This window comes from Pinus tabuliformis, chromosome 5_2 (genome assembly GCF_031772625.1).
Source record: "Pinus tabuliformis cultivar Carrire ecotype Pingquan chromosome 5_2, CPIR1, whole genome shotgun sequence".
Lineage (NCBI taxonomy): Eukaryota > Viridiplantae > Streptophyta > Pinopsida > Pinales > Pinaceae > Pinus > Pinus tabuliformis.
In genome coordinates, this window is record NC_142306.1 from 39,663,693 (window position 1) to 39,807,871 (window position 144,179).

At 38.1% G+C, this 144,179-nt stretch overlaps 1 pseudogene; it reads right to left on the bottom strand.

Annotated features, from left to right (window-relative positions):
- Positions 1-2,132: 2,132 nt before the first annotated feature.
- On the bottom strand, positions 2,133-97,547 carry LOC149157507 (homeobox-leucine zipper protein ATHB-8-like; annotated as a pseudogene).
- Between the last annotated feature and the right edge of the window lie 46,632 nt (positions 97,548-144,179).

The window sequence follows — 144,179 nt, forward strand, 5'->3', positions numbered from 1 at the left end:
TTTAAGTGTCATCAATAATCCCTTTTTCAAAACGTCCCATTCTTTAGTGACATGGAGGAGCTCTATTTCCAAGTACCAATTCATTGGTATTACATACAAAGTATGACAAAATAGATGCACCCATTCAAGCTTAGTCTTTGCTCCCTAAACCTTAGTCCACTTGGCCAAGTGATCGCGTGGGTCATTCCTTCCATCATATTTCTCAGTTAGCCAAACTTGTGGGTGACCGAATTGTAATCTCATCATTTTTCTGTTCACGCGCCAATCATCAAAACTATCTTTGTGCATACCCCACCATCTCGCAGGCGTAGCGCATAGCTCCCAATTGAAGGCCTAGAAGTGATGCTTCTCTGGTACTTCCCTTTCAAATGCATCCAAAAATTTATCGACATTAGTTAAACCATCATAGTAAGGAAAACTTCTTACCTCTGATGATACATAGTGCAACAACTTGGGCATCATATTACAACACAACATAGATACTTCATGAAGTCGGTTCTGCCAGTGCTCCAACTCCTCATCTAAATTTGAGGTGCAGGAACTTTCACGATCCCAGAAAATGTATCCAGACATTGTCGGATTCGCCCAATCCTAATCTTATGCCATTATCTTATAAATCTGATCCAAATCATCATCACTTCCATAATCGCGAACTGATTTAGTATAGCGCGGTCCTTCTGCAGGGTCTAGGGGCACTACTACGTGGAGAGATTTCTTCTCAAATATCATTTTATTCTTCTTCAAATTGATTACCCCATTCGTTTTAGTAGCTCAATCAATCCCAAGGAGTTTAGGGTAGGGATTGATTTCATCCACAATCTCTATCACTTCAAAATCATCCAATGCACTCGCGCCCTCAATATCAACTGCCACTCCCTGCAATCTTCCCATGGGGATGACTTTCTACTAATTTTCCATTCTTAATTGAATCGAAGACTATTACAGTGTACGTCTCCCCATCCTCTCCCATGTATGTTTAGGAAAAGCATTTGCATTTGATCCCAGATCCAGAATAACTTGATCCATCTCATATTCTCCTATCTACGTAGTGAGCCTCATCTCACGCCTTGTTCTTTCCCTATGCTTACTAATATTTCTGACTACGTGCAGTCCATCAAGAGCAGTTTCCTTTCTGGCGCATTTATTTATCAACTCCTGCAGTCCTTTCATAGCCTTTCTATCATGTAGAAGCTTCATACAGGTCTCCAAGAAAGTAGTAAGCATGGAAGGATCCACTTCTTTAGTTGGCTTATCTTGACTCATTGAGGTAGAGGACTCAATGAAGCTTTTCTTTGCTTCCATAAATGTTTCCATTGCGTACTCTAGATCAAACCCCATCTCATTTAATGGTGCTTTGCGGACCTATTCACCTTCTTTAGGCTGCCTCCCCTTATCCTTGTCAGTCATCATTCCACTCTGTAGCACATTATTTACCTTAGGATCCTCCTCGTGAGGATGAACCCTCATCATCTATAGGTTCTGAGTTGGCTACTGAGGCTATGCCCCCTTTTTGCGTATCTTAGATAATAATATAGGGAAGTCCTTTGTCTCATTGTCAAATTGAGTACACTATCGGCATGACAGACATGTCAGGTTCGTACAGTCTCGCGCATAGTGTCCCCGTCCTCCACACTTATAACAAATGACCTGTCCTCGACCTCTACCAGGTCCTCCTCCACCTCATATTTGTTTGCGTCCCTGATATTCACCTCATGCTCCCCCATCGCCTTGGTCTAGAGGCTAGATTTCTGCTTGCACCCTATATGTCTGTGTTCTATCCATCATTAGCTCATAACTACAACAATTATGCTCATCATGATCCACCGATTGACAAAAGTTGCACAAGAGATGTTGTGGTGTCTGTACAAATTTCTGCATCAAATGGAAATTGTCTATCGCATGTTTTCTAGCTACCTTACAGATAGCACACCATAGTGCGGGCCTCGTACTTGGCCCTGCTTGAGCTTCTGAACTCAAAGGAATTGGTCCTCCTACTGCAACATAATTCATGAAGACTGGACAATGATATTTGTCGTGCCCGTTACTTTTGCACTTGAGGCACCAAACTTCTTCGTGCACTTCTGGCCGAGTTGTTCTATCTTTCTTCAGACTCTGAAATTCTATGCACAAGTTCAGCAACTGCACGTAAATCGACTAAACCCGTAAATTAACATCTTGCATCGGTGTCTCGTGCAATCTCCAGGGATTCTGCCTGGGTTCCAATCTTTTGCTATGACAAAGCAACCCTTAGATGAGGCAGGAGCGAAGCCACAAACCATTCACGGTGCTGCCCATTCGTGAGATTCATGTTTGCTTTGCAGATTGTGCACTTCAACCTCTGATCCAAATCCCAAGGTGTCTCATGAGGCTTCATCACGATCTCCATGAATACCACAATTGACTGAGCTTCATATTTGGGCCTACTAAATTCCTTATTTAGCATGGTATGAATATCTGCTAATGCAGCCGTGGGATTATCAGTGAAGTACTTAATGTACCATGTTAGTGAAAATTCCTGCAAAGCAGTTACCAACATTTCTTTCTTCATCTGATCATTTGTAATACCCTGAGCTTCCCATACAACCTTTGCGATGAACCAAAGTTGGTCCCGGTGCTTAGTTCCTGACCCCTTAAACATAAACAATTTTACTGAATTCACCATATTGGATGGTGGCGGAGGTGGCGGTGGTGTGGGTGAAGGTGTATGTAGTGGAGGTGAAGATGGAGGTGGTGTGGATGGATGAGGTATTTGAGGGAACCCTTGTCTTATCAGTTGAAAAATGCTCTGTGAAGAAGCCTGTGCTGCTTCCTTGTTGTCACTTAGAGGAGGTCCAATCAGTCAGCTATATTTAGGGTCTGTTTTCCGTCTATCCCTAAAGATCTTTCCACTATGCGTAGCTCCAAACATCAAGGTAGCTGCATAACCCGCTTTTCACACAAGAGCATCTTAATCCAAGTATTTAAATACCTTAAATACTTATCTCATGTTCCCTTGAAGAAGCGACGCTCTGCTTCACTGTAACTGACTGAAGTATTGACCGCGAACTCTATCACGAACCCTCCCATGATACGATCGAGCCAATGATCGATAACATGTGCAATCTTGTCTTCAGAGGCTTCTAATCTCCATATTCACTTTGGGGTCCAAACTATCAGACCATCAAGTCACCACCTTCCTTGGCCATCTTCCAATTTCGTAATCCACTCATATAATTCAATTGAGAAGGAACATAAGAAGATTTCATGTATCTCTGTGTACAGATATCTGTCCAACCACTATTCTTTCATAAATCGTGGACTATTATTATCTTGTGTCGCGAATTCATGGATATTTATATCCAATCAATATTCGATCTCCTTGTTAGTTGGATTCCAGTGATGTGACATCACACATCTTTTTATGCATATCCTGGTATCAGAAATAGAACCATTTGTTGGCTTGATGGGCCCTGACCTAGGTTCAACGTTAATTAGCCAAAAAAATCCCTACACTACTAGCCCTTTTAGCACCACTATGTGTGGCGTGAACTAAAGGCTCACCCGAAGTAGTATGGGGGGATGCAGGAACCAAGTTTCCGTACCCAGAGATGGTAGAGATGTCATTTAATACCCTAAATCTTCCTTCACACAGGTCGATAAGACCTTTAGGGATTATCAATATACTTCTCTTATTCGTCCTTCAAACCTCCGTGAAGATATACAATCATCCTTCGCGTACCCTAGGTGGGCGGATTAGACACTTACACACCTCTGTAATTATCCTTACTTCTGTTTTGACTCATATTAGCTTATGTATTGAATAACTTTAACATGCATTAACATGATATTCGTGTAAACATATATTCTTACTTCTGTTCATATAACAAAACAAACATACAGATTTGTGCGTAAATACAACATTAAAACATAGACCCAATATTCATCATAACATAATCATATGCATTTATAACATAAGTAAAACAGATCATACGCAGATAATTCCAGAATAATTCTCTTTATTTATGCTTCAGATCTTCTTTACAGACTCTAACCGCCTTGTGCACACAAGTGCAGGGGTCCGCGCACTCAGCTATGGACTTCTACCCTAGGCCTCTGTGCACACAACCGCAGAGCCTCTTTCGTACGCTAAGACTCTTTGCTATTAACTTTTATAGACCCATCAATGACTCAAAACATTTCAAGACTCAACTAAACTACTTTAGACTCTTTAAGACTTTCCTTTTTATACAATCCCATGATCTGTGGACCATAGGTGGATCTCTCAAAGCCGATACAAGTTACATAAAAGAAGGGCAAAAGCCCTTGTTGACTCTTTATATCTTTGTCTCCACAACCACAAAATGCGGAGACTTTACACTTTTTATTCAAAACATAGGCTTTCTGCCCCAAAACTTGGGCTTTTAACCCCAAAATTGACCTTAGGGAACTCGTTCCCAATGCCTGTGCTAATTGATGACAAACTAGAACTTTCACCAAGCCATAATGAAATAGACTAGTCTGATGATTTTCTCCCATATTTTGGACCTTATCTTTCATTTTGTTAGGCTTTTGTATAGATAGTAAGACAAGTTGAGTTACTGAACATTGGTGAAATACATCAAAAGCCTCATGTGGTATTGATACAAGCTTGAATACCTACCCTCACATGTAAAATATTTCATGATCAATTTCATGAGAGGGGCATATCTGTCTAACAAATGTCTGAATGGAAAAACATGTTTTGGAGCTGCTTTATATGGTGTTTTCAAGTACATCTTGCAACTTTGAAGGTCAATATCTCTTTTCTTGAACCAAATTTCTCTAGTGTTTGGAATCCCTGTGGCTATGGAGATAATTTTCCTTCAAATAGTGAACTCAACTCCTTCTATAGTCACTTTATCCCTTCTTAATTTGGTGGCAAAAGCACTAGACATTTTATCATGAAACTTCAGTTGCTCAATTCTCTGGAAAAAGGAAAGACAACCTACATCTTCAAATGATTTTCTGATGAAAGGAGATGACAATATCTCTTGAGTAGAGGTAGGTTCATATCTGATGACCTTCCCTCCTCTATGTCTCTTTTGTTCAGAGGTTTCATATTTGATGATAAAACCTAGATCTATATGAGAATATCTAAGGTTTTACTTGTAGGAAAACAAGGGATTTTGATAGCTGTGAGGAAATTTAGGGAAATGAAAAGGACAAGGAACTGGAAAAATTCTGGGAAAATTTGGGAGGATAGTGAGGGATGTTAGGGAGCTAAGGAAGGTGGAATTTTAGAATTTGGGTGAGGGGAAGGGTTTCAAAGAAGAGAAACACAGTCCAAGGTTAGGAAAGTGTACTCTGGCTAGGGTTTATGTAAAAATGATGGAATTTAAGGAGGAGTTTGATAGAGGGTGTTTGGGAAGGTGTGATTAGGATAGGAGAAGGTGTATGAACATCAGATACAATTTTTAATAACAATTTGACCATGGAAATCATGAAAACTGTTTTCAAAACCCTAGGAGAGGGAAATGAAGCATATCAACATTATTAAGAGTTTACTTGAGCAAATGAAAGGCCACCAACCTGGATTTACTGCAACACAACTTGGATGTGATGAAAGAAATCACTGCAAAGAAGTTTGCAGCCCTTGGATGAAAAACACAGCAGTGCCAGGATTTGCGTAGCACAACATGAGGATTTGCGTAGCACAGAAGAGAAAATTGACTTTGGCATGCAAAAACTAATCCTTATCTGGAAAATTCAACTTGTTTGGTTGGAGTAATGTCTTGGAAAATGGAATGAGAAAATGGAGAGTGAGTGGGACTCTTTTATAACTTGTGGAAATCGATTTTTTCACTTACATGTGGTAGTGGACCCACCATCACTTTTCATAACTTGACTTTGATAATATAGCTTCATGACTTTATGAAAATATTTCATTCAAAATGAAATAAAAACATGATTTAAAAGTTTAATTGCCAGCTTAACTTTTACTACTCTATAAAATGGATTTCAATGGTGAAATGACCAGTTTTCAAAAATTAACCTTATGACCTAGTCGTGACCTAGCATGGGATTATTAGATGAAGTATGACCATAATGATTATGGGACTCTTCTAATACTAATTTGACTTGACCAAGATGGTATTATTTGACCATGGAAATGGAAGGAGCAGTAAATACTGACCTTCCTAACAAGTGAACAAATTTTTATTGAAAATCTATATGTGATCCAGGTGGATCTTCAGGGAGACACACACGACAAGGAGGACTCGGGGATGCTCAAAAAGCAAAGTCATTAGAATGACTTCATCCTAGGACCAAATCATAGATCTCGTCATCTTGATCGCAGAGGTGCAAATGGTTTGTTAAACCAAGCTCGTATGCAAAAAATCGAGCTCTTCAAAGTTTGACATGACAAGGAAAAAAGTGGGGCCCACATGGCAGTGCATCAAACGCTGACACATTGCAGCCTGTCATTGGCCTCCTAAATCTACACAAGCAACAAAAATCATTTTTTGGTTAAAACTATATAACAAAAATTAATTTAAAGTATAGTTACATAAACCATATCAAAACAAAATAAATTTTTATATTAACTAATATCAGATAATTAATATATAAATTATATATATTTCATATAAAACAAAACCCAAAATGGTGGCAACGAATATATATTAATTGGTTATATAAAATACCATATCATAAACGGATGGGTTATATTAATAACCTTAAGTATTTTTTTGTATGGTTATTGTAACCATATCATCAAACGCTCCAACTACCATGTTAAATGCCAACCGCCATATAATATGACGCTAACAATGGAGATAAGGGAGCCAACGGGGGTCGAACCCGCCCGGCCCATGTGGCCGGCCCCCAAGCGGGCGGCCCCAAAATACTATATACGCCAAGTTAAAACCTTTATGCGCCCAACATATATTAACGGCCCCTAAATAAAGCATGCGGAGTGGAGAAGGGTATGGTGGGCCGGCTGCCCAACGTGGGCCTGACCCAACCACCATTTAAATTTTAAATTGTTTTTGTTGGAGGGGTATAAAAAAAAGAGGAGGTGGGGATTGACCTCCTGAGCTCTTTTCTATTAAGCAGAAACTATTAGTGCAACAACTATTTGGGTAAATCCTCCCGCCAATATATTTAAATACTCATTTTTTTCCAGAGCACAGAAGGGAGAGATGACACAAATTTTGACGCAGAAGGCGGGCACGGTTTTCGAGACATTGAATAATTTTTAATGTAGGAACCATGAATTTTGCAAGAGGGCAAAATTTTCAACTTCTCATAAATTGACAAATTTTATATGGATTTTACACCTCTCTTTGCCACGAACATGATGGCGCTATCTATTTTTCAATCTGAGTTCTAGTGCTATCTGTTTTTACATCTTATAGTCAATTCCAAAATGCACGTGGAACCAAGATTTCAGCGAAAATAAGGAAATTTTCCCAAGGAGGTAAAATTTCACTTTGTGAGAATATGGTCGAGTTTATACTTGTTTTTTCATGATTTTCCACAGGGATCCTAAAGGTGAAATCAAATTTGACATCTGAACAGTGAATTTTCAGCTCATCCTTGAAATAGAATCTTTGAGGAATCCCGAGGGAATCTAAAAGATTTCTTGAGCTGAGAATTTTCAAATTCTTAGAATTCGGATTTTGGTCAATCATTTCAGCACTACTCGACACCACAAATCTGATGTTGTATTCAGATTTGTCTTTCTCCCATTTATTCTTTCAGTCACTTTTCTAAGTGCCAGTGCAGATGTCCATCTTCATGTGCGAACAGTCTTCTTCTTGCGATTGATGATGTGAGATTGATGTTTCAGCAAGCTTTAGGACTTTGAAAACCTTTGCTTCAGATGGCCCTTGGTTTTGAGGTATATGATGTGTTCATGTACTTCTTCTTTCTGCATTATGTTGTACAGATCCATGATTGATGTTGATGCAGGATCTTGTTTATTACATGTTGTCATGATTCCTTGCTTGATTTGATGCGGAATATTTCTATGTGATGTACTTTCTGTCATAACTCTTTATGTTATGTTTTGAGATCCCTTGTTGTATGTTGTTGGGATACTCTTGTTGTCATCATGCATGTGTTTTGCTTTGACATCCCTTTTGTGCCATGTTGGTGAGATGCGCACCATGCTTGTTTTTGTGTCACACTGATAGGAGTCTTTTGATTGAGAGTTTTAGCTGTGGAACATCTCTTAGAGACACTCCTGCGTGAGGGCATTCTTCCTTGTATGATTGAGACATCATCTCTGTGTACATCGTCTTTATTGACAACACATAATGCAGCAGCCTACACCATCTTGACACCGGTGCCTGAGACGTAGTCCCTCCTGGATGAACTCCATTATCAACGGATTTTGTTCTCATGTGCTGATGACTATTATGTTCCTGTTCTTTACAGTATGAATTGTATTTTTTAATGTTCTTTTAAAAAAAACAATTTTAACATATCACGAGAGTAAAAGGTCTTGGAAGGGTCCTTCTTCACACTCGTACCTAGATTAAGTGGTATCAGAGCGGTCTTTACATGTACGTGAATTGCAGTGTGAACAATGGAACCTGCAGTGACAGAGAATGAAAGAGCAATGTATGAGAGCATGGTCAACATTTCCAAGAGAGTGGAAATCATGTATAAAAATCTATAGAAAGAGATAGAGGAAAAGGAGTGATTGCAGCTTCAGTTGCAAGCCACAAAAGAGGTCATGGAAGAACTGAAGCAAAAAAAGCATAATCTCCAAATAGAGAATGATGAATTGAAGATGCGGCTACATGAAGAGAAAGAGGAAAGAAAAATTTTTCTATGACAACTGCAAGCAAAGGACGAGGCCTTGGAAAAGCTGCAGCGTAACACATGTGAGGTAAAATGTAGTTCTCCATCTTCATGTATGTTTCCTGATGATGATTTCGCTGTGTTTGAAAATCACACCACAGGAATTGGCTCCAAACTGCTGAAGAGAATGGGATATGAAGGAAAAGGCTTCAGCGTTAATGGCCAAGGCGTTGTCAATCCCATCCAAGTAGAGGAATTACGGTGTCGAGCAGGACTTTGGTATGTCGGGAAAGAAGTTGGGGGATGTGATCCACCAACAACAAATGATGAGCAGCCCTCATTAGTTCTTTCCAAATCAAAAGAGAAGGTAAAAGATGTTGATTTCCTTTTGATTTCATCTTTTGATAGTATGATGTCTGTTGGAGATTTGGAGATCCCAATTACAGGGACACATATGAGGCTCCTTACAAAGACAAGGCACGAGGAGAAAGAACTTGGTGTTAATAATCAAGGCATCACTCAACCTTTAGAGGTTATGCATGAACGTCAATTTGCAGGCTCGAGATATGCTAGAAGAGAGTGCTCAAAGGTGTTAGAGTTGTCCGAGACATCGTCGAGGAAAGAGAAGGATGGGAAAGCATCCCAATCATCCCATGGCAATTTCCATCACAAGGAGAGAGCTGAGGCAAGCTCTCATCGCCACACTAACATCAAAAACAACAAAGGAAGGTATAACCATTTTCAATCTTCAAATGTTCATTTTGATTATGATCATGTTGTTAATAATGAACGAAGACAAAGGCATCGAAAAACATGCACTTTTGTGGTTTACCTAACCATACCTTTTCCAAGTGTTGGAAAAGAATGGAAGCACTCATGAGGCGTGAAAAACCCTCTCAACCGCATAAAAAGAAACAGGTTAAGCAGATATGGAGGAAGAAAACATACTGCAATCATAGCGACAGAAATGGCCATCAAATAGCCACTTGCTGGAAGCTCCATCCAGAGCAGCACCTTAAAGACAAAGTGTCGATGCGTGAACTAGGAAGAGCGGTTGTTCAACAAGCAAAACAACCTCAAGGAGGTGACCCATTCACATTGATCAGTGAGAAATGGCTTTTTTTGACATGATGTCATTTTATGGTCATTCTTTGTAAATCATTTGTTGCATTTTTAAAGTGTAAAAATGATAAGGTGTGTCACCATCACTTGGTCAGCAACAATGATGTATGGTCATGTTTTGAGTCATATTTTGAGTTGCATGTTAAAACTCTGAAAGTGATGTTATGTTTCCATCACCTGTCAAAACAATAGTGTCTGGCCTTATGAATGTAAATCATGTGTTGCAATGATGATGTGTTTTCCATCACTTTTTGAAGCAACCATGATGAGTTGGCCTTGTTGTCATAGCTGGAGTATTACATCCATCTTATTGTAAATTTGACCACCAAGTATGTGTTATAAACTCATGGAAAGTGTGGGACATTTGGGTCTTTAGTTGGTCATGTCATTCTAGCATGTATTTTGCAAAACAATGTACTACATGTTGTAGCGGTAACAGGTGTTGCCTCGTCGCTTAAGGCTCCGAAGAACAAAGGTGAAGGAGATGGAAGCGAGACCTTTTCAGGAAACTTGTGATGCAGACAGGGTATAGAGAAGATGCAAATTATTGTCTATGCTTTTGGAGGACCAAAAGCTCCTCAGTGGGGACAATCGATCCAGGTGGATCTTCAGGAACACACATAGGACAAGGAGGACTCAGGGATGCTCAAAAATAAAAGTCATCGGAATGACTTCGACCCAGCACCAAATCATAGATCTCATCATCCTGATCGCAGAGGTGTGAATTGTTTGTCAAATCAAGCTCATATGCAAAAGATAGATCTCTTCAAAGTTTGACATGACAAGGGAAAAATTGGGGCCCACAGGGTGCCACATGGGATCCCAGTAAACAAGTGGGACCCACATGGCAGCCCATCAAACACTCACACATGGTAGTCTGTCATTGGCCTCCTAAACCTGTACAAGCAACAAAAATCATTTTTGGGTTAAAACTATATAGCAAAAATTAGTTTAAAATATAGTTATATAAACCATATCAAAACAAAATAAATTTTTATATTAACTAATATCAAAAAGTTAATATATAAATGTAGAGCTTTGAAATTACACCTCTCCTACACATTTTTCCCAAACTTTTTCCCTCACCAACACTCCATAAGCTATCAGATATCATTGCATATTGATTTTAAAAGAGAATTTAAGTGGTTTTCTGACTATGTTTTTGTGTTTGCTGTTTGAACTAGATTTTGCTCATTAGGTGCGGAATCTAGTCACTTTCCGCAACTGATTCAACTTTCTTCAGCTCTTTTTGTTAAATTCTATGTTGCAGGTGTCACCAGGAAAAACAAGGCACATGGGCAAGTTAGAAATGACTTGGACATGGATCAGGTCCTATTGGTTCAGCCGAATTCATCAAGGGAAGCTGTGGTCAACGGTGGTCCTACATAAGAGTCCTACGGCAGCCAGACTCTGTTTTCCAGCACGTGAAGGATTCTGAAGGATGCGTGGCCGTTCCTAACTCTCTCGGGTCTGTTGCCACCTGGAAACTGACCCATGACGAGAATCTAATAGCCACAGTTGATAGATTTAATATTTTTGACAACCAATACGCTAAATCCATGGACGTTGTCTTTTACATGTCCCCTGTTCACACAGTTCTACAAGAAAACAGTTATGTAAACTTTGTTATAAATAACACGTTTCTATAATGCATAGTCTTAGTCTTTGTGAATGTAATTTTTGTTGTTCAAGCCCACTGTGCCATGACACTAGTTTTATTGTTGTAACTGTGTTATGAAATATATGAGAAGACTCTGTTTCTACATGATTGCATGAACATAATCTTGGATTGATAGCCTGTTGACCGAGGCTGTGCAGAGGGCCCCTGTACGCTAAGGTTTTGTTTCTCTTGTTGCTGTAAAGTTTCCTACATTGTTTTCTTATTTCCATTTGCATATATTCCACCTGTGTATATTTCAATTGTCATGGTATTAACATTCCACTTCTGTTCATGATTTTACAGCTTTGTATAACACTGATCAGTGCATGTATGTTTCAGGATAGAGTAGGCAGCTCGGGCATCAGCATATAATTTTCATAATGACTAATGACATGGGATTAATTTTTTGCTGACTTTGTTTTTCTTAGTTTTTAATTCCAGTTCTATTTTGTTGATTTCAGTTTTGTTTCCTTGCTTTATTAGTGCAATTAGATATTAAATTGCTCATATCATTAACGGTTACCTCCGAAAGCCATAGCTAGACTAACTGGTGAGGGATCAAATTATGAATGTGTGATTTGATTTTAGTTTTACTTTTCGGAAATTATATATTAAATTGCTCATATCATTGATGGTTACCTCTGAAAGCCAAAGCTAGACTAACTGGCAAGGGATCGAATTATGAATGTGTGATTTGATTTTAGTTTTACTTTTCTGCAATTAGATATTAAATTGCTCATATCATTAATGGTTACCTCCGAAAGCCATAGCTAGAGGGATCGAATTATGAATGTGTGATTTGATTTTAGTTTTGCAATTAGATATTAAATTGCTCATATCATTGACGATTACCTCCGAAAGCCATAGCTAGACTAACTGGCGAGGGATCGAATTATGAATGTGTGATTTGATTTTAGTTCTACTTTTTTGCAATTAGATATTAAATTGCTCATATCATTGACGGTTACTTCCGAAAGCCATAGCTAGACTAACTCGCGAGGGATCAAACTATGAATGTGTGATTTGATTTTAGTTTTACTTTCCTTGCAACTCTTGATTTCTTTGAGTGCAGTAGCTTAAATTATTTTTCTGTATTTAGATAGCAGCAGAGATGATGGTTTCATGATCAGTAGTTCATTACTTACTTGTTTTAGATAGCAGCACATCTTCCATTCTTGTTCAAGAATTATTGTCATCACTAGTATATTCTAAGATCTTCTGAAGTGTTAAGTGTTGGAAACCATTATAGAGGACATAATTGCCTAAAATCTATATCCATACTTGCCTTCTAGAAACTTAGGAATAGGATTTTCATTCACATTAGGAGAATAACAAAGATAAAAATCCCCAAAACAAAATAAAAATCGAAAACGACAAAAATATAAGAAAGAGGCTATCTTGCACATATAGTGCACCAGGCTTCATCAGTTTACAACTCCCGGATTGATAATTAATGTAGCAATTTATGACACACTAAATTGACCAAACATTTTGGCGCCGTTTCCGGGGAAGTGTAACTAGGTAGCCAATCTCTTAAAAAAAAAGAAAAGGGAAAAATTGATAACTTCTTGAAGTATGCTCTCCTCTTGCAGCTAGTGTGATCCGAAGGAACAGAAAAGAGAGTTGTTAGTTTAATAATTTCTTGATTATGCTCTCTTCTTGCACCTAGTGTGACCTGGAAGATCAGAAAGAAAATTATTAGACCAACTTGAAAAATAAAAAAATAAAATAATAAAAATGACATGCATAGAGTAAGAGATTCTAGGGGAAGGTTTATAGCTAGGGCCAAAAGTCCTATTTTTACAACTCCAGCTACTTCAAGGCATAGACAAGATACACCTCCATCATCTCCAACTCGCACTCCCAACCTTAGGATTCCTGGAATTCAAGGGGCAACAGCTGAATTAGGAGACTCTCCCACACTATCCATCAAATCTGACCCAGGAAAAGAACCTTTCTTCACTTCCACAGGGGAACATATTGTAATCAAAGAAGTAGAATCACCTGAAGAAGAAGAGGGAGAAATTCCTCCTCGTTCACCATTAATAGAAGAACTAGAGGACTCTGAGAACTTTGAGGAAATTATCATGACAGAGGAAGTAGTAAACGGATTTGGAGGAGGGGGTATAGGTAGAGGTAGAGGAGGAGGAAACAATGGAGGAGGTAGAGGTAACAATGGGGGAAATAGGGATGGAGATAACTCATTTGGGTTTCCTATAGCCGATGAGGAGACCCATACAACAATGAAAAATATTTCACCATCTGTCCTCCCAAACTTTTATGGGTTGCGAAGTGAGGATCCTGAAACATTTCTATTTGAGTTTGAAGTCTTGTGCCGAACCTATGACTATATGGAAGACTCTCAAAAACTCAAATTGTTTCCTTCAACATTGAAAGGATCAAGTTTGAAATGTTCATGGGATTAGTCACTCAATCTATTAGAACTTGGAATGATATGAAACAAACATTTTTGGATAGATACTTGGATTATTGTACGTCCACCAATCATAAGGATGAGGTATTCAAGATGATGCAAAAAGAAGATGAAAACTTAGAGGATTTACTTGAAAGATTTCAATACAACTTAAAAAGAGCAAAAATGAGTAATTTAGATGAGGAAACCTTGAAAACCCTTCTATTGAAAGCCATTAGAGATGAATGGAAAGATATTTTAAACATGATGGGGAAGGGAGATATTTCTCAACTTCCACTCCATGACATAGCAGAACTATGTGTCCATCTCTCAAGGGGAAAATCTAAAACTGGAAAAGGGCCTAGAGATCCTTCTCTTATAAGAGCAAACAAATCTGCAACTGGATCAGTAAGTAGGGTAGAGATTGGTAATATGCTTGATGAATTCAAAACTGATATTATAGGGAGCCTTAGTGAACAACTAGACACCCTTAAAATACAAAACAAACAGAAAGTAGAAGCCAAAGCCTTAGCCATCTTTTGTCCAAAATGTAGAAAGAAACATGCTTTAAGGGAATTTCCGTTGGATGCAAAAGTTATAGAGACGTGTGATTTTCTTAGAAAGCCATGAGACCAAGGATTGTCCTTCAATTCCTGGGCTCAAAGCTGTCTTTCAGGAAGATCCAAATTCAGTAGAATCCCTTTGTTTTATTTCAAAAAGACCATGGTAGGGGCCACAAAATCAAGGATTTAACAATCCTATGAAATTTCAGCCCCCACCAAATTGGAATTCTTGGCAACAACCTTGGCCCCAATCTCAAAATCCATACCAATCATGGGCATAAGGGATGCAAAATCCTTATGGGAGATTTGCTCAATTTTATCAATATCCTCCATCTTTTCAAAATCAACAAAATCCACAAAGTCTAAATCAAAACCCACAAATTTCATTACCATTTCCACAACAACAACCTTCTAATTAAAATCCAAATTCTCAACTCTTGCTTCCATTTCAACAAAATCCCAATCAACTACCAGCCCAGCCATTGCCAAATCCTAACAACAAAAATCCTCAGAATACTTACATGGTAGAAGGACAACAATTTCCTACCTATATGATTGTTCCTCTCAATGATGTACAAATCAAGTCCGGTAGAGTTTTAGAAAAACCTTCTATAGATGTTCAAGAGCAAGATACCTTGAGGAGGATTCTCTTAAAGCCAATAAAGGTTCCGAAGAAGCATCTCTTCAAAACCCAACCATTCAAAAAGAAAAAGAAAAAGAGTCAACCCCCACAACTCCTATAGTTGAGCAACCTGCATCTTCGTCCACACCTCCTTTCCCTGAAAGATTACAAATTGAAAAAGGGGTGGAAAAACAAATCTTGTTTCTTAACTATGATTTCCTAGAAGAATTAAAGAATGTCTGTATCAAGATTTCCTTGCTACAAGCCATTAGAGAGATTCCTATTCTAGCAAAAACAATAAAGGAGTTGAGTCTTAAAAGACCAGGAAGGAAACCAAAAGATACAAGAAGAATTCACTTGGTAGGAAAAATTGCAGATATCATGATGGGAAAAATTACTATGCAAACATATGTAGATCCGGGAAGTCCAATTGTCAAGACATATATAAATGGGATAAAAATTCCAAATACTTTGATTGACTTAGGGGCTGTTATCAACATTATGAGTAGACAGACTATGGAACAGCTAAAACTTCCTAATCTTCTTTTTACACCTATCTTACTGCAACTTGCAGATAGATCAATAATCAAACCAGATGGTGTATTAGAAGATATTTTAGTCTCCTTAGATTCTTGGGAATATCCAGTAGATTTCATGATTTTGACTCCCAAGAGTAATTTAGGAGGGCACCCACTCATCTTAGGAAGACCTTGGCTAGCCACAACTGATGCTTTCATTAGTTGTAGATTTGGGGATATGTACATTTCTGATGGTAGTTCGACAAAGAAATTCAGTTTGTATCCTCCAGAAAAAGCAATTACAGAAGTAGTAGACAATGAATGGGTCAATGATGAGGACACTATACAAACTCTCTTTACCATTTCTAAAATCAGTGAAGATAGTCAAATTCTGAACACATTAGAAAATTTTGAAACATCTTCAGAATATGACCACACACAATTTCAGTTAGATTTTGACATTGAGTATTTATCCTCCAGACAAATGCCTCTTTACTCTATGGAAGAGTTTGGTAGTTCTACCATTGAGATTTTTCCAGGTAAAACATTGAATATCAACAAAAACTTGGAAAAATCACAACAGGGAGAGCTAACCAAAATCTTACAAAAACATTCTACTGCATTTGCATGGGAGTATACTGATATGAAAGGTATTGACCCTAAGACTTGCATCCATAATATCTATATTGAGGAAAACAATAGACCAATCAGACAACCTCAGAGAAGGATGAATCCAAATCTTAGGGAGATAGTGAAAGAAGAGCTCCAAAAACTACTCAATTTAAACTTCATTTATCCAATTTCAGATAGCCGATGGGTTTCTCCTTTGGTTATATTACCCAAAAAGAATGGTAAATGGAGGGTATGCATTGATTACAGGGAATTGAACAAAGCAACCTTGAAGGATCACTTTCCTTTTCCCTTTATCGATCAAGTATTAGATACATTAGCAGGAAAAAAGTACTTCTCATTTCTGGATGGTTTTAGTGGTTATAATCAAATTCAGGTAGCACCTGAGGATTAGGACAAGACCACATTTACTTGTCCATGGGGAACTTTTGCTTATCGAGTGCTTCCTTTTGGATTATGTAATGCACCTGCAACATTCCAAAGAGCAGTACTAGGAATCTTTTCTAATCTAATCCATGATTGTGTAGAGGTTTATATGGATGATTTTACAGTTTATGGTAATTCGTTTGAAGAGGAATTAGAAAATTTGGAAAAAGTCCTTATAAGATGTAAAGAGACAAACCTTTCATTAAGCCATAAAAAATGCTTTATAATGTTTACTGAAGGTATTGTTTTAGGACATCATATTTCAAGGGATGGGATCAAAGTTGATAGATCAAAAGTTGAATTCATCTCCAAATTGCCTATTCCAAATTGTCAAAAAGATGTTAGAAGTTTTCTAGGATTTACTGGATACTATAGAAGATTTATAGAAAACTTCACTAAAATAGCATCTCCACTCTTCAAACTACTTACAAAAGACTGTGAATTCCAATGGGATCCTGATTGTCAATCAGCATTTGAAACTTTGAAAACAAGGATATCTGAAGCGCCTATCTTGAGAGGACCAAATTGGAAACTCCCTTTCCATATTTCTATAGATGATTCAGATAAAGCTCTAGGAGTTGTGTTGGGTCAAAAAGATTTAGTTCCTTATGCCATTTACTATACCAATAAAAATTTGACTCCCACTGAGTTGAACTATACTGTAACTGAAAAAGAGTTCTTAGCTGTTGTTCATGCAATCAATAAGTTTAGACACTATATAACAAGCTATGAAACTTTTATTCATACTGATCATTCTGCAATTAGATATCTAATGAACAAACCTGTTACTAATGGCAAAGTTACAAGATGGCTCCTACTTTTATAGGAATTCAATATTACTGTGTTGGATAGACCAGGGAAACAAAATACAGTAGTTGATTTCTTATCTAGGATTCAGAATACTAAAGAGGATTCTCCTGTAGAGGATAAGTTTCCTGATGAATATCTATTTGCAGTAACTACTAAAACTCCTTGGTATGCAGATATAGCTAACTATTTGGTTACAAGGAAACTACCTCCACATTTATTTCCTAGTGAAAGAAGAAAAATTATTCAGGAGAGTTCAAAATATTCATGGATTTCTAACGAATTGTTTAAAACAGGGCCAAATCTTGTGATCAGAAGATGTGTTAGAGAAGATGAAATGCCTGATTTCCTCAAAGCATGTCATGATGAACCATGCGGCAGACACTTTGCTGACAAAAGGACAGCCTATAAAATCCTCTCTTTAGGATATTTTTGGCCATCCTTCTTCAAAGATGCAAAACAATATGTCAAAAGGTGTGACAGTTGCCAAAGAGTAGGGAAATCTACCCTTTCAAACGAAATGCCATTGCAACCACAGGTACTCATCGAACCCGTTGAAAAATGGGCTTTAGATTTCATTGAACCTATTAATGCACGATCTAAACAAAGAAAGTATATATTGGTATGTACTGATTATGTCACTAAATGGGTAGAAGCCAAAGCATTATTTTCTACTACTGAAAATTCAGTTGTTAGTTTTCTTTATGAGGATATTTTTACTCGCTTTGGTGTTCCAAGAGAAATTGTGACAGATCAGGGAAGTCAATTCACATCCAACCTGGTGGAGAAGCTAATGGAAGAATACAAAATCAAGCACAAAAAATCTACTCCTTACCATCCACAAGAAAATGGCCAAGTGGAGTCTACAAACAAAGTTATTGAGGGCATCATCACCAAAACTGTTCATCTACATAGAAGAGATTGGGAAGAAAGGCTTCCTGAAGCCTTGTGTGTCTACAGAACTACATGGAGAAATACAACAGAAGATTCTCCCTATGAACTTGTTTATGGGAAATAAGTCCTGCTCCCCATTGAGTTCCAAGTCAAACTTTCAAGATGGCAGTTCAGTTGGGAATGGATCTATTAGAAGCCCAAAAGCATAGAATGGAGCAGTTGAATGAGCTAGATGAGATCAGAAAAGAGGCCATCCTAAGAACTTATCTAGTTCAATATCAAAGTGCTAAGTGGCATGACAAATACATCAAGGAGAAAAAGTTTCAAGAAGGAGATTGGGCATTGCTATTTGATTCCAAGTTTAAAGATTTTAAAGGAAAATTTCAGACTCATTGGCTTAGGCCATATGAGATTGACAAAATATTTAGCAATGGAGTGGTAAGAATCAAAACCATTGATGAACATCAAACTCCTCTTATTGTGAATGGCCACAGATTAAAGATCTATCATAAGCCACTCTCAAAAGAGGAATTTGTCAAAATCTTTCAAGATAGTTTTGCAATAAGGCTGGTGAAGAAGAATCCTTCTTCTCCACTAGCCTAGCCTTTGTTCTTTTCTGTTTCTACAAAAAAAAAAATAAAAAAAAAATGTATAAGCCTGAAAACCAATCACTGATTGGCAGTCTTATACAGAAAATACAGGGCGAAAATCAGGAACTCCTGACACCCTATATTTTCCAAAAAATTCTCTCTCTCATTTCACAGTTTTGTGACACTCCACTTCATTTCATTCCACTTCATTCCACTCCACTTCATTTCATTCCACTCCATTTCATCCATTTAATTTTTCCAATAAAATTTTTCTTTTCATGGACATTTTTCATTCATTCAATTATCATTTATCCATCTCCATTCAGTCATATGATTGCTATGTCAGTTTCCGTAGCTGAACTCAGTTTTCGCAGCTAGAAGCAGTTTCTACAGCCATCACTCTGTTTTTTTCAAAATTGACAGTTAGATGTTAGTTAAATAATCATGAAATCAAATGCAGGTATGACCAAGGACATATTTTGAAGATATGAGGCACCTAAGAGCATCAACAAGGAGCAGCTGATCAAAGGTTAATGGACAAAAAGTGGTAAAAATTCCAAGGTATGGGTAAGCTTTATTTAAAATAGCATTTAGAACACATTTTATATAGTTTTGAAACCACGGCTCCATTATATGCAATGATTGGCATTGATAGCTCCATAACCATTCCACGAACTATATATGATTCCTCCACAAACCTTGCATTTATTTTCAAACAGCCTCATGATCAAGCCTCCAGATTTAACTCGTGTTCGGCTATACTTTGACACTCCACCTGTAATTATGGGACGTGGTTGATTTGATCACGGCTTTTCTCCGCCGCACAAATTCTGCAGCCATTTCTTGAGCATGTTTACGTCTACTTCGTAGACATTCAGTTTAAAACTCTATCAGGCTCACTTTACTCTCCTACTATTCTATTGAAGTCACGTTTGCATTCCTACCCTATTCACATAAGCCTCCGCTCCGTTCCATAAACTCACTCTCGCTACCTATTCTATGTTTTCCATTTAACAGTCACTGGTTTTTCTCCATAAATCCTATCCATTTTCCGCTAACCCATCTGTCTCACCTCCGCTCATCCAATCCCACGCAGACGTGTTTAAGATAGGAGGAAAAAAATGGGTCCTATGTTGAGAGCAGAACTGGAAGGGTCCAAATTTATGGAAGGGTATCCGCAAGTGAAAAACATGCTAAGGAAAGCCCGGTGGTTATAATTTATTTAGAAATTCGAAGGCTACAACAAGGAAGTTACGAAGACTTTTGCAAGGTCCTTTGACGTCATAGAAGCGGAGATTGGAGACCTTAAATTCACAGTCGCAGAGGCATCCATAGTAGCTGCAACTGAACTTCCATATGAGGGAGAATGGTGGTTCAAAAATAAGAGCTTTGACGAGAGAGCATGGAGGGTTATCCTACAAAATATAGGTATGGATGTAACCATCTTTAATAAAGGAATCCATGTCTTTGCTTTACAAGAAAAATGGGCTAGTTTACTATTAATAATCTAGAAATTCATTACCTGTGAGGGAAGATTTGGGTCAATGTACATGTATCACACCTGGTTGCTGATGAATTTTCTAGAGAACCAAACTCTTAATTTGCCCTATTTCTTTATAAATAGCCTAAAGAGAATGTCCACCACAGTCCAAAAGAATCTGGGGGACGTAGAACCCCACTTGTATCACCGCGTCCTTGTGAAAATCTTGATAGAAAAACAATTAAAATAAAAGGACACATGGGAGCAGTTTTTGGTCAGAAATTTCTTTAAATATCCACAAGAAACCCTTGAAAGTAGCACATCAAGGAGAAGCAGAAGAAAGAGAACAAGTGATAAAATTCAAGGCACTCCTACTAACATAATTGAAGAAACTAGTAGGGAAGAAAAACTGTCTGAAAGTAAGAAAGAAAAGACTAAGGGTAAGAAGCCAAGAAAATCAAAAGGGAAAAGAAATATTGAGTTTGTCCATCAAACCCCAGAACCTTCCTCAAAAGAAGACCATCAAGTATTGTATGAAAGACTAGATTACCTTCAGGAATGGTCAGCTGCAACAAAGAAAAAAGGAAAATAAAAACAAAGCGGGGAGAAAGAAGACAATAGCCCACAAAATTTGACGAGAAGTTCTAGACTAAAAGGGAAGTTGAGAAAAATACAAACTAAAGGGCCCCATTTTATTGATTTAGGAGGGGAAACACCGGAACAACCTTCAGCAATTCCTCATAGTCATGGTCCCCACCATACTCCTATTCCTTAACCATGTTTTGACATGATTTCTTCTCGGCCAGATTTTGAAATCAGTCCTTCTCAACAAGATTTTGGGGTCAGCCCAAGAAAGACCACACCTGAGATAGACCCGAACCAGCAAGAAATGTATGATTATATAGATTCCTTGGAGAAAATGGCCATAGATCCAAGCACTTCATCTGCCCAGCCTAATACAACTCAAGAAGCTCAAATCCAATCACTAAAACTTGAAGTTTTTGAGCTGGAGGTCTTAAATAGACACATCAAAAGAGAAAATGAAACACTGAAGGAACATGGAATATTAGATAAGATTATTCATGACAACACCATGTTGCATATTGGGCTATGGCAGAAGAAAAATAGAAAATTAAAGAAAAAGAACAGAAGGTTGAGCAAGGCTCTCATCAACCTTAAATTCAGGTGTCTAATGAGGAAGCCGAGGATGGCAGTGGTCCCAAGAATGAAGAAAAGAAGGCTCAATGTATTGGCAGAGGTCTTAGAACACATGAACTGAAGGAGAGTGATCAAAGTTTTGGTTGCATGGGGACATGCAACACCTTCACAGTGGGGGTATGTAGAGCTTTGAAATTACACCTCTCCTACACATTTTTCCCAGACTTTTTCCCTCACCAGCACTCCATAAGCTATTAAATATCATTGCATATTGATTTTAAAAGAGCATTTAAGTGGTTTTCTGATTATGTTTTTGTGTTTGCTGTTTGAACTAGATTTTTCTCATTAGCTGCGGAATCCAGTCACTTTCCACGGCTAATTCAACTTTCCGCAGCTGTTTTTGTTAAATTCTATGCTGCAGGTGTCACCAGGCAAAACAAGCCACATGGGCAAGTTAGAAATGACCTAGACATGGATCAGGTCCTATTGGTTCAACCAAATTCATCAAGGGAAGTTGTGGTCAATGGTGGTCAAACGGTGGTCCCACGTAAGAGTCCTACGGCAGCCAGACTCTGTTTTCCAGCACGTGAAGGATTTTGAAGGATGCGTGGTTGTTCCTAACTCTCTGGGGTCTGTTGCCACCTATAGACTGACCCATGACAAGAATCTAATAGCCACAGTTGATAGATTTAATATTTTCGACAACCAGTACGCTAAATCCATGGACGTTGCCTTTTATGTGTCCCTTGTCCCTGCAGTTCTATAAGAAAACAATTATGTAAACTTTGTTATAAATAATGTGTTTCTATAACGCATAGTCTTAGTCTTTGTGAATGTAATTTTTGCTGTTCAAGCCCACTGTGTCGTGACACTAGTTTTATTGCTGTAACTGTGTTATGAAATATATGAGAAGACTCTGTTTCTACATGATTGCATGAACATAATCTTGGATTGATAGCCTGTTGACCAAGGCTGTGCAGAGGGCCCCTGTACGCTGAGGTTTTGTTTCTCTTGTTGCTGTAAAGTTTCCTACATTGTTTTCTTATTTCCATTTGCATATATTCCACCTGTGTATATTTCAATTGTCATGGTATTAACATTCCACTTCTGTTCATGATTTTACAGCTTTGTATAACACTGATCAGTGCATGTATGTTTCAGGATAGAGTAGGCAGCCTGGGCATCTGCATATAATTTTCACAATGACTAATGACATGGGATTAATTCTCTGTTGACTTTGATTTTCCTAGTTTTTAGTTCCAGTTCAGTTTTGTTGATTTCATTTTTGTTTCCTTGCTTTATTAGTGCAATTAGATATTAAATTGCTCATATCATTGACGGTTACCTCTGAAAGCCATAGCTAGACTAACTAGCGAGGGATTGAATTATGAATGTGTGATTTGATTTTAGTTTTACTTTTTTGCAATTAGATATTAAATTGCTCATATCATTGACGGTTACCTCCGAAAGCTATAGCTAGACTAACTAGCGAAGGATCGAATTATGAATGTGTGATTTGATTTTAGTTTTACTTTTTTGCAATTAGATATTAAATTGCTCATATCATTGACGGTTACCTCCGAAAGCCATAACTAGACTAACTGGCGAGGGATCGAATTATGAATGTGTGATTTGATTTTAGTTTTACTTTTCTGCAGTTAGATATTAAATTGCTCATATCATTGATGGTTACCTCCAAAAGCCATAGCTAGACTAACTGGCGAGGGATCGAATTATGAATGTGTGATTTGATTTTAGTTCTTCATTTTTGCAATTAGATATTAAATTGCTCATATCATTGACGGTTACCTCCGAAAGCCATAGCTAGACTAACTGGCGAGGGATTAGATTATGAATGTGTGATTTGATTTTAGTTTTACTTTCCTTGCAACTCTTGATTTCTTTGAGTGCAGTAGCTTAAATTATTATTTTTGTATTTAGATAGCAGCAAAGATGATGGTTTCATGATCAATAGTTCATTATTTACTTGTTTTAGATAGCAACACATCTTCCATTCTTGTTCAAGCATTACTGTCATCACTAGTATATTCTAAGATCTTCTGAAGTGTAAGTGTTGGAAACCATTATAGAGAACATAATTGCCTAAAATCTATATCCATACTTGCCTTTTAGAAACTTAGGAATAGGATTTTCATTCACATTAGGAGAATAAAAAAGATAAAAATCCTCAAAACAAAATAAAAATCAAAAATGACAAAAATATAAGAAAGAGGCTATCTTGCACATATAGTGTGCCACACTTCATCAGTTTACAACTCCTGGATTGATAATTAATGTAGCAATTTAGGACACACTAAATTGACCAAACAATAAATTATATATATTCCATACAAAACAAAACCCAAAATGATGGCAGTGAATATATATTAATTGGTTATATAAAAGACCATATCATAAACGGATGGGTTATATTAATACCCTTAAGTATTTTTTTGTATGGTTATTGTAACCATATAATCAAATGCCCCAACTACCTGTTGAATGCCAATCGTCATATAATATAGCTTTGACAACCTAGATAAGGGAGCCGGTGGGGGTTGAACCCGCTCGGCCCACATGGCCAGCCCCCAAGCGGGCAGCCCCAAAATGCTCTCTATACGCCAAATTAAAACCTTTATGTGCCCAACATATATTAACGGCCCCCAAATAAAGCATGCGAAGCGGAGAAGGGTATGGTAGGCGGATTTCCCACGGTGGGCCCAACCCAACCACCATTTAAATTTTTTTTTTTTTTTGTTGGAGGGGTATAAAATTTAGAGGAGGCGAGGATTCACCTCCCGACCTCCTTCCTATTAAGGGAAACTTTAACCAACAAGCCACAATGACTTCTTTGGTAAATTTTCCCGCCAATATACTTAAATACTCTTTTTTTTCCAAAGCATAGAAGAGAGAGATGTCATGAATTTTGACACAGAAGGTGGGCACGGTTTTCGAGACGTTGAATAATTTTTTAATGCAGGAACCATGAATTTTGCAGGAGGACAAAATTTTCAACTTCTCAGAAATTGACAAATTTTATATGGATTTTACACCTCTCGTCGCCATGAACATGATGGTGCTATCCATTTTTCAATTTGAGTTCTGAATCTTCTAGTCAATTCCAGAATGCATGCAGAACCACGATTTCAGCGAAAACAGTGAGTGAAACCATGAGCCATGAAATTTTCCTGAGGTAAAAATTCACTTTGTCAGAATATGGTTGAGTTTATACTTGTTTTTCATGGTTTTCCACAGGGATCCTGATGGTGAAATCAGATTTGACATCTGAGCATCATATTTTCAGCTCATCCCTGAAACAAAATCTTTGAGGAATCCTGAGGGAATCTAAAAGATTCCTTGAGCTCCAAATTTTCAAATTCTTAGAATTCGGATTTTGGATAGTCATTTCAGCACTACTCGACGCCCCAAATTTGATGGTGTATTCATATTTGTCTTTATCTCATTTCTTCTTTCAGTCACTTTTCTAAGTGCCAATGCAAAGTCCATCTTCATGTGTGAATAGTGTTCTTCTTGCGATCGATGCTGTGAGATAGATGTTTCAGCAAGCTTCAGCACTTTGACAACCTTTAATTCAGATGGCCCTGGGTTGTGAGGTATATGATGTGTTCATGTACTTCTTTCTGCATTATGTTGAATAGATCCATGATTGATGTTGATGCAGGATCTTGTTTATTACATGCTGTCATGATTCCTTGCTTGATTTGATGCGGAATCTTTCTATGTGATGTACTTTCTATCATAACTCTTTATGTTATGCTTTGATATCCCTTCTTGTATGTTGTTGGGATACTCTTTTTGTCACCATGCATGTGTTTTGCTTTGACATCCCTTTTCTGCCATGTTGGCGGGATGCGCACCATGCTTGTTTTTGTGTCATACTGACAGGAGTCTTTTGATTGAGAGTTCTAGCTGTGGAACATCTCTTAGAGCCACTCCTATGTGAGGGCATTCTTCCTTGTATGATCGAGACATCATATCTGTGTACATCATCTTTATTGACAACACATAATGCAGTGGCCTACACCATCTTAACATCGGGGCCCAGAGACATAGTCCCTCCTAGATGAACTCCGTTATCAACGGATTTTGTTCTCATGTGCTAATGATTGTTATGTTCCTCTTCTTTACAGTATGCAAATGTATTTGTTAATGTTCTTTTAAAAAAATCAATTTTAACACATCACCAAAGTAAAAGGTCTTAGAAGGGTCCCTCTTCACACCCGAGCCTCGATCAATTTGAAGCTATAAAAATTTGACCTGAAACCCTAATAAAAAACTTAGTAAGAGCACATTTGATCACCGGTGACTGATATGACTGATAGACACTAACAACTCCTTTATGTTTATAAAATTAATACAAACAAGCATTTCTTCTCACTGCATTGTTTAATGGATTAATTGATGTATTTCATGGATGCTTTATGTTATTTAAATTTTTCCATTGGGATGATGTTATTTATATTTGTCCATTGGAATGATGTTTGTTACTAGTCTCCTTGATCACTAGTTTTAATTATTGAATCATTGATGCTGCATATGCATTTGAACCTTTGTTGTTTCCATCTGTGTAGGTCTAGATTCATGCATGGAGGAGTTGCATTGAATAAAAAAGGGTAATCTTCATCAATCATGTCGTAATAAGGTATGAATTTCCATTTCTCACCTTGTTAGCTTATTATTCAAGAAAATATAGATTCAGGGAAGGAATTAGCTTGATTATCGGTTTGTTTCTAGTTTCCTTTAGGATCTAGGGAGATCGCTCTTGTCAGCAAGAGGGATTTATCCACCTAACACACCTCATTTGGACAAGAAGAAGTTTCTTTTTGAATTTATGTTCCCACTTATGTATATTGGATCAGGTCGGCCCTATGCATATGTACAATTGGATAGATCGGTCTGAACAACAAGTGGACTTGCATGGATGCCTACAAATAGAAGAGATCTCAAGCTCATTTGGATACATTGATTAATACATCTTCTCTTATCTTCTATTGTCTTGGTTTGCATAGGTTTGACGGAGAAAGTTCACATAAGGGAATGAAACTAAAGGGTCGAATCTTGCATAAATCTAGGGTTTCTGTTTCTCGTTTGCACACATGTAGCTGAGTATTTTCATCCCCAAACGCATGCAGAGAGTGGTTAAGGGTGTGACTCAGAAGTATTGGACATTCACACATAATATTGAAGGGAGAATTTAGGGTTTATGAAGTAGATAGGGTAGTTTGGTCACTAGACGCACCCACAGAGTGGTCAAGGGTACATCTAGATAGTCTCATATGCTCACACATAAGCCTGAAGAGAATGTGTACAGTTTTTGAAGTAGATTGAGTAATTTGATCCCCATACATGCACACAGAATGCTCAAGGGTACAACTGGGTAGCCTCAGTCACTCACACAGTAGCCTGGAGGGTATGTATGGGGATTTGATGTAGAACTGAATGTATTTTTCACCACACACATGCATATGGTTGATAAGGGAGCTTTTAGGATTGCTAAAGTTGCTTGCACAACTCCTCCTCTATGTGACTGGGACTAAAACATGAAATTTCAGTATTCCGAAGACTCCGCTCAGTGACAGTAGTGTTAAACAGCTGACTACAGACAATGAGAGTACATTATAGTCATCAAAATCATGGTTTTGAGTATAAGCATGATTAGGTTCATTTCATGGATGTCATAGTTGTTTTATTAGTTAGTTGCATAAATGAAGATATGGATCATTGTAATATATTTTGTTGAATCATTTGATGACGATCTAAGAAGAAGAAGAATTTTCAAGGTTTTTCCCCATAATTAGTTTTACCCTATTCTCAGACCAATCCTAGTGTCTCTATGTGTGCATTCTTTTCTTCTATTTTCCTTTATGTTCTGCTTCATTAATAATAATGATGTCGTTCTTTCTACATAGTTTCATATGATGATGAATAATGATGTAAATATAAATAATGTAATGATGATATGGTGTGAACTTAATGTGGTGATGAATAAATGAAACTATCTAAGCAAAGAACAATATATCCCTTAGAAAAATTAACATTGTATCAAAGCTAGGCTAAAGAAAAGTCATGGAGATCACCCCGATGATGAGACCATTGATGGAAGAAATAAGAGGATGGTGGAGACCGAAATGAATTCTAGGGTTTATATAAAATTGTAGACAATTTATGTATTAGGGTTTGATGGATATTATGAGGATATGATTTGAGATAAACCCTAGATTATTGAAAAAAATATGAGATATGAAACCTAGTATGGTCAATGTGAAGATGCTCAAGCACTTGTGAAAGATTTGATGAAGCCTTAGATGGGATAGTCCCTAGTAGGCCTAGTTGGTTAATTGAAGGAAACATTGGTATGTGGAAAATGGACATTGATGGTTCTTGAAGGTTGGTTCAAGAGGGAGAGGATCACCTCTCATTCAAGATAAGTATTTCTTAACTTATGATGCCTCTTACTTTTGTTTAAACTTATGGATCTTATTATTATGTTTATTGTTTATACTTCCTATATATGTATTTGAGTATACGGATGTTTCTAATGTCTTGGATGAGATGTGATGAGTGGATCCTTCTTGAGGATCATTTGAAATGCATGAAGGATGGATAGAACTGGAAAAGGTAAAGAAGCACTATATGAACAGGCGATACAAGCTTCCTATGTCTAATGAGAAGGTCCATAGATCTTTGAACACTACAAGGTTTTGTTTCAATGTTATGTTTTAGCTATTAAGCCCCTAATGTATGATGAAAATTTCTCTTTCTTTAATGGTTCGTACATGCATATGAAAGTGACTTGGATTTATGTTTCCCATGATTAAATTGTGCACCTGGTGTTGAACATTTTTATTTTCTTGAATTCTATGAGGCTACCAAATGTTGATACGTTGATATACTTGATGTTTGGCTAACATCTATCTCTTGGATATCTTGATACTATAAAGAAGGCTATCACCTTGACTCTAATAAATTATACTCTTGACATTTGACATTCATAAGACATGATGGATATCATATAGAAGGTTACCTCATTTATTTATATATACAATGGTATTGATAATTCTTGTGATGAGCATGATGGAAGTATGGAAAATGGGTTGACACTCTTGATGTTTTGGTAAAGTTTTATTGAATTAATTTTCTTGATCCTATTGATCATGATAAGCATGGTAACCATGATGATAGAAGTATAACTATGAGATTGACATTCTATATCCTTCATTAACCGTGGATATGCTTTAATTAGTAACTATGGCATATGGTAAATCAAATGCCCATGGATTGCTTGATAGAAGTGAGATTGTGTTCATGATATTTGAAGTGTGATGTCACACCTATCAATTTCTCCTATCATGTGACTCTAACCCTTGATGAAATATTGATGTCATGATGTGATGATGAAGTAGCTCATGTGATCATGTTATGATTGTGATGGTTATATGTTTCACATTATGATCTAACAGATGTGTTGATGCATTTTAGAGAGGTTGATGGTAGGAATGAAGATGATTGACGTGGATTCCCATTAAGCTCCCTTCTCCTACTATAATTTGAATTATATGTATATTATGTACTATTGAAATATGGTTTATGGGCATGAATGGGAAGATATCTGACATTAATGAGCTGCAACAAAGTTTTGATATGTGGAAAGAGTGTTTTCCCTTGATATAAGCCTCAAATGCACAGAAGCAGACTTACAGGTGCGACTATAGTCTCCCAGTTGCACAGATACAAGCCCAAGGGTGCGTCGGAGGTCCTGAGATAAGTTATGGGATGATTCGACCACATTCGCTTGCATAACATCTTGAAAAGTGCGAATGTGGGTCCCAATTTCATTGAGGAAGGCCTATGGGTGCAAATACGCCTGCAGAACACGAAAAAATGAAGTATTGTGCATGAAATCAGATGTTCACTTGGAGAATGTCAGTACTACAAATGTGTTCCAAATAACAGAAATATATGAAAGTAGGAAAATCTTGAATGTTTGCTATAATATGAATATGTAGGCTGAACTGGTGTTTTCAAGTGACCGAGATACAAATATGTCATTATGTTTATAGTTTGTGCTATAAGTGTTTGAATATATTTGGTTGAATGATATAGATGAGAAATGTTTGGAGTTTTGATATGATGCTTGAAAATGACTTAGAACTTGGCCTTGATAATTGAGATACGTTTTGGACTACAAATCTCTCTACGATAACAAATTTGGTTTTGATCTAATGATTAATGATTCAATTTGAAGTCTAATGATTCTCCCTGATGATAATGATATATATGAATTACAATGAATTATATGGGTATTCAATAATGGTTTGGTATTGGACTCCTTGTTTGTTTCACAATCGACAGTTGTGATTCACTATGAAGGTGGAACTTGCATATGTGTTTGTATCTAGTCAAAAAAATGACTTACATTATGATTATGAGAATGACTTAATGAAGCTTGGATTGGTATTGCATGATAGATGAAAAACTTGTTGGCAAGATAATAAATGAATTCAAGACTTGATATGAGCTCTACCTGTGACTTGGTTGAAAGAATTGATACCGTGATATTGATGACTTTGATATTAGTTTTAATCTTACTTCTAAACTTTGATGAGATAATTTGGTTGATGTGATGGTATGACATTGATTTATGTAAGGCTAATTATGTTGACTTAGTATGGAATTATCTCTGCAAAGAGAATTTCATGCAAAAATCTCCTCAATCCATATATGTCCATATTTGACAGTTATCTGATGAAGTTAGGACGATGAGTTCCAAGGCGTGGCTTTGATTTTGATTATTGTTTTGGTTTTATATATTGATGGTCTACTCTTGACAGGTGATGAGCCTCTGATGATCTAAGTAATAGGGACATGGCTTCTGAAGCTTGAAATGATGTATCATGGTATGATAAATCGATTTATGGAATTTGGGAAAGAAATTCTATATTGCAAAGCTATTAATTTTTTTTTTGAATAATGCAAATGAAAATCCTTGGACACTCTGATTTGAAGTTGAAGATGTTGTTGAACTTGACATGGCATTCAAAAATTGATTGAAGAATTGATGTTTCATTTTTTAACACCCATCCATATATATGATTTACATAGAAGCTGAATGAGTTCATGATTGAGATGCTTCATTCACATTGAGTTTCCACGAAGCATCCTTTGAGATATTTGCATAAAATGATTATTTATTGATCTAAGATATTATATTTAAATGATATGTTACTCAATGGATTTATTGTTGATATTTGAGATTATTGTTGATGATCACATTTGAATGCGGCTTTAGTATGAGATCTGCGATGATATCTTGGATGAGAGGTCCATATCATGATCAAGGTTGAGTACAATGTTACTAGCATGGCTAGCTGTGAGGCAGGATGAAGAAGCTCCTTAGAGAGTTTTCTGAGGAATCTGGATATGACATGGATACATTGCAATGACAAAGCGTGGAATCTGATTGACATAAAATCCAATATATATAGTTGGGACCGTGATACTTTCATATATTGAGTCAGTGAAACTGTTCAAGACAAGATTAGGCTTGTGATTGACACCTTGTTAAGAGGGAGAATTCTTATGGTATCCTTTTGTGATTTATATGATTATTTGTGATCTAACATGATATTTGATTTGATGTCCTATATGAATAGGAAACAACTGTTATTAAGACAAGAAAATACCAGATTTGAGTATGATGAGAGCATCGTTGATCGAGGACACTAAGCCAACTCTTCCTCCCTATCTGAGCTCCGAAGGTGAGGAATCAAGATAGAGGGCTCTTGGGGTTGAGGGAAATATTGACACTAGGCACTACAATAAAAAAGGAAATTGGTGAGGGTCACAAAATGTCACCATAAGCTCATTGGTGATGGTCAAAAGAGTCCTTGTCAGCAAAAATGGAACGTCACCAAAGGTGGCATCGCCAAAATTATAGGTGTTGTGGTGAAATTCAAGTTCCATCACCAATAATGATTTATAATGACAAATAGTGACCATCACCATTTCATATGAGCAATGATGATGGACTTTAACCTTTGTCACCAAAAGACTGAACGTCACCAAAGGTGGTGTCACGAAAACTATAGGTGTTGTGGTGACATTCAAGGTCTGTCACGAATAATTATTTTTATGACAGATGGTGACCATCACTATTTCATATGAAGAACAATGATTTATTGTGATGGAACTTTCATGGTTGTCACTATTGATGCATATATATGGCAATGTTCATTGGCTGTCACCCTTTCATATTTTTGTGAGGGTCGAAAAATGTCACCATAAGCTCATTGGTGATGGTCAAAGAGTCTCCGTCACCAAAATTATAGGCGTTGTGGTGATGTTCAAGGTCCGTCATGAATAAATGACAGATGGTGTCTGTCACCATTTCATATTTTGGTGAGGGTCAAAAAATGTCACCATAAGCTCATTGCTGATGGTCAAAATAATTTCCATCACCAAATATTGATTATCACCACTCCATATGAATATCAGTGCATGATGGAATCAAACCACCAACCTCCTCCTTTTAAAGAAGGTGCTATTCCATTGAGCTAGAACCCTTTAAAAAATTAGACTCTAAAAAATTGGACCTTGAAACTTTATAAATTGTAAATTCTACAACTTTCACTAAATTATAAAACTTTGTAAAGTCTTAGCAAATCTTTTACTGAACAAGAGCCACATGATGGCACTGTCACTGCTTTTGTGGCTCTTGTGGAAAAATAGAATATCAAAAATTATTATCATGTTAAATCTTTTAATTATTTCAAACTCATCACGTCATTTATGTTTCCTATTCTATTTAAAAGACTACATAAGATTAATACATATGTTATTTTCATCTTAGATGGTCGACCTGACATTTATATCAAGTTGGCGATAAAAATTAAATGTAGAGATTAATAATATTACCTTATACAACACGTAATTTGCAATACAATATAAATTAAAAATAGATAGAACAATATTATATACACTAGAAAATCACAATACAATGTAGATATAAACAATTATTTTATACATTGAAAATTGTGATTAGGAAGAAAACGGGTTGAAAGTACTATTTTTTGTAATACCTCTTGACACACACACACACACAAAGATATATATAGATATAGATAAAACTTCGATGTTTTCCAAATTTATATAAAACTGAAAGTCTGATATGATCTTTGCATGTAAGTATAACTTTATAATTAGAAAATATTAAAAATGTATGCTCTAATATTGCTTCATTGAGAATACCATATTTCCATCCAGCAAGGATATTTCATGCCCCTAACATCCCCAAGAATGTAACAACAAACATGACAAACTTTTGAACGACACATGTTGCACCTATCTATCTCAAATAGATATCTCTTAATGGTTCATCATGTTCAATGTACTACAGTTGAGCACATGTGAAATGATTATGAGTCATCATGAGAAAAATAAACCAACAAAAATTTCACTAAGAAGCCTGGTGGAATTAGGTAGTTCGTTGAAAAAACTATTCTTGAATAGTACTCAAATGCGTAATCCTCAACTATATAACTATTAGAATCTTCTAGTTCATACAAGTAGTCTTCATATGAAAATTCAACAGCCTGAGGTACAACTAATTCATAATCATCTTACAAGTTATCATAAGAATAATATTGTCATAAAAGGTGAATGTAGAAGCTTTAAAATATGTTAAACCAACCACGTCAATTTTTCCAACTTTTGGAGAGTCAACCTCTTCATTAGCCTAAAAAATAGATAGAATACAAATGAATTGTCTATGGTTCCAAATGATTAACAAAAAATAGATCATTGTGCATGAAATTTTATAATGAGTATGGAAAAACAAAATTTGGATGCATAATCTTCACATTCAAACAAAATATAAGCAAACTAGTCAAACTTCTTCAACATATTTAGTCATGGAAATCCTATATTCCATATTTAATGTATGAGCCTTAATAAAGTAAGGTTTTTTACCCTATCATCAGAAAAAAATGAAATCATTAGAGAATCCCATCAAATCCTACCAAAATTTGGAAAAATAATGAGACTTATGATTTACCAAAAGGCACTTATCCCTTTAAAAAATAAAAAAATAAAACCTAAAACTTTATTCAAGTGAAGGTGTTTTTTTTTAATAGGGGAATTAGTAGACCTTCTTGTCACTGTGAAGACTTGGATCAAGTCAATGAGACTACCACTATACTCCTGAGCCTAGATAAACTACCCACAAGCCTATCTAAACAGATAAACTAAGTTTGACCATGAGTGAGGAAGCCCTATATTGGTTGGGAAAACCTTGAATTTTATTCAGTTCAAGGCTATTATTCGAAATACACACAATGATAAAGACTTTATATGTGAAAGTTATCCATGAAATTGTTTAGTTCATGTCTATATTATGATCACCAATAAAAGAAACCAATCCTTTTGTCATATGCCTTTAATTTTAGACATCATTCTAATAGTCATTGAATGCCATAAATTGGTTTTGTATAATACATAAAATTATTCACAAGTTACTTTAAAAGAGACTTAAATGGGAACTAAACAACAACTAAACCAAAATCCAACCATTAAAAATAAAAATTTGGCAACCATTCTTTCAAAGTGTACCCTTACCTCTTCTGTCGTTGCTTCCAGTTATCAGCTCCTTGTCTATTAACCTGCATGAAATGGTTCATACTTCAGTTCCTACAGATTCACTTCACGCATGCAAAACATATCCAACGACCAACAAGACCAGGTTTACCATAGGTTCTCTATATATAAATGACATATCACACAACAAAAAAGATAACTTATAACTATGGGTTTTGAATCTAGCATACCCCTTTAGCATCAACATTATCCTCTTTGTATTTTTTTCTAAACTCCTCCCTGCCATCACTAATTTTGTAAGCAAGCAAACATGGATTTTATTTACAGAGTAAAAAATAATACAACTCATTGAGGCATCTAGGAATTCATGTTTCTATGTGTACACATGCATATGCATTCACGTTGCAAGAACATAATTCCCAATAGGGTTATGCTAAGTTCAGAATCAATGACTTCAACACTGCAACATGTAAACTTTAGTATATATTTAGAGAGTTGGTAAAGCATATATAAAGCATATATAATATAAATTTTTCCCTTAATAGTAGTAGAAATCACAGATCAACAAATTAAACCATTCTAACTAATTGATTCAATTTTGAAAAGTCTTATGGAATGATACATATTCCCAAAATAGTAAAATAAGTAAATCAAAATCAATTTTATTACAAAAATTGCATAATATTGTAGTTTTGTTTCTTAATTCTCCACCAACTATCAAATACGATAGTTTAACTTAAATCAGATGCAAATTTAGGAATCTAACAGAGAGGAGTGAAGTCAATTGTTTTACCTCATTCATATCTCTGAAATTCTGAAATATTCCTAGAATCTGTGATCTAGCTAAAATGTCTAAATACAATGGAAATTCACTTCCATATTCTTTGTCCACACCTTAAAAAAATATGATTATTTGTGAGTTTTTAAATGCTCCACTTATCCCTGTGAAGTGTAGTACTACATTTTTGTATGACTTGTAAGTATCCTCCTCAACCAAACTATATTACAAGCTACAATGATTGTTTCATTATACTTTGTTTTAGTAGAGGAAATAAATTCTTTCATTGGTTTCTGATGATAGGATAAAGTACCTTACTTAGTGACCAAACATATATACCTATTAATTTAGAAAGCCTCTCTTCTACCATATAATGTGATTGATTATATACTCTAAAGTACCCTTCACATATGTCAAAATTCCCTTGATTGTCACTCAATGGTCAATCTTGGTAGTTGTAATAAATTTAGAAATGTGATTTGCTAAAATCCCATTCAATGGTTGTCATATAAATAAAACTCCACATTAATTATTTTCACGGAGATGAATTTGTTAGTTTAGAGTAAAATGTGGTTAATAACTTCTAATAATGTGGTTAATTTAGGTGTAGATGTTTCCTTGCAACCAACCATATTCAATATTTCTAACAAAATTTTAACATAATTTGTGTATAATGCACATTAGAGAAATTTGAGAACTAGAATATTACACAACCACATGTTAAGGTTCATAAGTGTCCTTAAGGGAAAGTTGTTGCTAATATCTTTCCTTTAGATGAATCCACAACCACAAAGAAGGTTGTTTATGCTCAAACCGAATTTGTTTCCCTAAAACTACCTCAGCTAGACCTCTGTGCAAAAATATTGCTCCATTGTTGCCCTGAACTTGCCTTAACAGGTTTATGCTACAACCAAATAACTACCTACTTCCCAAAATAATGTTTTATTCCCCATAGTACATCAAAGGATTTCAACATTTTTTTGTTCCACTTACCAAACATATCTCGATGGCACAAGTGATTTAGTATTCAAATGCAACCAAGGGTTATTTTATGGACACACATTTTCCCTGGCATTACCCTTATGGTGTCATAGTACTGACCAACTCCTCAACAATGGGAATGCAATGTCTAGAGGAAAATGATCAGTGCAATGTCTAGAATAGATTTATACGTTTTCTAATAGTTGAACCTCATAATAACATGTCTAGAACATATTTATACATTTTATAATATTCCCTTTATGTTGGAAATAATTTCTAAAGATAGTTGTCTTTTATCAACTTGTGAATAACTTCCTAAATCTGGATATTCATGGTTTAATACAATTTTCAATTCATTGTTTTCCAAGGCTAAAATCATATCTGAGAAGAGATATAAAAGTCTACCTTTGTTAACCCTAGAGATAATTTGTAAGATTAAATTTCTATGTGTGTACTAATGTGCTACAAATAATCAATCAAACCTATAAATTAGACTTAGTATCCTTGGTAATTTATAGCCCATAAAAAGTATAGACTATAGATTTTGCCCCATCTGAAATTGGACTAAATAGGCCATGTGTGTGTGTAAAGAGAGAGAGAGAGATTCTTGATTATTCCATGATCCATCCTCTATGTCATGCATTCTTGGATTAAGTAGACATAGGGAAGCCCCTTTTGCTGATTGTAAATCAACCTAGGGGGAACATGGTGCCAAGGTGACAGTGGTAACTCTTCCATGTTTCATTTGTCCTTTCAACTGGTGAAGTATTTGCATCCAATGTGAGAGATTAAGTGGTGACATGACACATGTAGACATCAAAGGTAGTTGAATTTGATGATAATAATTAATCAAGGACATGGTAAAAACAAGAAAAAGTGCAAGGATAGCTAACTCAAGACAACATATGACAAATACATTACAGTTCTTAATGAACACATTTTAGCATATGTCAGTCTGCCCCATAAGATCAAACCTAGGAATTGAATAGATGTTGTGTATGCAACAGCTAGCAAAGAACATACTGCTTTCAAGACAACTTTTGAGATAATAAATAATCAAGAAAATCGTAAAAACAAGAAATAAGGGCAAGGATACTTGACTCAAAACAACATATAATGAATGCATTACATTTCCTTAATGAGAAAATTCTAGTATGTTAGTATTCCCCATAAGGTCAATCCTAGGGATTGGACAAACAACATGTGTACATAGTGGATAGCAAAGAAAATGTTGCTTCACACGCAAGTTTCGAGACAATAATAATGTATCACACACATGTTAAAATCAAGAGAAAATGGTAAGGGCAGTTGAATGAAAACAAAATATAATGAATGCATTACAGTTTCATGATGAACATATTTTAACATATGTTAGTTTTCCTTATAAGATCAATCCTAGGGATTGGACAAACATCATTTGTGTATGTAGCAGCTAGAAAAGTAATTTTTTCTTCCAAGGCAAATTTCAATATCAAAAATAGAGATTAAAATACTTTTATGTCAAATTCTTGGAGCTAGACTTGGCTTGTGACATGGAAACTATGTTGGCTTCATACTTTCTCCAAAACTTTCACTGACTAAGATTATGTACAAGGCATATCTCATGCAAAGTTTAGACAATAAATCAAATATCAAAATCCAAAACATTCTAAAGGTTCATAACCAACCTTTACATACTTTTCAACCCTATTAAAGGCACATCCTCCTTGTTTTCCGCATCCACTATCGCATGTCTCTTTTTCTTTATTTTCTTCCTTTTCCTTTATTCCAAATTCACAAGCCATTCATGCAATTTGTCTTGCTTGGATTTTCTTATTTCTAACAAAAAAAGAAAAACAGCTAAAGACATTGTATTGTCAATAGTATAAGATAAACTTTACACTTTTTTCTCCCAAGATTATTGCCATTTACCAAGGTCATATAAATAATAAATACAATAGGATAACAATAACAAACTAATGCAACTTTCCACGGACAATGTTATTTTATGAGAAACTTCAGCTACAGAGGGAAAATTCCTGACCTAAAAATGATGTTACTAAACTTCAATTTCAACATGCTATACATTGAAAATGTCAACAATCTAGAGATCAAGGTACTATGTCCCTCCCTCTTGAGTCTTAATAATAGAAGAATTTACAATAAAAATAAAAGCTATTAAAGGAAAGGTTTATTCCAGACCCGGGTAATATTAAAATTATCTTAATATAACTATGAGTAGGAACATGAGAAAAGGGAAGGCATGGATGATGGCTCCTAGGGTCTATTATATATTTCTACCTATCATGTCTATTACATTGGAAGGCTCTGGCCATCTGACTTACAAATATGATTGCACCAAGTTCCCCTCTACAGTCAGACAGATTCATTGATTTTATTCATTAGTCTGATTAAGAAGAAAGCGAACAAATTGGACTCCTAAATGAAAATATGGATACCTTACATCAACTTAAAAGATGGCATGAATTTATAACTTTCAAACTCTCACCAGTTCTTGCACAAAATCTCGCCCCTGATCTCATTGATTGCACCCTAGTTGGAAAGCTCTCTAGCCCCTAGCAAACCTAGGCATTTTATATTCATGGAACTTGATCTCATTGGGATGAGGCCCTATTTATTCCTTCATATGGAGAAGAGAATTTCGTATTACTTTATTTTCTCACAAAGAGGATTGAGACCAAATTTTATAAAGGGAGCCTTGGTTTATACTCAAGGCAGCTACTATACTTAAATTAATGGGATATTAATTTTAACCCAACAAATATACCACTGTATGGATCCATCTCCCATATCCTTTAATTGAATTTAATAGAAAAGAAACACCTTGGCTATGACTAGAAACAAAATCATAGGTTCAAATATTGCGCAGACCCATGAGACATATATTATTCATATGCCAAAATTTGTGTCAAAAAAGGATGTAGAATAAAACTTACCACAAACTATCATTCTTAAGTACTTGGATTGGGGAAACACAAAAACGTTAAATTATAAGAAGATTCCCTTCAAATGAAATTTTTAGGAGCATGCAATAGGAAAATGGAAGGTGAATGCCTTGGCTCCTGGTGTCTGATAGAAACCTTTCATCTCCAGCTTCTCATATTTATTCCAAAGTCCCTATGCCTAATTGTAGTAAGAATATGTAACGGGAAGGTAGGTTTCTTTTCTACTCGTGTCTAATAGTGAAATCTAATCTCTAACCTGTCATATCCATTCTAGAAGAGATATCCAGGACCCCATCATAGAAATATATTTTTGAACTGATCCCTCTACGATCAGAGTCCAGATAGATAATCAGATTTTATGCAAGACACTGATTTCCTGACAAGAAAAAAACAATACTCCTAAAAAGAGAACATTCACATCTAGTTAAAACATGGCATGAATTTCCAAGCTTAGATTTTGATTCTCTTGGAGGGATTGTTCAAAGCATGGCCATCAATCTAGTTAAACTTGTGAAGGATAGATAACCATATCTCACTCTTTTCTCTTCCAATAAGATTGTCCTTTTGGTTGTGGAAAGATCTAGTTTTCCAAGGGCACTTTGCTTCTATAGATAAGTGGCATTTATAAAGAACTCCTCCTTCCTTTTAAGTACTCTTTGGATGCCCCCTAGTCATTTCCATCCTATAAAAGAGGGATCAATAGACCTGTTAGAGATGACAACTATTGGACATACATTCAAATTACTTGGGCCTGCCCACCTTTTGATGCTAGGGCTCAAGATGACCTCTCATTATGAGTAGTTCATATACTTTACTTTTAGGATGGCCTCACTGTTTGTGCTTACTACATTCAACACCATTAGGTTCAAGCCTCAAAATCCCCCTTGCTCCAACAATCTATGGATCAATAACAACCCATCAGATCCCATAGTTTAAGAGAATTTTCTAGTTGTATTGTTGGCTTAGGGGGTCCTGACCTAGGTTCAGAGTTAGTTATTCCAACCAACAAAAATCTACACTGCTAGCCCTTTCGGAAACAACCTGTGTAGCACAAGCTGCAGTCTCACCTGAAGCAGTATTGGGGGATGCAACAACAATGTTTCTGCATATAGAGACTAGTGTGATGTCTTCCAGCGCCTTACAACTTCCTCCACATAGACGATAGAATTCTAGGGCCCATTACTATAACTAAGTTAAAGCGGGCTTTAAACCTTGACGAAGGTCCATGATCAGTCCTTGCGGACCTTAAATAGTCAATTTACCTACTTTTGTGCATCAACAAGCAACCCTAGATCATAGGTCACATAGATCTACTTAATTCGTTAGAAAACATAAGAGAAATAGACCATAACTTAATGGAAGTGGCTAAGCATTAAATTCATACATTATTACGATAAATTCAAGGAATTCACGTAGCATTCAATCATTATTTCATAAAACATGTCTTTAATCGGAATCATATAACATAAACAGATCTAATGGAAAATACATTGTAATTATTCATAGCGTTGTCTTTATTGATCTTCAATTCACTGATTACAAACTTTGCTTACCCCATGCACACAACGACAAGGGTCCGTGCACTCAATTGTGGGCTCTACCCAGGCCTCCAGTGCACTCACGTGCAGGAGCCTTCCCTTCTCTACCTAAGCACAGGAAGCAGAGCCTTCGTGCCCTAGCTCTTGCCCACAATGAAAAAACTCTTCAATGTACCCAATTTTCTATAAAAACTTACTACTGAGACTCACTAAGACTCAACTATTTATAGCTTTCCTAATACAATACCATGGCCTTCGGCTCATGGGTGAGTCTTCAAAACCGACTGAAAACAAGGGGCTAAGGCCCCTTTGAATCTATCTATCTGTGCGCTCCACATCCACATTTTGTGGAGACTTTACATCTTCTACAAAATTATTTACAAAAATGACTAAGTTTAATTCAATTATACCCCTAGTGACCCCATCCTAATTAGCTGGTTGTTCCACTTTTTGGCAGAGTTCGCTGAATGCTTGGTCAATGCCTGGATCTTCACGTGTTACATAACATTTTGTCACTGTCCCTATACTCCATGTTCCTTGATCCTGAAGGACCTCTACAATGAACCCCACATGCTTTGACTTAATGGAGAAACTCCCATTATGTCCCTCTCCATGAGCAAATCATTTCCTTTTTTCACCATTTCCCTTGAAACTTCTATTTTTCCCAGTTTACAAGGCTGGTGCTAATGGCATTTGTCTCCCCCATGCCAATGTGGATAGATTAACACTATTCGCCACACCGACCGGTGTGATTGAGTTATGTTCCAGTCGCGCCAGTCCTATTAGGGAAATTTTTTTAAATTAGAGCCGAAGTTTCCAACTCTAGAAGCTCTGTAACGGAAGTCTGGTAAATGGTTTGGCCGGATGGGGTTGAGGATGACAGTTTGGGCTCCTTTCCCCTATAATGATGGAACTACCTCAAAGGATAAGTCCTTCTCCCATGAGAAAAGGATCCATCTCCCATCCATATTTCCTATATAAATCTTCCTTCTGCCCAAGAACAAGCTAGTTAGAGTGTTGGCTTAGTAGAGTATACTATTTTTATTAAACAAGCAAGCTATTACTAGTTGTAGCCATATAGTTGTGTGAGGGAGAAGTGTGTTTGGTTTGGAGTGAATCATAAAGGGAAGAGCCTTTAAACTATTGTTGTTTGAAGCCATCATGGAATGCTACCAGAAGTGTGTGGGAACCCGATATTGTCAGACGAATACTGCGACGTCAAGACGAATGGTTGTAATCTCTCTTTGATATTAATATATGCAACTATCGATTAATTTCCTACATATTTTGTAATATTACATATTCATTTCTTAATGCTTCTTGACCCATTAAGTAGGTTGAATTGCAATTTGTCTATTATTATGTTTGTGTGTTGTTGTTGTTTACTTGTTTTAGGAGCTTGAAGAAGGAAGTGAGAGATTGCTGGAGCGAGCAAGTGAGGACATCATCAAGCAAGATAAGTGACCAAGAGGTAGGCCCTCTTGATTGATTTTGACCTAAGGAAATCTTCCATAGAATGTATCTATTATGGCTAGAACCATTATCGGGCTAGAGAAATTTGTTTGTGTCTGCACTTATAATTTTACTTCACCACAAATTGGTGACTCCACTGGGGAAGATCCCATCTTTTATTTGTTTTGTATTTCATGATTTCGTGAGAACTTTACTAGTTTCATGTTTTCCCTTTGGTTCTGTTTCTTTTCTCTTGCTTTATAGCCTAAGTCTAAAATTATAGTAGAAAATATGGTCCCTATTTTTGAAGTTTTCTTATTTTTTCTTAGTTTCCTTGGCTAGTGAGTTTAATCTGCTAACAGTTGCACCGAAAAGCGTGAATTACGGAGGAGCAGTCATGCCAACTAGCCTTTGGTGCTTGTTGTTAGTGAGGCAGTCACGCCAATGTCTATAAGTGAAGATTAGGGCTTGACCCCAATCTTGGCCAGTGTGTTCTACTCTTGTGTTTTTTACCCTATGAGCCTTTGTGATTGTTTTCTCTTTGATTAGGAGGCTACCTTTCATTTGGTTTTTGCTTTCTTGTTGGCTTGTCATCTTGTTATTTGATTGATTGAGTCATTGAGTGGTTAGCGACACTACTGCATCTAGTTGGTCACCCATTCAGCAGATTGTGGACTCATCAAGTCTAGGTGTGGGTGTGTTTGCTCCCTGCATATGTTCTTTTGTCCTTTTATGACATTGACCTCTTTTTGCAAAAGTTTGAAAAAGGTTTCGTTTACTAGCTTGAACGTCCTTTTCGAGCATAGATTACATTGTCGGTCTTGTGTTTGGTAAAGTTGGTGTTTCATTGATCTGAATGAACTTCTCTTTTCATGTTTTCATCTGTGTGAAGAGCTCATAGTCTCGAAAACTTTTTCCTTGAAATATTGTATGTGAAAAGTTTGTTTCATTGTTTCACGAGAAAGTATGGAATTCTAGCTTGTTGCATCATTATGATTTGCATCTCTTAAAAACTAGAATTGCATCAACATTTGAAAAGGAAGAGAAATATTTTCATTTTGAAAGGACTGATAGATAAGTGCTTGTCAGGAAATTAGGAATTGGAATGCATTTTTCGTTTGTTTATTTTTTGAAAAGTGAAGTAGTGAAAGATCATTTTCGTTTTCAGCTGCTTGATTGTTTGCATTTGATTGAGTGGTTTCTACCCTCTCTAGTGTAGGCATTTCATCGAATTGAAAGGGTCTTGTCTCATTTAGTTGCATTTTAGGTTTTTCAAGTAGCATCACTAGGACCTAAAAACTAAAACTTAACTCAATATAAAATCTAAAATGAAATCAATTAACCTAAGGTGCATTTGACATTAACGATCATATCTAGAAGGCCTAGGCTAGAGACGTGTTCCAGTGTCTTTAAACCTAGCATCTATTGTTAGCTTCGGCATTACACAATGCTAGTACGAATTTGTGCTACTTGTACCATCGAGTATATAACAGGAGACCCCACTAGGCAGCAATCCTTTTATCCTCAGGAAGACGAATCGGCCGCCCTGCGAACATGATACACCGAACACAACATTCGGGGAGATTGCATACTCGTACTTCTTGGTTCGCTAAGAGGTATTCTGCAGTTCATAGTTGCCTGGTAATCCTGTTTACCTAGATCATCCAGAGTAGTCATTTGATCTTTTTGACTCATTAAACTTAAAATATCATTCAAGAACTTTTCCTTTCGAGCTCGCTTCCAATCGAAAGTGATAGAGTCATCTTTGTTTCTTTCTTGACTCTTAAAAAATGAAAGAACATCAGCATTTTATGCATCTTAACAATTTATTTCCCACAATCTAAAACATCCTGTTAGTCTTTTTGACCAAATCGTGAGTTCCCTTAAAATGACATTTTAAAGCCTTGAAGTTATTTGTTTTGTCGACTAAGACAAGGTCATCATGGCTGAACCATCTGGTTCACCCAATTCCTCTTCCTCTCCTTCGTCTGAAAGATTGTCTGAGGAGCCATTTCCTAAGTTATCAGAGTCACTTGAGGACCAAGATGTTGAACTCGCAATTGTTTTGAGTGTTCAACCTTTGTCATCTCATCCTCCACCTACATTTGATTCAGGGTCATCTTTTGGTCTTGGCCCAGAATCTCTGGATAATCCCCTTCGAACTCCAGACAACTCGCCGACCACTAACGGTCAGCTTGGATTGGTTATCTATCCTCAGAACCCTCTATTTGATGCTATTGAGATATCACCATAACATCCTTACATTCCATACGACCAGCTGGGTGTTCCTTTGGAACTATCCCCCAGTATATGTCCGATCATTTGTCGTTGTTTATTTTCAAACATGGAACCCGAAGGTGATGCTCCAGTCACTTCTCCAGATGAGTCTAAAGTTTCTACTCCACACACTGTTGAGGGGGAAGAATTGCAATTGCAGTTTCCTCCCGAGGGTTTCCCTTATTTGAAAGGTATTCCCGCTAGCTTGCCACCCGGCTATGTGTCTTTGGGACACTTAGTTTCAGGCACACCTAGTGCCTCATCACTCTACCATAATCCTGTTTGGGCGTCAGGTGTCAGGCCTACATCAGGTCCGTTCGTCACGAACACGACCTCCCAACCAGCTGTTACATCAATCCCGTTGCAACCCACTATCCTGAATACTCTTGTATCATCGATCCCAGTTACACATCAGTCACAACTGACAGTTTCAAAGTTTGTCTCTTTCAGTTATTCTATCCCATTAGTGAGTGGCTAGATTGTGCCACCACCTAGGGGCCAGAACCTGAATGTCTCTATGGTTTCAAGTGCCACTAATGTGAGCGTCTAACAAGTTCACATGCTTGGTATAAACTAGCCCTCATTTGGTATTATTTATAACCCTACTAACCCTACTGGATCAAGCAATTTCCAGTACCAATAGGTTCAGAATCATGGTGGTCTATCTGGATCAAGTGATGTTCAGTATCAGCAGCCCTATGGGGCTCAAGTCCAATACCAAAATCCTTACGTTCCATATGGTTCTCAAGGATTGGTTAATCAACCTTACACCCTCCAATTTGAGTAGTACATCTAGCCTGGCTACAGCCAGATTCAATTTGGTAATTTCCCAGGAACTATTCAAGTACCCTTGCAATAGCAAGGATAACCTTTACAACAACCAGGGTAGCCTTTGTTACTACAAGGGAAACCTTTGTTACAACAAGGGTTTTTCATGCAACAGTAAGGGTAGATTATCCCGCAACAAAGTCTCCTACAACAACGGCAAGGCCAATCCTTCCAATAGTTGTAGTATGTCGTGCTGTAGTAGATGCAATATGCTCCGCATACCTCTCAACCCATACCCTCGCAGGGCCAACCTCTGCAAACCCAGGGCCAAATTTTGCAACTGCAAGGTCAACCCTTGCAACAAAAAAACCAACCAGGGTAGCAACAACCCTTGTATACATATCAACAAGGTCAAACCTTGTAGGGACAAGGTCAAGGTCAAGTCTTGCAGCAGTAGGAAAAGAATCATCTTGTCCTAGGTCAAAAAGTTTAGAATCCTTTTGGCCAAGGGCACTAGATACAAAACACTTACGTCCAAAGGGCAACAAGTGTATCAACCTTATGCCCAAGGACTGAACATCCAAAACGCTCTTTCTCAGGAACAATAGGCTCGAAAACCCTATGTTCCAAGACAACAGGTCCCATATCCATATGTACAAGGTCAATAGGCTCAATAGCCTTTTAACCCATACGTTTCCTATCAGCAACCTGTGCTTGGAAAATTTCAAGGTATTCAAGGCCATAATCCTCCCTTTGGTCAAGGTAATCTGCAATGGGGGCAGCCTCAGATGCGATATGGCCAAAATCCTTACCAATAGGGATGGGCTCCTACCTATGGGCCCACTTATCAACCTCCCATGCCTTTTAACACTAAATTACCTTTCTTAGCTACACTTGAGTTGCCAAATGTATCACGCCTTATGAATGATCCAATCCTTGATTCACTGTACTGACCTTCGGTGTTGTCCAGGATACCAAGTGATTGCCCAAATTTCGATAGTAAAGCTAAAGAAGATCCTCAGGCCCATGTGATGACATATCACCTCTGGTGCTCGTCGAACTCGTATGTGGACGATTCCATTCATCTTCGTCTTTTCCAATAGACCCTCACGGGTGCTACAGTGAAATGGTACATCGAGCTACCTTGAAGTACTTTCCATGACTTCAATTCGTTAGCCATGGCTTTCCTCATGCATTTTCAGTTGTCGGTTCATTATGAAACTGGCACCTATTTGCTCACATCGCTTAAGAAAGACACTATGACACACATATCTAATCATATCCATGAATGGATATGTAGACGTCACCTGATCAAGTTCAAGATAGCTGATCAGTTGCTCATTGAATGGTTTACCAAATCCTTCGTAGCCCCAATTGCTTGTGATATAGCTATGGGTGGATGCGTCACTAAAGAGCAAGCCACTACCCGTGCCCAGTACTTGGATTTGGTCCACTCTCAGTCTGACACCTTATATGAGTTCTTGCTCAATTCTCCACAGCCATCATTTGATCCCGCAGCATCAAAGTCACTAGTTTTTTGTTTTGTTGATGGAGTTATTGGTTCAGTATCCCAAACCCCGGCTAAAACATCTTCCAAACAAAAGTCGGTCTCGAATTCTACTCCTAATAGTTCATCTCAAAACCCGCCACGCCTTGGTAAAATCTTAGAGGTCCACGTTGTCCAGTCTACCATAGCTGACAAATCCTTGAAAGGAAAAAAGAAACGAAAATGCAAAGCTAAAGCTAATGCCCCGAAACACGGTCCTCCCAAACCGTCTGTTGGCGAATATTCGCAACGGAAACCTAAGTATCCCTACCTCATTTGCGAGGAGGATCACTATGCTAAAGATTGTCCACGATGATCCCAAGTTAGTCACTTACTCGAAGGGACCCCTGTTGTCCTTAAAGAGCCATTTTTGTCTTAGCAGACTCAAATGGTGGACCAACCCTAATCTGATTCCTCTGGATCTCAAGTGTTCATGATGAGCACGCCCATTAATGTGGCTATCCAATTAAAATATTATAGCTGGGAAAGAAAAAGAAGCTGCAACTTCTTCTTATACCCTAAGTTTTGGCCCTTCGCAAATCGAGCGCCCTAACCCTGATTCCGTTACGCGGCCACCCTCTTTAGGTGTGCTATGAAAATCCTCGTATAATCCCAATGCCTTAGCCACTCAACACTATAATATTGTTGAATTTTTGGTTCAGGTGTCATTAGCCTTGTCAGCTCTCGAGGTACTCCAAATCTCCCCATTGCAGCGGAAATCTTTCTCTCAGCTATTGGGGGCATCGATCCCACCGATTCTAGTTTGATATGTTTTGATTTGTAGAACCGTGTTCCATGGCTCCCTCATTATATTTCCTTCCTTATTCGAGTAATCATTAACGAGAAGACCATCCACTGCACTGTCATTGATGAAGGTGCTTCTACCTGCATCATGTCAACTGCATGTTGGAAAGCTATTGGTTCCCCTGCACTGAACCAGTCTCTGAACACTTTGGAAGCTTTCAATGGGCACAATTCATGACCCTTCGGTGTCTTACCTAACCTTGCCATCACCTTGCAAGGCAAGACAGTGCAAGTCAAAGTAGAGATTTTTAATGCCAATCTCAATTATAATCTTCTACTCGGCCACAGTTGGACTCGTGCCATGCATGTCGTGGCCTCTTCTTTGTTTCACGTGATCTATTTTCCCCATCAAGGGAAGATTTTCACCATCAATCAGTTGTGTTTCTTTGCCTCTTCCTCCTCGGATGGCAATGTTAAGTACGTCAAGCACTCTGGTGCTTCCTATGAGAGTGTGGGGGTAGGTCTCTTAAAAGATTCTACCTCAGTCAAATATGATCCCTGGGTCATACATGCACCAGATCTTGTTGATGCTTGGGGCGAGGTTATGCCGCTTAGTCCCACCGAATTCAATTACGTGGAAATCATTTCGGTTCCAAACTATACGTCCTATGATTCTCATATGTCAAATACCTCTCTCGATATGTATTCTCAATCCCCCTGGCTTGGCACTTTGGAATCAACTGATCCCTTAGCCGAGACCTTCCTTGCTAATGAAGGTATCATGGAAATCATGTCTCTCGAGGAATCACCATGGATCGATACTCATCATCACTCCTTTCTCCTGCCTCACCTGGCGATCGTGTCTACCATTTTTGAAGAGTCCTCTTCTTCATTGTTTATTGATGTGTCAGTTTATTCTGCCATGATCAAGATATTTCAACTGAGGGCACCCTTATCCCCTCATGGATTTAGGATTTTTCACCCTCCCTGAGTTTTCACCGATTATCCTTTGACTTGTAACCCTCCCTCGCCTAGGGGGCATGGGGGCAAAGCGTTACATGAGTTCCACTTCATTATTTGGCTGAGTCGATGCTTACTCATCATGGCAATGGTAAAAATCTGGTGTTCATATATGTTGACTGATTACCCGAGTCCCAGCATGGACACCCATCTCAAAAAGTACTATGCCTAGGACATCCTGCATGGTTACTTATGTACATTAGTGTGTGATTCATTTTTGTATAGTGTGGTTTTGTGTGATAGTTTTCAAATAGATTTCCTGTTTACTATGCTTTTCTTGCTTTGCAGATGTCTGCAACTACTCATGTTGATTTCACCGATGTTGCTTGCCATAGTACCCAGAATTTATCATCCATGTCATGGGCTATCTATGACCCTAATGGTGAGTTTATTGACCTTCAAGGTATCTTCCTAGATCATACAACTAACATCATTGCTGAAAACAGTGCGGTCATCGAACTGCTGTCAGAAGCCATCGTTATGGGCATCAAAGAATTGGTTGTCAACCTAGATTCATAGCTTGTCGTCCTTCAACTCAACGGGCAATATTTTGTCAGGAACACTCAAATATTATGAATGTATCTCCATATCAATCTATTAGAAAGAAATTTTGATTATATTACATATGATCATATTCCTAGATGCATAAATACATTGATAGATGCATTAGCTAATTACTTGTTGGATAGACATTTACGAAACATGTAAAAGATAATACAAACCATTTGTACCATAATAGACAGGAAAATACAACACACATACACACACACACATATATATGTGTGTGTGTGTGTGTGTGTGTGTGTGTGTGTGAATGTTTGATACATCAGAACCCCAAAAAATAATATGTGTGTCTATAATAACATCAGCAGCTCGCAGACCTCATACATCCATGGCACGTAGGCCTAAAAAAATATGTAAGTGATGGACCTAGGAACTAGTTAGCATGGTGGTCATGGTAGCACAAGACAGCTCGTGCAACCCAACTCAACAGTTAGCAGCTCCGACCTGAGACTCCCACTGTGTGCCTCTGGTACCACCAGGGCGTGTCTCCTATCTGAGCATACTCTAGAATACCATGAGTCAAACCCTAAAGGTTCCTTGCAATCTCCTCCTCGTTATCACTACCTTCCTTATAAGGGGCAACGACATCAATAGGATGGGGGACGCACTTGACTATCGGGGACATCCCGGCTGGCCACTCTGGTCCAACATCTGCATAAACGAGAAAAATGTTATAAGCATGTATATACCAAAAACAATTAAAAAACATCAAAATAAAAAAGTTTTGATTTTTTACCTTTGTCATCGAATTCCTCTCCATTTGGTAAGGGCATATCTGGGTCTCCACAGAAATCAATGTCGTTGTATGGCTAGTCCTCCATGATGATCTTTTGTCATCATAGCCATGAAAAGAATGTTGGTCGGTATGACATATGCTGACCCCTAGTGATCCTGGGCATCAGACGACTCCAGCGGGTCATCCACGGATCACGTGGTGCAGGAGGATCAATTTCAGTCAACTGATACTGAAATAGTGGCACTCGTTCTAGGAAGAAGGTCACAAGTACTGATCCAAAGCCAAATTGCTGCAGATTCGCCACCTTGGCCTTGGACAACTAGCGCTTGATGTTCATCTTCATGGCCTCTGCTTAGTTGAAGATTGTAGGAGTTGTGCAGTCAATAGCATAGAGGAACTTCAACTTGTTAGTCTCATGTTCTGCCTAGGACCTTGCCACTTTGTTGATAGTCAACATAATCACCCTTAGTGTCAAATCCCGCACACTAGAAATCCCTATCTTCCCACTCTTGGATTTCAGGGCCTCAGGATAGTGTTCGACAAGCAGGGAAGATATGCTTGCCCTGATCGGATGTGACCCATACAAGTTCACTGGCTCACCTCTGCGAGACAATCTAGTGATGAAGTAGATATCTAAAGTTGTCAACTCCAGCTCCTGGTCCCCAATGATAAAAATCTCGTGATTGATGTCCCAAAGGCTTATCAAGTATCGAAGCAACTCGGGTTGGGCCCGCATCCCTGGTGTAAGGAAAAATTTGAGGAGCTCGCAAGCCCTTAAAGCCTCCAAGCAATTTGGATCATTCAATGCCTGGGTGTCAACATCTTCGTGTTCTCTTTCCTTCCAATCCACCATTTTCGGCAATTTCTCTCCTGCAAAAGCCATTTATTTGAGTCAATCATCAATTTTGACACATAAAATTCAAGTTTTAACAATCAGTTCTTGAGAAAAAATGGTTTTTTCCCTATCCACAGTGTCGGCATGCCTATTTTAGAAATAGTTGCACCAATTAGCGTGGATGGTTATGCAAATAACCCTTGGTCGGCGCGATCCCGTGCCCGGAAATCGTGTCGACTGAGGGCAGATTTTTTTCTCAAAAGCCTCCCTAAAGATCCTAAAAAATGGCTAAAAACAGAAATGAATAGCATGAAAATGGAGCTCAGGGCTTCAGCGGTTACCTAGAATTGACGGCTCATCGATTGACCTCCTGGATCTCCCGTAATCTGCTCTGGAAAAACTATGGCAAAAGTGGGTAAAAGGTCTTCACTACAAAGGTAAAATAGTAAATGGTTAAAATATATTTACTTTTCCCCTTTTTATTCATCTTTTCATGAAAATATCAGGTTTTGTAAATATTTTTGACCTATTTTACCTCAATGACTCGATAATACACTTTGCCTTACTTGTGCAACAACACGTGATGGGGATGTTCGGCAACAACGATGAGTCACATTTCAACTCTTTTGTCAACTCGTTAAACTCATATGAAAAGATTGCCCAATATTTTTTCCTTTTTTGACTCGTTAAAGAGAATAAAAATGGTGGGTACACTTTCGAACTCGTTAATGGATGTGAAATGTCGTGCGCCCAATATAAGTTTACTCCTTTTTTAGGGTGGGAGGCACTATTTACGAAAAAGGTACTCCTTGGCTGAAATGGTGAAGCAGTTCTCTCAAGTATTTTTTTCTACCTTTTAGGGTCTGAGAGACACAAATGTACGAAAAGGGACCATGTGGAGTTTTCTTTTACGTGTCATTTCCAAACTCTCTAAACATGAAAAAGATACTGAGTTACATCTTTGTTGGACTCGTTAAAATATTAAAAGACATCGGATTCGTCGCCATGATGAACATGAGCTTCTCCTTCCTAGGGATCGTTAAACCTACTAGGTCGGATTCATCTTAAGGATGAAATTACAGTGCAAGCATATGCTATCCCCTTCAAGCTTGCGATTAAAAAATAATTGGGTACTTGCCATAAATGGTGGGGGAAAATTCGGAAATCTATTGAGTCATGTCGGAAGCTCACTCTTGAACATGACACTCTTTGCTTCATGTTGGGTTGGGACATCCTCCTTTACATCATTGACCTTCTTGGGTTTGGGCCATTTGTTTTTTCCTTCCATCTAATCTCTTCTATGTCTTTATGACCAATGATCCTATGGATCCAAAAGCTGCCAAACTTCCAGTTGTGTCGCCGATATGTTCAAGAGTTTTCCTTCTGCAGTTACCCTTACCTCTGATTCTCTATAACATCCAAAATCATTTTGCATCCTCTCGTTTCACTTTGATGATGTGGAATTCATTATGGTCCTCCTTCAACATAGTCACTTTCCATCAACATCAACTCATTATCTAGGAAGTTGGCCAAGAGACTCCTTCCATTACCTTAGAGCTTGCATGCCCTAATGGCAAGTTCTTCGCACTCGATGACAAGTTCACATCATTAGCTTTCGATCAAGTGATTTCACGGGTGTTCAACTTTAGTTCTTATATTCACATTCTGTGGATTGTGCTCATAGTACCTTGAGGACCATTTCCATTATTGGTGGTTTCTCTCATAGTTGTTAACAATTTATATCATTGATTGGCAATCAAGTGACTTTCTAGCATGTTCGACGTGAACACATCTATTTACATGCTAGAATCTATACTTTGATCGGGTCATGTTGAAGTGCAAGACCCTGGACTCAAATCACACAAGTCCATGTTGCGAAGTGGTGTGACATGGTTTATGATGATATGCATGTCTCTTTTAGATGGTTGGTTGTGACCAAACCATGAGTTATCATATGTGATCCTTCTCATTATTGGATGGTTGCACCCATACCTGGATCCATTTACATGATCATTCTCTGGATGGTTGCGTCCATGCCAGGATTCATGTATCATTTGACGGAGATCTCAGTTTATGTATATGTATCTATACTTGCTTGCAGGTTTTCCGATGGCAGATTGGTTCCCCTCACTGATTTATAAAGCATTTAATCCCTCACTCCAACTCGGCCTTCATGCTTTAGGGGGCATCTGTTACACAACATTTTGTCACTGTCCCTGTACTCCCCATTTCTTGATCCTGGGGGACCTCTACAGTGAACCTCGCATGCTTTGCCTTCATGGAGAAACTCCCATTATGTCCCTCTCCATGAGCTGATCATTTCCCTTTTTTACCATTTCCCCTGAAACTTTTGTTTTGCCTAGTTTACAAGGCAGACACTAATGGCATTTGTCTCCCCCATGCCGATGTACAGAGATTAGCACTATTCTCTGTGCCGAACGGTGTGACTAATCTATGTTCTAGTCATGTTGGTCCTGTTATGGAAAGTTTTATAAATTAGAGCCGAAGCTTCTAGCTTTAGAAGATCCATAACGGAAGTCTTGTAAATGGTTTGGTTGGATGGGGCCGAGGATGACAGTTTGGGCTCCTTTCCCATATAATGATGGAACTACCTCAAAGGATAAGTCCTTCTCCCATGAGAAGAGGATCCATCTCCCATCCATATTTCCTATATAAAACTCCCTTCTTCCCAAGCACAAGCTAGTTAGAGTGTTGGCTAAGTGGGGTATACTATTTTGATTAGACAAGAAAGCTACTACTAGTTGTAGCCATCTAGTTGTGTGAGGGAGAAGTGTGTTTCGTTTGGAGTGAAGCCTAAAGGGAAGAGCCTTTAAACTATTGTTGTTTGAAGCCATCATGGAACGCTAGCAGAAGTGTGTGGGAACCCAGTCTTGTTAGAGGAATACTGCGATGTTAAGACAAATGGTTGTAATCTCTCTTTTATATTAATATATGCAACTATTGATTGATTTCCTACATGTTTTGTAATAGTACATATTCGTGTCTTAATGCTTCTTGACCCATTAAGTAGGTTGAATTCCAATTTGTCTATTATTATGTTTGTGTGTTGTTGTTTACTTGTTTCAAGAGCTTGAAGAAGGAATTGAGAGGTTGTTGGAGCAAGCAAGCAAGGACATCATCAAGCAGGATAAGTGACCAAAAGGTAGGCCCTCTTGATTGATTCTAACCTAAGGAAATCTTCCATAGAATGTATTTATTGTGGCTAGACCCATTATCAGGATAGAGGAATTCGTTCGTGTCTACAATTATAATTTTACTTCACCACACCACGGTACTCTGTTCTACTGCTTGTTGTACCTTCTAGACCAGTTTCTCTATGGTTGGCCCCTCTACTGATAGTTGTGTCATCCTATGTGTCTACTACATGGCCTTCAAATTCTCATGAATCTTCTATGAAAGCTAGTAGGCTTCCTCTGTCCAAGGCACAAGCTGGGTTCTAAGTAAGGACTACTTTTTTTGCAACTCCTGGATGTGCGTCAATTTTTCCTTTCCTTCCTACAAGCATGTGAAAGGTTGGACTGGCCCCAATGTATGTGTTGATGTACTGATCTCATCATAATACTACTACGCTTCCTTGATTTCTGTGTTCAACTATTGGAGCATAGGATCCTCCTGTAGTGTATCCCATAGGCCCATTTCCTGAGTGAAGAGCTGGTCGCAACCTTGAATTGCAACATCTATTTGAGCCATGGATTCTTCTACAACAACTCCTCTTTGTTCTCATACCTCCAGTAGTGTATTCGGCTGCAAATTCAACTATAGCTTAGCTATTTGCATTCGAAGATCGAAATTCACCTTATTGACCTTTTCCTTTGACGCGTGCACTGCAACAACCAATTTCCTCACTTTAGTTGAAGCCTCTACATCATCAGGAATATTCATCTTAGGTACAAAATTGCACACCTCCTCAATTTCTATGACTAATTTCTGGTGTTGTGTCTGCAACTCCTCTTGCTCCTTCGGTGCTTGAGTTTTTTCTATGAATAGTTACTTGTTATTGACTTTAAACTCACTAACGATAGTGAGTGCGTACTATTCTCTAATATTAAACTCATATGAGACCACTTGATGTAGCGCATGAAGATATTGGATCGGTAGTGTAGCAAGGTTCAGTCCCATATCTTTCACTGTGTTGAGCATAGTGCGATCCTCGTCCAATTCCACATGGACTACCCCCTCTCGTAAAGGAAAGACTCTAAGATCTAGAGTCCATTCAATCTCTATGAATGCACTACATCCCTACATTAGTCTCGCTTGCATTCCACTCACCTTCTTGACATCCACCTGAATCCTATTCACTTAGATCTACAACTCACATAAATCCCTTTGGATGCTTCCTAGCATCTACATGTCTTGCTGCTCGAATTGTTGCAACGCATCTATCTTTATGTCTTGTAACTTATCGCTGAATGCATCGATATGACCTTCTAGAACCATGGGATCTAGATGTGTCTGCTTGTTAGACTTATGCTTCCTTCATTGGCCACCCGTCTATTCATGTCCATTTTTCTTCAGAATGAATGGAGTTCTTTGCACTTCACCACCCCCTCCTCCCTGCAATGAAAGTTCTTGTTTATTAGTGCGGTGTGAAGCAAACTTCTCACGTTGCTCAGCATCCTTCCATTCTTTCTCTGCCTGCTTTTTAGCAATGCACTCTTCCTCTATTCATGCCTTCTCTGCAACTACCTTAGCAGCCTCCTTGTTTTTCTCGGCCAATGTGCATGCAACATTCTGAGTGGCTGCCTTCCACTTTTGTGCCGCAGAGCTCTCTATGCCTTTGCTGGTTCCAACCTCTAGCATTGTAGGTTTGCTCCACAGAGGTGAACAATACCCTACAACTTCCTGCACATCCGTCTCAGACACTAAATAAGGCAATAGATGACATGTTCCTTCTGGGTCCTTCCACACACGAATTGAGACATTGTGAAAGTCAACTTTGAACTCTATGTAGGCTGCTAATTTCCCAAACCAGTTTGGGGACAACCTTGGCCGCTGATTGATTACCATCCAAAGGTCCATATCCATTAGGACCCAGAAAATATTCATTACCTTAATGCATGCCACATCCTTTGTGGCCTAGAGCAATGCAAACCTTGCGGCTTCAGGAAATTCTTCCTTGTGCGAAGAAAATTGGCTATCCTCTGGTAACCTCCATGCAAATAATACAATCGACAGTAGAAGCTACGTGTAATGAAATGTTTTACTTTCTTCTTGGGCTTTGTGGCAGTTCGTGAGGAACTCCTAGCAGAGATACCTTGACCAATTATACTAGATGCCCTTCACGCACTGTGCCACAAGGGATACAACCAGTGTCGAAACTTCATCTGCACAACACTTTTGCATGATCTTTCCTCCGAGGATCTGGGTAGTAAACTGGATTGCCTGGTCTTGTTTAGAAAAGATTGAGTATCCTCGCGACTTCTTCATGAGACCATACTCCTTTTTCATTTTATTAGCTAGCTCCTTTTCTCGTATTTTTCCTTGAAATTTCTTAGCAGGGTCCGCTCCTTTGTGGGGAAACCTAGTTACCTTGTGGATCAACATATCTATTATTGGAATAAGTTTTCATAGCCATAGAATCCCATCGTGCACCAGCGCGAGGAGCTAGTGCACACAAACCATATTAATAGGGGAGCGGCGATAGTGAGAAACTAATAGCATATTCAACAGCCCCGACTGCTCAATGCCGCGGACCCACTTCATGGGTTCTAACTATGTAACACATGTGTCTTCATAGTATATATTCATCATATACTTATGGGTGGCCATATGTGGAAATTGGTCCTAATCTGCAATATCCTAATCCTCCAATTTCAACAATGGGATTAGTTATTCAAATGTGGCCTCCTCTGGTAGTAGGGGAGTGGATACCCCAAATTTCCCCGAATCAAGCTCCTTAGTCACTTTAGTTTTTCCCTTCCATGAAGGGATTTACTCAGGCAACAAAGAGATAAGCTTGACCCCCTCAGCATCGACTTCTTTGATGCCTTGGTACTCCTCTTCCTTTAAATCCACTACCTTTTCTAGTTGCTTGTCATTTTTCTACTTCGGCTGTGGCTCTGTATGCTTCCTTAGTGATATTCAGACCAACACAGGCTTATTTTGTTTTTATTTTGCAGCTAGTTGGTTTTCTTTCATATCGGGCTACTTTTCTTTTATCACAGTTTGTTTCGGCCTAGGCGACCTTGGTGCCGTAGGCGCATCAGGCGTAGTCTCTATACTAGATACTTCAAGACCTAGCACGTCAGATACAACTACTTCTAAATTGAGGGCTTCATGGAGGTTAGTGGAAGTCATCTTTTCAATAAATAGCTCTCGGGCTACTGCAGAATAGTTCACAAATGAAGGGCACATCGCAAATTATTCCCAGAACACTCTACTCATATGCGTTAGACAACAAAATGCTCCAACAATTCTTAGAATGCAAAGTGTTCTATGTTGGATTGGTATGCATAATTTATAAGGGGAGTTAAATTCAGATCCTATCATTCCCCCCAAATTCCAATAATAAATGCTACTTTGGCGACAGATCTTCAAAGATTTTTCCTTAATTATCGCCTCCCCACTACCCTTAACCGCTTTCTTGGCATCAAATCATGAATAGTAACTCTAATGGTCATTTCCCTGCTAGGCTACATGGTACCTTACCCCATCGTGCAACATCCTGAATGAAACTTCATCTGGTGCATCCTCGTCACTCTTCATGCCATCGGATAGCTGCCTTGTCCTCCAAACTAGGAAATGTAGTTTATAGTCTCATGCTCCCTTGCAACTACCTAGATCACTAAGACTATCCTACTTCCATATAGTCATTGCGCAGGATCCCCCATATACAGCTTCAACTTGCTCCCATTCACTTTTCCCGGGGAGCTCCCCATTCATATTCACAAGCTGAACTGCACCACCGTCTGTAATTTCCTTGACAATATATGGTCCTAACCAATGCATCTGGAATTTACCCAGAAATTTAGTGAACTTACTATCATATAACAACACAAGATCATTTACCTTGAATGTGCGAAGCTTGATATGGCGATCATGCCATGCTTCTTTTCATTACTTCTATACTTGTTGGTGGAATCTTGCCAAAAATTGATCCTCGTCTAGCTCCATGAGCTATGCGAGCCATTCTTCCAAGGCCTCATGATACGCCATATCCATCAAAGCTTCTATGTTTAGACTAGGCACAATGTGTTCCATAGGCATTACTGGTTCAACCCCATAGACTAATATAAATGACGTTTTCCCTGTCAACTTCTTACAGGTTTTCCTATAGGTCCATAGCGCAACAGGTATGCACACATCCCAATCATTCTACTATGCGTTACATATATTTGTCACCGCATTCTCCAAAATTTTGTTAAAAGCTTCGACTGCCCATTTTCCTACGAGTGATATGGTGTACTCTACTGATGGTAAACCTCAAATTCATTTGACAACGTGCTAATAATTTCATTCACAAAGTGTGTATCCCTATCACTCATCAAAACTTTAGGGCATCCAAACCTTGTTAAGACATATTCAAACAAGAATTTTGTTGCTATAGCCCCTGTACAATCCTTTACTGGTTGTTCTTCTACCCATCTGGTTAAATATTCTGTCGCAGTGATAATGTAGCACATGGCCTTTTTCTTTCCAAGTGGCTGAATCGGTCCAATAAAATCAATCACTCACTTCTCAAAGGCCTATAAAGACACCTGAGGATGTAGCAGTAGCTCACCCCTTAGCGATGGTATGCGAGTCGTTTGACATGCATTTCATACCTTATAGTATGCTTTGAAATCCTTGTGCAGTGTTGGCCACCATAAACCTGCACGTAAAATCTTCTATGCGGTTGTGTTTCCTCCATAATGGCCTCCCATAGCTCCCCCATGAGCTTCGGCTAGAATACTATCACATTGAAATTATGGCACATATCTCCACAATATCTCATCTGTACTCATTTTGTACAGATGTCCCGCAATCACTGAAACATTGGTTGCACGCACTACTAATTCTTCTGGCTTCACAATAACTTCAAAGTCATACTCTTTAAATAATAATAACCATCTACAAATATTTCCCCCCAATAAAGGTTTGTTGAACAGGTATTTTAAGGCAAAATGATCTGTATACATCTTGAAATGTCCCCCTAACAGATAGTGCCTGAATTTTTGCAGTGCATAGACCATGGCCAACCCTTCGTGCTCTATTGTTAAATAATTTTTCTCAGCCTTGGATAACTTCCTACTTGCGAAGGCTATGGGATGGTCTAGTTCTCCTTCGCCTTCTTGTCTGAGTACTGCACCCAGAGCAATGCAAGAAGCATCCACATGTACATGAAACTCAATTTTCCAATCAAGAAAAATTAAGATTGGTGTAGTTACCATCTTTTCTTTCAACACATCTACGCTGCGCTAACATTCTTCATCCCAAAAAAATGTTTCATCCTTCCTTAGCAGTTTTTCCATGGGTGCGGTAATTTGAGCATAAGATTTGATGAATTTTCTATAGTATCCCGTGTGGCCTAGTATTGCACATAGCTACTTGACATTCCTAGGGGCCTCCAAGTTCACAATCAATGCAATCTTTGCAGGGTCCACTATCAATCCTTGCTTGCACACAACATTACCCAGAAAGATCCCAAAAGGAACAAAAAATATAAAATTTTTCTAATTCAACACTATTTGGTATCTTTGACTTGTATCCCAAATAAGGCGTCGACTTGCCACATGGCGCGTCACCAAGCCAAGCACTGTCTAGTCATCAAAATACACTTCTAGAAACTTATGAATGAATTCTTTGAACGTTGTTATGACTACGCAGGAAAATATTGCAGGTCTGTTATTTAATCCAAACGGCATAACAATGTACTGAAAGCAACCACACTCTGTCGCGAACATGGTTTTGCTTCTATCCTCTTGAAGAGTCTTAATTTGATGATACCCAGAAAAACCATCAGTAAAGGAATAGGCCTCCTACCCTGTGACATTGTCTAACACTTCATCTATAAACGACATCAGAAATGGATCGTGAACACAGGCATCATTGAGCTTCCGCAGATGTATGCAAATCCTTATTTCACCCTTTTGTTTCTTCTCTTGTACCACCATCGGGCTCACCCAATCGGACTCTTCAACAGGTTCTATGATGCTTGCCTCCAGAATTTTATATAGCTCTTAGCGAACCTTCTCTTTATACTTAGGATTAAGGTGATAAGGCCTCTATTTAAAAGACTTTGTGTCTAGCTTCAATGTGATATTCATAACACCCAAGTCACCAAGCATACCCTTTAAATTTGAAAACTTAGCAGGGAAGAGATCCTGGTATTCGTCAAGTAATTCAACAATTTTGTCTACTGTAGCGTCATCCCAATAGTCTCCAATATTTGTGAACTTTGGTTCTTCTTTTGTTCCAATGTTTACTTGCTTTGTTTCCAAAGTTGTAGAGATGTTTGGGTTCTCTACTTGTGGGCCTTCGACTTCACGATACTCTTCTCTCTCTGGAATATTAATATTCCTCGAGTTTTCTTCCTCCTCTTCAGCGATCACATTAAAGCATTCCAGGTCATGGTGCATCTGGGTGCTACAGTATGGTTGGGTCCATTCCATAGGTTCCTTTGGTGACCTGAAGATAACTGCTTTAATTTCTTGAAGCGCTTCATCGATGCTTGTAAAGCCATCTTCAAAGCTAAAAGTCAATAAGAAACCTTCCTTCAATACATCCCATTCTACAGTGTCATGGCAGAGCTCTGTTTCAAGGTACCCGTTCATGGGGATTGTATTCAAGGTATGGTAAAATATATGTACCCATTCTGGATGTGGTTCTGTACCCCACGCCTGAGTACACTTTGCCAAGTGATCACACATATCATCCCTTCCATTCTGGTATTAGCATGCCCAAATCGTAGCTTCATCATTCTCCTGTAATCTAGCCATCCAAGAAAAATATCCTTATTTGTACCCAACCATCATGCAAGCGTAACACGTAACACCAACTCCAATACTTGAAAGTGGTGGTCCTAAGGGAATTCACGCTTAAATTCATCTAAAAAAATATCTACGTTAGTAAAACCATCATAATAAGTTAACTTTCTTACCTTCGATGAAACACAATGCAGTGACTTCATCATCATATTGCATTGTAAGGTAGAAACCTCATGTAAGCGGTTTTTCCCGTGCTCTAATTCCTCATTTGAATCAAAAGTGCAAGAACACTACCGGTCCCATGCAATTCATCCATCTGCCATTGGATTGATCCAATCCTGATCTTGCACTGTTATCTTATAGATTTGATCCAGCTCATCATCACTTTCCACATAATCGTAGACTAGTTCAGTATAACATGCCCCTTCTACAGGATTCAGTGGAACTATAACCTTAAGCGACTTTCTTTAAAATGGAATTGTACACTTCTTCAGATTAATGATTTCATTCATATCAATAACCCACTCAATTCCTAAGAGTGCGGTGTATGGATTACTGTCATCGAAAATTTCTATAACTTCAAAGTCCTCTACTACACTCACACCATCAATAACAACCATTACTCTGTATAAGCATCCCATGGGGATGATTTTCTGTTGATTTGATATCCTGAGCTAATTCAAAGACCACTACAATGCTGATTTCCTCATCCTTTCCCATGTTTGTTTTGGTAGGAAATTCGCATCAGACCCCAAATCCAAAATGACCTCATCCATTTCATACTCACCTATCTGTGCTATTAACCAGATATCTCGTCCTGTTCGCAGCTTATGCCTACCAATTTTTCTAACTGCACGCTGCTCCAAAGGAGTCTTTTCCTTATTGGAACACTTTTTTGTTAGGTCATGCAATCCTTCCACAACCTTCTTGTCATGCAATAACTATATGCAGGTCTCCAAAAAGGTAGTGAGTACAGAAGTATCAACCTCTTTTGTCACATTGGTTTCTTGCATCTTGTCTTGGCTTCTTGAGGTGGAGGCCTCAAAAAAGCTCTTCTTAACTTCCATGAATGTTTCCTTAGCACAATTAAATAAAAGCCAACTTCTTCCTCTAGAGCTTTGCAGACCCATCCATCCTCTTCAGGCTACTTACCCTTATCTGCACCAGTTGTCATACCACTCCTTAGTACAATATTAATGCTTTGATCCTCCTCACGTGCTTCAACCCTCATCATTTGTAAATTTTGCATAGGTTGTTGAGGTTGTGTTTTCTTCTGTTGCATATTAGCTATTAACACTAGACGTTGTTCTATGGAATGGTCAAGCTATCTGTAGTATTTACATGAAAGGTGTGTAGGATTGGGGAAATCTCACACAAAGTGCCCCAACTATCTGCAGTTGTAGCAAATAATTTGACCACGACCTCTAACAAGTCCCCCTCCTCATCCTCATCCTCAACCTTGAAAACTTGCACATTCTCCTCCAGCTTCTTGATCTAGAGGCCGACTTTCTTCTTGCATACAATAAGTAGGGGTTATTTCCATCATCATCTCATAGCTTCTACAATGGCGCTCATCATGGACCACAAATTTATAGAAATTATAGAACAACTGATGAGGTGTCTGAACGAACTTCTGAATCAAGTGGAAGTTATCTGTTGCATGTTTCCCAATGACTTGACAAATGGTGCACCATAGCGCAGCTCCTATGCTTGGCCCAAACAGGACTTCTGTCTTCAGGGGGCTGGCCCTCTCCCTATAAAATAGTTTTCATATACTGGACAATGATCTTTATCATGCCCATGCCCCTTGCACTTCAAGCCACAAACCTCTGCGTGCACTTCTGGCTTCGTCTCCTTTTCTTTCTCCAAACTCTTGAACTCTAGGTGTAAGCTCACTAACTATGAGTGAATCTATTGTACTTGTAGATTTGTTTCCTGAATAGGTGATGCATGTAGCCTCATTGCGATCTACAAGGCTTCTTCTTGCATTTCTATCTTTTGTTGTGATAGATAAATTCTCAAATGCGGCAAAAGTGATGTGATGAATGAGTCGCAATGTTGACTATCTGAGATTTTCATGTTAGCCTATATAATTTGGCACTTCAACCTCTGATAAAATTCCCAAGGTGTCCCCTCAACCTTTATCGTGATCTCTTTAAGTTCAATTACCATTTGTGCCTTGGATTTAATCTTACTAAACTCTTTGTTCAAACCTGTTTGATTTTCTACTAGTGATGCATGAGGATTGTCAGTGCAATACTTAATGTACCAAGTTAGCGCACGATCGTGCAAGGAGGTAACCAACTGTTCCTTCTTTATATTATCATTAGTGATTTGTTGTGTTGTCCATACAACGTTCGCAACAAACCATAACTGCTTTGGATCTTCACTTCCTATGCCCTTAAAGATCGACATATTCATTGCATTTTCCATGTTGAATGGTGGCAGTCGAGGTAGATGTGTGGGTGAAGGTGTATGTGGTGGAGGTGTAAGTGGAGGTGGAGTGGATGGAGGATATGTTCTAGGAATACCTCGAGTTATTAGTTGAACAATGCTTCAAGGTGTAGACTGCACTGCCCCTTCGTCATCACTCGAAGGAGGTCCAATCAATGGGTTATACTTTGGTCATGATTATTCACGATTTCTAAAGAATCTTCCACTTCACGTAGCTCCGAACATCAAGGTAATGGAATTACCCACTTTTGGCATAATATCATTTTAATATAGGTATTCAATGAACTTAAATACTTACCTTGTGGTCCTTTGAAGAATCTTCACTCTGCTTCACTATAGCTGACTAAGGTGTCAACTTCAAATTCCGTAATAAATCCTCCCAGACTTCGATCAAGAAAATGATCTATGTGATCTTGTTTTCACAGGCCTCTAGTCATTGCACCAATTCTAGTGTCCACACTATAGAGCTATCAAGCTTCCACCTTCCTTGAATGTCTGTCAATTTAGCTAACCAATCGTATAGTTCAATTGGGAAAGTGCAAAAGAAGATTTCATGTACCTTTGTATACATATATCTATTAAACCAATCCTCCTTCGGTAGGTGTGGATTCCTATTCTCTTTAGCTTTGAACTCGCGAATCATTCGATCTAACCAAATTTCAATCTCTTTCTTAGTTAGATTCCAATGATGCGACATCACACATCTCCTTAAGCATATCTCGGTCCCAACAATGGAATAATTTGTTAGCTTAGGGGGTCCTTAACTGGGTTCAGAGTTAGTTATGCCAACCAACACAACCCTACACTGCTAGCCCTTTTGGCAACAACCTATGTAATGTAGGCTGTAGTCTCACCCAAAGTAGTATTAGGGGATGCAAGAACCAAGTTTTTGCATCTAGAGACTAGTGTGATATTTTTCAGTGCCTTAGAGATACCTCCACGCAGACTGACAAAATTCTAGGGATCATTACTGTAACTAAGTTAAAGTGGCCTTCAGACCTTCATGAAGGTCCATGATCAGTCCTTATGGACCTTAAACAGTCGATTTACCTACTTTCGTGCATCAACAAGAAACCCTATATCGTAATTCACGTAGATCTATTTAATTCGATGGAAAACATAAGAGAAATAGTCTTTAACTTCGCGGAAGTGGCTAAGAATTCAATTCATACCTTATTAAGATAGATTCAAGGAATTCGCATAACATTCAATCTTTATTTCATAAAACATGTCATTAATTGAAAACATATAACATAAACAAATATAATGGAAAATACACAGTAATTCTTCACAAAGTGGTCTTTATTGATCTTCAGTTCACTAACTATAGACTCTTCTTACCCTATACACACAGCTGCAGGGGTTCATGCACTCAACTGCAGACTCTACCTAGGCCTCATGCGCACTCAACTATAGGAGCCTTCCCTTCTCTACCTATGTGTAGGAAGCAGATCCTTCCTGCCCTAGCTCTTGCCCATGATGACAAAAATCTTCAATGTCCCTAATTTTCTATCAAAACTTACTACTAAGACTTGCTAAAACTAAACTATTTATAGGTTTCCTAATATAATACCATGGCCCCGGGCTCATGGGTGAGTCTTCAAAACTGACCAAAAACAGGGGGCTAAGGCCCCTTTGACTTTATCTATTTGTGCACTCTGCATCCACATTTTGTTGAGACTTTACATCTTTTACAAAATTCTTTACAAAAATGACTAAGTTTAATTCAATTCTACCCCTGGGGACCCCATCCCAACATTTACCATCTCCAAATATGAAGTCTAAAGAACAATTTATTTCAAATGCCACATATACTACAAGATTCAAGAGAGGCTCCACTAGTCCTAGGACACAATGGATTTTCCTTATAATTTTCTTTCACTACCCCAAAAAAGATGCCTTGCATTCTACATCCATAAGGAGAAAACCCAAAGAAAAAAACTTTGCATGACCTCTCCAAACCAAGAAAAACCAAGCTCATCACTTTTTTCTTGCAGTCTTAGATGCTTGTAGCTATAAGAGGGAATTGGACTATCCAATTATTGTGTCCATTCACTAAAACTTTAGTGAGAGAGAAAAATTTCTCCCACAAAAAATAAGCACCCTTTACCTTAACGTTAGGTATGTGCCATGTGAAATACTACCATCAGGTTTATTTGAGAAAACCAGATTTCTACCCAAAGGTTCTTTCCTTTGGTTGAAATGATTACCTCAAAATCCATATGGTCAACAATATGAATTAGAGAACCTCCACCTTCATAGGGATGAATCAAATATCCACTTGGTTGCACTTCTGCTCTAATGGACTACTGCAACATGGGCATTCTGGGACCTCCCTGAGTTCCACTCAAGGGTCTCTCACAAACCTTTGAGGAAGGTTTTGGAAGTTTTCCAAATTTAGTTAAGAAAATTATGCAAGAATAAATGCTTTAGAAATGTGACTGAAACAATAAAAGCTACATTTGGGGAAGAAATAAAGACAAAATGAGGAACATGCCAACAAAAGAAAAGTACAAGAAAATCAGAAAGGAAAATAGGCCAGAACTCTTGATTTTTTCTTAGAACTCCCCAAGTTACTACAAGAAGTATCCAACGTACCACAAGACTACCATCTTCCAATACATAAGTGTATCTAAGAGTCCAGAAATCTCGGGTAAAAGCTAAAGTAGTTGGCACATACATCTGCAATTAATAGTAGCATTCAAATTAGACACTGATGAACACTTCACAAATTTTATATGGCTAAAAACCTCTCAGCTTACAATTCATTTCACCTGCATGTATAAAAGCTCAATTGTTCCTCCATTTCCAGTTGAGAAAGTAGTAAGAACATCCACTCTTCAGAAATATGGAAGCTAGGATGTGTGATATTTGAGAATCTTTGCAACCTAAATTAAACAACAAAAAATGAAATTCATCTATCAACTTGAAGTGAAGATAGAGATCCATGGAAATGGGGATATGTTTACTTTTTAGGGTCTATACCAACAAGAGAACAAGCTCATGCAACTACTCTAGTACACCCATGTGAAATAGTGCAATTCCAATAACATCTGGACCAAGTTGTACAAAATAACCCACTCTCATTATTAACTACCATTAGAAAAACAGTAACATAAAATGTTGTTCAGCCAAAAATTGGAGAAAAAACCTTCATCCCAAGCATCTGGATCCACTCAACAACATTTCCTTTAGCCTTTGAAAGAAACTTTGTTAAAGTCTCCTCTGCAATAGAAAGGAGTCTGTAGAGACAGGAGGAAAAAAAACCATACCCTAGTCATAACTGAAACATTTTGTAGGTGTAAAATGTAGATAACAATTTTACATGACTCCAAACAACAAACACAATCAATTCCTAACTGCATAACAAACTAAAGTAGTCTATGCATAGAAAAAATATCAGCACCCATTACAAGTTTGAAACAAAGTCCCATCTCCTAAGAAAAAATTTTGTATTAGTTTTGAGTTGGTGAAGTTCAGGTCTATAACACATCTCCATGCTTATTAGGCCCTCACATTCTCACCATTTCCTACTCAAGAAAAAATGGACAGGTTGGAGGTCGAACTCAGGAACTACCCCTGGCTGCTCTGTCACTGAACTACATGCCCTTTTTATTCTGGAAAGCCTTACCAGTTCCAGATCAAGGTGTGGATTAAAAAATCCAACAACTCTTTATGTTTGAAGTTATTTACATGGGAGAGATGGGTAGGAGTTTGCAAGGTAGATACAATTGCGATCTCAAAAGATGCTTGAAAAATCCTTTAACACTTTCCTCTCAACATAGAGAGATTAATTTATATCACTTGACTTATGAGAGGAATAGAGAAAGACACTACTATTGAGACCATTAATGTTATAGACATTTTTGGGCACTACGACCCCAAGCATGAAATGTCCATAAACCAAGGGCTCCTAAGTCCCTAAAAGTGTTGTTCTAACCCCTAAAGGAACAAGGTCAACTGATTACAGCTTCTCCCAGAAGTTCTCCATGAAAAACTACTCAGAACTGGTCAAAACAGGATCATTTCAGCTGCTCCATAGGCAAAGTGCATTGCATCTCACCTAAATACACTGTGTGGGTGCGTTGCATTTCAAAAAGCCCTTCTATGGGGTGCGATGGGCGAGAAGTGACAAATGGCAGTGTCATTCCACGAGGTGGAGAGGCATGGAAACTTCCAGAAACTTCTCCTGTCACACTTGCCTCTCTGAATTTGACCAAGGATGAGTAAGAGATCACCAATATCCAAGTGGAAGCAAGAACTATCAGAGGGAAGACACTAATCAAATCACAAGTTGACTCATCTCCCTTACAGATATCTATATATGGATCCCTCATCCCAGAGATCCAGAGGCTGGAATTTTGCATATTGTAAGGAATTGTTGTTCGTTTCTTGAGACAACATCAGATTGTTGGGTGATCTAAGATTTGTATGAGGTGAAGAGGGGCTTCCTTGTTGAGAGGATGATGCTGGGTTAGAACAACTGGTTGTAACTCCCTTGGCTCTTTTTTGTTTATCAATAAAAGCTATTCAAGTTTTCCTCCATACTCTTGTGTCATTTATGTTTTCTGCATTTGTATGGTCAATTTACATCTGATCCTAGATTGCTTATGATTATAGATCCATGTTCTTGTATAGTGCTATGCTACTGCGATCTTACAGGTACTCTGTGAAGCTGGGCATGCAAGGGAACAAGTAGCGAAAGACTATCAAGAGAGAGAGGAATCGAACTAGGAGATTAGCACAAGACAGAGGTTGGTCTTCTTTGTTCTTCTCTCATCTATATTTCATAAAGGAAAAATGAAAGTAGCTTTACTTTGTTTGTTTCTAAGGTAGCTATCACACCTTAGTGGGATAAGTAGTTCTGTGTAGACACTTTTCCCTGTAACAATTAAGCAACCAAAATTTTTGGGCTCTTGTAGATTTTAAAATCACTGATACTATCTCATAATATGAATCACGCCATTACATAAACAATACCCTACTTGCAACATATCTAATGAATACATTAGAACAAAAATAAAACTTATAACCAAGCCACAAAACATACAAAAAGGACCATTGGTGCAGAAAAAAATCAAAACCCAACTCTGAAAATAAATGAATTTTTAGGGGTAAAGGCATTTAACATACCCAACAGGGCTAGCATCCCTGGGGGGATCCTGGGGGGTCAGGTGATTTTGTTGTTGATCTTTAACATTTATAGCCATAGACTCACAACTAGTCTTTGTAGTTGGTATGGAGGCCTTAAATAATCCCCACCCCAAAAATATCTCAAACTTAGTATCCAGAAGCATGTAATCCAAAAAAAACCTTCTGTGAAACCTCAAAAACAAAACAAGGATTTAAAAGAACTGTGACATTCTACAACTGCTACCTGAAATAACCATTCTCGTACACCAACTGTAAGACTTGTTTCTGCAAGCGGTCATTCGCCTCCATTAACAACCTGTTCATGGTAGAAAGCTTTATGTTCATAGGCTGGAGACAAGAATCTTCCTTTTGTTTCTTCTCCCTACACCTTCTGTAACACCCAAAAATGGCAACATAGGTATTTTTAGCCCATATGGGAGGTGTTGGAAAATGTAACTAGGTTCGGTCTTCATAATTGTACTTGAAGTGAAAATGTAATAAAAATAATTTTATTATTAAATTGAATTGACTTATTAAAACATGGGTTTCATGATTGGGTCAATTATAGGTCAAGTATCCATTATAGGCTTTAGGTTACTGCCAAAATCATTTATTATTGGTTCAAAGACTACTCGATCAAGTCATCTTCTTCAAGAAAAGTCATCAAGTCAAAGTCTTCAAGTTGGCTTCATATAAATTATCCTCATGTTGGCCTTCTACAATGTCACACCTATTCACATGGTCATGTCGGCCCATTAATGATGGACGAACCACTATATATACCCAGCTGAGCTTGTTGCATTTCATCATCTGTGGAGCTCGCATTTCAAAGGTAGTTTCGGTGGTCTCTATGGAACAACTCAGTGATATGAGGACAAAAAATAACTCGTGAATCTCAGAAAGAAGTGCGGATTTTAGAGTAATATGTTTTAGTTATTTCACAGAAGATAAGTTCATATAATCTTAAACTTTAGTGCAATTACAGTTAGCCTAAGATTGGAGACACAGATTGCAATTTGGTACTACCATAGTAGTAACACAAGTTCTATGCTATTTCTGTCTCGGTATAACACAACGTTGAGGGCTCGGTATTGCAACAGTGTAAGTTTCAACACAGTTTGGCTCTATAGTAACACTGTGATGAGGGTAGACAACAATGATGAAAATCTCGGTATATTTACAGTGATGAAATATTAGTGAATTAAGGTCTTGATGTTATGACAGTGATAAGACTTCAATGCTACCACAAAGATAATAATTTGGTACCTTCTTAATGAAAGGGACTCATTGCTAAGATATATGAAGGATGAATTAATGGAGGGAGTCTAGTCTAGTTTATAAGGGTCATGGTCGTCTCTTTTTGAATCTACTGACAGAAGAATTTTGACTTGTTTTCCCCAAAGAGTGGGATTTTTCCCTGGAAGTGTGCCTATATCTTGTTTTCTCTTATATCTGTTGCTTGGCATTAATCTTGATGATAAGAAAATATAATTAAGAGAACAAATACTAATAATGAAAATACCACAAGGTAATTTCATTAAGAGGAAAATCATTTAAACTACCTAACCTATGGATTTCTAACATGGTGTCAGAGCTATCGTATTGGTCAAAGGTAGTTCTAGGCTAATGAAACTAATGGAACTCACTACAGTAGCTCAGATGATCTCGGTGCTACCATGGAAGGTTGGATCTATTAGATTATTACAGACTATAGTGAATTGGTTTTGGTGTTGTTACAAAAGTGAGAAAAATTCGGATATCACAGGTGTGCTCTCGGTATAATCATGGGTAGAAAAAGAAGGGTCTCGGTGTCCTCTCAGTCACTATATCAATACAATTTCAGTGCTTCCACAATATTATGATAATGTGACCTCAACTCAGTGTTATTTTAATATTGCTAATACAGTATATGAGACTCAGTTCTATCACAATGGTGATATCACAGTAAGAAAGGCTCAATGCTATTAAAAAGAGAAGGCCATTGTACCACCTACAATGATCAGTGTTTAGTTCCATCATCGTGAGAAGTATTACCTATCAACACAATGAGAAGTTCTTAATATGTAACAGTGATGCTATTACAATAATACTCTCACAATGAACTAATGTTATTACAAGGATTTGTTATTTCCACAGTTCAGTACCTCCACAGTTACCACAGTTTCGGTGAAGTTACAATCATAAAAGAATTTGGGTTTTATGATATGTGGTCAAATTTTTGACATGATCATAAGTTGGAGAATTGTTAAGAAGAAGTAATATTTATAAGAATTGAAATAGTGATAAGAGTTCACCATAGTAAGAAGCTTTCGTTGCCACCACATTGTCACCATTAATGAACTATGCCACTCCTACAACAACAAAGATTAGGATGATGGATATTATTACTGTGTGTAAATCGGAGTATGAAGCTTTTTAATGGATCGTGTCATCACATGAACTATCAGAAGTCTGTCCTTACAAATTCAAACACAAAGGAAGCACTCTTTTAGGATCTGAGTAGAAAGAACCAAGTGAGTATTCTTATTAAAACAAGGTTAATAAGCTCTCAGGAGTTAGACGTATGTAAATACAAGGTAAGTATAATCATAAATATTTTCAAATATATCTAACTTCAAATGGTATATATCCAGTCTAGGATGAAATTGTAATCCCTATATAACATGCATCGTTATCTTCTAGAGTTTACAAATAATCTAGAATTTCAAGAAAAAGTCCTTGAGGAATAACATTTCTATAGGATTCCATATTGCATGGCTATGTAGAAGATCTAACTTGAGAAATTAAATCATGGTCTTGGTATCACGTGTTTTTCTTGAAATTATGTATTATAGGTATAGAATACCATGACTTGTTGAATGATCAAGGAGTATGAAAGGAGGCTTCACAAGACAAACCATTGGAGATAAAAAGGTTTGTCAAGAAACAAAGGTATGCCTTAAATTATGAATCATTTATATTTTCATAATAAAAGTTTATACATTTGATATTCTACATTACTAACATTGATATGAATAGCTATATTGAATCATAATGATTCTTGATAAATATACCCTCCTCATATCTTTGATTGTCTGTATAGAACCCTAGATTGGTTCTCTAGAAAACCCTAACTTAAGGGTATGTTACTATTAATATGTGAAACCCCTAAAACTACTTAGGGTTATTGATGGAGAAATTGCTATTATGATTTGATATATTGATAATGTCATGTTTGGGGTTTGTGGTATGATCATGGAAACCCTAACTTATTATGGTTGAAATGATGTTGTTTGGAAAATCTAGGGTTTAGCAGGTAAACCCTAGTAGTGGTTAAAATTTTCTAGTCTAGAATTTATGAATTTATATAGTGATTGCTGAAAATTTGAAGATATAAATCTAGGTTTTACATCAAAACCTGTAGATTCTAGTCGTGGTGTTGATTAAAGTGTGTTTGGTTTTGTTTGTTGAAGTTCATGTATGAAGTCTTAGTGAGGAGTCTGACATATGAGTTTGAAATGTTGTTAGATTCATTAATTTGATTTGTTTCAAGGGTTTTCTAGATAAAGAAACATGCCATTAAAAGAATATTGAAACCCTAGATATAATGAGTTTGATATCTTGGTGAGCTATGAATGTGATATAGGGTTTGTAACTAAACCTAGGCAATAAGTTCAAGTATAGTCTCTTGTTAATTATGTTTGTAAAGTCTAAATGCTTCCGTTGTTATAAGTTTTTGATATGGCTAACTTCATGCTAATTTTGGTTGTACTTGTTATCTAAGTTGTGTACGTACATCATTTTTAAGTTGGCGAAGATGATTGTAAACTAAAATTGATGTGATAAGCATGATATATGAATGACTCTGACAAGAAGGATGGAAGCCATTAAAGATTTTCTGATGTCATAAAAAAAGAGGGAGCCTGGATGAAATCTCCCTAGGATAAGAGGATGGTTGAGAATATTTCTTGTATAGAAATGATTAGATCCTTTCTGTTTAAGAGGGCGTGATGGATATGATTCTTTTCTTCATGTGTCACACACTAGATGAGGACTAACAACCGTAAGTTTTAGTGAAGGCCATGAGTAGGAGAAGGAAATTGGAGAATGCACTTTGAGGTGCTACTGAAAGAAAGAAATTAAGATCTGATTGAAGAATATGTTGTTGCATATGAAGTAGGAAGGAAAGTTTATGATTGATGAATCCTCTGTAAAATATTCAATTGATATTCCTACTATGGAAACTTGAGAAGTAACATCAAGTTTTCCAGAAGACCCCAGAGGTTTGTATCTGATTATAGTATATTATTGATTGGGGTTGTGTTTATACATGTGAATCTCTCAAAGGTTTTGATGGCATGCTGGTTACCAATTAGTTTCATTGGGAGAGATTGATCATCCTTGATTGGTTGGATAAAGGAATGTTGAGGCTTTTTGAGTGAAGCATTGCTTGGGAGGATATCCGGTCGACACTCTGTGTTGATGTCTAGGTCCCAAAGTTGGAAAGGTGGCATTGGTCATTGAGCTCTAACACACAACTGGATTTCCGGGTTGATGGTTAGCAAGTAAGTCTGATGGTACCTAGAGAGGCTGAAAGCTTGATTCCATATTATTCACACCCGGATAGATTTCCCTGGTCAAGAATATAGTTCATGGCATTGTGGTGCCTAAATGGTTGAGAGACCAATGTGTTATCACTGACAAAATTTCAAAGAAAAAAGGTAAGGGAAGAGTTAATTGATCCTAGACATATTCATGTTGATCTTGGTCATGTTCATGCAATAGAAATTTGATCCAATCCTTAGTTTGAGCAAACACGCCCATGGTGAGAAGAGATCAGAAAGCTTCATCAAATTCAAGCAAGGCAAGATACATCAGATGGATTGATAATAGGCTTAGACCCAACATCAGAATTATGAAGAGGCAAATCGAGGATTTGAAGATACAACTAAGCCAGTAGAAATGATTTCCTTAGCTAAAGAAAATCACACAGCAGACAAGTTTCAAGGCAGATGAGAAGGAAATTTCAAGATAAAGAAGCTCAAGCTAGTCGAATTTGGCATGTAAGCTATGTTTTTGAAATTACATAGCAGTTTCGTAGCGCGCTATGAAACTGCTGTAGGTGTTGCCTAATGCACAGCATTTTCGTAGCGTGCTACGAAACTGCTGTAGCTACATATTATCATTCGATGGGCCAATTTTGAAGAAAAAAGGGAAATATTTTTGGAGCAAGGTACACCTACCATGGAAAACAAAATAATCAAATTCATTTTTATGCAAATTAAAAGAAACAAAGAAGGACATTTGTGAACTCCAAAATTTCATGTTATGAAAAAAGTAGCCGACTTCCAAGGGGATTTCCAAGAAATGGAAAACTCATTTCTGAAACATGAAAGAGTTTTTCATTCTTAAGATACTGAAGTACAAAAACCTCTTCCACTTTCTTCAAATCCGTTATTATTTGAGAGAAATGAATGATCAAACTTACGCTACGAAACTGCTGTAGGTGTAGTTTTTCACAAGAATATTTTTACACCTATTTTTCAAAGACTCATTCTGGGCGGTAGGAAAGATGTTTCGAAAAACCAAGAGAGGTTTTTTTTCAGCATGGATTGTTTCACAAACAATTCCTTCATTTTTTCCAAATAAAGTTTTTATGAGAAGTTATGAGCTCTGTCCCAAGACCTATTTTTCAGCTAGAATAGAGCAAGGGACAGTCTCCTAGTTTCTAGGAACAACAAAAGGATGAGTCATCAAGGGCCAGCTGGAAGGTTATGAGCAACATCAAATTCGACTTCATGGAGTTTTAGGTGCCAAAGAATGTTTTAAATTTTTATATAAGGTTGTTGTAATCATAATAAGGAGTTACACTCCTAGTTGTATTAGATCTCTAGGACTCCTAGTTAGCTGTCCTTTGTATTAAATAGTTAGTTTTAAGTGTCAATAGGTGTCAAATTAGGAGGAATTCGAATTCCCCTCATGCTGGAGGAAGGAATCTACATGAATTCTATATATCGGAGAAGAACTAATGTATTAAGGGTTGGAAAATGTTAGATAAAAGACTACTTTTGTAAATGCTATGCAGGGATTGATATATAGAAGCAGTTGGACTTTTCTGAAGCTGAGATTCTTAGTGTACTTCAATGAGCTTCATATTTTATCTTTGATATGCTTTACTTCCGTAGTCTTAATTCTTATTACTCAGAATTCATGGAGGAACATGCTCTGAATTCCTTTAAGTGTTAAACTATGGTGAATTGAGTTCTTGGGTCCTATCTTTGGATATTTTTCTTCAATGTTTTAATACTTATTACTCAGAATTCATGGTTACTCATGCTCTAACTTCCTTTAGGTATTACACTCTGATCTATCACTTTAAATTCTTTCCTTTTGAATACCTTGATGTATCATTACTCAGAATTCATGCCCACATGCTCTGACTCCTATGAACTTCAAGTTATTGAGACTTTCTTGAATGTGTCACTCTTTCATTGAAGTATATACAAGCCTCAATTTTATAAGAAGAGCTATTTTTTATCCTTATCTCTGTCACTGACTCCATAGCCCAATGGTAGCAAGTCTCCATCTTCCAATCTACAAACATATAAAATCACAAACCATAGAGTTAGCCATCTATCCATATCTTTAATCAATATCATTAACCCTTTAAGAGAGCCCTCCTAGGCTAAGGAGGGTAAGCCTTAGCTAAAAGATTGGTTTGAAATAGTTACACTGAGATAGTCTGATCAGCAGCCTATCAGGGTCCTATTTTGGTGATAACATTTTGGTGCATCTGCCGGGTGCCTCAAGTCTATTCATTCCCGAAATCAAGAAGCTGAACTTCTAGTCCGATCAGTAGCCTATCAGGGTCCTATTTTTGTGATAACATTTTGGTGCATCTGCCGGGTGCCTGAAGTCTATTCATTCCCAAAATCAAGAAGCTGAACTTCTGAAGGTAGCAGGAGCTTAGTCATCTTTTTGAGGCTGCAAAACTACCTTGGCGACTCCACACATCGAATAAGAAATTGGAAGGTGACTCCATTGCTAGAAGATCAGTAGCTTGATGAAGTTTAAAGATGAGTTCCACTGCGAGAATGAAGGCCAGGTATGGTCCTATGAATCGGTCTCATATCCCTAGTTTTCTAAATCCTATGCCAAAGGTTGATTGGTTAGAGGATCTTCCAATATTCAAATATGAAAAGAAAGACAATGCTTCTTTTCATTTGGTTAGGTTTCATATGCATGTATAGAATCTTAAGGTTCAATTTCTTGAGGATTGTCTCATGAGGATGTTTATGACCACTTTAGAAGGAAAAGCATCGTCTTGGTATAAAAGTTTGGAAAATGGTTCAATATATTCGCTTGCTAGTTTTCATGATGAATTCTATGAGATGTATAAAGAATCCCATCCCTCCTTGTTGCTGGTCCAAGATTGTTGTAAACATTCTTTGAGTCTTATTCAATATTTGGAGGATTTTTATGATGGTGATGAATTTATGGATGAAGAAATCTTAGAGGCTCTTCATAACAATACATTTCAACACCAAGAAGAAAGTATAACATCCCATGAAATGCAACATGAAAATCAGCAGGGGTTTACTTATGAAAACCATGTTCAATCCTCTGATATTGATGTAGAGATGCAGCAGACTTCTCAGTCTTTGAATCATAATGAAGATGAAAATGATTACACACAACAAGAAGAAATACTGAATTTTTTTTTTTTATGACCCTCAGGCAGAGGAAAAGGTTGTTCATTTTTGTAATTCCTTGCAGCAGCTTGCATCAAAGAATGATCTTTATAATGAAGAAAATTACATTGTTTGTGGGTATCATTCAGAAAGGCAGTTGGATAGCATATCAAAGAAATCGTGTGTGGCTGAGAATCAATTGTCTAAAGATGTAGAATGTTATGATGATCATCAAAATAAAAATGTCCTCTTTGACCCTATAAATGAATACATGGCCAAGCTTTGCACACCAATTTTTCATTTTCATTTGCATTATGAAGAGCAGGTAGATTATGAGTTGATTTGGTCATCTCACTACCATGGTTATTTTGAGGTTGAATGCAGTCAAGAGCCTCCAATATCAGAAAGGACAATTGATTAGCTTTATTGGAAATATCATGTTGCTTGACCTAAAGTGGAAATTGCAGCTAGTAGGTAGGTAGGAAAATGAAAATAAGCTCAAGGTTGACTGAGCATTTTTTCAGTAGATATAGACTTCTTTCTCCTACAATGATCATCAAGCTTAAGCCTGAGGTGAAGGCCCAAGGAACTTAAAGGAGATGTTTGTCAAATAAATTTTTGTTCATCATAAGAGGATAAGGCACTGGAACTGCAGGTTCTTAGTTTACCACAAGGGCACACTATCCCAAGTGGAGCCACTGTTATCATTGACAAAATTTCAAAGAAAAAAGGTAAGGGAAGAGTTAATTGATCCTGGACATATTCATGCTGATCTTGGTCATGTTCATGCAATAGACATTTGATCCAATTCTTAGTTTGAGCAAGCAAGCCCATGGTGAGAAGAGATCAGAAATCTTCATCAAATTCAAGCAAGGCAAGATACATCAGATGGATTGATAATAGGCTTAGACCCAACATCAGAATTATGAAGAGGCAAATCGAGGATTTGAAGATACAACTAATCTAGCAGAAAGGATTTCCTTAGCTAAGGAAAATCAGACAACAAACAAGTTTCAAGGCAGATGAGAAGGACATTTCAAGATAAAGAAGCTCAAGATAGTCGAATTTGGCATGTAAGCTGTGTTTTTGGAATTAGACAGTAGTTTTGTAGAGCGCTACGAAACTGCTGTAGGTGTTGCCTAATGCACAACAGTTTCGTAGCGCGCTACGAAACTGCTGTAGCTACATATTATCATTCGATGGGCCAATTTTGAAGAACAAAGGGAAATATTTTTGGAGCAAGGTACACCTGGCATGGAAAACAAAATAATCAAATGCATTCTTATGCAAATTAAAAGAAACAAAGAAGGACATTTGTGAACTCCAAAATTTCATGTTATGAAAAAAGCATACAACTTCCAAGGGGATTACAAAGCAATGAAAAACTCATCTCTGAAAAGTGAAAGAGGTTTTCATTATTAAGATACTGAAGTACAAAAACCTCTTCCACTTTCTTCAAATACATTATGATTTGAGAGAAATGAATGATCAAAATTGCACTACGAAACTGTTGTAGGTGCAGTTTTTCACAAGCATATTTTTACACCTGTTTTTCAAAGACTCATTCTGGGTGTAGGAAAGATGTTTAGAAAAAAAAGAGAGGTTTTTGTTCAGCATGGATTGGTTCACAAAAGCCTCCTTCAGTTTTTCCAAATAAAGTTTTTATGAGAAGTTATGAGCTCTGTCCCAAGACCTATTTTTCATCTAGAACAGAGCAAGGGACAGTCTCCTAGTTTCTAGGAACAACAAAAGGATGAGTCATCAAGGGCCAGCTGGAAGGTTATGAGCACCATCAAATTCGACTTCATGGATTTTTAGGTGTCAAATAATGTTTTAAATGTTTAGATAAGGTTGTTGTAATCATAATAAGGAGTTACACTCCTAGTTGTATTAGGTCTCTAGGAATCCTAGTTAGCTGTCCTTTGTATTAAATAGTTAGTTTTAAGTGTCAATAGGTGTCAAATTAGGAGGAATTCGAATTCCCCTCATGCTGGAGGAAGGAATCTACATGAAATCTATATATGGGAGAAGAACTAATGTATTAAGGGTTGGAAAATGTTAGAGAGAAAGACTACTTTTGCAAATGCTATGCAGGGATTGATATATACAGAAGCAGTTGGACTTTTCTGAAGCTGAGATTCTTAGTGTACTTCATTGAGCTTCATATTTTATCTTTGATATGCTTTACTTCCATAGTCTTAATTCTTATTACTCAGAATTCATGGAGGAACATGCTCTGACTTCCTTTAAGTGTTAAACTATGGTGAATTGAGTTCTTGGGTCCTATCTTTGGATGTTTTTCTTCAATGTTTTAATACTTATTACTCAGAATTCATGGTTACTCATGCTCTGACTTCCTTTAGGTATTAAACTCTGATCTATCACTTTAAATTCTTTCCTTTTGAATACCTTGATGTATCATTACTCAAAATTCGTGCCCACATGCTCTGACTCCTATGAAATTCAAGTTATTGAGACTTTCTTGAATGTGTCACTCTTTCATTGAAGTATATACAAGCCTCAGTTTTATAAGAAGAGCTATTTGTTATCCTTATCTCTGTCACTGACTCCATAGCCCAATGGTAGGAAGCCTCCATCTTCCAATCTACAAACATATAAAATCAGAAACCATAGAGTTAGCCATCTATCCATATATTTAATCAATATCAATAACCCTTTGAGAGAGCCCTCTCAGGCTAAGGGGCTAAGCCTTAGCTAAAAGATTGGTTTGAAATAGTTACACTGAGATAGTCTGATCAACAGCCTATTAGGGTCATATTTTGGTGATAACACAATGGATAAATTTCCCTGGTCAAGAATCTAGTCCATGGAATTGTGGTGCCTAAACTTTTCTTCATAGATGATGTGGTTTGAGATCTTCCATGCACCTCTCTAACTATATGTAAATATCAATACCTCCCTAACTAAGAGGTAGTGTTGGAAAATGTAACTAGGTTCAATCTTCATAATTGTACTTGAAGTCAAAAGGTAATAAAAATAATTTTATTATTAAATTGAATTGACTTATTAAAGCATGGGTTTCATTCTTGGGTGAATTATAGGTCAAGCCTCCATTGTAGGCTTTAGGTTATTATCAAAATCATTTATTATTGGGTCAAAGACTCCTCCATCAAGTCATCTTCTTCAAGAAAAGTCATCAAGTCAAAGTCTTCAAGTCGGCTTCATATAAATTATCCTCATGTTAGCCTTCTACAATGTCACACCTATTCACATGGTCATGTCATCCCATTAATGATGGACAAAACACTATATAGACCTAGCCGAGCTTGTCACATTTCATTACCCACAGAGCTTGAATTTTAGAGTTAGTTTTTGTGGTCTCTATGCAATAGTTCGGTGATCTCAAGACATTAATTAACTCATGAATCAAAAAAAGGAGTGCAGATTTTAGAGTAATACGTTTCTGTGCTTTTATAGAAGATAAGTTCGGATAATCTCAGAATTCAGTGCAATTACAATTAGCCTCAGATTGGAGATGCTGATTGTAGTTTTCTACTACCACAGTAGTAACCCAAGTTCGATGTTATTTTTGTCTCAGTATAACATAGTGTTCAGGGCTCAGTATTGCAATAGTGAAAGTCTCAACATAGTTTATCTCTATAGTAACATAGTGATGAGGCTTCAAAACATTCATGAAAATCACAGTATATTACAGTGATGAAATATTAGTGAATTAAGGTCTTGATGCTATGAAAATGAAGACTTCAGTGTTTCCACAGAGACAAGAATTCGATACCTTAATGAAAATGACTCGTTTGTTGGAAATAATACCAAGATGGGGGGGGGGGGGGGGGGGGGGGGTGAATCAACATCTACAATTAAATAATCTTTGATTTCCCAATCAGATTTATATACACTACTTCAGGGAAGTCAACTTGCGTGTGCACGCTACTGTGATTAAAGAAACTAGCATATACCCAGAGAAATTATGATTTAGTTAATTTATCATGTGTTGATCTTTAATGAGTGCATAAATATCTTACTATACAATAACTATGTGTAGTAATAACATAATAAATCATCACACATAAGAAACACACATGAACACCAAGATTTAAGGTGGAAACCAAATGCGGGAGAAAAACCACTTGCTGTTGTCGTCTCTGTCTTATTTTTAATATAAAGAAAATATGTTTACAATATTGTACTAGTTTAGGCTCATACTAGTATGTAGGGACCCACCTGCAGAAGGCTACAACCTTCTCTCATTCTCTAGCTTCTAATTGAAGGGAGATGCAACCGCTAGCTCTTGTACTAGCCTATATGCTTACTAGTACATATGTGACAACCTACAGAAGGCTACGACCTTCTTTCTTCCTCCAAGGACCACGTTTCATAAATTTTAAGAATGCATGCTCCTAGTTCACAATAACACAATATGAAGGCCTCGTTTCATTAAATTTTCACACTGGACCCACCAAAAAATTTGAAGCTCAAACCATATAATAATAACTACATCAACCAACAATCAATCAATTTGGATAGTCAGATCGCAATCACCAGAAGAGTATGCTGAAACCCAAAAACTTGCATCATCATTTAGAACCAGATGCAATCTCAAGAATCATACATTAGAATGAATACACTACTTTAATAAACCCAATCTGCATGTATATGCTACTTCCTTTAACCAAACCTACATATACCTCCAAAACTACTGAAACATAAAACTTCTGAATCAAATTTGTACCAACCAGTAATATTCTAAACATCTACGATCAAATTACAAAAGATCTAGACATTCAACAACAATGATCACCCTTCTCACTTAATCAATAAATCAATCAGACTCAATCTCATTATGCATTCAGTTCTACTTTCATATCTAAGAAGACATCATTGAGAGACAATAGTAAACCAGCCGCACTGATCAGATAGATCAATCATTTCTGAATAAAAGGCTTTTCTTTTGTATACGCTACTTGGAAGCTTCGAACCGATGTGTATACATGCCTTCACCAAGGTGAACCAATGTATATATCTTCAAATACTAACTTACATATTCGCTACTATTCTAGATTTCAGACATACCCAAATCATGAAATTAAAGAATAAAACATGTGTAAGCAATTAGATCTAGCCCAACCAATATCAGATCATTCAATGATAAGTCATTTCAGGTCTCATGATCCTGATCCAACATTGAATTCAAGGTGCACACAGTATTTCATATTATATCGTAAGCATATCCTTTGCAACACAAAATGTACTTCAAATAGAAGTGTTCCTCAGAATCCATTTCACTTGCACACTTGGCCCTTCGATCTTCTCCTCCTTATATATTTTTTGTCCTTTCTCAATACCTCAGACCAAAACAACACTTAGACCCTGTGGTATTCTTGGATGTGATGAAATAGTCATTACTCCACTCAATATTGTGGGCTGATAACATGGTATTTTCCCTTGGTACTCTTTAATCTTGAATTTCCTTGATTTTCCAATCCATACATGCTTTTCCTCTTGTGAAAGTGCGTGCATACATATATGCTCTTTTGCTTCTGTTAACCCGTGTGTATATGCTGATTTGTCAAAGTGAACTTGCGTATATAACTTAAGCTACCTTACAACATCATTTTCCTTCAACTTCTTGATTCTGATTAGTAGATCTTTGTTCTAACTTCCTATTATTCTATACCAATTCCCTGTTACCTCTAAATTGACCTGTTACAATGTGAGTTTCCTTTTATCAAATCTGAACTAACCTGTGAGTGAGTTTCCATCAAGGACAACACTTGTATCATAATTCCAACAATCTCCCCCTTTGGACTTGATGGAAACCATATGGGTGTTGATTGCTTCAAGTTGTTGACCATGTTAGAGATATCAAGCAACATCAAAATACTCTCCCCCTTTGACATCAAGGGCAAAGGGTGGTCCTAGATATTCTCCCCCTTTAGGATACACTATGTTATCCATGCTCCCCCTGAGTACACGTAGAGCTTGGAGAGAAATTTTTTAAAAGAATAAGATGAATCTATAACGCAACTAGGTGAGTATGACCTCCCTAACACCAATGACTCATACATACATCAATCACCCAACCAAGTGGGGATATACCCAAATTTGAATCATCCACCCAACCAAGTGAGGATATACCCAAATTTGACTCATCCACCCAACTAGGTGAGGATATACCAATTATTCATACATGACTGAAGTATATAAATTATTACATCATACATCCCACGCATAATGAGGATACAAATTACATTATATGTCCAATAGGACTCATTCAAAAAATAGAGTATGACAGAAGGAGACATATTACACCCTAGATCTTTCCATGGCCTATGTAACAATTGATATGAATATCTGAAACCATAATTGAAGTCATCAACCATAATGCCAACAATGAAATTTTTTTGTGAAGGCTAATGCTCCCCCTGAACGTATCCTACCTGTGCATTTTCAACAAATCATTTATCAATGCATCTTCATCAGTTAGATAAAAATCAATGAACAAAGAATATTAGCAGAGTGTAATCATCAATATCAGATTGAGCACCCATATCAGAGTTTGACCCACTGTTTTTCTATTAGAAAAACATATATGCTCCTACTGCCAGAGAAACTCGCATATATACATGAATATCCTTCATGAAACCCGCGTATAGGAACCTTCCTCTAAAAACTGGATTTAACCGTAGGATGATGCAGAAACTACTCCCTGCTTTTGTCTGAGATATTCAAATGTTTATCTAGAAATCAGTTTGGTGAATATATCAGCAACATGTTCTTGGAGGGAACATACTTCAATTTAACCTTTTGTTCAAGCACTTGTTCTCGTAGAAAACGGTACTTAATGGGAATGTGCTTGGTCTTGGAGTGAATGACTAGATATTTCGAAATGCTAATGGCACTTGTATTATCACATAAAATGGAGATGGGTGAAGTACATGTGATTTGAATATCTTGCAATGTTTTCATTATCCAAAGTAGTTTTGTGTAGCAAGATGCAGCAACCACAGATTCTACCTCAGATATAGATAAGAAACTCAAACTTCATTTCTTGCTGAACCAAGACACTAACCGCGATCCCATATATAATGCACCTCCACTAGTGCTTTTTTGATCATCAAGATTTCCTACTTAATCTGCATCTATATATGCATGAAGAGTAAGATCTTTATATTTTGGATACCATAGAACGAAGTCTTGAGTTCCTTGAAGATATTTGAAATATTCTTTTTACAGCCTAAAGACATGATTTCTTTGGATTTTCTTGGAACCTTCCAACAATTTCTATTGTATGCATGATATTAGGTCTCATACCTATTAGATAATTCAGACTTCCAATCATAGATCTATATGCCGGTTGATTCACTGTAGGTGATTCATCATTAGAACTGAGACTGAATCATGTTACCATTGGAGTACATACTGGTTTAGAATCTTCCATTCTGTACTTCTTCAGAATCTGCATGAGATATTCAGTTTCTGAAAGAAAATACCATCTTTTGTTTGTTGTACTTGTAGACCAAGAAAATAAGTAAGTTGACTAAGTAAGGACATTTCAAATTCTTGCTACATAACTGAAGCAAGCTCTGACTCATAGATTCTTCATTGTTGCCAAAGATGATATCATTAACATAAACAACAACAATGAGTAGTTTATCATTCTCAATATTGGTGTATAAGTTGCTATCTGCAGATCCTGTTGTGAACCCTTTTTGTTGTAGATATTTGTCAACACGATAATACCAAGCCCTTGGAGCTTGTTTGAGACCATAAAGAGCCTTTTTGAGCTTGAATATAATATTTGCATCATTTCCTAGAATGAATCCTTCTGGTTGTTCAATATAAACTTCTTCTTTTAACTCTCCATTAAGAAATGCAAATTTTACATCCATTTGATACACTTTGCATTTCTGAAAACTTGAAAGAGAAAGAAACATTCTTATGGCTTCAAGTATGGAAATAGCTTCAAATGTTTCTTCAAATAATATACCTTCTTATTGAGCATACCCTTTATAGACAAGTCTTGCATTGTTTCTAATAATCTCTCCATTTTCGTTCAATTTATTCTTGAATATCCCATTTGTTCCTATAACATTTTTATCAGGATGTCTGGGAACAAGTTCCCAAGTATCCTTCTTTTCAATTTGGTCAAGTTCTTCATTCATTTCCTTAACCCAACATTCATCTTTGCTAGCTTCATTAACATTCTGTGGTTCTATGGAGGATAGTAATTCGAGATAACTGAAAGCTCCTACAAGAGTTCTTCTGGATGATTCTTTTGAACATACCTGGATGGAGTCTTTTCCCTGTTAGTTGTATATTCTTCTAATGCTTCATTGTTTTCTTCCTCTATATAGTTTTTTTTTTTATACAGGAAAACATTCAACATATTCCTCATTGTCATCATTCTTTGTCTATTCCACATTTCTTCTTGCTTCATCAATTACTACATCAATGCATTCAACAATTTTCCGTAGTCTCTTGTTATAACATTTGTATCCTTTACTTCTAGATGAATAACCAATAAGAATTCCTTCGTCTTCTCTAGGTTCAAACTTACAAAGTTTTTCGTCAGTCTTTTTTATGAAAAATTTTCTTCCAAAAACTCTAAACTGTTTTATAGTAGGAGGCTTACCATACCAAATTTCATATGGAGTTTTATCACTATTTCCCCAAACATTAGGTTTGTTGAGAATAGTCATGATAGTAAATTCAACTTCAACCCAGAAGGTGTTAGGAGTTCTAGATTCATCAAGCATAGCTCGAGCCATTTGTTGAATTGTTCTATTCATTCTTTCCAATATGCCATTTTGTTGAGGAGTTCTGGCAATAGATAACTACCTTTTTATTCCATGTTGTTCACGAAAATAAAAAAGTTCATCTGATATGAATTCTCCCCCTCGATCAGATCTGAGACATTTTATTTTTTGATCTGATTCAATTTCAACTAAATCTTTGAAGGCTTTAAACTTTTCAAATGCTTCATCTTTATGCTTTAGTATACCTATCCAACACATTCTAGAAAAATCATCAATGAATAAATAAAGTATTCTTCTCCACAAGGTGAATTTTTCCTTATTGGTCCACACAAATCAGTATGGATGAGTTCAAGAGGGTTACTTGTTGATCCTTATTTTTCACTGAAATGAAGTCTGGTTTTCTTACCGACTTGTCATGGTTTGCATATGGTATTTTATGGGACGATGATATCTAGAAGATCATGAAACACCTTGAGCTTGCATGCTTTTCTTATTTGAGAAAAGCTTAGATGCCCCAATCTTATGTGCCATAACCAGTTTTCATATGCTTTTCTCAGATATCATTGTTTTTGTCCTCCTTTTAGTATGTATAAATTTCTTGGAGTTCTTGTACCTTTGATTACGATCTTTCATATATCAAGCTCATGAACCACAAATCTGTTTGATTGAAACACAACTTCATTTCCTCGATCACACATTTGACTAACACTCAAGAAGTTATGTTTTAAACCATCAAAATCCACGACATTTCTAGATTTAACCTTTTATTTCAAATAAACATAGCCTTTACCTTTAATGATAGCTGGTGTGTCATTTCCAAAGGAGACATTATTTTCCTTTTCTAAAGCATTAGATGAATGAAGTTTCTCTTTATCACTTGTCATGTGTTTAAAGCATTCGTTGTCAATGTACCACTGATTTTCTTGTCCTTCTGCAAACAGATCTATGCCACATCTTTCTGATTGAAATTCCTTCTTTCTCCATACCATAGAATTTGATGATGTTTTCTCCTTTTGAATTGTTGGTTGAATTTTTCTCCTACATTTAGATTCTTCATGACCAAATTTATTAAAGAATGAACATTCAGTTTCATGTTCAAAAGGAGAAACATTATTATAAGAAATTTTCTTGATTCTTGTTATGCTCCTTTGATTTTGTGCTTCTCTAGTCATGATAGCCTTGTAAGAAACACATTGAGCAGCCTTATGCCCAAAGTTATGGCATGAAAAACATTGTCCATTAAAGAAGTTTATGTTATCATAGAATATTTTTGTATTGTATACTTTTTTGTTGATGCTTCTATTGATGTTCATCCTTGGAGTAAATTGAGCATGATTTACTTGATGAGTACTTGTATGATTTTTCTAACGATTGACATATTGTTCATTAGTCTTTGCTGCCTCAAGATAGCTTCTGGTGGAGGCTAATGGATTTTGTGATTGGGATGTTTCTTCAGTATATCCAACACCTGTCTTTATAAGAGGAGAATGTTGAACCTTGATGATTTCATTTAAATTTTCTGATCCTTTATCAAATCTAAGATTAAGATACTTTGTCTTCTCAAGTTCTTTTCTTAGACCCACAGCTTCACATTCTAGTTTTTCATTGTGATTTTCTCTTTCAGTGAGTTGATGTGTCAACATGTCTATAAACATATTCTTTTCTTCCAAACAAATTTTGATTTTAGTGATTTCTTCAAGAAAGTCTTCCTCTTCTAAGGCATCCAAAAAATCATCACTGTCATAAGTCATGAGTAGTTTATAATCTTGTTTAGTTTCATATTCATCACTATTGGATAATCCATAATTGTCTTCATGAGTATAGTAACTTCTTCTATTAATAACCTATTTTCTATTTCCTTTTGTATATTCCTTTTCTTTTTCATGATTATCTTTGTGAGGACATGTTGCAGCATAATGGCCAACTCTACCACAAGCAAAGCATTTGAATGGTAGCTTACCTCTGAATCTTTCGGAACCCCGTTTAAGCTTCTTGACAAAGTTTACCTCATATTCTGAAGTATATCCTGATTCATTGTTCTCTTTCTTATCTTTTCCCTTTTAAAAAGCTTTGAAATCAGCTTCTCTCATATATGATGGACCTCCTTTCCTCATTTCAGATGTAGTTAGAATTCCATGAAGTTGAACCACAGTAATAGATTGAAGATCCTGCTTTTCTTCTATGATAGATACTTTTAACTCAAGTTTAGAAGACAAAGATCTAAAAATTTTCTCTACTAAAGTAGCCTCCTTTAGCTCTTCACCCAGATTCTTGATACAATTAATAATCTCATCTACACGCAAAAAGTAAGTAGCAATTCTTTCATCACTATGCATCTTAAGAGTTTCATACTAAAATCTGAGAGTTTGGAACTTAGCACGTTTTACCTTGGGGTCTCCTTCGTAGCTATGAATTATTTTGTCCCATATCTCTTTGGCTATCTTGAGCTGCATGAATTTGATGAATTCTGATTCTGACAGACTTCCCAATAAAGTATTGAATGTTCTGGCATTGGTTTCATATAAATCATTACCTATTGTATCTGTAGGTATTGCTGCTAGAAATTGGTATCCTCATTCAACAATTTCCCAAACATCGGCTCCAAGTGAATGAAGATAGGCTATGGTTCTTATTTTCCAATATACCAATTTTTTTCCATTGAAGATTGGTGGTCTGATAGATCCCATGTATTCATGATTGTTCATCTGCAAATATCTCCCTTCAAGTGATCAAGCTTCTTCTGAAGGACCAGCTCTGATACCAATTGTTAGAAATAATACTGAGAGGGGGGGGGGGGGGGGTGAATAGTATTTATAATTCAATAATATTTAATTTCCCAATCATATTTATATACGCTACTTCAGTGAAGTGAACTTGCATGTGCATACTACTATGATTAAAGAAACTCGTGTATACCCAGAGAACTTATGATTTAGTTAATTTATCATGTGTTGATCTTTAATCAGTGCATCAATATCTTATTATACAGTAACTATGTGAAGTAATAACATAATAAACCATCACACATAAGCAACACACATGAAGACCAATATTTAAGGTGGAAACCCAATCTGGGAGAAAAAGGACCAGCTATTGTCATATTTGTCTTCTTTTTAATATAAAGAAAATATGTTTACAATATTGTACTGGTGTAAACTCATACCAGTATGCAAGTAGCCACCTGTAGAAGGCTACAACCTTCTCTCATTCTCCATATTCTACTAGAAGGGAGCTACAACCCCTTAGCTCTTGTACTAGCCGATATGCTTACTAGTACGTAGGCACCGACCTACAGAAGGCTACGACCTTCTTTCTTCCTCTAGGGACCATGTTTCATAAATTTTTAGACTGCATGCTCCTGGCTCACAATAACACAATATGAATGTCTCGTTTCATCAAATTTTCACATTGGACCCATCAGAAGCTTTGAAGCTCAAACTATATAATAATAACTACATCAACCAACAATCAGTGAATCTGAACATTCAAATCACATTCACCAGAACACTGTGCTGAAACCCAAAAACCTTCATCATCATTTAGAACCAATTGCAATCTTAAGAATCATACATTAGAATGCATACGCTACTTCCTTTAACCGAACCTACGTATACCTCCAAATCTACTGAAACATAAAACTTATGAATCAAATCTGTACCAACCAGTAATATTCTGAACATCTACTGTCAAATTACAGAGATCTATGTAGTCAGCAACAAGCATCACCCTTCTCACTTAATCAATCAATCAAACAGACTCAATTTCCTTATTCATTCAGTTCTACTTTCATATCTAAGAAGACAACATTGACAAACAATAGTGAATCAACAACACTGATCAAATAGATTAGTCATTTATGAATAAAAAGATTTTCCTTTGTATACGGTACTTGGAAGATTCGAACTAGCATGTATACGCGCCTTCACCAAGGCGAACCAGCGTATATATCTGCAAATAATAACTTACAACTTCGCTGTTATTCTAGATTTCAGACATACCCAGATCATGACATTAAAGAATAAACCATGTGTAAGTAATCAGATCTAGCCCAACCAATATCAAATCTTTCAATGATAAGTCATTTCAAGTCTCATGATCCAGATCCAACATGGAATTCAAGGTGCACACAGTATTTCATATTATATCATAAGCATAGCCCCTGCAACATAAAATGTACTTCAGATATAAGTACTCCTGAGAAACCCTTTCACTTTCACACTTGGCCCTTTGATCTTCTCCTCCTTATATAGTTTTTGGCCTTTCTCAATACCTCCAACCAAAACAACAATTAGAACTTATGGTATTCTTGGATGGGATCAAATAGTCATTACTCCACTCAATATTGTGGGCTAATACCATGGTATTGACCCTTGATATTATTTAATCCTGAATTTCCTACATTTTCCCACCCATACGTGCTTTTCCTCTTGTGAAAGTGTGTGCATACGTATATGCTCTTTTTGTTTTATTAACCCGCGTGTATACACTTCTATGTCAAATTGAACCTGCATATACAACTTAAACTACCTTACAACATCCTTCTTCTTCAGCTTCTTGATTCTGGTCAGTAGACCTTTGTTCCAACTTCCTGTTCTTTTGTACCAATTCCCTGTTACCTCTTAATTGACCTGTTACAATGTGAGTTTCCTTTTATCAAATTTGAACTAACATGTGAGTGAGTTTCCATCAAGGACAACACTTGTATCACAATGCCAACATCTTTGCTAACAAAGATTAAGGATGACTTGATGGAGGGAGTGTAGTCTAGTTTGTAAGGGTCATGGTCTTCTCTTTTTGAATCTACTAAAGGAAGAATTTTGACCAGGTTTTCCCCAAAGAGTAGGGTATTTACTGGGTTGTGTGCCTATATATTGTGTTCTCTCCTATTTATTGCTTGGCATTAATCTTGTTGGTAAGAAAAGATAACTAAGAGAACAAATACTAATAATGAAAATATCACAAGTTAATTCCATTAAGAGGAAAATCATTTAAACTTCTTAACTTATGGATTTTCCAATAGGAGGGGTTACGACTAACACATACAAAAAAGTAAGAGCATGGTTGGATGGCTAACTAACCTATGGTTTTGAAACCAGACTTTGATTTGCTTGGCCTCTATGTTGGACAGTAGGGGGCATTCTCGTATGAGCTTTCGACAACAAATAGAATTAGGTTTAGGACAATCATGGTAGAGTCGTTCTAATACATATTATTGACCATATGGATTTGGAGGTATGAATCAATTCCCATGCAAAACCTTTCAACCAAGTGCTCTATGATACGCCTGGGTAGGCCTAGATTTAGGTTACCTCTCCACAATCTTCATACTTCTTATTCTCTTCAAGTGATCAAAAATAGTGAAGCAACAAACAAGGAGGGTTTTGCAGCAAAGTTCTTTATCACAATATTCAACCATGTGGCCCATAAAAATTTTCCATCATCATGGTCTAATCATTGCTAATAGGATTAAAGGTATTTATGTGGTGTTATTTTAGATGAACAATTTAGCTTTATTTATAGTACACAAATTCATGATGTCAATGGAATAGCACAGGAAGAGTTTCATACAATCAAGGTCCAGAAATTCCAGCCATTTGCTAAACATTGATCTGTTTAAAGCTTATGATAAAGTGAATTGATGGTATCTCAAGTTGTTGCTTCTACAAATAAATATGAATTTCCAAATTGTTAAGTGGATCACTGGATGTTTGAAATCAACATAATTTGCTGTACTCATAAACAGTTCTACTTTAGGGTTTTTCTAATGACTCGACAAACTTGAGGTCCACTTCATTTGAAGATTTTAGACTTGTTTTGTTATGCAATATTGTTCACAAACTCATTTCAAAAATCATTGCTAACATTTTTAAGGGTATTGATCTAGTGTTATTCCAGATTAACAATTTGGCCTTCTTGAATCTTTACAGTACACAAATTCATGATGTCATTGGAATAGGACAGGAAGGATTGCATACAATCAAGGTTCTAAAAATTCTAGCAATTTTGATGAAAATTGATGTCGCTAAAGCTTATGATCAAGTGAATTAGCTATATCTCAAGTTTTTGGTTCTACAAATAAATTTGAATTTGAAGACTGTTAAGTGGATCATTGGATGTTTGAAATCAACATCTTTTGTTGTGCTCATAGATAGTTCTCCTTTCAGTTTTTTCTGATGCATCAAGAGGCCTTAGTCAAGGGTGTCCTTTTTCTCCCTCCCTATTTATATTAGTAGAAGAAGGATTTAAGTATGTCAATAAAATATGCAAGGGAAAAAGGGAAATGAAAGGATACATATCTAAAAAATTGTGGTTATATCCCACTTTTTCTTCGTAGATGATATCATAATATTTGGGTAAGGTTTTGGACATCTATTGTAAAGCTACAAGATGAATTCCAATGATAATTTTCAATGAGATAGAGGAAAAGGTAAGATATGCAGATTGTAGGCTATGAATTTGTTTCCTAAAAGCTATTTTGAATATCAAGGTGTGAAATATTTGGGCCTTAGAAAGATTTGGTGAGGCCCTAAATATTTCTAAGTATGTTGATTGGCAGTAGTTGTGTAACAAAATAGAACCTCGAAATTTTGTGTGGTGTAATATACGGTTGCCTGAAGATGAAATATTAATTCTAGTAAACGCTCTTTTAGAGAGTATTCTTGTATAATGTATTTAAATAGCACATATTCCCAAAGGAATTTTAGACCAAATCAGGGAAAAAAAATGTTTCAGCTTCTTATGGAAAAGGAAAAAGGAAAAAGAAAAAGTAAGGAATTCCTTTGGTCAAATGGACAAGAGTTGCAAATGTAAAGGAATATGGTGGTTGGGGTTTAAAGAATATTAATGCTTTCAATGTAGCCCTGGTTGTAAAAAGTTTATGGAGGTTAGAATATATAATGAAGGTCTCTAACAAAAAGTTACGAAGATACACCTATTCAATCTCATTACACCTACAAAAGTCAGCAGATAGGACGTTTCAAATCTACCTAGGCCCTGGCCTTACTTTATGCCACACCCCTCTTGATATCTACATTAAGAGGGCCAATGAAGAACATTCAAATTCATAGGCCACATCATCAATATATATATATTGATTAGGGAAGATAATAAAAATTGTTGGGAGATTCAACTATCTTAAGAATATGAAAAATAGAGTTGTATTCACAAAGGCCAAAGTAGGGGGAAACCAACCATTCAACAGGCACCAATCTATAATGCATCCACTGGACCAAACATAGCAATCAATCACTTTACTTTGTTTCTTGCAATAGATACATGACCTTGAAAACCGACGACGCATCTTCCATATCAACCCTCAATTTGAACCTATCACTTTGAAATATTTTCTCTCCCTTGGTGTTAAGACTTTCACAAAATTTGTAACAAAGCGCTATCTCTTATGATTTATGTAAGTGTCAACAATTTCCAGAACTCGATGTTCCTTTTTATAAATTATTTTGAGAAACACACTATGAGGTGGCAAGTTGCACCACATAATAGAGTTCCTGTAGTTTATATGCCAAGTTTGAGATGTAAGTACTTTGCAAATTCCACCCAATGTAAGAAAGACACATTGTGAAAAATTAGAAGACCATTAAATCTTCTTCAAATAGGAATGTCTAGCTAGCTGTAAGGGAACTTATTGAACTTTATGAGGCTTGATTGAATGTCATTACACCTACAAAAAGCCAACAGATAGGACCTTTCAAATCTACCCAGGCCTTGCCCTTAATGTATGCCGCACCCCTCTTGATATCTATATTAAGAGGGCCAACAGAGAAAGTTAAAATTCATAGACCACATCATTAATATAGATTGATTAGGCAAGATAAGGAAAATTATTGGGAAATTCAACTATCTTAATAATCTGAAACAATAGATTTGTGTTCACAAAGGCAAAAGTAGGGGGAAACCGACCATTCAACAAGAACCAAGCTCTAATGCATACACTTGACGAAACATAACAATCAATCACTTTACTTTTCCTCTTGCAATAGATACATGACCTTCACAACCAGCGATGCATCTTCCATATCATCCCTCAATTTGAACCTATCACTTTGAAATGTTTTCTCTCCCTTGGTGTTAAGACTTTCACAGAATTTGCAACAAAGTGCTATCTCTTATGATTTATGTAAGTTTTAACAATTTCCAGAACTCGATATTCCCTTTTATAAATTATTTTAAGAAACACAATATGAGGTGGAAAGCTGCACCACATAATAGATTTCCTCCAATTTATATGTCAAGTTTGAGATGTAAGTACTTTACAGATGCTACCCAATGGTTTCACTTCACCCATCCATTTCTGACATACTATTAAGGTGGTCTGGACCACACATATGGGCACTAGTGGATGGCTTAATAATGGTGAAGCCTAATTGTTCTACGTTTTGGTTGTTTTTGTTGGAACTTGACTATAGAATTTTGATCAAGATTTTGGTTCTTCATTGTTTAAAATGTGACTTTTAACGCATAAATGCATTCAACACTTTGAAAACCTGAGGCACTCATATTGTTATAGTTTACCAACCCCCTATCCCTCCAAGGTTTGGAAAATTCTCACTATTTTTGCAAAATTGTTGGTTTTGGCATTTCATCAAACAATTTGGCTATTTTCTCTGTTTTTTTTTTTTTTTTTATTGTGAGTTTCAAATTATATTTTGGTGTTTTTGACATATAATGGCATTGAAAATACAAGAAAAATAAAATCCAACAATAATACAACAACACACTAATAGTTTGTGCAAAGATAAGGGCCAAGTCTTTGTTATAAATCAATGCATTATAAGTTGTCCTCTTTTTTTTGGTATGGATGTGGAAATATGGCCTATTGTACATGATTGTTATTGGTCCAAATCAAACCTAGTATAGACTAAATCCGTGTCCCTCTATTCTCTTCCACGTTCTAGCCCTAAAACACAAATATGTTCCTCCCATAATAGGTACCTTAGTTCTATTTGCAAATAGTGAGAAGTATGGCCCGATTTCCACTTTATTTCAGACTTCCACGACCCTCCAAAATATTCTTTAGCCATCATCTCATGAAATATTACTGATACTAGTTGGGAAACCCTATAACTTCTTCAAAATTCTCCCCTTTTTATGTTAAGGAAACCCGTTGAATTCACTATTATTAATCAAGGACAATTACAACCTGTAAGTGCACCCTCCTGCCATAGAAACTTGGCCTATATAGGAGGTATAAACCCTCTTAACACTATGTAAATAACACAGAGATTCACTCTCTAAAAATTTACTAATACACCTTTCTTAGAGGGTAAACATGACCCACAATTTATTGTCAGCAACAGTAGTCAATACATCCAAGAGAATGATCCTCTTTTAAGGAACTTGTGTGCCATTCTTGATGGGATTTTACCCTTGTAAAATATCTGCTATGAAATCCAGAGATTTCTCAGAGACTTATGCCCTCTAAGCCAATAAGAACCAGTCCACACTGTTGAGTTGTGTAAAAGGTATGTTTTTCCTCCTCATTTACTTGATTAATCATATGGTTTTTATGAATTTTCTCTCGTCTTAAACATATTATCGGAGTAAGACCTTGAAGAATGAACGAAAAGTAGCATTGAACAAGTTAAATTCTTTTAGCATTAAAAGCCTAAGTTTTCACTTGTTTATGCGCAGGATGACTGGATTGGACAACTGTTATTCCTTCGAATAAGAAAACAACGTCAAGAAAGGAAGATGTCATTATTCTAGCTGTGTGGTCCAAGCTAAAGACAAGAGGAAAAACACGAAATTGATGTGGAAAATCTGATTATTCAGCCAAGAAATCCTGAGGATTTCCCGATCCTCAAGATAAGCTCCAATTATTCTAGTAGTTCATAGAGAATATTTAACACTAGTAGATGACAAAGAAAAACAACTATTGTAATCATTTTTAATTTCTAGAAAGACCGTGAATGTAGATTCAACCTTAAGGGTTGTAGTGATTTTGTAATTTCTTTTTGAAAGTTGATGAAAGACTTGGTGTTTCACATTAAATCCTTATATTGAGCTTCTATATCAGTTCCTCCTAGAGGCTTTGGGCCCGGTCGCTGGAAGATCTACTGCTCATTTGTATTATTTTGATTATTAGATACTGTTAAGATTTATATTATTGTTCCTTCTACAGGTTGAGATAGATTAAGTTTTATATCTTGGTTAATATAATTTTTATAATTTACAAAAAAGTAAGTTTTGTATATGATTGTTGTTTCCTCTCTGTATATGCTTTCTGCGGTTACTTGTATCTTTGGATGCTCCATGTGATCAACATGATTTGAGTAGTTTCCTTTAATAGGTGTGGATTTGATTATTCAGTTTGATTTCCTTTTGGTATTTGGAATATTAGATTAATATCTTTGTCTGAAGTAGTTTACAATTGATTTATCGTTTCAATTTCAAACTGTAGAATAATATTTGTTTTGCATTTGAATTTCTAGAGTCAATGAGCTATTGAGAAATTGTTTATTTCTACAACTATTAGTTAGGATTTAGGATTAATTACATGTATCCCAATATTTGATTGTTATCACACTGACAATGCTTGCAACTTTGAAATAGAAATAAAAATCCCAGGTTGGCATATTAATGAAGGATTAAGATTGATTTATAAAGTCATCTTAGTGCACCAACACACTAAATTATTTTTCTCAATATTTCCTTCAGCAATTGTTGGGGACTAAATGCCCTCAATTTAGCCTCCAATATTTGTTGCCATAATACATTTTGACCATTATTTTACCACAGGGAATTTTAGACACCAATGGAAGGAGAAGTGAACCCAAAAATCTCTAGAACTTCACTATTCAAATATGGAATTACAAATTTATCTCATGACACATTTATTTGTGGAATAATTCAAGAGACTAGTACCTTAGTGAGTCCCAAATCCTCCCTAGTCTACATCCATGTCAAATTTGTCTTTGACGACAATGCACCCAATGGTGAAACCTATATGATCTCACTCCAATCTAGCTAGCGTGGGTTTCTCACCACAAAATCAATGATTATAATGGATGTATGTGATGAAGTAAAAATAGAGACCTTTCTTCTTACTCTTGATGAGCATTCTAGGGGATTCTTGGATGAACTTGATCTTGATCTACCTTCTGAAATCAAAGAGACATTTCTGGCTATTTTGGTTTGATGGAAAAGACCCCTAATGCTCATGAAAAAGAACATGGAAGGAAATACACATTGATGAACCCGGTGTTTAAGAAGGTGCCTCAAACTCTAATATGGCTAGTATTTCAGGCCAAAGTGTTGAGAAAATGATCTCTGACATTGAATTTAACAGTCGCAAGTCCCATTTTTTGTATGTTAATGACTGCCTAATTTACGATACAGTGAAAAAGGTGATATAGGATTTGTTTATTAAGTTTCAAGTAACATTCTCTCACTCCCTTGATGATGAAGGCACTGAAACCATTACTTGAAATTAGAAAACAACATATAGAAGTCATATATGGTGCATTTTGAAGGTTCTCCCCTATATAGCAATCATGATCATTATGACAAGGAAATGTGTTCCGACAAGGAAGCCTCCCTAAAAAATTAATTGTATGATAATACTAGTTTGGCCTTTGAAAATGACAGAGACACCAAGAACATTGATTAGCAACCTGGCTATACAAAAGAGAAAATCTTTGCTCAATTACAGAAGTATAGTCCAGATTTCATAAATGATGTTTTCAATGGATGGCATGAGGAAAAAAATGTGTAATTATACCTCCAGTCCTGGTTTGACAGACCAGTTCAGTGAAAATCCAGCTAACAAAAATACGACCAACTTTGATTTTAAAATAAATTTGGAATTGATGTGGAGTTTATAAATTGATGAAGAGACTGTTGGCTTGAGAGGGCCTAACCCAGCTTCAACGTTAATTAGCAAAACAAATCCCTACACTACTGGCCCTTTTGTCATCAACCTACGAAGCGTAGACCGAAGTCTTACCCGAAACAAGTTTCCGCACCCTGAGATGGTTGAGATGTTGTTTGATTCCCTCTATCCCTGCCTTTGTGTAGGTTACTTAACTTTAGGGCTTGCAAGATGAGCCCTCTATCCCAGCCTTCAATACCTCTGTGAAAGGGTACGGTCGACCTTCGCGCATCCCTAACCTACTACGCAGGTACTTTCGCAATATTAGGGCAGCAGCCCATGTAGATTCCCAAATTACTCTAAGTGTCTTACTTATCTTATTAGATCATTAAATTTAACACCGTGTAATAGATATCCTTGATCACGTTCAGTTATCCAATGTAATTGTATTCATTCGCACATCATATAAGCATCATAAAGGATATTCATACATAACATATGAAGATGCATCAACAAAACAAAGACATGAAAATTACAGAATATCTCTCTTTATTAATGTATTCCAAGTGTTTACAAACTCTGTCCACCCTGTGCACGCAACTACAGGGGTCCGTGCACTCAGCTGACGAATTTTACCCTAGGCCTATGTGCACTCAGTTGCAGAGCCTCTACCTACACTACGACCCAGGACATAGACTTCTTACTTCAGAGCTACGACTCGCTTACATTATTCGCTGATTTGTTTTTCTAACTACTTAGAGATTAGCTCTTTTTATACAATCCCATGGTCTGCGGACCATGGGTAAATATCTTATAGCTAACTCTACTTTACAACACTAAGGGTAGACTACCCTTTATGACACATGACACCTTCATGCTCCGCGACCACAAAATGTAGAGTCTTTACAATTTTATTACAGAATTTGACTCAAACATGGGCTTTTAGCCGCAAAACTACCCTTGGGGGATCCTTCTCCCAACAAGCCCCCAAAAAAAACATCGTGACTTGCCTTTGAGTCACTCGGTAGACGCAGAGATCTTTTCACGAAGCTAATCCAGCTTGACTTGTATGACCGCAACCTCAGTCGTGCACTGAGTTGCCGCCTGCTTCGCGTCCTCTGTTTTCTGCTTGGTCATTGATCCTGTGCTGTTAGCCTGAAGCCTTTATTGCTTCACTTACAGAGTCGCAAGCTTGCCTTTGATATTTCCTATCACTGCATAAGCCTCCTCCAGCCAGGGCTTTAATCTCGCCTTCTACACTACTTCCTTTTGCAGTGCTACGTCCACCTGTTCCTTCAGTTGCTTGGCCTCCTACAGCTTCGCTAGTCTCTGTGTCAGTGTAATGGTTCATGCTATGCCCTTAACCTCATCGTAGCACTACTATAGCTCATGCACTTCTGTCTTTAGCCTCTATATATTGGGGTCCTCCTGCAGGCTTGTCAGGACCTCAAATGGTTTCTCAATCAACTTTGTGCATTCTGCTACTACACTCTCCACCGCAGTTACTGCCTTTGTGACAGCCGTTGCCCGTTGTTCCTTTACTTCGAGCAGTGTTGAAGGTTGTGCTGTCAACTATAGCTCTATAATGTGTAGGATCAACTCCAACTGAACCCGTGCCATCTCATTCTGAGTGTTGCGCACCCCTGTGACGAACTTGCAGATGTGTACCTCAATTCGTTCTTCCTCCGAAATGGGAAACTTTGGGACCATTCAGCACGCATCCTCAATGACCTGCATAATCCTCTTTCTTTGATTGGTCTCCATAGTCTCAACAGTGATGGAAACATTTTTATATAGGTCCATCTATTCGTTGTTAATCCCTTGTTCGTTGATTACCTAGAGGGCGCAGTGCTCACGGGCCCTTAGTTCTGCAATTACTCCATCCTGCAAGAGGTGGAGTGCTTCATGCGAAAGTGTTGCCAGGTTCAACCCAACTTTCTTTAGGGCACTGACAGTGGGCCTATCAGCCCCATTTTCTGTGGTCAATGCTCCATCAAGCAGCACTATCACACTGAAAGCCTTCATGCGTAGCATATCGACAACCTCTGAAGTGCCGATAGCCAAGCTGGCAGACACCATGCCAGCTTATGACACGCGGGTCTGCAACTCCTGTAACCCAGTTTGGATGGACCCTAGGATGATCTACTGCTATTGTTTAAATTGTTGTAGGGCCTCTGTGCTGACATCCCTCACTGTGTCACTGATATTAGGTAAGTCACCCTTTGTCAATGTGATAGGGTCCAGTGAGGTCTTGGTCGCTTTTGATTTCTTCCTGGACCCACCCTTCTCTAGCTCTCTTTCATGCTTGATGCAGGTGGACATCTCCGAGGGTCCACATCGTGATGTTATGTCTCCTCTTCTATCTCAAGTGAAGGTGACCTCGCGCCTTTGTCAGAGCCATGCTCTGTTTCACCTATCTGCTTTCCTACTTGCTCTGCCTAGGCCTTATCAGTGGCCTCCTCTTTCCCCTTCTCGACTAGTTTTGCCATCTTCATCTTGACCTCCTCCTTCTTCCGCATGGAAAGCTTTCTTCCACCCATTGCCAAGTCTGTGGTAGTGTGCCACTTTGTTGGCTATTGATTAAGCACCGCATCAATGACATCATTCGTGGCCAGATATGGCAAGTCGTACCACTTCTGCGTAGGGTCCTTCCTCACCGTGATGGATACTCGATGGAAATCAGCTTTGAACTTGATGTAGCCCTGTAGGTTGGTGTAAACAGTGGGAAAAAATCACAGCTTATGATTGATGGCCATCATGATGTTCATCTCCATTAAGATCTAGAAGATCTTGTTTTCCCGAACTCACTGCATGTCCTTGGTCGCCCACAATGAAGTGTACTTCACTACTTCAGGGAGGTCTGGTATGACTGAAGGGAACTGGCTATCCTCTAGTAGCTCCCATGCTACTAGCATAATCAAAAAGAGCCACACATAATGGAATGTCTTGCTAAGCTCTTGTGCTTCGCGGCAGTTTGCAAGGAACTCTTCGCGAAGGTAGTCTGACCAGTAGTGCAAGTGCGATGACAGGAACTGACACCTCATTGGCACGAAACTTCCTCATTACCTTACCTTCGAGGATCTGTGTGGCTACCTTCACAGCGAGGTCATAGATGCCGAACATGGTGTACCTGCGTGGCTTCTTCACCAGTTTAAATTTCGCCTTCATTGATTCTGTGAGAGCCTGCTCACCACCCTTTCCACCAAAGATCATGGCTGGATTCTGACTTGTATATGGTAGGCACATTATTCGATGAATCAAAATATCTTTGATGGTTATCGGCTCCTCCAGCCACAGACACCCATCATGCACCAAGCACAATAGCTTCATGATGACCAAAACTGTCACTGGGGTGCAGTTATAGTGTGGCACCCAAAGTAGGTTGAGGAACCCTACTTTTTCTACCCCCTTGAGCTACCTCCATAGCTCCAATGCAGGCATTCCCATTTTCATATCAATGATGCGGTGCATTAGTTGCTCAGTTGCCAGGTGTGGGAACTTCTCATGGTTCGCCAAGTCCCAGTCTTCAAGCTTCAGTAACGACACTCGGGCCAAGTGCGGACCATTGAAAACAATTTCGTTTGCCAGCAGAGGGATTTGCAGGGGATCCTTACTCCTGTCGATGTCCTTTGGTACCTTGGACTTAAGCTTGTGTGGAGGGACATACTCTGGCAACTAAGTAATAGGGTCCACCTCCTGGGCTTTGACCTCCCCCACTTTACTTCCCACATCCATATCATCCACCAGGACGTCTTCGATATCTTCCTCTTCTGGTTCAAGGTTTATGGCCTTGCCTTTCTCCTGGGAAGTGGGCTTTAGTGGGTTTCTCCTTAGAGATGCGTGCACCGGTATGGCAGGTTTCTTTCCCTTCTTGTCCTTCACTATTTCCTTGGTTGGGTTTGCCTTCAGTCTAGGAATTCTCGGTGATTTAGGGACCTCTGCCAATACTTCGGCCACTTCAGAAGCACTAATTCTTCCTCTTTTTCAATTTCCTGTGCCAGCTCCTCTACTACTTGTTCGGTATTTATAATTTCTGGGGTGCTGACATAACACTTTCTAACATTGCTCCTAACGTCTCTGGCAAGTTCACAAATGCGGAGTCTCTTTGAAATCCTCAAAGAAATCTCACTCCATTTGTGTTTGAGAGCTCAACAACTCAGCACTCAAAATGCCAAGTGTTTCTTGTTGGACAACCATTTGTAATTTATAGGGCATTTTGAATTCCCCCCAAAATCAGTTCATTAATGCTAGATTGGCAACATATTTTTAAGGATCTGAGCCATAAATTTCGTCTTGTGTTGGCTTGTTGGGGCCTGACCCATATTCAGAGTTCATTAGCCAAAAGAATCCCTATACTACTGGCCCTTTCGGCAACATTCTGCAGAGTGTGGACTGAGGTCTCACCCGAAGTAGTATGGGAGGGTGCTAGAACCAGGTTTCTGCACCCTTGAGATGTCTGAGAGGTTCAACTGGTCCTTTGTTTGTTCCTACACATAGGTGGCTTCACGCACCTTTCATTCCTCGCGGCCTGATACCCTACCTTCACGCAGCCCTAACCAGGGGTTGTGCTGTGCTCTGCGCTATTACCCGAGATCTTATTTATCTTCCAGTATTAATTAAGCACCTTTGCCTACTTAAATGTCTTAATTTATACTTAACAATACAAAAACATTCATACAGGTTCACGTAGTAAATAAACAGTATAGTTGCAAATTATATCAATCATGCATTCAACCGAGAAAAGATACACAGAATTATAGCAAAACTTCTCTTTATTGATTCTTCCCATGGTTACAGACTCAACTTGACCTGCGCACTCAGCTCGAGGGGTCCGTGCACTCAGCTCGAGGGGTCTGTGCAGTCAGCTCTAGACTACTAGGCCTCTGCGCACTCAACTGCAGAGCCTTCTCCTACTCTACGACCCACAGACACACTTTACACTTCGACTCAATCACTTAGACTTCTCATTCTTCTGTTCCTTCCCGCTTCTTCTATGCTTAGAGCCTTTCTCTATTTATAAAATCCCATGGTCCGCGGAGCATGGGTAGGTCTATCCAGCCGAAATTACATTACAAAAACTAGGGTGGACAACCCTTTGACTCTATTATAATTTTGTGCCCCGCGCCCGCAATTCGCGGAGATTTTACAACATGTTTTGGTCAAAACTTGGGCTTTAAGCCCCGAAAAATGCCTCAGGAGGATTCCATGCCCAACATATTAAATGTCGGACGCCGCTCCATTTGGCCTCACTTCTTCTGTCAAATCATGAAGAGTGGCTTTAATGGTCACTTTCTGGCCGACTTGCCCAATTTCTCCCTGGGTAGCGCAACTCCCTCCATGATGCTGCGGGCCCTGTGACACTTCCTTGCTTCACACCATCCTCCAATCGTGCATCTCCCCAACTCGGGAAGTGTATGTTATAGTCCCGCGCCTCATTTCAGCTGCTTGGAGTGCTAAGATTTTGCTACCTTCATCTAGTCACATGGCCACACTGCCAATGTATAGCTTCAAGCGACTGCCCTTCACCTTTCCTGGGAAGGGTTCTCCATTTAATTTGACCAGTTGTACCCCTCCTCCATCGGTAATTTTCTTGATGACATAGGGCCTTAACCAGTGCATTTAGAATTTCCCTGGAAATATATCAATTTTACTATCATATAACAAAACCAAGCCGTTTACCTTAAATGTGAACAGCTTAATGTGTTGATAAAGCCATGCCTTTTCGTGCTGCTTTTGGTCCTGTTGGTGAAATCCAGCTAAAAATATCTCTTCCTAAAGCTCATCAAGCTGTGCAAGCCTATCCTCCAGGGCTCTGAAATTCGTCATACTTGTGAGCACAACTATGCGTAGACTAGGAACAATATATTACATAGGCATTACCACTTTAACCTCATAGACGAGCTTAAAGGGGGTGTTTCTAGTCAACTTTTTTTATGTCATTTGATAAGTCCATAATACAGTAGGTATGCGTAGGTCCCAATCACTTCCCTGAGCATTGCACACCTTGGTTAGCACGTTTTTGAGCACCTTATTGAATGCTTCCATTGTCCTGTTAGCCTGCGGGTGATAAGGCGTGCTCTTCTAGTGATATACCTGAAATTCCTCCATCAGCGGGCTGATCATCTCATTTAGGAAGTGCGTACCGCAATCAATCATCAAGATCTTTGGACAACTGAATCACATTAGTATGTGCTCAAAGAGGAACTTTGGAGCGGTCATGCCTCTGTAGTCCTTCATAGGCTGTGCCTCTGACCAATGAGTCAAATACTCCGTTAAGGTGATAATGTAACTTGCTCCTGTATTTCCTTGGGGCTAAGTGGGTCCCACAATATTTGTCGCCCACTTCTCAAAGGGTTGCAATGTCATCTGTGGACTCAAAGGCATCTCATACCTCTTTGATGGCTTTCCAGTACTTTGATACACATCACATGCCTTGCAATAAGATTTTGAGTCTTGATGGAGGGTTCTCCACCACAACCCTCCGCATAGAATCTTCTGCGCAGTTGCTATTCCTACATAATGTCCTCCCGCGGTGCCCCCATGAGTGTCTACAAGGATGCTGCTTCTTTCAAACTCAGGTACATACCATCGCAGTATCTCATCAGACCCCATTTTGTACAGATGCCCAACAATGATAGATAAATCTGCCGCATGCACTACTAATTCCTTCTTCTGCTGGATAGTGCATCCTTCCGGTGCAGTACCTGTCATTAGGAAATGTATTATATCATCAAAATGGCCATCCGCGACGTGCACTGCAAATAGCTGCGTATCAGGCAATCCATCTTCCAAGTTGGTGGGATTTTCCCCTATTTTGTTGTGCAATAGATTGTCTGCTCTTGCATTCAGTCATCCAGGATTTAAAATAACTTCAAAATCATATTCCTGGAACAATAAGAACCACCTAGAGATTCATCCCCCCAACACAGGCTTATTGACTAGGTACTTTAGCACAAAGTGATCTGATACATCTTAAAATGGCCTCCCAGCAAGTAGTGCCTAAACTTTGGGAGGGCATACACCATAGTTAGCCCTTCGTGCTCAGTAGTGGAATAGTTCTTCTCCACTTTGGATAATCTTCGGCTTGTGAACATGATAGGATTGTCCAAGCCTTCTTCGCCAGACTGTGTAATTAGTGTTGCTCCCAGCCCTATACATGACATGTCAAAATGTACATGAAACTCCTTCTTCCAATCCAAGAAGACTAGAATCGTCACAGTGACCATATTTTATTTCAATATATCCAAGATTTTCTTACAATTATCATTCCAACAGAATGTGACATCCTTCTTCAACAATTTCTCCATGGGCATGGTGATCTGGGCATAGCCTTTGATAAACATTCTGTAATGTCTCCTATGTCCCAGGGTAGCACGCAGTTGCTTCACACTCCTCGGTGCCTCCAAGTTCAATATCACCACTATCTTTGCGGGATCTACCATCAATCCCTGTATGAAAACCACATGCCCCAATAGGTTCCCAAAAGGAACACAAAATAGATATTTCTTGAGATTGAGCGCAATCTAGTATCTTCGACATGTATCCAGCATCATGCGCAAGCTTGCTACATGGAATTTAACCAGCCCAAACACGGTCCAGTCATCAAAATATACGTCCAGGAACTTATGAATAAATTCCTTGAATGCAGCCACAACTACGTGCAAGAAGATCGCAAGTGCATCTTCAATCCAAACAACATTACAGTGTATTGAAAGCAACCCCACTCAGTCGCCAAGGTTGTTTTTCTCCTATCCTCTGGCATGATTTTGATTTGGTGGTACCTAGAGAAACCATTAGTGAAGCAATATGCTTCCTGGCCGCATACATTGTTCAACACTTCACAAGTGAACGGAGTCAGGAAAGGATCATGTACACAAGCATCATTTAGCTTTTTGAGATCCACACATATCCTTATTTCATCCTTCTACTTTTTCTCCTGTACCACCATTGGGCTTACCCAGTCAGATTCTTCTACAGGCTCAATGATGCCTGCCGTGAGCATCTTGTTTAGCTCTAAGCGGACCTTGTCCTTATATTTCAGATTGAGACGGTAAGGATTTTGCTTAACTAGCTTCACGTCGGGCTTTAATCTAATCTTCATCATACCTAGGTCCCCGATTACCCCCTTCAAATCTGTAAACTTGGTAGGGAATAAATCCTGGCATTTGCGGAGAAATTTAATGAACTTATCCACTGTCATGTCGTCCTAGTAGTCTCCAATCTTCGTGAATTTTGGTTCTGCCTCCGTACCAATGTTTACTTGTTTCGTTTTCAATGGCGTGGTTACATCAGGGTTCTCAATATGTGGTCTTTTAACATCATGGTGACCTTCTATTTTCAGAATGTTAATATTCTGCAGATCCTCGTCTTCTTCTTCAGTGGTCACATTATATCATTCCAGCACGTGACTTAGCTGAGTAGCCCACTCAGGTTGAATCAGGTCCAAAGGATCCTGTGGTATCTGAAAGATGGCTGCTTTCACTTCTTATAGCACCTCATCAATGAAGTCAAACGTGTCTTCAAAACTAAATGTCAACCTCGCACATAATATCCCATTAACCTATACCATGGCGGAGCTCTATTTCTACGTACTAATTCATAAGGACAACATCTAGGGTGTGACAGAACAAGTGCACCCATTCAGGTTGGGGCTTTTCTCCATAAGTCTGGGTCCATTTGGCCAAATGTGTACATGGATCATCCTACCCATTATACTTGTCTGTCATTCGCATCTTAATCTTCCCAAATCGTATTCTCATCATCTTCCTACATTCACACCAATCATCAAAGCTTCCCTTATGTGTACCCCACCATCTTGCGGGCATAGCGCACATTGCCCAGTCCAATGCTAGAAGTGCTGATTTTTTGGTAACTCCCTTTCAAATGCATCCAAAAATATATCTACCTCATTCAGGCCATCATAAGTAGGTATATTTATTACCTCTGAGGACACACAGCACAACGATCAGGTCATCATGTTTCAATTCAGTGTAGTCACTTCATGTAATCGATTCTACCAGTGTTCTAACTCTTCATCGGAGTTCGAAGTGTAGGAACTCTCACGATCCCATGTAATTCATACATCCATGGTGGGATTCACCCAATCTTAGTCTCACAATGTTATTTAATAGATACATTCCAAATCGTTATCACTCTCATAATCACGAAATGATTCTGTATAGTGCGATCCTTTAGTAGGATCTAGAGGTACTATTATGCGTAGCGATTTCTTCTCAAATATCATCTTTCGCTTATTTAAGTTGATTACCCCATTCATATTAGTAGCCTAGTCAATTTCCAGGAGCATAGGATAGGGGTTGTTGTCATCCACTATCTCTATTACTTCAAAATCAGCCAGTGTGCTGGCACCTTCAATATCCATAGTCACCCCCTGCAGCCACCCCATGGGTATGATCTTCTGCTAAATCGGAGACCATTGCAGCGCAGTTCTCCCCATCCATTCCCAAGTTTGCTTTAGCAATACGTTCACGTCTGACCCCAGGTCCAAAATCACCTGATCCATTTCATACTCTCCTATCTGCGCGGTTAACCTCATCTCCCATCTCGTTATTGTTTTATGCTTGCCAATCTTTTGTACTACATGTGCCTCACCCAGAGTGATACCAGCGCATCTATTGATGAGCTCCTATAACCCCTTCACAACCTTACTATCGTGCAGTAACTTCATGCAGGTATCCAGGAAGGTTGTGAGCATAGAAGGGTCCATCTCCTTATCAAGTTTGTCCTTTCTCCTAGAGGTGGAGGCCTCAGCAAAGCTCTTCTTAGTTTCCATGAAGGTTTCACGTGCGCACTCCAAATCGAACTCAGCCTCCTTCACCAAAGCTTTGCGGACCCACGTACTACCTTCTAGCTATTTCCACTTGTCATCTCCCATCGTGATTCCACTTCTGAGCACTATATTTATGTTTGGATCCTCTTCACACAGCTCTGACCTCATCATCTGCATGTTCTGAGTCGGTGGAGGTGGTAGCTCCCCTTTGTCACATATACTTGCTATTAGTAGAGGACAGTCTTATGTTTCATGATCAAATAACGTGCAATACTTTCACAATGGACATGTTGGGTTAGTGAAATTGTGGGCATAATGTCTTGGTTCTCCGCAATTATAGAAAATCAACTATCCTCAACCTCTGCCAAGTCCTCCTTAGCCTCGATCTCGTCCGCGTTCCTAAAATCCTATCTGTGCCATTCTTGTGCTTTGATCAAGGGGCTGTGTTTCTACCTGAACCCTATAAGCGAGAGTTCTATCCATCATCAATTCATAACTTTTGCAATTATGCTTAGCATGCCCTACTGACCTACAAAAGTTGTAGAACAGTTGTTGCGGTGTCTGTACAAACTTCTGCAACAAGTGGCAGTTATTCGTGGCATGTTTTCTTGCTACCTAACAAATAGCGCACCATAATGCAGGCCCCACACTTAGTCCCGCTAGATCCTTTGGCCTCAAAGGCATCGATCCACCTCCTACAATATAGTTCAGAAAAACTGGGCAATTGCCCTTGTCATGTCCCTGACTCTTACATTTCAGGCACCATACCTCTTCGCACACCTCGGGTCGAACCATACTGTCCTTCTTCAGACTTTACATCTCAAGGCACAGATTCTTCAACTACGCGTGGATTTGTTGAACCCTTAGATTTGGATCTTGCATCGGTGTTCCATGCAATCTCATTGCACTCTCCAAGGCCTCCACCTAAGTTGTTATATTTTGTTGTGACAACGCAACCCTTAAGTGTGGCAGTAGAGAAGCCACAAACCACTTGCGATGTTGTCCGTCTGTCAAATTCATGTTGGCTTCACGGATTATAAACTTCAACCTCTGATCTAGTTCCCAAGGCGTCTTGCCTAGTTGCATCATGATCTCCTTGAATCTCACAATCGACTCCACCTCAGATTTAGGCCTACTAAACTCTCTATTCAATGTTGTTTAGATATTTTCCACTCCAACATTCAGGTTATCATTAGAGTACTTGATATACCGGGTTAATGTGCGATCTTGTAGAGCACTAACTAGTGTCACCTTCTTTATATTATCATCAGTAACACCTTGAGCTTCCCTAAAGATTTCACAACGAACCAGAATTGGTCTCGATCCTCATTTCCCAAGCCCTTGAACAAAGGTAGCTTGACTGAATTTTCCATATTGAATTGCGGTGGAGGTGGAGGTGGTACGGGTGAAGTCGCAGGTGATGGTGGTGAATTCAGAGGTGGTATTCATGGGAATCCTTGTCTTATTAACTGAATAGAACTTCGCAGAGAAACCTTCGCTATCCCTTCCTCATCACCTCGCGGAGGTGAAATCAATGGACTATATTTAGGACCCTTTTTCCCTTCCTTCCTGTAAGTTTTTCCACTTCGCGTAGTTTTGAACATCAAGGTAGTTGCATAACCCATTTTTCACACAATAGCATTTTAATCCAAGTATTCAAATATTTCATGTACTTACCTCATGATCCTTTGAAAAAACGTCGCTTTACCTCATTGTAGTTGACCGAGATGTTGACCACGAATTCAGTCACAAACCCTCCTATGACATAATCAAGCTAATGATCGACAGTGCGGGCGATCTTGTTCTCATATGCTTCCAGTTTTTGTACTAGATCAGGTGTCCAAACAATAGGACCATCAAGTGTCCACCTTCCTTGGTTGTCTGTAAGATTCGTGATCCACCCGTATAGCTCAACTGGATAGGAGCAAAAAAAGATTTCATGGATCTCTGTGTATAGGTATCTGTCCAATCACTGTTCCTTTGTCAGTCATGGGTTTTTGTCCTCCCGCACCGCGAATTCATGGATCTTTCTATCCAACCAGTCTTTGATCTCATTCTTAGTTAGATTCGTCTGATACGACATCACACATCTCTTATGCAGATTCCGGTCCCGACAATGAAACCATTTGTTGGCTTGAGGGGGCCTGACCCAGGTTCAGCGTTGATTAGCCAAACGAATCCCTACACTACCGGCCCTTTCAGCGTCAGCCCGCAGAGCGCAGACCGAAGTCTCACCCAAAGCAGTATGGGGAGATGCTAGAACCAAGTTTCCATTCCTTGAGATGGTTGTGATGTCGTTTGATTCCCTCTATCCCTGTCTTCACACAGGTTGCTTCACTCTAGGGCTTTCAAGACAAGTCCTCTATCCCAGCCTTAAATACCTCTGTGAAAGGGTACAGTTAACCATCACGTAGCCCTAACCTGCTACGTAGGTACTTTCGCATTGTTAGGGTAGCAGTCTGCACATATTCCCAAATTAATCTAAGTGTATTACTTATCTTATGAGTTAATTAAAGTTAATGATATGTAGTAGATATCCTTGATCAGATTCAGTTTTCCAATGTAATTGTATTCATTCACACATCATATAAGCATAATCAAGGAAATTCATAGATAACATATCAAGATATGTCAGTAGAACAAAGACATAGAAATTGCATAATATCTCTCTTTATTAATGTCTTCCAAGTGTTTACAAGCTATGTCTACCCTGCGCACATAGCTGCAGGGCTCCGTGCACTCAGCTGTGGACTTCTACCCTAGGCCTCTGTGCACCCAGCTGCAGAGCCTCTACCTACGCTATGACCCAATACTTAGACTTCCTACTTCAAAGCTACGAATCTCTTACATTCTTCGCTGATTCTTTTTTCTAACTAGTTAGAGCTTAGATCTTTTTATACAATCCCATGGTCCACATACCATGGGTAGATCTCTTACAACCGACTCTACTTTACAAGACTAATGGTGGACTACCCTTTATGACACCTTCGTGCTTCACAACCACAAAATGTGGAGTCTTTACAATTTTATTACAAAATTTGACTCAAACATGGGCTTTTAGCCCCAAAACGTCCCTTGGGGGATACCGCTCCCAACAGATACATAGAAACCTATAATTGAGGATAACTTTAAAAGGACGATGAAAATCCAAGTCCTGTAAAACAAGATGAACTTCTATAGGAAATAATGGAAATGCATGGCAGAGCTAATCCTCAGAACACAAGATTGGTTGATTTCGAGATTATGTTGGCTAATCTTAGAAGTTTGTTTCAGCATTTGAGGAACATGAAGTTGGTCTCACTTTGAATCAGATGAACATCCAGATCAAAAAATATGAATTGAATCAAAAGTTTTACACTTGATGTATGATCAATTATCTTGATGAATGAGTCATTTTGTCCCCAAAAGGGAAAATGACATGTACTCTGAAATTTTTTACAGCATCATACCAAATTCGATGGGTACAATGTTTGCAACGATGAGAAACACCCCTTCTATACCTACATCAAATATTCAACAACAAGGACAGAAATGGTATTAGACATCCTTACATAGAAGAATAAGAGGTGTTATTACTCTTTTTTAGACTAGAAATGGAGAGGTAGCGGCCTATGAATACCCTGATATCAATATATTCAAGTTTTGTGTGGTCCTCATCCACTAAGGATGTATGTATGGAATAATATTTTGTGGTCATCATGTGATGCCTAAACTAGATACAACACACCTATTTATAAGACTTATGAGAATAATTGAGGGTCCTTGTCTGACATTACTTAGTCATGACGGTGTCTGCTCAATATTCTCTTAGTACAATAATTCAAGACGCATGATAAAAAGAAGACACACTAACAAAAACTTTAGTCACTATCAAAATCTGCTTCAAAATCCGAATCTGGTGGAGTCCTTTGTCGTTCCCATGAGGATGTTAGCTTTGACAGCATTTCTTTTGGCTTTTCCCATGAAGATGTAAACTACGATAGATATTCCTTTTCCCAAGTGGGGTCATTCTATACTTGAGCATCTTGATATACATCAACAAATATTGTTTCCTTTTCGTCCCATACTTTTGCTTTTCCTTTAGAGTTAGATATCACTATTGAAGATTCTTCTTTCTGAGGTGCATGTGAACTCTGTTCGGTGTCGAATTTTTCTTTTGAGGATTGTCCATATGAAAATTTTATAGTGTCAGATGATTTTCTTAAACTTTTTTGAGGGAAGAGATAATCATCCTTATTCCACCTGTTCACATAAGCGAATGGATCAATTTCAATGCCAAGGAAAGAATATTTTTTACTTTTTCTGAAATCGGGCAAGGACTGCACTGCCAACTCAACACCATCCAATAAATCCCACTTGAAGATTTGAAACATGCTGACACCTTGCTCTATAGCAGCTTGTACCCATAATTTACATTGATGACTGATACCTCCCTTTTCTTGCCATCCTACTTCGAACATCATTGAAGAGCATACTCTGTTTGATAGAAGTAAATTGATAAGACATACCACATCTTCAGACCAACATCCTGCAGATACACTAATGGTGATTAGTGCCTTTTGATTAATTATCAGTCGCATTACTCCACATCTTCCTTGCATTGGCTCTAAAGTTTTGATTAAAGAAACTTTTTCTGGTAGCTTCAAGCCATGAAATTCTTGCAACCAGCTAGAAACTTTCTTTATCTCCTCTGGATTTTCTGCCAATGTAGATTCCATTATACTATTTGTCCCATAGACTTGTGCAAAGGGATTAGGGACAATAGGATTTCTAAATTCCATGCTCTGATAATCCCATGGTTCTGTGAATGTTCTTAGATACTGGAGTGTTCTTTCAATACACTGAGAAGCTCGAACTTGAATCTTCTTCTGACATTTTCCATTCCTGAATTCCCAATCAGCAAAAGGTTGAAACAATTCATATTGTGGGAAAGAATCAGTAGCAACATAATTTTCATCAAACCTTTGCAGAAAAGCTGCATCTAGTTCGTCAAACAAATCAAGAATTCTCAGTGAACTTAGAAAACGTTGAACTAGTTCATTCATATTGATTTCTGCTAGATCGAGCATGTGTGCAGAGACATAAACAACAATAGATAAATCAATTCCACCAATAATCTGATAATAGTTCAAAGTTTTTAGAACTTTGATCATTTCTTCTGTGTAGCTACTACCCCAAGTATCATCCAGAGTTTTGAAGTAAACCTTTACTTTCATATTTGGCAGAGGATAAACTTTTACCAATTCTTCATTCAGATTTAGAAAAACACCAACTTTTTTGTGTTGCCAGGCCTAGCACTTTTGAATCCACTGGTTTCTCCTCAATCTAAAACCAACTACATTTTTAATTTCATCAACAACATCTAATAATATAAATTCCAAAATTTTGAAACGTTGAACAAAGGTTTCAAAACTGTCATCAACAGGGGTTTTGCCTGAAAGACTTAATATTTCATTCCTATGCACATGAACCTTGTTCATTTCCCTGGTCAAAGCATCTTCTAAAAAATTAGAATTTCCCGGAATCCATTCAACATCAAACTCATACATTTGGAACCACATTTTCCATGCTAACAATCTTCCACGAGCTAACTGTTTTGAGATTTTTGCATTTAAAAAATATTTAAAGTTCATGGAATCTGTTCTAATTAAAAACTTTGCTGGAGCAAGATAAATTTCAAACTTTTGGATTCCATTAAAGATGGAAAGAGTTTCCTTTTCAGCAGGAAAATAACCCTTTTGATGTTTTAAAAATTTTCCCGAAGCATAAGCACAAAGAACTTCTTCTGTTTTTTCTCCTTCTCCCCTTCGTTCAAAAAGTGCGGCTGCCCAAAAATTGTCTGAAGCATCGGTCTGCAAAATTAGAAAACCATTACCTGGTGGTTTTAGAGTTGGGAGATGCTGACATTCAGATTTTAATAGCTGGACTGCTTTAGTTGCTTCAGGTGACCATCCGGAATGTAGATGCTGACGAATAGGAGCCGTTTTCTCTGAAATATTAGGAATATATTTATGTACATAATTTAAAATTCCTAAAAATCTTTGAATCATCTTTACATCTGTCAACTGATCAGGAAATTCAGAGAGTTTTGTTAAGACATGTGGCTGCATCTGAATTTGACCATGACCAACATGAATTCCAAGAAAATCAATACTGTCTTGAAAAAGAATCATTTTCTTCTCTGATAACATAAGACCATGTGTTTTTCCTTCTTCAAGAAACACTTGTAGATGTTTCAAATGTGTTTCTAAATCTGGACTATGTACAAGAATGTCATCTATATATACATCAATAAAATCATATTTATTGAAGATATGGTCCATTCTTCTCTGAAAGAAAGCAGGAGCGTTCTTCAAACTGAATGGAACAACTCTCCATTGAAAGAAACCGGCAGGACATGTGAAAGCAGTTTTATGACGATCTTCTTCTTTAATCTGAATATGATAATATCCAGATTTCATATCAAATTTTCTAAAGATCTTACTTCCTTGAATTTTCTACATTATAGTCTCTTGTCTGGGCATGGGATAATTAAAACTTTTAGTAATAGCATTCAATGGTTTATAGTTAATAACCATCCTATCTTTCCCTCGGACTATTTCTGAATGATTTCGAACAAGGAATGCAGAACAGGAATAATGAGATCCACTTCATTCAATAAGTTGAAGATCTAACAATTCTTCAATCTGCTTTCTCATTTCTTTTTCTTCAGCAGGGGTGCAGGGTATCAATTTACCAGTTACCCCATTATCATGCAACGTAATAATTTCTTGCTGTGGGCTTTCAGCTTGCCAGAAAGCTTGAGGATTGTTTGAACAGCGTTTTAACATATCCTCATATATTCTGACTTGTTCTGGTGACCAATCAGGATTTCTACTAGCTTTCTGAGTAGGTTGAGATTTAGTCTCATAAATTTGTAACACTTCTTTCCAGTCATGAGACTCATTCCTTGTTTTCTTTAAACCTACTTTCTTTTTAATCTGCTCTCTTCTTGCTTCTGAGTTTGCCAAAGTTAGCCTAGGAACTGCAACTGCCTTCTTTTTTACATTGCAAATGATTTTATCTTCACTGATAGTGACATGCAATACTGAATTAATAAATGGCATTCCTAAAAACAAACTGGCTGAAGCATCATAATGCTGTATGGCAGAGATTTTGATAATACTCCCCCCTAGTTTCAAAGAAATATTATCTACATAGTGGGTGAGATTTACTGATCCGCCAATAGTTTCTGAGACAAGAATATGTTGTAAGGGTTTCCATAATCCTTTGAAGAGAGATGGTCGTGCAAGATTATTGGAACCACCTGTGTCAATGAAAGCATCAACAACAATCCATTCTCCTTTCACTTGAACTTCAACTGGGATGTATAAAAGGTTAATGGTTTTGACAATCTTTTTTAGGAAAGCATTTTCGTCAGCAAGAGCAGTAGTATTTACAGGAAGAGATGATGAGGATGACGCAACTATTTTTGGATATGGACAAAAAGAACTCACCATGGGTTGTCGAGACAAGGAATCTAAAACAGGGGTGACATTCTTAGAGTCAGTGGTGATAACAGTATCAACTGAAGAGTCATCTGAGTATTCTTCTGTAGAATCTTCTAACTCATATTCATCACTGTAATGAAGCTCTTGTTCACTGGGTTCACTTTCTCATTCGCCATAACATATATTCGTTTTTTGGCTAACATCAGGAATATCTTCATTGTCTGACAAAGAAGCGTCTGTCAAAATATATACATCGGACACTTCATCTTGAGAATCTACAACTGACCAATTATCTACAAAATCTTCAAACTCTATACAAGCTTTTAATTTATTGGAAGAACTCTTTGGACACTTGCGAGCAAAATGTCCTTCTTGCTTACAGATAAAGAAAGCATTATCTCTTTTGGGTTGTTTTCTCTTTTTGATATATTTGAATTTTCTGAATGGTCGTCTTGGATTTGCAACACGTTTGGGTCTGTACTTACCATATCTTTTAGATCTTCTTTTCTTAAAAGGAGTCCATGGTAATACAGAACGACAGACATTCAGATTTGGTGAAACATTATGAACCTGTTTTTGCCAACACAAATATTTTACCTTTTCCTGACACCTGAATAAAAGATCTATCCAGTATATTTGATCTATCTTTCTGCCTTGCACTTCTAGATCTTTCATTATCATATCGCCTAGGTTTCCTGGCAGCTTAAACAAAAAGGAAATCTTCTGAGTAACATCATTGATCAGATTAGATTTGTAGATTATTGACATATAATCATAACCAAATTTATCTAAATCCTTTAAGTCTTTCAATTCCATTCTTGTTACATCTGTAATAAGCTGCTTCTTCTCATCTCCAGGTTCAGGGACAAATTGTGTAAGCAAAAGGACTTCTAGAGTAGCTAATCCTGAGGCTACAACATTTACTCTTTCTTCGGCTATTCCACCCATCCACCAATCATACACAATACTAGCCATTCGTTTTTTTGCTAACAAGAAGATTGAATAGTTGTCTAATTTGGAGACAACTTGCATCTGGTATAAAGCACCAATCCAGATTCTGATGGATTCAGCTGGATTCTTTGATTTATCAAGATCTAGAACATACCCAGATGAATTAGTGGGAAACAAATATTCTTCTTCTGATGATGATGATGATGACGGTTAACGTCCACTCAGACCAAATTGGTCTATCGGACCTACAATTTTCTTAATTTTTACTTGTCTGGCTCCTCGTCTTTCTTGGCGAGATTGGTGTTGTAGCTTTCTTTCTTTTCTCTACGGTCTTCCAACTTCCTTTGTCTTGCATCTCCTTCATCTCTTCTGGTTCTTGGGACATTGGTGTCTTAGCTTCGCGATCTATTGTGTTCATTCTTTTGAAAATAGTCGGAGAAGAAGTTTGGTTTAGGAGATCTGCTTTGCTGTTAAATGAAGATTTATTTTCTGCGGTATTCAAATCCTCATAATTGTTGATTTGTTGGGGCGGGCTTTCTCCTTGCTTGTTTTGAGAGTTGCTTCCTTCTTCCTTGATTTCTTGTGACTCATTTTCTCTAGAATATTCTTCTTCTTTGATGACAGTGTAGTGTTCTTTTTGTGCTCCTTCCCACCATGTAGATCTGTGGTGGTTTTTTCTAGCAAAATTTTTCTCCGAGGCTTTTGGGCAATTTTTGGCTAGATGCCCCATCTCAAAGCACGATCGACACCTGAAGAGGACACTTTCATAATCAAGCTTCTGGTTCCACACATAGTCTTTACTTGTTAGGTTTATTTCAGCTGGAAATCCGGCGCTGAAATCCATTTCCACACAGATGCGTGCATAGGTGGTTCTGGCATATTCCTCTGTTTCTGGGCACCTGCAGTAAAATTTCCCAATTGCATTTCCGATGGCTTTTAGCGAGGAGAGATTCCAGAGATGCAAGGGTAGGCTTGGCAATCTCACCCAAATTGGTGCTGAGGTTATCACTGCTGTAGAGGGATCGAATGATGGGTTCCATGGCGTCATGAATAGGCCTGATTTTTCCCAAAACCAAGGGCCGGAGTCTAGAATACATTGTCTGCTTTCAGGATTTTCAAAATCTACTATAAAGAAACCTCTAGCACAGGGGTAGATATTAATTTCATCAGAAATGATAGGCTTCCATACCTCCGAGATCCAATTGTGGAGTGCTATCAGCCGCGGCCAAAAACCATTGAACCGGAAAATTAGGGCACTTTCGGAGAACTTCAAATCTTCATCGAGTGAGTCCTGGACCACTTGGATAGTGGGAGCTGGATATTTGGCTTCGGTAAACACATTTGCCTTTTGGAGTGATGGCATTATAAAGGATGGAAATAAAGTAGCAGCATTCTCTAAAGTAGCCAATTCACTTTTATTTTTATGGACAATGACTAGTTTTGGCCTTTCTATTTTATGCCCAACTTGACTACTTGATTCAGCTACATCTTCTTCTTGAGATTCACTAGTGGCCCAATTTTGAGGAACTTCCATGGTTTTTGAAAATTTAGGAGGTTGAGATTCTCTCTTCTTCTTTTCTCTTCTTCTTCTCTCCTTATCCTCCTTTTTCTGTCTATCTGCTGTTTGTTCATCATGTAATAATTTAAGATTGGCAAGAATTAATTCACTCTGGCAACCTAGATCATCAAGTACTTCTTCGGCATGTGCACACCAAGTGGTCAGATAATTACCGATCTAGTAAGTCTGATCCAAATCATTTGTATTCTGTGCGTTATGCTCTATCAGGGGAGCACAATCAGCTCGAGTAGCTGGTTGTCCGGATGATGAAGAGGTTGTACAGAACTTTGTACGAGGAGGCCACTTGCCACCTTTGACAAACCGATGATTTGCATATTGCCATTCTTCAACAGGAGGAAAATAACCTATACGATGCATTTTATTTACAATAGGAAGAAAAGGTTTTGACTCTGGTATGTACAACTGAGTAGAAGACAACTGAGGTTCAGGCTAACTAACTTCTTGATTTGTAGACAAATCATTGCTACTAGATGTAACGTCACTTGGAGCAATAGGAAAAACATATCTTTTTGGCCTGGTTACTGGTCGAGGCGCTTTTGGTCTTGGAGGAATCAACTTTACTTGGCCATTATCTATAGCGACTCTTTTTAATTTTGACTCAGGCTTCTTTTCATCAGCGATGGATTTGTATTGGAAATACCAATTGCCGGGTAATTCAGTAGGGTCATATAAAACACCTTCAACTTGCGCATTAGATAAACCAACCGTGACACAGTGTTTTAACAATGGTTGTTTCAGCTTTGGATGGGCAGTGTTTGTCAGCTGAAATGAAGCTTGTCCTATTACAGAAAGATATTCGCTTTCTTCTGCCATGGTTAAACCTTGAACCCCAGTCAACAGTTTCCAACAATCTTTTAAATGAGCAGCATTTATACTAATAGAGTAATCAGGATATATCGTCCCATATTGACATCCCGTGGACAAATTAGCCATTATGGTACCAATCCTAGCATTATCATAGGATTGATGACGAGTGTCAAATAGTTCAACAATGCATGGGGTATTTATACCATGACGGAACAATGGTGCAAGACCTATCCTTATACCTCCAAAATGAAGATAGAAATATTTTCCCTCTTTAGCATACTGGCGGAACTTTTTAATTTCGTCATCAGAAAACAAATTTAAAGCAAGGATTTGAACAGATGGACCTGAAATCTTTATTGTAATCTCTACCTCTTTCAAGAAATTCTTTCTTTTCAACACAAAGGTCATAGGCAGTTTATAAATATCAGTAGCATGCAAAGCAGGAGGAGTCCAATTTGTAGGGTTCTCAACTATCTCATGATTTTCATTTTCAGCAATTTCAGACTCATTAGACCTTGATGAAACTTCAGTGATAACTTTTCGATCGATAGAAGAGAATGAGCGTAAGAGATTGGCCATATTTTATAATCTAAACCAGAGATGGACTAAAGAAAGCGTTTATCTACTCAGCACAATGTACAACAAAGATGCTTTTCGAAGGCTGCCTGGCTTTCTCTAGGCTCTGTCTGTAGATTACAAACTCAGGACTAGAACAGGGCTCTGATACCAATAAATAGATGATGGACTGTGCTTCCGAGAGAGACACACATACCCAACTAGGGGCCTATGTTAGCTCTTAAATATGTACATGCAGTTTAAGTCACATGATTCAATAGGGTATGAAACAATTACCGGCTTTAATGGCTGCATTATTTCCCCTTGATCCCAATTTTTTTTGTCCTTGCCCTAGTCAGTTTGAACCTGATCGAACAATTTTGAAAAAATTAGGAGTGCAGTGGATGCGAGGAAAGAAAATTTGCAATTGAATGTGACTTTTGGGAGGAAGGACCATGATTAAGGAACATTTCTCCAAAAAGTACAAGATCTGGCACATAAGTGAAAATAGTTATGATCTTTGTCCTCAATAGATACCAACAACACCAATAATAGATAAGCACCCAGATTATTTATATATATATATATATATATATATATATATAGATATATATATATATATATATATATATATATATATATATAACCATCCAAAAAGTATGCAGAAAAGTACAAAAAACAAGCATATTGAATGCATACTTCTTGTTCCATCCCTGAATTCCTTGGCAACACGTAGTAGAGTTTTCCTCAATCAGTATCAGTAACTCACATTTTCGCCCTAACTCTTGCAACAACATCGTCATAACAACAATGATGGTCAGGTTCAAATCTGACCTCAAACTATTGTCAACGTGGGCATCCTCGTATTTGACTTTGTTTGCATATGGGTATGGTCTAAGATTGAGATTGATTGCAAGAGTCCCCCTCCCATCCCATCCCCGTCCCCATCCCCATCGTCCTCCTCCTCTCCCCCCGCATTGGCATAGGTATTTTCATCCCCTAAATGGACAGAAAAACGTTTTGGGTTATGGAAATCTAAGGAAGAGAGGACTCTGAAACAAGAAAGACAGAGATATGGCCCACTTGCAATGGTCTTCTCATACACAATAGCCTGGAGAATATAAGAGAAATAATATTAGAGTGATAATATTTACAAAAATTAGTCATAAGAGAAATAAAATAATATTAGAGCGGTGTAATATTTAAAAATATTAGTCACAACCATTGACATACTTTTATATAAAATAAACTCTAAAAATGTTAATTCTTAAAATTTCTTGTGTAGTTACCTAATGTCATTCAAATAGAATATCACAATAACTTGGGTTAGTAATGGTGTGATCATTTCTTTTATTTTTTTAAAGGTATTTTTTCTAGACATGCATCCAATCAATCATAAATCATCTTAACATATACCTTTGAAGTAATATAAATGAACTTATGGTTATCCTCAAAATAATTATCACTCATAGCCTTAGTGATGGTGTAAGGCTCGTGTCAAAGTGGTATGAGCTTCTTATGGGAGTTTTTTAATTTCCCTTTATGCAAGTCCAACAATAACTCGTCACCAATCTAAAACTTATGTGGAACCTAATGGATTGTGTATATACTTGTACTTGGAGTTGGGAACTTTCTACAAAATATCATGAACTCATTTTTGAATTTCTCGGATACGTTCCTCAAAATTGGTTTCTTTACTTACCTCGTTCCAGGTATAGGAGGTATCTTCATGTGTAATACCATGAATATAGCTACATCAATTTTGCCTACTTTGGGACCCCAAGGACACCTGAAAAAGCTTGTGGCCAATAGAAATATGAAGAGATATGTCGAATTTATGTTGAAAATGTGGAAGAATTTCAACACGTGTATGTGGATGGTCGCAATTGTATACTCTAAAGACATCTATAATAATCCTATTGACTACTACTTTTTATTTATCAATCTAGGGATGGAAGGTAGTGGATTTGGTCAAGCTTGATGTCCATCATGGACAAAAGGTTAAACCAAAATATGCTCAAAGAAGAACTCATGAGTGAATTTTTTTTGTGACAATCTTCTTACAATTTTCCAAAATTCCCATCGTAAGGAAGCAATAAACAACAACAAAAACACATATGTTACCATGCTTGGTTGAGGGAAAACACGACATAAAATATAGGGGCACTAACTCCAAAGGATTATCTATAGTAGGAAAAGGCCTACAATTGGTGTGGATGGCCATTTCCTTCAGTAGAATATAATTCTTCCATTGCTTACAAGCTTCGACACTAGAATGCATCATGTTGTCATAGGTTGGGTTTCTATGAAACCCATCATAGAGTGTTTGGTTATGATAGACCATCGAATGTTTGTGTCATGTGGGAACTACATCAACAACATGAATGATTGGCTCGTAGGGTCCCTGTTTTGTAGTCATTCATTGAATAATGGCATTGAAGATAATATTGTTTCCATAAATAAGAGAACCATAAATAGGCTCATGAACACCATCAATATCTATTGGAGGTGTTGCAATTAAAGGAATAATGAATATAAAATTGATGGTCAATAGGATAAGGATCATCTAAATGTTGAACCATCCAATGTAGAGATGGTTTTCAATGCTAGTGATCTAGTCACATAAAAGACCCCATAAATTTTTGCTTTGGGATACCCCCAAGATTCAATAATTAATCCAAAGTGAGAGGATTCGTTGATTAGGTGACAGTGACAACAACCCTGAGTTGACCCAAAATGACACCTTGTCAGTCTTGCACAACTAGGGCACCAGTTTGAGAATTAAAAGGAGGCACAATTGCACAAGTGGAAACATCTCACATTTAGGGAACTTGGCCACAAATCTTTATGCATTTTTCCATTGAAGGTACCTTTAACATTTCCCAAGGCACAAATCACATATTTGGAGGAATTTTGGATAACTTGTCACATACCACTAGATTCATGCATGAAGAGGTTCTCCCATCCTTTAAGAATATTTTGGAGCATTTCATGGCATAGTCAAGGGTCACATGTATAAACAAAGAATGCCATTGTCAAGAATATGAAAATTGGCATTTGTAACACGTGGCATAAAGAAGGACATAGATGAAGAGTACTCTAGTTAGAAACATCTAAAAGCTTGTTTTTGTCCTCTTTCCAAAGAAGAGAATATACCTTGTGATAAAAGGCCCAAATTTCCAACGGAGGAAGACTAGGGTAAGGGTTACTTTTTCTTTCACATGTTGAGAGGCATTCATGTATTTTAAGGTGTGTTTTGTTGTTGAGTTCACATATTTGGAAGCACAATTGCGGAAGTGGAAACATCTCAAATTTGGGGCACTTGGCTACAATTTTTTACACATGGTTTCTATTAAGGGTTTCTTTCATATTTCCTAAGGCACAAATCAAATATTTGGAGTTATCTAGGATGACTTGTCACATCTCACTAGATTCACACATGAAAAGGAGTTCCCATCATTTAAGAGTTTTTTCAAGGGTTTTGATGGCATAATAAAGGGCCACATTTACAAAAGAAGAATTCCCAAGTCAAGAAGATGTAAACTATGTTGCCAAGGTATTGTTAGATGTGCGAGTGTTATGGCATGTCAAGATGTAAACTATGCTACTTAGTTGTTTTGTGGCCATGGTTGGACTTGAGCCTTGACTTGGTAAATTGTAACTTGTTAAGTTGGATAAGTTGAAATTGGACATGAGTAGCCTATGATGAGTTATATTTAGTTCTTAGGTGAGAAAGGCACAATCTAGTTGTAGTAACCATAACTTGGTTAGGTTGTTGTAGTCGAGGCAAGACTTCGCTGCATTCCCAAGTCCAGAAAAAAGTAAGGGTAGTTGTGAGGGCATGATAATTAAGGAGTGCTAGGGCGTGCCAATGAATTAAAATGCATGCTAACACATTCTAGACAATGTAAATGCATGTTTAGGAGTGTTATGGAGTGGCAGAACATCACAAGGGAGAACTATGTCAAAATGCATGTAAATGAATGAATAAGAGCATGTGCCAAGGAGTGTCAATGAATTCCAGGTGTCTCAAGGATAAAGTGTGTTAGGAGAAGGTTAGAATAATAGTTTTAGGAGGCAAGCCTATGGTTATAATAAGGGGTTTAACAAAGCAGTTTCAGACAAAGGGAGACTTTGGGTTGGGCACAACACTATTTTTCCAATGACTTGGTTGGGTTCCCATATTGCAAAAAAGGTAAGGTTATCTATGAGGGCATGACAGCTAGGGAGTACCAAGGTGTGTTAGGGAATGTCAGGAAGTACTAACAAATGCTAGATAGTTCCAAGTCATGATCGACATGATAAGATGTGTTGGGTTCTAAGGTGTGGGGTGAACACATGCTAGGGAGTGTGAGGTGAAGTGTTAGGGAAACACAATAGAGCACCAATTTCAAATGCAGGGAAATGAAGTGTTAGCGAGCTCCAAGTGTGATAAGGAGGGAGTGACAAGGTATGCTAGGTAGTTCCAAGGAATGTTAGAATGATAGGGAAGCATATCAAGATGTGTCAAGTGCTAAGGTGTGTCATTGTGTGCTAAGGAGTGTTAGGGAGTACCAAGGAAACACAAGGGAGCACTAGGTCAAAAATGCATGGAAATGAATCAATAAGAGTGTGTGACATGGAGTGTCAGTGAGTTCAAGTTGTGTTAAGGATGGAGTGACATGGTATGTTAGGCAGCGCTAAGTTAATCTAGAGTGTCAGGGTGGCATGCGTCCAAGATGTGGTAGGTGCCAAGGTGTGCCAACATGTGCTAGGAAGTGTTAGGGAGTGTTGGGGAAACACAAGGAAGCACTCGGTCAAAATGCATGGAAATGAATGAATAAGGGTGTGTGACAGGGAGTGTAAGTGAGTTCGGGGTGTATAAAGGAGGGAGTGACATGGTATGTTATGAAACGCTAAGTCATGTTAGAGTTCCAGGGCGACATGTGGCCAAGATGTGCCAGGGTGTGCCAACATGTGCTAGGAAGTGTTAGGGAGCACCAAGGAAACACAAGGCAGAAGTAGGTCAAATTAATGCATGCAAATGAATGAATAAGAGTTTGTGACAAGAAGCACCACTGAGTTACATGTGTGCTAAGGAGGGAGTCACAAGGTATGATAAGTAGTGCTAAGGCATGTTAGAGGTTGATGAAAAATGCCAAGATGTGTCACGTTCTAGGGTGTCCCTATGCATGCCAAGGAGTGTTATGGAGTGCTAAGGAAACATAAGGGAGCGCTAGTTTCAAATGCATGGAAATGAATGGATAAGAGTGTGTGATAGGGAGTTTCAACAGGTTCTAGGTGTGTTTAAGGAGGGAGTGACAAGGTATGCTAGGTAGTGCCAATGAATCCTAGAGTGTCAGGGTGACATGCCAAGATTTCCCGGGTGCCAGAGTTTTCCAATGTGTGTAAGGGAGTGTCAGGGAGTGCCACAGAAACACAAGGAAGAACTAGTTCAAAATGGATGGAAATAAACATGGATTGTCAACAAGTTCCAAGTGTGCTAAGGAGAGAGTGATAAGGTTAGATGCCAAGTAGTGCGAAGGCATGCTAGAGTGTTAGAGAAGCATGCTAAGATATGCCAAGTGCCATGGTCTGCCAATGCTTGACAAGGAGTGTTAGTAAGTGTTAGGGAAACATAAGGGAGCACTAGGTCAAAATTCATGGAAATGAATGAATAAGAGTGTGTTAGAGGATGTTTCAACGAGTTCCAGGTGTGCTAAGGAGGGAGTTCAATGGTATGCTAGTTAGTGCTAATGCATGCTAGAGTGTCAGGGCAACATGCATCCAATATGTGCCATGTTCCAGGGTGTGCCAATGTGTGCTAGGAAGTGTTAGGGAAAGCCAGGAAAACACAAGGGAGCACCAGGTCAAACTAATGCATGGAAATGAATGAATAAGATTTTAAGACATGACGTGTCAGTGAGTTCCAGATGTGCTAAGGTGGGAGTGACAAGGTATGTTAGGAAATGCTAAGGAATGATAGAGACCATGACAACAAGCCAATATGTTCAAGGTGCCAGGGTGTGCCAATGCATGATAGGGAGTGTTCGGGAGTTCTAGGGAAACATAGTGATCATTAGTTTCAAATTCATGGAAATCAATGAATAAGATTGTGTGACAGGGAGTGTCAGTGAGTTCTAGGTGTGTTAAGGAGGGAGTGACAAGGTATGCCAGGTAGTGCCAAGGAATTCTAGAGTGTCAGGGTGGCCTGCCAAGATGTTTTAGGTGCCAGTGTATGTCAATGTGTGATAGGGAGTGTTAGGGAGTGGCATGGAAACAAAAGGGAGAACTAGTTCCAATGCATGGAAATGAATGAATAAGAGTTTTTGCCAAGGAGTGTTAGCAAGTTCTAGGTGTTATAAGGAGGGAGTGAAAAGGCATGTTACGTAGTGCCAAGGAATTCTAGAGTGCTAGGGAGACATGCCAAGATGTTCCAAATGCCAAGGTGTGTCAATGCGTGATTGGGAGTGTGACGAAAACACAAAGGAGAACTAGTTTAAAATGCATGGAAATGAATGAATAAGAGTGTGTGATAGGGAGTGTCAGGATGTTCCAAGTGTTCTAGGGAGGGATTGACAAATTTGTATGTGAGGTAGTGCCAAGGCATGAAAGAATGATAGGACATGTATGGTGTGCTAGGGAGTGCTAAAGCATGCCAAGGAGTGTAGAGGATGCTAACACATGCCACATAATGCTATTGGATTGTTAGACATGCTAGGTATTATGGCATGTTAGATGTAAACTATGTTGTTGAGTTGTTTTATGGCCATGGTTGGACATGAGCCTTGACTTGGTAACTTGTTAAGTGGGGTGAGTTAAGATTGGACATGGGTAGCCTAAGATGAGTTATAAGACATTCTTAGGTCAAAAAGGTATAGTATAGTTGTAGTAACTATAGCTTGGTCAAGGTTTTGTAGCTGAGGTACGACTTGGTTGGTTCCCAAGTCTTAAAAAAAATAAGGGTATTTATGAGGGAATGATAGCTAAGGAGTGCTAGGGCATGCCAAGGAATGGAAAGGTGTGCTAACACATGATAGATAATGTCAATGCATGTTGAGGAGTGTTTGGGAGTGTCGGGGCATCATAGGGGAGAACTAGGTCAAAGTGAATGGAAACAAATGAATAAGAGTGTATTCCAGGGAGTGTTAGTGAATTTTCGGTGTCCCATGGACAACGTGTCTTAGGAGAATTTCATAATAGGAATTTCAATAGATAAGCCTACAATTGCGATAAGGGGATGGAAAAATCATTTTCAATCAAAGGGAGACTTTGGGCAAGGGACAACACTATTTTTAAATGACTTGGTTGGGTTCCCAAGTCGCAAAAAATGTAAGGCTATCTATGAGGGCATAATAGCTAGGGAGTGCCAAGCTGTGCAAGGAATGCCAAGAAGTGATAACACATGCTAGAAAGTTCAAAGGTGTGTTAGGCATGCCAAGATATTCCAATTTCTAAGGCATGCCAAGATGTGTTAGGTGCTAGGGTGTGGTGCCAACACATGCTAGGGATTGTTAGGGAAACACAAGGGAGGACTAGCTTCAATTGCATGGAAATGAATGAATAAGGGTGTGTGATAAGGAGTGTTAGCAAGTTCTAGGTGTGTTAAGGAGGGAGTGGCAAGGTATGCTAGGTAGTTCCAAGGCATTATAGAGTGCTAGGAAATCATGTCGAGATGTGTTAAGTGTCATGGTGTGCCAATGTGTGCCAAGGAGTGTTAAGGAGTGCTAAGGAAACACAAGGGAGAAATAGCTCATAATGCATGGAAATGAATGAATAAGAGTGTGTGACAGGGAGTGTCAGTGAGTTCCAAGTGTGATAAGGAGGAGTGACAATACATGATTGGCAGTGCTAAGGAATGTTAGAGTGCTAGGGTGGCATGCAATCAATATGTGCCAGCATGTGAAAGAAAGTGCTAGCTGGGAGTGCTAGGGAAACACAAGGGAGCACTATGTCAAAATGTATGGAAATGAACAAATAAGAGTTTGTGATGGGAAGTGTCAATGAGTTTTAGGTGTGCTAAGGAGGGAGTGAAAAGTTATGTTAGGCAGTGTTAAGCATGCTAGAGGCTAGGGAAACATGCTAAGATGTCCTAGGTGTTAGGGTATTGTACCAACACATGCCAAGGAGTGTTAGGGAGTGCTAGGGAAACACAAGGGAGAACTAGGTAAAAATGCATGGAAATGAATGAATAAAAGTTTGTGACTAGGAGTGTCAACAAGTTCTAAGTGTGATAAGGAGAGAGTGACAAGGTATGTGTTAGTCCTAAGTAATGATAGAGTGTTAGGGAAACATGCCAAGATGTGTCAGATGCTATGGTGTTCCAATGCTTACTAGGGACTGTCAAGGAAACACAAGGAAGCACTAGGTCAAAATTCATGGAAATGAACGAATAAGTTTTGTGACAGGGAGTTTCAACAAGTTCTACGTGTGTGAAGGAGGGAGTGACAAGGTTATATTCTAGGCAGTTCCAATGTATGTTAAAATATCAATGCATGTCAGGAAGTCCTAGGGTGTGCTAGGGAATGTCGAAGAATCCCAAGGAATGTATGGGATGCTAACACATGCCACATAGTGCTAAGGAATTCTAAGACATGTCACGTGTTATGGCATGTTGAGATGTAAATTGTGTTACTTAGTTTTTTTATGATCTCGGTTGGATGTGATGAGCCTTCTCTTGGTAACTTGTTAAGTGGGATGAGTTGAGATTGGACATGAGTAGCCTAAGATGAGTTATAGGTAGTTCTTAGGTGAACAAGGCATATGTTGAATTTCCATGGCACGTGAGAATCTTGGTTTGGTATTAGAATCTTTGACGCAAACACACTCAAGTGCCACAACACATCTACTTTTCACAAAGAAATCTACACACATCGGGGAATCAGCTAGTGCACATGCAATTTTTTAACTTTTTCAAACTTGTCTTAGTTATATTAAAAAATTTAAGACAACATGCTAGAGCTCCTATACCAGGGATCATGGCCATTTACAATCACATTGATACAAGGTATATAACTAAGGCTTTGTGTTAGTCCTTTTACAACCAATCTAAATTGAACAAGACAACAATTGACCTATTTGTTGATGGTGGCCACACACAATGCTTTTAGTGCACATGTCCTAAACACATATGGAAGGTCCTCTTGCCTCCTATTCTGAAACTCCTCAATTTGACTCTATCAATGAACTCAACTCCTTTAGGTTACTGAAGTCTACTTAACAAAATTTTACCTCTTGCTACCTCCTTTTTCCTTTAATGTTTGCAGCACTTAGCGTCTTCGATCAACTGTTCACATCTCTATTTATGAACAACTCTTTAGTCTACCCATTTTTGCCATATTGTTGCTCCAATATGACAATTCTAGGGCTATGGAGGTAAACCTTCTTCTCACTGACTCAGTCCTCTACAATATAGTGAACTAGGGCTAGTTGGATATCCCACTTGACTGCTACTTTAGTTCTTAAAACTCAGCACATTTTTAGGCCCAATACACCTACCCTTCTACTAGTCTTGTTGTCCTTCATAAATACATGACTTAGGGATCTTCTTTGAAAGTCACCTAATGACCCTCCATCTATACTAGGACTACCATAAATTTTCCCAACCACAGTCAATTATTTTATTGATCTAGGGCCCACAAAATTACCCTCATCTAGGGCTCTTCAAATATGCCACCTAATAGTGATTTGAGGCCTCTCAAAATCACTATTATTGTGTACCAATTTATTTATTGTCGGATCTATGAAAATATTTGAACTACTCCTCTTATCATCCTTCTAAAAAGTTTGTAGATGATAGAACTAGGGTCATAAATAATCCACTAACAGTCCATCGACTAATTGTTTATAGTCTGCTTTAGATCTCCACCCAAAACTTTATGGAAAGTCCACCAAAGTCAACTCCTTTTCATGTCAAGAAATTCCTCATATGGCACATTTATTTTGTTCAATATTCTACTCAAGTTCCACCCTCCTTTGGATATTCTATCTCCACACATACTTCTATAAGCCATCTTTCATATTTGTGGTTTATATTTCATAGATAAACCTCACTCTAAGGGTCATGATCCCTCTTCTTCTACACATATTTTTCACAGTCTTAAGGGCATACATTATGGACTGAACATGCTAGGAAACTGCCCTACATGGGGATTTATACTTATATTCTAATTTCTTTAGAACAAAGCCTATCCACCCATAGAAAAAAGAACAAATCTTGCCTCCATAAGAGACTCAACCTAGATCATATGGATCCATAGATTATGGGCATTTATTTTGCTGAATCTCGACCCGAACTTCTGATCTCTATGAACCCAAAACTATGGTTACCTTAGTCAATATTACACCTGCGGTTACTTCTATTCTTGCCATAAATTCCAATGTAAACCCTCCTCCATTTGTGTTGGTCTTTATCACATAACTTGCAACATACTAACCACCACAACATATGGTGTCAACCCTCTCTATTATTTTATAATTTGATGCGGCCTTCACATAAAAAGACCACTAAAATCACATTCTGAAATTCTCATGAGCCACCTCTCTTGATCTCAGTCTACCAGAATAGAACCAACATCATGTTATCCTACTTCCAATCTTGAACCCATTAAGGTATGAGACATTATTGTCAACCCTCACATAATGATCTTTCTCTTGGTGGATGATCATGGCCTCCCTTTAGCAACCCTTACTCATCCCTCTAACTTGGTCTACTTTAGGACCACATCTCTCCTTGTCTCCTTGATCAAAGGAGCTCCTTCTCACTTGATGTTCTTGCCTTCATACTAATTCCTCCTTAAATACATTTTTCTAGCTAGGCCTCTTAGGAATCCTCAAGAACTTATGAGTTTATCCACTTAGAGGTTAGGAAATATTAATTTTCCCTTTTAATTTTCTTTTAGATTTTAAACCCCATATTGGGTATAAAACACCTTCGCCTGGGTTCCTTTTCCCACAAAGCCTTTTGTGACCAAACTCACACAAACCCATCTCACTAGGCTTATGGAATACCTCCCAAGCTACATAATTCAACAACATAGTCTAGTTGTAGTAATCATAACTTGTTCAAGTTCTTGTAGTCAAGCGAGGACTTGGTTGGGTTCCCAAGTTGCAAACTAAGTAACGGTAGTTGTGAGGGAATGATAGCTAGGGAGGGTTAGGGCATGACAAGGAATGAAAAGATGTGATAACACATGCCATACAATATCAATGCATGCTGAGGAGTGTTAAGGAGTGTCAAGGCATCACAAGGGAGAACTAGGCCAAAATGCATGGAAATGAACAACTAAGAGTGTGTGCCAAGGAGTGTTAGTGAATTCAAGTGTGCCAAGGATGAAGTTTGTTAGGAGAATTTCATAATAGAATTTACAAGAGGAAAGCCTATTGTTGTGATAAGTGTTAACGGGAAAAGTGTCTACTCAGAACGACCCTATCCCACTAAGGTGTGACAGTGACCTTAGAAACAAACAAGGAAAACCACTTTCGTATTCTTCTTTATGAACTATAAACGAAGAGGAATAGGATGAACCAACCTGTGTCTTGCGCTAGTCCTTTTGATCCAATCTCTCTCCTCTTTGACAGCTTCCAGCTACCTGCTCCCTTACTTGCCCAGCTTCACCAAGTTCCTGTAAGATCATAGAAGAAGAAAACTACACAAAGACATGGATTTATATTCATAAATAACTTGGGATCAGATTTAAGCTAAACATGCAAATATAACAAACATCAATGATACACAAGCATGTAGGAGAAACTCAAATAGTTTTATTGATATAACAAGAAGGTCCAGGAGGAGTTACAACCGATGATTCCTGATCCAACATCAACCTCCCAGCAAAGGAATCCCCTCTTCACCTCCAACAAAGCATAAATCACCTAATACTCTGATATCTATCTCAAAACCAACATCAATTCTCTTCAATGTACAAAATTCAAGCCTCTGGATCTCTGGGATGAGGGATCCATATATAGATGTATGCAAAGAGGATGAGTCAGCTTATGATCTGACTAGTGTCTTCTCTCTGTCAGTTCTTGCTTCCACTTGGAGACTGAGAGCCTCTTACTCATCCTTGGTCGAACTTAGTGAGGCAAGTGTCATTGGGGAAGATTCTGGAAGCTTCCATTGTCTGTCCACCTCACGGAATGACACTGCCATTTGTCATTTCCCGCTCAACGCACCCTGGTAGTGCATTTAGGTGCGTTGCAATGCACCTAGCTAGTGTACTTGGGTGCTATGCAACGCAACTAGCTAGTGGAGCAGTTGAAATGATCCTGATTTCACTAATTCTGAGCAGTTTCTGGTGGAGAACTTCTGGGAGAAGCTGTAATTTGTTGACCTTGTTCCTTTAGGGGTCGGAACAACACTTTTAGGGACTTAGGATCCCTTGGTTTATGGAAATTTCATGCTTAGAGCTGTAAGGCACAAAAATGTCTATAACAGTTGCCCCCTAAAGTATGAGGCCGTTTATCAGGTGAAATGCTTTATTAGGAGGATCCGAAGTTCTTTCAATGCTGGGAGGAGACCTGTAATAAGATACAATACAATACATTATCTTCATATTGTTTTCATGATCTAGCTGAGGCGGGCATTCCCATGCTCAGCTTTATAAATTCATTTTCATGTACATAGGACAGACAATCGTCTGATGGTAGACTGATGATTCTGATAGAGCCATCATCCTTTCGGTAGGATTATTATCTGTGCTGCAATGCTGTACATTTCAATGTCTTTATTTTCCTGAATATATATCGTATCCCGGATCGATGAAACTAGATCCGGGGTCTTCAATCTCGTCCAATCTTCACCCGAAGTACAAGTCGATCCATGTGAGAAATGTTTTGAAGTCGAACATGGAAAGACATCGCTTGATTACCAGTCAATGATGTAAACTGTTAACAAGTGCGAGAGGAATCACCGATAATGATGATGACCATCAAGGTACTGCAGTACAATTCACGTGGTGTGAATAAAGGACTTGGCGTCGAACACCACGCAAAATCTTTCGGTCGAAGGTCATTGATGTATACCTGTCGTCGGAAGTGAGAAACTTGCCATTGAGGCATGCAAGCTTCAAAGTACTGAATGGGGTGTTCCTAGATCAACTTCTTGGATAATGAGCTGATGTCGACAAGAAGCGATCCGTCAAAGGAGGGCCTTGATGAATCCCACATCAATGACACAGAACGGAGCAAATGATTTTGATGGAGGTGAAAACGATCTAATGATATATGGTTCAGGATGGCGGTCATGAAAGAATGAAGTATAATGTATGGTAGTGGATGGGACACGGGTGACTTCTCTAGATGACTTCTCTTGAACATGTCGGCGACACTTATGTGATGGATTGGTAGCATTTACCCCAAATGTGGATGGTATGGCGTGACCATGGTGATGTGACCGGTGAATGAAACAACCCAACCTGACTCAGGCACGAAGTGAAAGTGTCATGTTCAAGAGCGACTTGCTACCAATAAAGATTCTTTGAGTTTCTTCCCAATTTTTCCCCAGTCATTGCTGACCAGTACCTCTTTATTTTTGTCAAGCTTGAGGAGGATAACATATGCTTGTTCTATAATTTTCCCTTCGGGCAAACCCATCGCTATGTTTTAACGAGCTTAGCAATAGTGAAACTCGTTCTCGTCTAAAGACAAGTTTGTCGCTATTAATCTTTTTAACGAGTTTAACGACAAAGATAACTCGGTCCTTTTCATTTTTAGAGAGTCTGAAAAGGTACGTAAAGGTAACTCCAAAATTCCTTTTTCGTCATCTAATCCCTTAAGTCCGAAAAAGTATAAAACAATACAGAAGGGATGAATTTTTGATAGTTTTAACGAGCCGAACAAAACAAGCGCTCGATCTTTTTGTGCAATAATCCCTCAGGTCCAAAAAGATTAAAATCTAGAGGAGGGATAGCGCTTCCGGTCGCTTTAACGAGCTGGAAGGCCAAAACTCGGTAATCTTTTCATATTTTACGAGTCAGTTGAAAAGAGCTTAAAGAAGACTCGTCTTTTGAGGAACGAGTGATAAAATGGGTAGCAGCTGATTCCAAGTAAGGGTTGGAATTTTCCAATCACGGCAGTGTCACAAGGATGGCTAGTGAAATCACTCTTCGCAGCTGTTCCTCAAAATGGGTAAACAATCAAATGGAGGTGAATGACCGGCCAATGGAAAAGTGGAGGTGACGGTGCAAACACGACCAAGGCTTTAATGGCTGAAATGCTTCATTCACGGTGGTTATTTACCGGGGAATAGTTCATTTTTTAACGAGCTTAAACGCGGGCAGAAACATTTTCTCATGTCTTATGTTTATTTTTTAACGAGCTTGAATTATGCGCTAAAACTGCTCGATTAATCCAGTCATATGATAAGAATGTCTCATATAAAATTGGCAATTTTTAGAGTTTTGCCCCACATCCTTTCTTTATGCAAGTTAGGTGACGACTAATCCTACGAGTTTAAAGGGTTATAGGTCCTAAAAATTTAAAAAATAAATAGTCGCCCCTTGCTTGCACTCCAAAAGGTTTGCATGCCCCCAGGTATAAAACAGAGTTTCGAGGTCTCCCTCTATTCGAGCTGACAAAACATTCGTTTTATCAGGAAGGGTCACCCTTTATTTGAGCTGACAAAACATTCGTTTTATCAGGAAGGGTACTACCTCTTACAGGTTACCCAAAGATTGTTCTATTTACGGCGTAAACAAAACACTTCTTCGGCGATGTCTACCGAGGTAAACAAAGGTGAGCGACGATGCCCGCTACTCACATAACTTTGACAAGAGAATCTTATTCTAGAATAACCCCTCTTCCAATCACGGACGGGGTACAGACTAGTCATATTTTCCCGCGGAAACCTACCCTATACCCGAAGTTTTCCTACCGAAGCAGACCAGGACGCATGCCCCCTGGGTTTCAGTCATATCCCTCTGAATTACTCGTGCTCATCGGGAGGACAAACTGGGGATTGAGACATTTCTTGCATGAAAAGACCATTTAGGGATGGTATATGACTATTTGCTATGCGTGATCCGGGAAATGAAAGCTGGTCCACGAGCTTGACCACTCTTCCTTCGTGCGGAAAACACATTACTCTAAAGAGTGAGGAGACAATGGCTCCCATGCAATAAATATAGTCTCGTCCAAGGAGTAGGTTATAATCCAAGGGTCCTTGAACTACCATTACGTTCATGCGAATTGTCTTCCCTCTCAATGTTATGGGCACATCGGGAAGGATCCCTAAAGGTCGACTGGTTCCTTTATCAAAGCTTGTCAGATTTCTCATCTCAGGCAACAACGATGGCGAACCAAGCGCTTTCCAAGCAATAGAGGAAAGGATACTCACAGAAGCTCCCTCATCTATGATGGTACCAACCATGACCATTCTATATATTTGAACGATAATTCAGAATGGTATGCTTGCTGGTAAACGAGGTCTGCCTAGTTGATTCCAGTCGAAGGAGACAACTAGGTGTTGGCATTATGTTTTCTGGTATGACTGTATGTTACAGATGTTGTACTTGATGGCAACTCCAGTGGTAAGGCTCTCAGTTTGTTGAAAATTAAGAAGGACGCAGGCAATCGGTTCAGAAAGTGCGTCCCCGCAGGTATACCATGCAGAACCCGCGTCCAGGGACGCCGGCCAGCCGTTCAGGGGGTGCGTCCACCCAGTGCACACATTTCAAGGCAGAGAAAAGCACGTGGGGGTTTCTTGTGTGGTATCTAGCCGACGGTTTTGTGTTTCTATGGTGTCGGCTCATGGTATTGTTCCATGTTTTGGGGAGGAGCTTGCCTATATAAAGCAAAGGAGTTCATTTGGATTGTGCAATGGTCTTGGGTTCAATATCTTATTTGGTGAGATCTAGTCCAGATCTAAGAGGGCGAATCTTCTAATGGACTGTGATCTCTATGGCGCATGATCAGATCTGTAGATCTGACTGATTGGGCTTGTCTTGAAGCCTTCATATCATTTATATCTGAAGGGTCGCAGGTTCAGTGAAGGGAAAGTGCGCCGGGACGCAGGTACTGTAAAGGGCAAGTGCGCCGAGACGCAGCACAGTAGAGAGAGACCCGCGTGTGGACGCAGGACGATCAAGGTTCAGGTGCGTCTCTGAAGCAGAAGGACGCGGCGCGATAGTGTTTTCAGGTGCGTCTCTGTAGCGAAAGACGCGGCGAGATAATATCTTTGGGTGCGTCCCTGAAGCAACAGAACGCAGAGCAGTCAAAGGAACAGTGCGTGGGCACGCAGCAGAGCAGAAGGATATCTGCGTGTGGATGCAGAGTAGCAGAAGGTTAACGGCGTCTGGTCGCAAGCCACAGAAAGAAAAACTGCGTCTTTGTTTTAAGATGTTCTGTTGATTGAATTTCTCTGTTGATAAGGTGTTCTGGGTTGGTTCTGTTATTGCTGATCTGATATCTGTAGTGGTCTATATCTGTTATATACTTGTTGATTATCTGATGCTTTATGAAAAGAAGTAGGGGGTTGTAGCTCCCTTCCAGGAGTAGACTGGAAAACGAGAAAGAGAGAGAGTTGTAGCTCTCTGTAGGTTGCAGCCTGCGTACTGGTAAAGGACTGCACCAGTACAAAATCATTGTAAAAGAAGTTTCTAAATTGAAAGAAGATAGAGACATATTGCAGCAGGTGGTTTTCACCCACATTGGGTTTCCACCTTACATCTTGTGTTCTTTGGTGTGATTATCTGTTCTTCATGCTCATTATTTTATGGTACTAACATGCAAAAATAATTCAAAGATCAAATAAGGAAGATTTATTAAATTGCTTGATAATACTGATTCACCCCCCCTCTCAGTATTATTTCCAACACTAGGTTGCTTGGAGGTGGGACCGAGTAGACGGCCGGGTATGGCTCTGACGAACTTCCCTCCTGTGGTAAGGGAATGGGTAGATTGCCCCCATGTTCATCGGAGTCTGTGTTGATGAAGAGAATTTGGACGGTGTCATCCTTGTTCTCTTCAGTGACTGTATCATCCGAAGATAAAACCTCTGAAGGCAAGACCGGGTCAACTGCCGCCTCGACCTTTTGAATTTCGTCTGGTATGGATTCAGATGGTTTATCTTCGATGATAGGCGCTTCAGCCGACCACTTGAGCGGGCCAGCTGGATTCTCAACTAGCGACGGACTTGGCAAGAGTTTTTTATATCCAGGAGGAAGTCGTAATGGTGAAACCAGACGATCATCCAAAAATCTTTTCGCTTCATCTAAGAAGGGACAACGGTGGACGGCATGATTGCCTTCGCACAGTTTACAGGGAAATCTAGCTTTCCCTTTTTGTCCTGGGGCTTCACTTTCGCTAGTTGACGGTGTGCTTTCGACATCATCATCAGAGGTTGATGACACCGGATTGTGCAAACGAGGAGACCAGTCCCTTAGTATCCGAGGGATGCAAGGACAATCTCTGTGAAAGTGGTCTCGTTTGCAAATGACACATGGCGATTTAGGCCTGGTCGGTGCAGTGTGTGGATTTTCGTTAGACGACACTCGTTTTCCCCCATTCGCCTTTGCCTCCTTCTTCTTCTTCTCTTTCTTCTTCTTCTCCTTCTTCTCCTTAGGAACTTGACTTTTGGCTTTGCCAGCCCCATCAAGCGAAGAGGAAGGAGGAGAGGAAGAATTAGAGGAAGTAGAAGGTTGGTGGGCAACTCTGGACTCGTCTAATTGTTGATTCGATTGTTCAGGAATAGTGGTGTTCTGAATGACATTGGTTGAGAAGAGCCATACTGGCAAGCCAATTGTCAGTCCTGGAAGCGACAATGTGGCCATATGGGGTGCACCAACATCTCCCAAGAGGAGAAGGGACTAGGATTTCCACCAAGGGGAATTCCTTGGTTGGTAGACTCCATTTTCTCAACCTAAGATCAACGTAGGAAAAGGGTATGAATATTCCGTTTAAAATAAATTTTTAGACGCTTTGACACAACTTGTTTTTTCAATTTTTAAGAGTCGAGAAAAAACAAAAGATGACTCTAGTCTCCTTCGGTTTTTAATGAGCCTGAAGTGACAAGTGCTCAGATGGACCTTTTCCGTTAAGGAGTCTGGAAAGGAACGAAAGGGACTGCTCTGGAGATCTAGGTAGAGGGAGTACCAAACCAATCGCAAAACTGCAGAATACTTTTTACGGTACGGCAGTCAATCTTCTGGAATGCTGTGTTCGGTGCATTGCGATCAGTAGGGCAGCCGACACGCCTTCCTATGGATAAAAGGTTTTAAGCCTATAGGGGTCTCCCAATATATACTCGACGGTACATGGGAGCACAAGTCCGTACTAGCACTTATCGTCTCAAAGTGGAGGAATCACCCAACCATCAGTGAGGACAACAGTTACCAGGCTTTACGACGCCAGAATACGTCTCTAGCCTAGACCTCTAAATGTTGTGCGTTAAGTTCCAAAGCGTTGTTAAATTCATTCAATTTATTTTAAGTTGATCTTTCTTAGAAGTTTGCCTTTTGGGATCACCATGAGATGTAGATGTAATTCCTAAAATGCAATCTAAAGATGATAAGAAAACTTTTATCTCTTTTCAGCAATGAAAATCCTAGCTACAAGGGGAAAAGAAAGACACAATCTTTTCTCAAAGAGCAAAGAGCACACTGTAAATGCAATTTTCCTAAATCAAGCCAAGTAGACTATCAATATGAAAATGCACATGTGCATGTATTTTTTTTTCACTTTCTTAATATTGATGCCTAAAAAGAAAGTTGATGTACAAATCTGAATTTGCTTTCAAGTGACAAACACAAACAAGCTTCTTTTCGAAATCAAAAGGTAGAGATGATTACGACACTTTATGATTTTGAAATAAATACTCGTTTCGACACTAGAAAGTCATAAATTCAAACCAAAGGAAAAATTAAAAGCATAATCGACTGTCAACCGCAAATAAACTTTCTCCTAAGATCAAAATCGACACTTACGACAGATCTAAATCAAAGGACGACAATATGACTATTCTACTTTTTCAATGGAAAACTGTAAATGATGTAACAAACACACAAAGAACATCTACAGTCTTTTTGTACAAAGGAGGCGGGATTAAGGCAAAGAAAAGGGGTTTTTAAACAGACACACACTGATCACAGGCTGCAAAAATCAGAGACAAAACTGAAAAAATGAAGCAAAGAACCTCAACTGCACAAGGCTAGGTTGATCAACGCACCTGTTAGATAGAGAAACTGGATTACAACGCAGGTAGCCCTCTCGGGAACTCCGTTGAAATGCAGAATCGCTTCACAGAGCCTGATTTGGGGCAGAAACGAGAATTCTATCCGGGTTCTGGGTCACGGTTTGTAGTTTAATCTATGGTTTTTGGCCGAGTAAAAGCAATCAGTAATGCACAATCAGAGGGTAGATTTAAAGGAGGTCTAAGAGCTATCACAAAGGGCAATCAGATCATTTGTGAATCAGTTGTTCAAATCATAAATAGATCCAGTGAATGGATTGAAGTAGCAAATGTCTACTTTGCATTTGTTAATGGCAAATGCAGTTCAGTTGCTACTTTTATGTTTATGAAACAAACAATAAGAGAAACACAAACAAACTAACTAGACACGCTCCCCAGCGGAGTCGCCATTTTGTTAACGGGAAAAGTGTCTACTCAGAATGACCCTATCCCACTAAGGTGTGACAGTGACCTTAGAAACGAACAAGGAAAACTACTTTCATATTCTTCTTTATGAACTATAAACAAAGAGGAATAGGATGAACCAACCTGTGTCTTGCGCTAGTCCTTTTGATCCAATCTCTCTCCTCTTTGACAGCTTCCAGCTACCTACTCCCTTACTTGCCCAGCTTCACCAAGTTCCTGTAAGATCATAGAAGAAGAAAACTACACAAAGACATGGATTTATATTCATAAATAGCTTGGGATCAGATTTAAGCTAGACATGCAAATATAACAAACATCAATGATACACAAGCATGTAGGAGAAACTCAAATAGTTTTATTGATATAACAAGAAGGTCCAGGAGGAGTTACAACCAATGATTCCTGATCCAACATCAACCTCCCAGCAAAGGAATCCCCTCTTCACCTCCAACAAAGCATAAATCACCCAATACTCTGATATCTATCTCAAAACCAACAACAATTCTCTGCAATGTACAAAATTCCAGCCTCCGGATCTCTGGGATGAGGGATCCATATATAGATGGATGCAAAGAGGATGAGTCAACTTATGATCTAACTATTGTCTTCTCTCTGTCAGTTCTTGCTTCCACTTGGAGACTGAGAGCCTCTTACTCATCCTTGGTCGAACTCAGTGAGGCAAGTGTCATTGGGGAAGATTCTAGAAGCTGCCATTGTCTGTCCACCTCGCGGAATGACACTGCCATTTGTCATTTCCTACTCAACGCACCCTGGTAGTGCATTTAGGTGCATTTCAACGCAGCTAGCTAGTGTACTTGGGTGCTATGCAACACAGCTAGCTAGTGGAGCAGCTGAAATGATCCTGATTTGACTGATTCTGAGCAGTTTCTGGTGGAGAACTTCTGGGAGAAGCTGTAATTTGTTGACCTTGTTCCTTTAGGGGTCGGAACAACACTTTTAGGGACTTAGGATTCCTTGGTTTATGGACATTTCATGCTTAGATCTGTAAGGCACAAAAATGTCTATAACAATAAGGGGCTTGACAAATTCGTTTTAGACAAAGGGAGACTTTGTGCTAGGAACACCACCGTTTTTCCTCTAGCTATTATTTTTATATGACACGTGGCACATTTTTTCCAAATGATTATTTTTTAAACTATTTTAGACAATTACATATTGTACATTGTTGTGTATAAGTTTTGGGGAACTCGGCTTGTGCCAACTTATATCATGTGTGTCTTGTGCATCTTGTGGTTCTTACAAACTCTTAGTTAATGCTCTATTTTTTTTATATGAATTGGACATGAATGTGAAATATTGTCTATGTAAGCTATGTTTCTTAGTTGTTTTATGGCCATGGCTAGATGTGATCCTTGTCTTGGTAATTTATTAAGTGGGACAAGTTGAGATTGGATGTGAGCGGCCTAAGATGAGTTATAGGTAGTTCTTAGGTGAACAAGGAACAATCTACTTGTAAGAGGTGCAATTGGTCAAGTTATTGAGGCTGAAGTAGACAATGCCACATGAATTATAGTAACTAAGGACTTGATAGGGTCCCCAATTTGTAAAAAAATGTAATGCTAGTTTTGAGGGTATGAGTGCCAAGGTGTGCTAGGGAATGATAACATGTGCTAGATAGTGCGAAAGTAGGACAAATATGCTAAGATGTGCTAAGTTCTAAGGTATGCCAAGATATGAAAGGGTGTCACAATACATGTCAGGGATTGTTAAGGAAGAATAAAGGAGAAACAAGTTAAAATACAAGGAAATGAACATATAAGAGGGTTAATAAGTCATCAATTTACCTTTTCCAAGAGAGTCATGCTAGGCACACAAACACTAGGTGCCAATAGGTTCCAATAGGTGCCAAGTTCCAAGTGTTAGTGCATTCTAATTGCAAAATATTCCTCTCTTATATCTCATCTACTTTCCAATAGTTGATGTCAAACAACTTTTAATATTAAACCATGCCAAAGCATACCAAGGCATCTCAACGAACGATACACATGAAAAGACTTGCCAAGAACCAACATGTGCCAAGTGCCAATGTGTGTTAGGGAGTGATGCACATGTTATGAAGTGGTAGGGAATGTTGAAGAGTGTTGAGGTGTGCTATAGACTACTAATGCATGTTGACGAGTGTTAGGGATTACTAGGGAAACAAAAGGGAGCACTAGGCCAAATTTCATGGATGTCAATGAATATGAGGGTATGTCAGGGAGTGCCAATGAGTGCTCTTCATGCCAAGGAGGAAGTGACAAGGTATGTTAAGCACCACTAAGGAATGTTAGGGAATATTGGAATGTCAAGAAGAACCAGAGTGTGCTATGGAGTTCTATTGTGTGTTAACATGTGCCAAATAGTGCCAAGGCATGCCAAGACATGAAAAATGCTAAGGCATGCTAGGATGTGCAAGGTGCCAAGGTATGCCAATATGTGTCAAGGAGTGTCAAGGAAACATAAGGAAGAACCATGCTAAAATGTAAGGAAATGAACACATAAAGGGTTAATAAGTCATGACTTTATCCTTTTCAAAAGGGGCATGCTAGCCACACTAATAATAAGTTCCAATACATGCCAAAGTATTCTAGGGCATGCTAGGGACTAAAGGGTATGCCAACACATGCTAGGAGAGTGATATGATATATTAGTGCCTGTGAGCATGTGCTTGGGTTTCCTATTCATGGTAAGATGTTCTAGGTACAAATATGTTCCAAGAAATGCGAGGTGCCAAGGAATGTTAGTGTGTGCCAAAACATGTTAAGATGTACAAAGAGTGTTGAGGAGTGTTAGGTGTCTCTCATTAATAGAATTGACATATCCTAAGGATGTAATAAATAATATAATTCCTACGCACACTAGTGGAACCTTATCTAAAGGGAATTTTTTAGATAATAAACCTAATAGAGATTAATCATGCATTGACTCATAGAAAAATGATATTATCATTACTTGAGGGAAATGAAGACACTAATTACTTCTTAACAAATTTACTAACCCTAACGACTATGGCCTTAAAAAAAATGAAAAATAATCCACAAAAATGGTCTTAAATCATTATCTTTTGACAACAACTATAGTAGCATGCACATCACATCATCAAAAACTCATTGGAATAATAAATGATGATGAACATTTTTTTACCATCACTAAAAGTAACCAAAAAGAGCTTTGGTGAGGGTCAATAAAAGATCGTCACTAGAAGTGTCACCAAAGAGATAATTAGTGATGGTCCTTTAACAAACCTCACTAAAAGTGTCATTAAAAATGGCTTTGGTGATAAACTATAAAGGACCATCACTATACGCACTTACAAAAACACTTTCTTAAGGACTATCACCATATGTGACATTGGTGATGGACCTTAAAGGTCCGTCAAAGGCATGACCATCACCAATGACCTTTTTTGTTGTAGTGAGGGTATGACCCCTATCTATTGTCCATACGGTTGGATATGTTGTGCCCATATTTGCTTAGGGTCAGAGAATGTTCATGCCCTATCCGGTCTTTGTAGAGTATACCCCAATTGGCATCATACCCACAAATAGGGCTTTGTTGAGAATACCACTCCCTATTTGGCCAACAGGTTGAGAGTGTAATTAGGGTGTACAACCCAAGTCAAATATGATACAAGTGTTTTATCACATTACTATTCAAGGTTATCAATAGGGAGATCAATAAGAAATAGGATGGGTGGAGATAACCCTATGTGATTCCGGGTTGAGAATGAGCTCCCTGAGGTGATCTGAGGGTTGAGATGTGTTCCCTTGTGTTTTTTGATATCCTATTGCTTGACATCGGGTGAGATTGTCCCGTAGGACCTTCCCCAATATTATGGAAATGAGGTAAGAGTGTCCATTAGGAATTTCCTTATTATCATTAGTTTGCAAGTGGATATGTGCTCCCTAATGATATGCCCTTTGATGTTTATTGATCATAAGATTCTGGGTAATATCATGCTGACAGAGATTCCAGACCATACTCTGATGACAAATTCTTCTTATTTTAAATTTGAGAATGTTCAACATATGAGCAGGAATAATCAAGAGATAAACATGAATAAGCAAGGGAGAGATCGAGATGTACATAGATGCTTTATGACGATGAGATTATTGAGATGGTCATGGAATGACGACTACATGACAAAGACAATAAATTATGATATGTGATGACACTTGAATGACATATCAATCGATGAACATATATTGGTAGGTGGAATTCTCCATAGTTGAGAGGGACTATTAAAATTATGAAACTTTGGTAAAATTCTACTTTGGACAACTCATATGATGAAGATAATAATTGCAATATATTCCTCTTTTCGAGAGGACTAAAATTTACCTAAATATCACCACATTTGGACAAGAAAAAGTTGGTTTTTTAATTTTTGTTGCCACTCATGTATGTTGGATCATGTCAGCCCTATGCATATGTGAAATTGGACCAGTCGACCTCAACATAAAGTGGGCCCACATCTAAGCCTATAAATGGAATATACCTCAAGCTTATTTGGATACATTTATTAAGCTATCTTTTCTTCTCTTCTATTGTCTTGGTTCACATCGGTCTAATGGAAAAAGTTTGTACAAGGGTCTGAAAATATAGGCTTGAACCTCGCACAGACCTAGGGTTTATGTTTCTCAGTCACACGCATGTAAGTGAGTATTTTCGTTCCTAGATGCACACACGAAGTGGTCAGGGGTGCGACTAGGAATTCTCAGATGCTCACACATAAGGCTCAAGCTTTTTTTAGGGTTTCAGAAGTAGATCAGGTAGTTTGGTGCCCAGACACATGAAAAAGTGGTTAAGGGTGCGACTGGCAAGTCACAAACACTCACACATGAGACTGAAGGGAGCATCTAGGGTTTTTGAAGTAGATCAGGTGGTTTACTCCATAGACGCACTCACAGAGCGGTCAAGGGTGCAATTGGGTAGCCTCACTCACTCTCATAATAGCTTGGAGGGTGTGTCTGGGGGTTTGAGGCAGAATTGAATGTATTTGTACCCAAACGCACATATACAGTTCACTAGGGAGTGTCCAAAACTTCCATAGTCGCTCGCACAACTCCTCGTCTATGCGACCATGACAAAAATATGAAATTTTAGTAATTTGAAGACTCATCTTAGTGACAACAATGTTCAACCATTGACTGTAGACAGTGACAATACATCATAGGCCTCAGAATCAAGTTTTTGAGTATAATCATGATTGGGTTCATTTCATGGTTTTCATAGTTGTTTTATTCGATAAATACATAAATGAATATATGGATCATTGTAATATCTTTTCCTAAATCATTTGATGATGATCTAAGAAGAAGGATAATTTACAAGGGTTTTCCCCATAGTTGGTTTTTCCCTAGTATCAAACCAATCTTGGTGTTGCTATGTGTGCATTATTTTCTTCTATTATTCTTTTATGTTTTGATGCATTGATAATAATGATGTTTTGCTTTCTACATAGTTCCATATTATAATCAATAATGATGTAAATATGAATAATGTAATTATCTAAGAAAAGAACAATATAGCCCTTAGATAAATTAACACAATGTTGATGTGGCCTTATCTTATTGGTTAAACTTCAAGGGAACATAACTATCAATCTAAGATTCAAATTGAGATAACATTTATACCATCAAAAATTTATCAATGAGATGAATGCAATGGTGGTTTTTTTTTTAGTTTTGAATAATTTGTAAAAAGAGGATTTTTGTGACCTGTCTTCATAATAGATATTAGAGGTTCAATTCAATAAGAAACAACTCCCACAACCCAAGATATTTTCAATGGGGTGGGAGGGAGTGTTACATTTGGTTTCCTTATATAGAATTGAAAGGAGGAAACTAAACTCTTGGAAAATAAAAAAAGGTAGATCTTACGTAATAGGGAGAAGGAATTGAGATCTAGAGAAAAGATATATAGTTTTGTGTAAGAAATAAAAATACTAAATATTTTGATAGGGATCCAAATAAAAATAAACATAATAATTTAGTTTAAAATATAGAGAAATATAATGGATCCATGACTATCAACATCTAAAAAATGGCTAAAAATCAATAAATTATTTTTATTTTCTTTTTAAGAAGAATATAAAGAAATGATAGAAATAGGTTTTTGAATAAATAACTTCTTTCCAAGCTTTGTTAACCATGAAAATAATCAAGAAATAGTGGCTAAAGAAGGGAAATGTACTTTAAACTCTCCATAACTTAAAAATGGATGTAATCTGATGGTTATATTGTCTCCCAATATAATTCTTCTTGATTTATTTTGATTTCATTAGCAAAGACCTTTGATGAGTGGTTGCTGCCTCTCGATCGTCTAGGAAAGTATGAGCATATTGTAATTCTTCCTTCTTATTCTTGATCACAAACATAAATAATCACACTCACTTTGATAAATTTTAACCAATTTCTATTTATAATCACATTTATCAAATTATCTCTGAAATAATAGGCAAGAGGATGAAAGGAATTCTCTCTCATCATATCTCTATAGAGTAGTTTGGATTTATGGAGGGGGTAGGGGGTTTCATGAGGAAGTAGGAGTAGCACAAATTATTCTTCTCTCTTTTCTTTTTTGCTAATGCAAGAGTTAGACCTTCTTTTTCATTAATAAAATATAAAATTTACAACAATCCACAAGGAGTTGTGGACCAAGGAAGAGACCTAAAAACAAAACAGAGAACGGGCCCAAGGCAAATGATTTTACCCCTAAAAACCAACCTCAAAATTCGTATAAGCCAAAATAAATTTGAAGTCGGCGGCAGAGCCAAAGCAACGGTTTAAACGAAAATCATATACGTGAGACCCACAAAAACATTAAGCGTCCCGCCTAGAACAATTTTCATCCCGCCAAGAAAAGAGCACATTAACGCTTCCCACCATCTAGACCACCAACTTGCATGATCAATCCCAGCCGTCGACCGACATCGCATAATTTGACAACTGAGGATCATATCGCACCGACTAATATCACAGAACATTAGCGTGCAATGAGGGCGGTATTCTAGCTGACCCCACCGCCACGTGTAGCCTACTGTATCGAATCGCTTCAAAATTGGAAATACCATTTCACGCTTGCGAGGCCCGCGATCGCCTAAAAACCGCCTCCAACCTAGTAAAACAATCACAGTCAAAAAACCCCTGGTATTGCGATCCCCGAGAGTGCCCAGGAACCAACCTTTCATTTTGTTTTCTCTACCAGTATCAAGGAAAGACGAAACTCCTACCAAC